The sequence below is a fragment of the Podarcis tiliguerta genome (genome assembly GCF_965153285.1).
Source record: "Podarcis tiliguerta genome assembly, chromosome: 1".
Classification (NCBI taxonomy): domain Eukaryota; kingdom Metazoa; phylum Chordata; class Lepidosauria; order Squamata; family Lacertidae; genus Podarcis; species Podarcis tiliguerta.
In genome coordinates this window covers 3,204,216-3,348,394 of record NC_139534.1, presented here as the reverse complement: position 1 = coordinate 3,348,394, position 144,179 = coordinate 3,204,216, and the positions used below count along the sequence as shown (strand labels likewise).

The following is a 144,179-nucleotide window of genomic DNA, read 5'->3' as shown; positions in this document are numbered from 1 at the left end:
TTTACAGCTTGTTGTGTGCTGAAAGAGAATTATGAAAATGATATATAGGTGGTACCTGACACCAAGTAAGCTAGCAAAGATGTACAAATCAGAACCAGGCAACTGCTGTTAATGTCAAGAAACAGAAGGTATGTTTTACCATATGCAGAGCTAGCAAGCCTAACCATCAGAATAAGAGATCAAGAAGACTGGAAAATGTTTGTAGAATACCGTATTTACTCAAATGTAATGCACACCTCTTTGGGCCAAATTACGTCGTGATAATTAGGGTGTGCATTAGATTGATGGCGCATTTACATTCAAGTAAATATGGTATGTGAAGAATCATTGTAAACAAATTAAAACATTAGCAGAATTAGAGTAAAATGAGCAGTATAAATTATGTTGAGATAAAATGAGAAAGAGAGGTTATGGAGTGATTAAATTATGCAGCAGAAATGGATAGAAAGTGCCATGGAAGTCGATGTTTTTGGTGAATGTGGAAAACTAACAATGAAAATCATCAATATGTGTTGTTGTTGTTTTTAAAAATACATTGGTTCCAATTTGGTTTGTTTTTTACGTTAAGAACTTCCAAGGCTCTTCTTACTCCGGGGGTTTCCCTGTCAGCCCATTCCTTTTCCCTTTAAAATTTGAGGAAAGTATTGAAAACAATATCAAATATTTTTGTACACTTGCAGGCTTCTTGAGGCAATGCTTGAGTTACAATGCTGAAAAATGAAATTGTCATACAGATTGTGGGATTATTTTTGAGGTCAGGTCCACTGCTTTGCTTCTTGCTTCTTTCTGTCCTTTGCGGAAAGACTAGTGAATAATGCATTGGGCTGTGCTATATATAATGGACTTATCTGTACAACATAATTAACTATTTACTACTGTTTAGCTTGTAACTCTTCACTAGGAAACAGAAGACGCTACAAGTCAGACCCTCTTTGGTTTTAAAGTTATTTTTATTGTCTAAGAAATAGCAAATTGATCATATTATGGTTTGGGGAAAATGTTTCTTTTGTATAAGATTTTTTATTACAATTTTATCATAATACAGTAAAATTACAACTACAAAAAAAGAAAACAGAAACAGAGAATTGAAAGAAAGGGACAATAGAAATAAAGGAAAAATAGGAAGAAAGAAAATTTGATTATTTAAAACCTTCAGTCCATGTGAACATCCATCTTCTTCACTTTCTGTAAAACAATATTTCGTGTAAGTCAAGGTGTCTCAGAATCATTCATTTTTTTCCTACAAAAAGTTCAAGATAGGTTATTATTATTAATTAATTGTTATTATTATTAATAAATGTTAACCATACTCTTTCTTTTAATTTTACCTCTATTATTGTTGTTGTTATTGTTATTAGTTATTGAATTTATATACCGCCCTATACCTGGGGGTCTCAGTGCAGTTCACAGAATAAAATTGATTCCCACCACCATTACTCCATATTGAATAATAATAAATTCTTTCATCCATGTCTGTATTAAAGTCTGCACACACACACACATTGGGTCAATATTCCAGTTTTGTTTCTCATTATAGCTAGTTCATATCCAGTTCCGTATGTTTAGTTCCATTTCCTGTTGTGTTTACGATAGCATCCCAATCTCCTCCTTTAGCACATTCCATTTTCATACCATAACTTTAATAGCACGATTCCCTGAATTTGATCCAGGTTGGAGGCAGAGTACTCCCTCTCTGCTAGAACTATAGGAAAACCAGGGCTGAAGTCTCAAAGCTTTCCCCCCTCTCCACTCCATCAGTGCTATATCCAGATAATTCTCCAAATCAGCATTTTTTATTTTATCTTCTACTTTACCTCCAAATCCTTGTATGGAAGTCATTCCATTTCTACATGACCACCTGCGTCTTTCAATTTAATTATTTCTTGATCCAGTCCTGCCAGCTTTTCCTCAATTTCGTCTGAAGCCTCTGCATATACCCATTTCCATTTTCCATCTCATATTCCTCTGGCTCATTTTTCTTCATCCTTTGACTGATTTTCTTCTTCATCATCAGACTTCGATCAATCATTTTTAATTGTTCAGCCACCAACTGTTTAACAATACCACGGTCATTGATCAATCCGAAAGTACCTTTGTCATACTGGAGCCTTTTAATGTCCTAGATACTATTAGCCATTCAGTCCACCTTAATGTTTCCCCCTTAAATCAGTCTTGGACTTCTACAGCTGTGACTGCATTATCTCCAAGTAGATTCCATTCTGACAGCTAATTATAGTTACAGTCGTACCTTGGTTCTTGAGTGCTTTGGTACTTGTACTTTTTGGCTCCCAAACACCGGTTTTTGAATCTTCTTTGGAAGCTGAACGTCCAACGCGGCTGCAGGAGTTTCCTGCAGCCAATCGAAAACCTTGATTTTCAAACAGTTCCGGGAGTCAGACGGACTTCCGGAACGGATTAAGTTTGACAACCAAGGTACCATTGTACTTCACTTTCAATTTCCCCACTTCTTTAGTGGCAGGAAAGAAACAAACAATAATAATTAAGGATTTTTAATACGCTCCATGGGGAACTTTGCCCTCTGTTATCAGGAGTGGAAGGTGTTTCTTGGTGTCACAGTGCCAAGGTAGAGCAAATAACAGTAGTTCTGAAGTAAATTAGAGACTGTGTACACACTATCCCTGTAAAGCACATCCAAAGCACACACACCCCCTCAAAGAATTCAGTTTGTTAAAGGTTGCTAAGAATTGTAACTCTGTGTTGTGTAAAGCACAGTGTTCAGAATACTCTGAAGGAAAGAAGGTGCTTTAAAGATATGATGTGTGCATAGCCAGAGAAGTTGTAATGGTGATTTCAGAGAAACTTAGAGCAACTGTGAATAAATTTGGAGGCTTTGTGAGGAGATGAGGCCTTTGCTTCCTCAGTGATTAGAAAAAGTCAGTCTGTCTTTCTTATGGTCAAAGACATAGACCAGACAACAGAAATAGTAATAATAATATGTATAACTACATCAGCACCAAGGGGCAGAAGTAGTAGATAAAATCCCAGCTGATATCAAACTATTTGCTGCAAAACCACCAGTACATTTACTATACAGGCTAGACAAAGTCAAAGCTGACCCAGAAGCCCATGTTCAGGGGTAGCTGAAGAGGCCCATGAGGTAGATGAGCAGCAGATAGCTGAGAATGTAAGAAAAGCCCATCTTGGGTTACCATCTGATCAAGCATCCAATTTCCCATAGTTGCTAACCAGATGTCTTCAAAAAGCCCAAGGGCGGGGCTTGAAGGCAACTGTGTAGGGCTGGATATGGCTGGCACCAACCTCCACAAATAAAGATTGATGGATCCAATGCGTTGTTGCATGGCTGCTGGCCATCCAGTGCTGTCTCACCCTTCCTGCAGGTGGAGGCAGAGAAGCAGTAGATTTCTGTGCCCTTTGCATACTCATCATGAGCACGTTAGCAGGTGGGTTTCTCAGGACCCAACAACTGGCTTACCCTAGAGACAGGCCAAAAAATGGGAGAAATTCAAATGTCTGTGAGTGGGACCTACCTGCCATGTAGAAGAGCCTGGGATCATGGACAGAAAATGGACATTCAGGACACTGGCTTGAGCGAAGCTGATCTAGCTAAAGGCTAGCAAGCGGACCTTAGACCCGCAGCTTGGACTAAGGCATGAGTCAGTTGGCCAGGAAACCAGTTTAGGAAGAAACTAGCAAGACTTCACCATTTGTCACTGATAGACTTTCTTCCGACACTTTTCTTTCATCTCCATGGAAATGGGCCTTGAGATTCCTTGCCAAGAAACCGGAGTCCCTACAGACATGGAATTCTGCTCAGCCCCAGAACAAAGGAAAACCACAGCTCACCACCATGGGAAATCTGTGCACTGCAGGTGGAGGGAGTCTTGCTGCAATTGAATGTTTTGAATATTCTGCTGCAACAGGGTGTCTCTTCGGCAGAGGAAGCAAGTTGTTCAGCAAAGGGTTTAGCTGCTTAAGTTTTGTGTTTAAGTACAGAGGGTGCAGTAGGGGAAAATGCAGGCATGTTTTAGTTGCCTTCATGGAAACAAGCATGTACTTTGTGGGACCATGCCTTCAGGTGAAGAGCTAAACATTACCTGGTTGTGTTGTCTTTTTTGTTTTACAGGTTTTTTATTCCTGTATGCTGTCCTGTGAGCCACATAGGGACCCATGGTATTCACTTCTGATACCCACAGGCATACGCTATACCCTTCTGAATACTGTAATGTTTATGCAAGCCAGTTCAAAATGGAAAGGGTTAAAAAAGTATTTTCATAGTTCTTTAATATCATAAAGCCATGAGTGCAATCCATGCAAATCCATTGGAGCATATTGAATGCTACTTGAGATGGTGATGAACAGTTTGATCAAAATGTTTTACATTTTGGTAGGCAGAAAAGACCAAGGAGAAAAGCTAATCAGTGGGTCCCTGAGAAGCCTAATCATTGCCTGCCTCTCCACAGAAATGGACAGCAGCTGCAGCCCCAGCCACCTGCCCAGCTGTTAGCTTTGGGTTCACTCCCAACTGAGAGCTAGGAAGCGCTTGACATTGATAGATGATTGGTCAAACTCCATCAAGGCTTTGGAGAATCATTAATCACCTCTAGGACATGCAATAAAGTAGAAAAACTGGGGAGCAGCTCTCGGTTTTAGATTTCATCACAAGCATTTCATGCAATCCTATGATTGCTGAGGGAGAAGCCTCTGAGGGCTAATATGTCATCAGCCTGAAGCTGTGAATGCTTTTAATTCAGGGAATGCATTGCCTTTGTGCTGGGGGGAGGGGGGGTTGGCAACGCTGGGAAGTTATAAGGAGCTGAAGGGTATAAAGTGATATGTTATCCTGATTTGGTTTGGTACTGTGTTGGATCCATGTTTATACAGAGTGGCTGGGGAAATCCAGCCGGATGGGCGGGGAATAATAATAATAATAATAGCAATTACAGTTTCTAAAAACAAACATTTTTTGCTGAACATTTCCTTAGCCCCTTGCTTTGCTCATAGAGTTCCAGACACCTTGGAAGCAGGGCCAGACTCCAACATGGAGAAGAGGAGGTGAAGGGGTGATATGATAGCCATGTTCAAATATATAAAAGGATGTCACATAGAGGAGGGAGAAAGGTTGTTTTCTGCTGCTCCAGAGAAGCGGACACGGAGCAATGGATCCAAACTACAAGAAAGAAGATTCCACCTAAACATTAGGAAGAACTTCCTGACAGCAAGAGCTGTTCGACAGTGGAATTTGCTGCCAAGGAGTGTGGTGGAGTCTCCTTCTTTGGAGGTCTTTAAGCAGAGGCTTGACAACCATATGTCAGGAGTGCTCTGATGGTGTTTCCTGCTTGGCAGGGGGTTGGACTCGATGGCCCTTGTGGTCTCTTCCAACTCTATGATTCTATGATTCTATGGGGGTAGGATCCAAAAACATGGGTGTTGTTGTTGTTTTTAATCCTTACATGAGCTGAACATGTAATGAAATATTTTACTTAACCAAATATTTGGATTTTAACTCTTTTCTCCGAATGAAATGGACTTCACAGTCGCAGAATGGGAGTGCCCCACATTCTTCTTTCTCTGTGAACCCCTTCCCGCCCCCCACAAAAGGTCTGCCGTTGGTGGCTAGAAGACTCTTGGGAATGGCGTGGAACAGGGTGCCTGGAGCTGAGGGTGAGAGAGTGATTTGAGGGAAGTGATGCCTTCCTTATGTGAACAGAAGAGCAGCATCCGATCATTTCTTTCACCTGAGCTGCACTTGGGCTGTGCCCGCCACAAGGTTCATTGTCACAAGAATGACAATGGTGGCTCTCTGAGAATCTGGCTGTAGTACTGCAGTATTTAGTGGAGATGTCTACATTGCAGGAGGTTGGATTAGATGACTCTGTAGTTGTATGATTCTGATAGGTAAGGATGGATCTGTGATACATATGTGTCTACCCTTCCACCCACTGCTACTAATCAGGTTGAAGTCTTAGAAGATTAGCTGCTGGCTTCTTTTTTAGGACTGCCCAAAGAAGAACAAAGGGACGCAGGTGGCGCTGTGGGTTAAACCACAGAGCCTAGGGCTTGCCGATCAGAAGGTCCGCGGTTCGAATCCCCGCGACTGGGTGAGCTCCCGTTGCTCGGTCCCAGCTCCTGCCAACCTAGCAGTTCGAAAGCATGCATTTCCATGCGCTGCTCTGGTTCACGAGAAGCAGCTTAGACATACTGACCACATGACCCGGAAGCTGTACGCTGGCTCCCTTGGCCAATAAAGCTAGATGAGTGCCGCAACCCCAGAGTCGTTCGCAACTGGACCTAATGGTCAGGGGTACCTTTACCTTTTTAAAGAAGAACAGGATGCCACAGTGATTATTTTACTCATACGTTTGCTTTATTTTGACAATATTTTGTAAAAATATACATTAAATTGATGTTTCTGAGCACATTATTTCTCAAAATAGGAATGCATTTTGGTACATTTTTAATCAAAAACTGTAGCACATTATGTATGTATGTATGTATGTATTTATGAACATTTATAAGGCACATAATTTTTAAAACAAATGTAAAAGCCAGGATAAGTGGTGGATAGCTTCAATTTTATCTACACATTAGTCCAGTTAGTGTAGATCAGTTCAGCGTGTATCACAACTGGCAAAGATCAAATTTCTCATGTATCCCTACTAATAAGCTGCTTAAAATATTTCTTAATGAACTCAAGTATCAGACATGTAAATTACATTAAGCTTGATAGGGAAAATCTCTGAGCTATTGAAAAAATTAGTCTTATGGAGAGTGTAGCACTTCTTATTTTGATCCCTGGGGGAAAATATTAGCTGGGCCTGGCCTCAGCAGGATTTATCCATTCTAAAGGAAATCAGCCCTGAGTGCTCACTGGAAGGACAGATCCTGAAGCTGAGGCTCCAATACTTTGGCCACCTCATGAGAAGAGAAGACTCCCTGGAAAAGACCCTGATGTTGGGAAAGATGGAGGGCACAAGGAGAAGGGGACGACAGAGGACGAGATGGTTAGACAGTGTTCTCAAAGCTACCAGCATGAGTCTGACCAAACTGCGGGAGGCAGTGGAAGACAGGAGTGTCTGGGATGCTCTGGTCCAGGGGGTCACGAAGAGGAGGACACGACTAAACGACTAAACAACAACAAAGCATATTTAAATTCAAATTCAAACTGTTGGATGCCCCGAGTTCTGTTGCTTTACCTTAGTTATAATCAATACAGTAGTTTGGGAACTCTGACTGGATTTGGAAAGAAATACGTACTATTGCTGTAAATTTGCAGAACTTGATGGAGGAGTGGATTATACATGGGTTGCATTTGTAAAAGCTGTAAGTTAGTGTACCATCATACCATCATAGAGAGAGTGTTGGTCTATTTTGGTCAAAGGACTATCGTGTGTCTTCATGGACTTCACAGGCTCTTTTTATATCCAGGAGGGCCCTGGAGGAAGCGCAGGGCTGCCAACATTCTGGGCTGTTAATGCCTATCAAATAGCATTGCCTGTACATGCGGAACTTTGTCATGAATGTCAGGCTCAAATCCCCCAATGGAAATGATTGAGATAGCCAAGAACTATATTGAGTCTCTTTGCTTTTTGTGGACCAAATGAGATGTGATGTTATTCATGTCATAGCCTTTGCACAACTGATTATTTTTTTTAAGGCAAGCAGTGAACAATAGGAAAGGGCTGTCTTTAATGGCATCAATCATTATCCCGAGTCTAGTAAGGCAATTTCTGTTCCACACAGAAGTTTGATAGAGCCTTTCTAGCTCCCGTTTTATTCCTGTAATTGTTGGCAAAGTAGCCAAACAGAGGGGAAAACAATTCTAAATCTGAATTATACTGTCATGGAATATCTCTGGCTAGGCAAGCAGAGGTTTATCTTTTATTGACTTATTTATTGATTTATTATCTAATCAATAAAATAGTTTGTCAACTATTTACACCTGTTTTCTAGAATATATTTTTTTGGAAAAACATCGATGTTTCTATCCTGCATCTCCATGGTTTTAGGGTTTTGGCTGCTACAGTTCTTCTTCCCATGGAATTGGAGGGTGATTGTAAAATTATGGAAGCACAGTCCCATGATGGGGTCTTGACACTTCAGGTTGATCTCAGTAATGGCATTTCTTTATTTGTATTAATGTTTATATCCCATCTACAGATGGAAAAGCCTGAAAAAACCCGGAAAAATTGGGGGGAAACCCAGGTTTTTTCGGTTTTTTCTCCAAATGGGGAAAAATGGCTTTGGGGGGAAATGGGGGGGGGGACTAGTTTGTTTTTTCTCTGGGTTTTTTTCCAGGCCTTCCCGTCTCTAGTCTCATCAGAGACTTCTTCACATCTTCTCAAGATGTATGGGCGTTCCCAGAGACTGTTTGGGGGACAACTGATTTTCTATCAGGGAATTCTCACATTGTCATGGGAGGTGATCGAAATGCTTGGTCAGGACAAGCAAATTTGTAAATATGTAGGCATCTTTTCAACAGATATTTCCTAAGCAAAAAGTTTAATAAGAGTCAGCAGAATCTTACAGCACTAGCTTATAGGGGGTTTTTTCTTCCTAATTTTGAATGACAGGCCTTTGGATGAGCCAGCAGGCCACAGTACATACCTTTCATTGGGGGAGGGGGCAGTATAGTAGTTTTTTCTTAATTCCCCCTTCTTTACTTCCTGAGGTAAAAACCTCCTCAGCAGAGGATCAGCTGGAAGGTGGCCATTATCCCATCCAATTGCTTATTCAACTGACAGTCCAACTTATTAGATCTACCAAATTGGGATGCAGAGAAAGCAGTGCCCATTAGTGCTCCTTTCCTGCTAATGGTTGTTTATCCCAGGAGTAGGAGAGACACATGGAGATGTTTCTGAGGGAAGGAACTCTAGCCGCTCTCTTGCACTGGTAACTTTGAAATGTGTTAGAATGAATCAATCAACTCAGTCCTGGCCTTTACCTTTCTTCCCCCTTTTTGTCTCTCCCCCCCCCCCCTTTCCGCCTTTCCATTTCAGCCCATCACTTTATGGTGGTCAGGGCATGCCATGAAGTCACCTATGGGCAGTACATCCAGGAATTTTGTCTCAGCAAGTTTCAATCTGACATGGAAACTCTCAGGAAGACTCTGTGGTGTGACTGGGATTTGACTTTGGGGTGAGTTGAAATTGTTTTGTCCAGTGGGAAGAAAAGAGCTATGTAAACATCTAAGAAATGGCATGCTGGGATTCTGGAGTGTATCTCATAGCCTCCTGCATTGGTGTAAAGAACTGTTTTCTGCTCGCTAGACAAAAGGCTGTGCATCCCCCCTTGTTCCAACTGGCCATATGCAATCTTCATAGTTAACCAACTAGGCTACTTTCAAGGTAATGACAGATAATTTGAGCAACCTTATAGCAAATGATGATTTGGTACATCCCCTGCCCCTGTTTTTCTTCTCATTCTGCTTCATAATCTAGCACAGCGTCCATAATTTGACAGAGTAAAATACAGAGACTTATTTTTAGAACATATTATTACAATGATTTCATCTGATCTAGTGGATGCAAGCCAAAAAATTGAAAATCCTTACATGAGCTGAACGTGAAACAAAATGAAATATTTTACTTAAACAAATACAGTGGTGCCTCGCAAGACGAAAAGAATCCGTTCCGCGAGTCTCTTCGTCTTGCGGTTTTTTCGTCTTGCGAAGCAAGCCCATTAGCGGATTAGCGCTATTAGCAGTTTAAGGGCTATTAACGGCTATTAAAGGTTTAAGGGATTAGCGGATTAGCTGCTAAAAGGCTATTAGCAGCTTAGCGCTTTAGAAAAAGGGGTTGGGGAGCGAAAAAACCCCTCAAGAATCGCAAGACATTTTCGTCTTGCGAAGCAAGCCCATAGAGAAATTTGTCTTGCGAAGCACCTCTGAAAACGGAAAACCCTTTCGTCTTGCGGGTTTTCCGAGGCATTCGTCTTGTGGGGCACCACTGTATTTGGATTTTAACTCTTTAGCCAAAACCCTGAAAATTGAAAAAAGATAAAAATGGCAGCATGCGTTTGCAGAGAATAAAAGACCAAAACCAACTAAATGGGATGCAATACAAATCATTACATATCCTCCCAGTATAGTTATGTTGTAAGATTAGGAGTTTGAACAAGAGAGGGCTAATGAGGACAGGTTGACAGGAAGGGTTTCTTAGTCATCCACAGACCAGGTTTTTATGAAAACAACAGGTAAAACCAGAAACTGAGAGACATATTGGCAAAAGGACCCACCTAATACAGCCCTGGCTGGGAATGTTGCCACCAAGGTGCCAGCTCAAAACAATGGAGGGTTCTTCGCGTCAGTGACTGGCTAGAACAAGACAGAGAGACTCACCTGAGGCCTGAAAAATAACAGTAAAAAAAAGAAGCCTGAGAGATTGCAACCTAAAAGCCCCCACTTTGGAATTCCAGGTGGTGAGAACAAACACATAGGGCAATTTATTTCTTTATTTAGTTTGAGGAATTTATACCCTGCCTACTGGCTGAGGTTCTAAAGAGCCCTGAGGCTGACCAAATGGAGCAGCCAGAGGTTTGTCCCTCACAAGCCAAGAATTCATCACTGACATCCCCTGGCTCTGGTGATAGATGCAGGAAGCACTGCGAGGTGAGGAAGAGAAGGACTACTTAAAGGAGCCACTATGCTGCCTTTCCTTGAGATATCACCAAGCCCTGCCAGATCCTGAGAACAGCCTTTCCCCATTCATGGCGGCAACTGGCTCTGGCTTCAAGCCCCCACCAGCTTGGCAGTTGCCTAAAGCCAACAACAGGGGCGGCCCATCCTGTTTCACCACCGGAAAGGTGTGTGGCAGTGGCTTCTGGCAAGATCTCTCTCACAAGCTCTGCAAGGTCTTGCCAGAAGCCCCCTGCCCTGTGCCACCCCAGCAGCTGGGGAGGGGCTGGGGGATTCCCCTGTGCAAGGCGGCTGCTTCATTCTGCCTCGTGGGAGGGCTGGCTTGGCCACCAAAAAGATACAGGGTAAAGCTGTGTGCCAAACCACTCTGTGCATCACCCCAAAACAAGATACACACTACCTTTCACCTGCTTGCCCTGAAACAAATAATTTAGTTCATTTGCATCCTACTAAGTTCACCCAAATCAGTTCCTCTTCTGTTAATTTACACTCCCAGTTAATTTCCCAGCGAGAATCAATCCTTTTCTTTTAGTAACTCCAGTCATCAGTCTTTACACACCCAAATTAATTTAAACTAAACTAAACTAAACACTAAACTAGGTTCAAAAGTAATTCTGGTATCCAGGCAAGATTGCCCCCTGCACCTGTTACTAAAAAGGGGGATAAAACTCAGGAAAGACTGGCAGGCAGAGTATTTTATGTGAGGAGATGACTGCACAGAACCTGCTTCTTTGCAGTTACTGCTTCTCTGCTCTTTGCTTGAAATTAGCCTACCAATCTAGGCAACCAGCAAGTCCAAATCTTGAATGCACCGAGGAGCTCTAATTGTTTCATGTCGGACAAAAGCACCTGCTCTCTGATAATACACTTTATTTCTTCCTTTTAAGATTCCTTGCCGTTGCTCCTTTCAACAAACCTCTGCCATAGGGAATCCTAAATTAGTAGCAAAGATATAGAAACATGAAAAGAAAATGACAGTCAGAAAAGCCCTTGGGGGGTTTCAGAAGATTTTTCTTTTCTTTGCTGATTCTGACTTTGCTTTCCAAATAACCAGCAAAGACATCTTCACAGATTCCCCTCCGCTGCATCTCCACGAACTATACCTTCCAGTGTTTACCCTTTTCATTCACAAGGTCATGAAGAAAACAGCTGGTGACTCCTGACTTCCTCCTTTGCTTGCTCTTCCACTGTGTGCCTCCCAGTTTTGAAAAAGGAGAGACGCGAACAAGGAATACTAAAGCCAAGCCAAGCTCAGTGTTTTTCATCTCCTCAATCGCCCTCTTTCCACATGCCCTCCCTCCTTTCGGGGATGAGTGAGCCACACAAAATGACCTGGGCTTATTTCCTCAAATATGATTTACATGACAACAAACAAATGCACACGGAAAAAGAACCACCCTAAAGGCAAACAATCTATGGTCAGATGCCGCAGCAAATGACAGGCACTCGCCTCCATAGTCTCATCAACAGCTCCCTTATTCCTAGAGTGGCGATGGCGCTGTTACTACAAGAGAGCCAGCTGTCTCTCCTTGGCCCTTGGTTTCCCCCAAGTGACTAGGGGTGGCTGCTGCCTTCTTTTCCACTTGTTGTTATTTCCACCTGCATCTGGGTGTTTCTTTTCAGGGCAGGGCAGAATTTTTCCTATGGGACAATGTGATTGGTGTGTTTTTCTTTCTTCTCCTTCAGCTTATTGGTTGAGCTGTGCCAAGCTATGTTGTGCACAATGGGGGGGGGGGGAAGGCCCCCTAGGAAAATATGTTGTCTCAGCCATCAGGCACAGACCTGACTGTACGGCCAACACCCATGGCCTATCTCTCCCCCCGCCCGCCCCAGGCCTGCATTCTTGGCTGTGGTTTCAGCAGGAAGCTATGGGACACGCGCCAATCAGAAATGAAGCAGCATGTCCAACCCAAAACTGGTGCAGGAGGGGCAAGTAGGTTTGAAGGCAGAGTTGTATACAGTCTAACCACCTTGGTCCCATCATGAGCACAAATAATCCTGAATGCACATTAAAAAAAAAAAAGTTGTCTGGAAGAGCCCTTAGATTCCTTACAACAAAATATGCTGAGAGAGAGAGAGCGCACCCCATTTACACCAGGCAGAGGGAAATATTTAAAGCTGAGCTCTGCGTGCCACAGATTGTACTTTTTCATGAAGTGGGGCGTCCTCTTTAGTAATGATAAATCTTTTGGAGGTGTAGATTAATACATTCAACACCTGTTATTTCTGGCTCTTTTTAGACAATTATCAGTGTGCCTGGCAAACAGTCACTGTGCATATTAATATGGATATAATGAAAGACCCAACACCATGTGACTATTCTGCCAAGGAACAGTGAAATGACAGGTCTTCCTACGCCTGCTTTCAGGCAACCTACGCTGGCAGTCAGCTGCCTTCGCACCCGGTAATCAACATTCTTTTAGAACTTGGCATGACTTTCTGGGTACACGGCTGTTTGTTGCAGTAAATACACAATGTGTGAAAAGGAGCCAAATGGGAAGCGGACACTGTTGGCCAAGGCTGCCCACCCATGAAGCAGGGTGAAGCAGCTGCCTTGGGCAGTGAAAGGCCCAGAGACTGTGCCATGGGGGTGCCCCTCCCCTGCCACTGCCTCCACCACAAACAGAGAAGTGGCCCCGGCAGCAGTGGGATCTCACTGAAATCTCCTGAACGCTCATGGAGCGTGAGATATATCGTGAGATTTCAGAGACATCTTGCCATAAATCAGCACCACTGCCCGCACAGCTTCTCCACCAGCAGCGGCAGCAGCAGCCCAGAGGTGATGCGGGCAGAGGTGGGGGCAGCATGGTGGTGGGGGCAGAGCGGGAGGACAGGACTTTACCTTTCGCCTCAAGTGGCGTGATGGGAGGTGCCACCCCTGGTGTGGTGCCAGTGCCCTGAGTTCAGGATCTGTTTCAGCTATCCCAAGCAGCTCACTGGTAGGCGTCTGATTCAGTAGCTCATAAGTCCCTGATTCAGCCTCTGGCATCGCCATGGCGATAACCAGGAGAGCCTGATGGCATAAATGGAGTCAGCGTAAGGCAGCTTTCGATATTCACATATCCTGGTTGCCAGCACCGCGATGCCCCTTTGTGATAAGCAGCAGTAATTTACATTCACATGCCGTAAAAGTACAGAGCCGGCAGCGTGTTCTGCAGCTCTGTTTTCCCAGTGCCCTGCATGTCTCAGTTTAGTATACTTTATAATAATGAGACAATCCAACATGCAGTCAGATAGACTGTTTTATATGTGCATTGGGTCGAATTATTTAAAGTCTTTCTACAAATGCCAACTCAGAAGTGGGGCTTATTTTCACATTGGATTTCAGCCAATGACATGTTTCATCAGCCAGGCTTTTAATGCATGTTAATATTGTGGGATGGGGGACGCGGGTGGCGTTGTGGGTTAAAGCCTCAGCGCCTAGGGCTTACCGATCGAAAGGTCGGTGGTTCGAATCCCCGCGGCGGGGTGCGCTCCCGCTGTTCGGTCCCAGCGCCTGCCAACCTAGCAGTTTGAAAGCACTCCCGGGTGCAAGTAGATAAATAGGGACCGCTTACTAGCGGGAAGGTAAACGGCGTTTCCGTGTGCGGCTCTGGCTCGCCAGAGCAGCGATGTCACGCTGGCCACGTGACCCGGAAGTGTCTTCGGACATCACTGGCCCTCGGCCTCTTTGAGTGAGATGGGCGCACAACCCTAGAGTCTGTCAAGACTGGCCCGAACGGGCAGGGGGTAATATTGTGGGATATGGACTTTATTTAACTTGCTTTGACTGCTGCTTAATGATTTTTAGCTTTTATATTTTTAACGTTTTGCTGCTGTAAGCTGCCTTGTTGGCCCCCTTTTTAAAAAGATGTTGTAGAAATTATTTTGTAAATAAAGAACGGGATGATACTCTGCAGTTTTAGCTGTGAATTCCGTAGTGGCAGCTGGAAGCAAAGTGAGAAAATAGGTGCTTTGATAAATAGATGCAGTTGCAGGGCATGGGATAAGCATAGGAATGATCCAGGATGAAAAAGGGTCAGGATCTGAAAAAAAGTTTCAGGGTTTTAGCCTCTTTCTTAGAATCTCCGGAGGAAGGAGTAAATCTATGAACCCCCCACCCCCACATTTCAGGATAGCCCTTTTCCTCTTTTCTAGGACAAAAAGCTACTGTACCTCAGTAGCTTTTTCTGAGGAAAAAGCAGAACTGAGAGGTGGACACTTAAGTCAGGCATCAGAAATACATTTTGAAAACATGTGGGCAAAGTTCCGCCATGCCTTCAACTCCAATAGACGTGACCCTGGGCAAATCTAAAGGGAAATTGTGAATAATTTCATTGCAAGATTGTCCTCAGATGCGACATAGTCAGCCACCAGGCCCTTCTCTAGTTGGGCCTTCCTGATGCATCATCAAGGAAGAGGATGGCAGTTACAGGAACCTATGAAGAGATTGCGGCTTGAGCTCTGAAGAAAGTTTGCAAAAATCTGAACTAATTGTGAAATGCTTATGTTCTTCCACAGCATACATTGAATTACCTGGCAGGATCAGGGTGTTTTTAATGCTTACTGAAACACTGGCGGAGGAAGGTGGGGGTGGGGGGGTGCGGTGCGCACCGAGTGTCAGCTGTGAGGGCGGGTGACATCGCCGTGCCACACACACCCGCTCGCTGCGGGGGCAGCACCCCAGATACTCGCTGCGCGGGCGGCGGACCACTAGGGACGAGGCTGCCGCAGGCGGCTAGCAGCGCACCCCAACGCTTGTTGCACGGGCCACTAGCAGTGCCCCTCCCAATGCTCGCCGTGCGGGCTGCAGGTGGCTAGGGAAGCTCGCTGTGAGGGCAGTAAGTGATGCCCCCCTTACACTTGCTGCATGGGCGGTGGGTGGCTAAGGACGCTTGCCGTGCAGGCAGCTAGCCCCGCCTCCACACCGCTCCGGGTGCCGGGCCAGGTAGCTCCACCCCTGCTTCTGAACCCAGTTTCTGGATCTTTTAGTTAAGGCTCCCTTCTGAAGTTCAGGTCAGCAATTCATTGTCCATGCCATTTCAGTCACTAAGCTAGAATCTATTCAGGCCCCAGCAATGATTTATTTCTCATATACTCCTTGGCACCACAAAGGATCTCTTGTGGTCCAGGGAACCCACTTAAGGATTCTATACAGGCTCTTGGATACCCCATAAGGGAAAAGGAGCAGCCCATAATGGTTGTCTTCTTGCCCTGTCCAAAGTGTGCTCATCAGCCCTAGATCAGCATGGCTGGGGAACCTGGGGCCTCCAAATGTTTTTGGACTTGAATTCCCATCAGCCATGTGGCACTAGTCAAGGAATAGGATAGTGGTAGCCCAGCTACAGGTTTCCCATCCTTTGCCTACAGCTAAGACTTGCCTTAATCTAAAGTAATCGTTGTTGATTTTTGGTCTCTTGTGACAGATGCACTTCTGAGCTCTTTGGGTAACAACTGGTTTACTGCAGATCCAACAGGGAATATGCAAAAACTGTAGCACTTTCAAATTGCTACTCTGATCAGTAAATAGAGCACCAAGACAAAAGTTTATGCGATAGCATCCTTTGGCAGAGGGAAATATTTAGGCTGATATTTGTTGGGATTGTGCTAATTTTGGCAGATGACAGGCACCATTCAAACATTTTCAATGACAATTTTCCTTCTTTTTCCACTGTGACTAATCTTTTGTGGTTTGGTTCTCCATGAGAAGCTGAAATCTGCCTCACTCTCTTTAGATATGAAGCAGATGACAATTGAGCTATTTTTAATTGGATTCCAGATGACATGGAGTGGTGCATTGGCCAAAGTGGCCTGCGCTGGAATAGCCTTGGGGTGACAGCATCATGCTTCTCAACCCACATTACTCTAACATGGTGTGCAGCTGTTTCACTTGGGCAAGAGTATCCACTGTGTGCCTAGGAAGACGGTGCATAAGCACATATATTTTCATTATTGTAATTAAGCAGAGGCTCTTGTTGATGTTTGTTTCTTCTCAGTACTGATGGGCAGGAAAGCAAGTCGATCTTGCCTGGCACACGGTTCAAGCAACGAAGAACAACATATATTTCTGGTAGGAACATATGAAGTGGAGAACTCTCCCCTTGCAGCTGAAAATAACAACATCTGGTTAAAAAGAAAACAACTGCCTCACAGTATCAGATGGGATCACCAAATCCAGGAAAATCAAAAGTACTAGCAGAAGAGAAATGTTTCTGTTGCATTTCCCTCCTCACTACGTTTTTTTTTAAAGTTGCCCCTTAGAAGGTTTTTGTGTAGCCTGTTTTCTCATACGGATACAGTGGTACCTGGGTTTAAAAACAGCCCTGTTTACGAACTATTCGGTTTACGAACTCCGCAAAACCAGAAGTGGTGTCCTGGTTTGCAAACTTTACCTCGGTCTAAGAACGGAATCCGAACAGTGGAAGGGCACTGGTGGTGGGAGGCCTCATTAGGGAACGCGCGCCTCAGTTTAAGAACGGACTTCCAGAACGGATTAGTTCATAAACCGAGGTACCACTGTACAGCTGCAACAAGGAGGCTTCCAGAGAGATATGGCAACACAAAATGTCTATGGTGCTTAAGGTGGAAGTGCACATCCCTAAGGAGGTTCAAGGCCTTGGAGTACACTCTTGCTTCTCTCCCCACGCCCAGGATGCTTGAAACATTTCTTGGTCCCTTCAGTTCTTCTTCTCCTCCCCCAAACATCAGACACTCTCATCCCCAAGGGAAAGAAAGCCTCTAATCATTCATTCCACAGTAACAGACTGATTCCACCTATTTGAACCCAGCATGCTTTTTCTCTCATGGATTCAAGCAGATGCCATTTGTTTGTGGAACAGCAAGATCAGCAGTGACAAAGAAACAGCTGCAAAGTATTTGCAAATGGTAATCAGGATGCAACCAGAAAATAAACTGGATTTTTTTTTTATGTTGAAGAAAGATTTATATCATAAATATCCAATGTACTGATCAATAATCCCATATCCATTTTGTATCATGGCCTGCAAGAATTATCTTTCAGCCAAATAACCAATAAATATCTTGTCCTTTGCCTTGGGCAGAAAAAAGCCTTTGGGTCAGCCGCACGTGGGCACAATCTTCACAGCCACCCAGAGGAAAAGCAAAAAGCAGCAGGAGCATGTTGCTCCATCTCCTCATTCTTGCTGTGTGCCCAGAGTGAACAGGCAGCAACAGCTTAATGGAGCAGGACCAGTGGGCCGCAGGAGTCGGCCCTAGATCCCCCTTCAGGAGTGTGGGCCTCAGGCAGGTGCCCAGCAATGCCAGCCCTTGATTGCAGCTTCTGGAAGCTCCCGACCAAGAGCTCACAAACAGGCCGTGCAAATAGGGGCGTTTGCAAGGGCGTTTAGCGGGGGGGGGGGTTAAGGGGGAGGCCCAGAGTACTGTCTCATGGTATGCATAGGACCAAGAGACATGGAGAGCGAAGAAGCTACTGCAGTGACCTGTAACACCTGTGGTATATTTGTCTTCCTGCTGGGGGAAATGCAACACTACAGTTGTAGCAAGTGCCAGCTGGATGTCTTGCTGGAAGAGAAGGTACAGCAACTTGAGACCCGTCTAGTCACACTTTGAGCTACAGGACAACGTTCAGAGCTTCTTGACAGAGCTGAGTTGATTGTGACTGAACAGCAAGACGGATGGGGTGCCCATTGCAAGAGACTAACCTCTGGAGGAATGTGATGCACAGAAGTAGGACAGCCACAAGCCATGCAGTGTCCTTGGAGCTGCAAAATCACTTCCACTCTCTCACCTCGGACACTGATTCTGGGCCAGAGGAGCAGTTACAGACCTCAGAAAACACCAAGGGGGCAGTGAAAGGTACAACAGAGCACAGAATGATTCCTGCCACTCCTCAGAGACAGGAGGAGTTGGACTTGCAGGAGTCCTTTTCCATTATTGACCCAACCCCTTCAGATCTAAGGATGAGCATGTCGATAACCCACTTTCTACCTTCCAAGGAGATGATATTGTAGAAAGGGAATTGCAGTCTGGAGAAGGAAAGCTGAGAGGAAGGAGCAGGAAGTACTCAAACCAAAAGGTTCCTGTCTCTGTAACCTATAAGCTCCAATAGACAAGAGGGGAAGACTCAAGAAGAGCAGTTGCAGACCTTCGAACACTCCAAGCAGGCTTTGGAAGGCACAGTGTTTAGAGTGAGGAGGAAGAGATGAGGGGTGGTGATCGGTGACTCCCTGCTGAGGGGGACAGAGGCAGGAGGGTGGGGAGGAAACAGGGTGCCATGGGAGGTGTGCAAGAGATGGGCTGCAGCTTACAGTGGGTGGCAAGAATATGTTTGCCAAGAGTCTCGCAAACCTGATCAGAGGAGCTTTATTTTTTTAATAAATATTTTTATTAATTTCCAATTATTAAAATCCAATATAAACCACATTTTATCAATGTCAAATTAGAATTTAAATTCAAATATACAGTGGTACCTCAGTTTACGAACTTAATCCATTCCGGAAGTCCGTTCTTAAACCAAAGTGTTCTTAAACCAAGGTGTGCTTTCCCATAGAAAGTAATGGAAAATGGATTAATCCATTCCAGACTTTTAAAAACAACCCCTAAAACAGCAATTCAACATGAATTTTACTATCTAACGAGACCATTGATCCATAAAATCAAAGCAATAATAAATATACTGTACTATAAAATAAATAAAACAGTATTGTAAATGATAAAAATTAGAATTAAATTATTTTCTTACCTGCACTTATGATAGTCATTGTTTGGATGGGGGGCTTTTATCCTTTCCACAGTCACACAATCAATCAATCAGTAGCGGAACAGGGATCCACATAGACCCTTCTCCCGTGCTGCTGTGGGAAATGCTCCCTAGAGGGCGCGCCTTCCGCAGCAGCATTGGGGGGGGGGGGTTGCACACCTGCCAACCTGGGGCTACTCAAGGGTTTGCAGTACCAGCACCTTTCCCCCTCAAAGGTTAAAAGTGTGGCACTTGCTCTAACTTCATGGTGAGTACTATGAGGGGGGAAAGACTTTCTGTTGGTCATCAGGCATTGGCTTTTCCACCTTCCAGCCCTGGGAGCTTCCCAGACCAGGACTTTCAGAAAAGCAGAAGCAGTTCGGAAGAGAGGAGTTTAGGGATATTTAGAAAAAAATAATTTTATACTTTGTGTGTCCTTGTTTCTCAGTTTGATCCTTTTATATGGTTTTGTATGTTTTGTGGTATTTTATGCATTGTGATTTGCTTTTATTTTTATTGATTGTAGATTAGTAATTCTTTATTGTAATCAATACGTGTAAACTGTAAACTGTTTAATTATTATTTGATGTTTAATTTTACTGTTTACTATCAGATTATAATGAATTATTAAATATTGCTTTATTTGTTATAAGTTGTTTATTTTAAAGTTATTCTGACGTTTTATATAGCTTGTTGCTATTAATGTTTGATGTTTTATTATGTTTTTATATGTGTTGGAAGCAGTCCAGAGTGGCTGGGGCAACCCAGCCAGATGGACAGGGTATAAATTAAAAAATATTATTTTTATATTATACTACCAGCAACATTTTTCTTTTAAAAAAGCACTGGCACCATCCATGTTGAATTATTCACTGTCTTGAGTTTGCAAGCCAAGGGGGCTTTCGGTTATTCACGAGACAGCATTTGCAAATGTACTTCTTCATATGTACAGGTTCACTTGCAGCATAAGCCTTTTAAATGAGCTGATTCATTATGCTATTCGTTGTTGTGGTAGCCTGACTGCTGTTTCTAAAGGGAGCTTATCTGAGTAGTTATTATAGCACAGCTGTTTAGATGGCTTGGAATGGATCAATATGATTGATATGGAAGAGTAAGTGCGGTGGTTCTGGGGAGGCTGAGAAATCTGGCACTTAAATGGATGCAGTTAGTAGAAAGTGGCTGCGTCAATGGAGATGTGAGCCATTCTCTTCCATTACTGAAAGTCCCCCCCCCCCCCGCAGGCCTGGTTTGGTCACTGATGACAATTAGGCTGCCCTTTCTCCTGAAGCAAATCCTATTGAGTTCAATGAGACTTCCTTCCACATAAGCAAGTAGAGAATTGCTGCCCAAGGCAAGTTTTTGACTCAGAGGCAATGCTGTTAATGCATTTGTTGCTTGTATCACACTTGAATATTTAGTCAAACGGGATCTTCCAACGAAGGATCACTACAAGTTTCTGTGCAGCTGCTCAGTTTCTTGCAGTGGCCTTGACTTTAATCTATTGACTTAAATAGTAAAAGTCACTGTCCTAGTTCTGTACTGCGTCCTCTACTCACTTATTGCCCAACTCAGGAAAAGTCTGGCATGCTGGTTTCCCGTCAGGCCGGTGGGCATCTGCGGCCATGGTGAGCAATTTCTATTTGCGTTGTTATGTTGGGCACAAGGGCAAGTTTGGCCACGAGTTTCTCAAGTTCCGCCCTGATGGGAAACCGAGATATGCAAACAACAGCAATTATAAAAATGTCATGATCAGAAAAGAAGCCTACGTACACAAAAGTGTGACGGAAGAGCTAGAGGATAATCGAGGACAGTGAAATCACAAAGAAAATGATGCCTTATCAGCTCCTCCTGACAGAGTTGGTCGGCAGGAATTTGAAATTGTACCTGGTGATGAACATATCTCTTTTACCACATCAAAATTTGTTCTCTTATTGATTTAAATCAGTCCAAGGATCCAGAGGGTCTAAAAGTATTTTACTCAGTGCTTTTTTCTAAAAAAAATGTTTAAAGGTACTCTTATTTTCCTACTCATATTGAAATACTGCCCCTCAATGTCTCCAGAGACAAAGTATGAGTGTTCTCAAACCATGAACCTGGTGCTTAAGTTAAAACAATTCTTTAAAAATATAGTTAAAAAGACTCTTCTTAAAAACCTAAAAACTCCCTTAAAAAAACCGAGTCTTTTTAAAGAATTGTTTTAATTTATTTTGACTACGGCAGACTAACACGGCTGCCTACTAGAATCTGGTGCTTAGGTTTAGGGATATTGCAGCTCCATCTGGAGTCAACTTCACCTCCTTGGGCAGATGAACCACTCACAAATAGTACTTTCATCTTATCAGAATGGTCCCTCCTACAGGTTCTTATTGCTGCAGATTGTTATTCCCCACCCCCAGTATAGAAGCTAAGCACATTCTATGCCAATGCCATCATGCTAAATATGGAAAGCACAGTGCTGTTTCTAAAGCAAAGCCACATTTTGATTTGTTACTGCCAAACATTTGTTTTTCTGAGTTGGATATATAGGGAAAATAAGCAATATCACCGCTTAGCTATGTTTATAAATAGAAATTTATCTTAATAACATTTTACTTTTGGCACAGACCTTCCTGAAAGTCCAAAAGCTGCTTGCAAAGTATTTGTACAAATGCATTTTTTCCCTTTGGGACTTCAGTGTTACAATTTCCAGAGCAGCAGCAGCAGCAACAATTGATCTGTTAAAAACTGTTCGTTAAAAGGGTGCCCGTGGGGTGGGCCCTGCTGGCCATAGAGTCAGCAGCAGAAATTGAGAGCTCCCAGAGAAAATACTTTAAAAGATGGATTTCTCACTCTGAAGTACAAGTATTATGAAGCAAATAAACTTTTCAAGCAGGAAATGTGGAAAATAAAGATATGGAAAAAGTGCAAAGAGAATTGATATTCTTGAAAAGAGAATTTTTTGAGCAAATTGCTGGCCAAAGCTGTACAGTCAAAAAAGTAAAGATTAGACTAATAAAAGATAAAATGGGTAGTATTCACAACTTGATGAAAGATAAGGATTCAGCAACCATTTTCCCCAGACGTATGGCAGCCCTAAGGTAAAGGTAAAGGGACCCCTGACCATTAGGTCCAGTCGTGGCCAACTCTGGGGTTGCGGCACTCATCTCGCTTTATTGGCTGAGGGAGCCCGCATACAGCTTGCGGGTCATGTGGCCAGCTTGACTAAGCCACTTGTAGCGAACCAGAGCAGCACACGGAAACGCCATTTACCTTCCCGCTAGTAAGCGGTCCCTATTTATCTACTTCCACCCGGAAGTGCTTTCGAACTGCTAGGCTGGCAGGCGCTGGGACCGAACAACGGGAGCGCACCCCGCCACGGGGATTCGAACCGCCGACCTTTCGATCGGCAAGTCCTAGGCGCTGAGGCTTTAACCCACAGCGCCACCCGCGTCCCTTTACCCAAGAGTTAGCAGGTAACAATTCTTTGGGGAAGATGAAAGAATATATTGAGACACACTGGAAGATGAAGCTAGAAAGCAGGGAACAGAAATAGGATCACGGGAAATTTCTCTTTGGGGGAAAGTAACAGACCCTTTAAGCTCACACTGGAACGTGTGAAAGTCTGACTGAGGTCCCTGGAGTTGCCTCTCAGTCAGCTCTTTAGGCTGGCAGCGCAATCTTAACCGTGTGGAGGACTTCCTTCCTAATAAGTCTGTTTAGAATTAAAGCCTCACCCGCTGGTCTGAGAGCTGGCAAACAAAACGTGCTTTTCTTGGACATGCCGAATGTGATTCTTTTTGGTGCTGTTCTTTTGTAACTTCTGTCCAAAAGTAAATTGATCAGAATGCTTGGACTATTTCCCCCCGAATTGGCTTATCTTAAAAGAATGATAACAAACGAAAGAAAAAAGCCAGAACATTTTTGAGGAAAGAGTAGAATTTATACTGTGGGAAAAGTTTTTCATGTGCCCATCTAAGGTGTCTATAGATGGGAAACTTGGTAAAGCAAAGGGAGCTCCATGTTAGTATAAATCCCTCGGCTGTCATTGCACTCAGGGAATTTTTCTTGGGGCTGCTATTTAATAATCTAATGGGAACCGAAATCATCTGTCACTCCTTTAAGGGAAAGGGTTGTTTAAAAAAATTAAAAAACAAACAAACCCTAAAAGCCCAGTTCCATAGTGTGACCTTTAAAAACAGAACAACTTTAAAGCAGGAGTAGCATGCCAGGTGGGACGCGGGTGGCGCTGTGGGTTAAACCACAGAGCCTAGGACTTGCCGATCAGAAGGTCAGCAGTTCGAATCCCCGCGACGGGGTGAGCTCCCGTTGCTTCGTCTCTGCTCCTGCCAACCTAGCAGTTCGAAAGCACGTCAAAGTGCAAGTAGATAAATAGGTACTGCTCCGGCGGGAAGGTAAAAGGTGCTTCCGTGCGCTGCTCTGGTTCACCAGAAGCAGCTTAGTCATGCTGGCCATGTCTCAGGAACCCCCCCCCCCAAAAAAAAAATCATTCAGTTTGTACAAACTCGACACACACACACACACTCACACACGACATATGCTACGCTTCTGTTATAAATTCATAGAAAATCAACCATACATCGGATCTGCACCGTTCCACTTTTATTTTACTCCATGAAGGAAGGACTACAAAATGGGGAAGGTTTGATACAGACCAGCCATAATCCCTTGAGCATACCAGCACATACACAGGAGCCCTGCACAGTTGCTATGCCAACCCTGATGGTCCTAGACAGAAGACCATCAAGGTCACAAAGGACTTGCATATGGGAGTGGATTCAACACGGACTGGAACAAAGGACAATGATCAGATCTTCCCTCTGGGGGCAGGAAACTGCCAACTCCCTTTTGTCCTCTGGAAATGACTCATGGGGAGGGGGAGAGGAGGAACCAGCCAGGTGACAAGATACTCAGGTTACCTCCACAACTCCTCCCTCAACCTCTCCTTTTTGTGTTGCGTCAATGATGTAGTCATGATGTAGTTGTGATGTAGTTCTAAGGCTATAGTTTGGGGGATTAGAACTAATAAAAGTTGGGGTCTTCTTTTGTTCTGTGCTTCCATTTTGTTTCACCTGGTGGCAGGTGGGAGTCCTGTCGCGACAGTCTTCAATAAAGACCAAGCGTACTGGCTGCTGTTTTGCTCTGGTATTCCTGGCTGGTGTCCTTGTTTTTTTGTCCAAGGGAGCCCTCGGATTTCCACATGACAGCCACATGACCTGGAAGCTGTATGCCGGCTCCCTCGGCCAATAAAGCGAGATGAGCGCCGTAACCCCAGAGTCAGCCATGACTGGACCTAATGGTCAGGGGTCCCTTGGCCTTTACCTTTAGCATGCCAGGTGTTGTTGGACTCCAACTCTGATAACTCCCAGCCAGAATAGCCCAATGGTCAAAGATTATGGGAGTTGCAGTCCAAGGACATCTGGAGAGCTGCCCATTAGCCACCCAATTTTTTTTATTTTAAACCAAGCCAGATTTCCAAATGTAGCCGCGATGATGACATTCTAATCTCCTGAAGGAGGAAGGTGGTGTGTTTGAGTAAGACTCAGTTCAAATGTCATGGAGCTGAACATTGTGGGTTTGTAAACTCTGCCCCCTTCCTGCCTTGTGCACCCTTTTCCTTCTTTGGGTGTGAGATAACCCTAGTATTCTCTTAATTGAATCAGATAAATTGGTTACAGTTGAACTGCTTCCAAATTAGGAATTGAAACCCACTTAAAATTGTGATTTCAGTTCCAGGTTTAGGGGCAGACTATGGCTAGTGCAAACTACAGTTTCTCTGATTCAGATGTCTTGGTAAACTATGGTTATTTCCAACATGGAAAGGGGAGGGGAAGGGGCACATGGCGGGAGGTAGAGGAGGAGGAGTGTGTGAGCCAACATACTCAGGATTTATATTCCTGTGCCACGTTTCCATATTAACTTTGATATTAAAAGACCTGTGATGCCTCAGTCAGTCTGATATAAAGCCCGAAATTAGCAGTCTTGCTTGATTATATCTTTAGATGCTAGGCCATTCCTCTTCTCCCAGGCCTTTTAAATTGTGTGTGTGTCAGTTTTTGTTTTTGTTTGTTACTACGGTGTGTATTTTTGTATGTTTATATTGTAAACCAACTGATCTTTGAATGAAGGGTAGTAGAGAAATTTAATTAATTAATTAAGGCTTGCAAACTATTTTTTTCTGCCAAGAATCCAGTGCCTGCTGTCTTCGAGTGCCTGTAACTCAACAGGGAGGGGCCTGTCTCTTTCCCTTAAACAGAAAAAATGCTTGTGCATGTGATTTCTGAAGGTATTTGGGGTGAAAGCAGGTGTGTTTGCGCGTGCAGAAAATGACATTCAATCTGAAACGTGCCTGCTCATAAATCATCTTTTCAACAAAGTGTCATGTCTCAGAGCAAATGTGAAGAGCTCTTTGCTATCATGAGTGAGACAAACAGAAAAAGGTCAACTCTGGGTAAAAAGAGCATTTTGGAAATCATTGTTTATACTTTGGCACCACATAATCCTGCCAGAACCCACATGGCTTCTGAGAAGCAACTTTTTGAAATATGTGTGCAGCAGAAGATAAAAGCTCCACAAATGGATCTGCCTGGAGAATCTAGCGCTCAGGTGGTGAAGCAGCTACCCTCAAAACACCTTCCTTCCCCAGGGACCATGTCTTCTCTCTCTCTCTCTGTCCTTGCATTAAGTGGCGAGGAAAATAAAAACAGCCTTGTAGTTTGGGTTTTAGCTTAGTATCTTATTTTCGTTGCGTAGGCAATTGATATGTAATTCCTTTGCAGAGCCAAACTCTTAGGAAGTGATTCTGAGCATAAGCAGCTCTGGCTCAAATGAAGGCCAAATGTCTGCAGTGCTTACTTGGTGCAGACCCAAGTTCTTCATCCTTCTTTTATAGGAAGTACTCTGAAGATAATGCTATTTTGAGCACCTAGTGATTATAAAAGACTTTACTAGATAAGGAAAAAAAGAAACAGTGATAAACAAATGCAAAGAGAATGGATTCATGGCGCCTCCAAAGAGATAAAGCTGTCTAGATGGCAGTGCTAACTGGGCCAACTGTTACAGGAGACACACACAGCAAGGTCTATTTAATTGCTCCTCACCCAAACTAATTTGTTAGTAGAACTCATACACAGATGTTCCACACCCATTAAAGTTTAGACTGGAATGTTTTGTCACTTTGGTTTTTAGCAGCAGCAGTTGACACTTGTTTCCATTATAAGATCCAGCACCAAATTTTTTGTCTGCAAGAAGTGAATGCTTCTGGAGTGATACCTCAGGGAGTGATTTCAAGATTATTATTTCTAGAAGTAAGTCAAAAGTGCAGTAAAGTACAGTTCCGAATACTGTAACAAATTAGTAAAGCAACATAAATATGAATTCTTCATTTAGTATTTATCTTCAGAACATGCCTTTTCACAGTCCATTTGTTATAACTCCACTTTGTCAACCTTGTCAATACCTTTCTCTGGAAACATAAGAGCCAAAGGATAACACAAAGTTATCCCAAATTGCTGCAGCGACTCTGCGTTATTCAATAAACTGGAAGAACAATAAACTGGAAGAACAAAGGCATTGTATTGTTATACTTGTTTAGTCAAAAGCCACACTAAAAGTGTTGACTAAAGAGCGATCATTTTAAATTACAAATATTATTTGTGAGGAGCCACCCCAACTGAGTAAGCAAGCCCTAAAGGCACTCTGTACAAGAAGGGTAGGCACAAAACCCCCAAACACTTCTCTTTTCATTTTCTAATTTTCATTTTCTAGGCAAACCAGTGGTCTTGGTTTTCCTCATTACCGCATCTAGGTCTTCAGAGTCCATCAGGAACTCTGTGACTTCACTTGTGTGAAATGCTGAAGGCAGGAAGCCAAAGGTTGTCGTCCTTGAAGGCCACTCATAACAGTTGGGCAGGTGCTTCTTAGCCTACGGAAGTTGGATCAAATACTCTTGGTTATTTGTAGCGTTTGTTAGAAGGGGCACATTAAAAAGATCTGAGTATAATATAACAGCTTTTATGGATCCTCTAATGTGAAACATCTTTAGGATTCCTTCAGACAGATTCTGAAGCAATTTCCTTGTGTCATAATAAGCTCCCTCCATGGAGTATTTTATTTGCGGCTTGCATTGAATATTTCATTTTCTGAGACTGTGGGGAAGGCTGCAGTTGCCTCTGTCTCCTCTTTAATATCTCTGTGGCACAATGCAGTTATCTGCATGAAAATCTTGTTCTGAACGAAATATTATTCTCTGCCAAGTGTTATTCTGAAGTGATTTCCCCAAGGAGAAACACTCAGCCACCTTCCTCACTTCCTACTTTTAAGAGTGTCAGAAAGCTTCTGTCTGCCATTTGGTTTCTTTCTAACTTGTGTTCATAGAAATAGCAAAGTTGTTGGGAAATGTACGGTATCTTTTAGGGCAAATCATGTAACAGAATGAAAATATAAAAATGCATTGCTTGACATGTAAAGAACACTTGTCATAACAAAATAGAACGTTATGAACTCCAGAACAATAGTGAGTGGGAATGACTGAAGTGTCACGTTTGTTTTTCTGCAATTCTACATAATATGATCTATGTTTAGGTCGACCACTTACGGCGTAGAGCTTTCTCTGGGGGCGTATCTCTTTTTTCTGGGGTTGGTTTTTTTTTGGGGGGGGGGCATTGTGTCTTGTGCTGAACAGGAGGTAGACGATAAAGGTGGGAGTCTCTAGGGGTGGAAGGATCTGTCAGTTTTGGCCGTCTTGGTTTTGCACTTTTCCAAAGTTAAATTCAGTTCTCAACATTTTGCAGCAATTTACTATTGGTTAAAATTCATCATTTTCATGCATATTTCTCCTAATAAACACATTTTTATATGCAGTTCCCCTTAATATTTCTCTGTTATTGTGATTGATTGGTAAACTGCACAGCAGAATTTGGATAAGTGCAAATTTGAAGGATAGCTGTGTTTCATTTGCATGTTGTTTCAGAAAGTGCAGATTTGATAGATTTGCTCTGAATGAGACCTGAATTTCTCTCTGTTCCTGGGGCTGCTTGACTTACCAGGGTACATTTTGTGAAAGTGTAATGGCTCCCTCCTCTCCCCTAGATTGTACATGAGCTGTGATAGATGCTTCCCACTGTGCGATATTTCACTGAGTGCTCCCATTGCCAGTGCTTCTTGCTCATGATTATTTTGGATTTGATTTAATTGCTATGTAAATTGAGTCCCTGGACTTTTTTCAGCTCCATCCCACTGCGCTCCCTGCTGGCACATTCACTTTTTCACTTGCTTCTTTTGATACTGTGAGCTTGTTTTTTAATGATGAAGAACATCGTGGTTCATGGGAGGACTCAAATGCTCTTGTTTATTTATGCAAGAATACTAGGATGTGCTAACTAGGGTTGCCAGATCTTGAAGACTTGCTGGCCGTGGCCACAGCACGCAGAGCAGCTCTCCACCGCAGCTACAGCCAGCCTGAGCCAGGGAAAGAGGCATGCAGGCTGGCAGCGGCACTGATGATGGCGGGCTGGGGGCAGAGGCAGGACCCAGCTCCCCCCTCATCTTCCAATGGCTCTTCTCTGCACACTCTCCTCTGGCCATAGTGATCGCTACACACAGCGCTTCCGGGGCACAGCAGCTCAACGTCATCACCCTCCCAAGCATGCATGTGCCAAAAAGAAAGAATGAAACTGGACATTTCCTGTAAAATGTGAAAATCCACCCCAAAAATGTTGGTCCCAAAATGTTAGCCCCCAAAGAGGAAATGATTGAGAAAACACAGATATATTAGCCACACCCTCTTGCTTTTGGATCACTCTGAAGTCATGGGGCATTGTAAATTAACAGCCACTTCTGGGTATAAAAATATTAGTTGTGCCACTGGCATTCATTTTCAGATAAAATGACCTACTTGTTCCATACACGTCTCAGCCAAATCAATGCACACAGCAGGTAGTTGATTATTGTCAAAAGCAATCACTTACAGTAGCTTCTCTGCAGGACTCTATGAGTACACTTGCATTCAGGTTCTAGCATTGAGGCAACTGTTCCCAGTCTGCTTTTCAGCAACAGGGCACCACACATGGCAGCAGCTGCTGCTGCTGCTCTTCCCTCTTCAGTCTTCTCCTGGTTCCAGGAGACAGTGGGGCAGATGGTGGGGGTCCACTCATCCCTCCACTTACGTGATCAGCCTCTCCATTTCACTCCCCCAAGCCCGTTGTTCTGCCCTCCATCCCTGAGAGCTCTGACTATTCTTCTGACCCTGGTTCCTGCCTCCTGGGGGGTCACTGCACCCCTAAATTGATGGGTCCCTCTTCCCAAGTCAGTTTCCAGCCCCCCAACATCCAACACACATGCGTCCAAGTTCTGCCAGTCCCCAACAATGCTTGACCTTTGAACCATCCGTTTTTGTCTTGCTGTGCTTTAGAAATGTATGGAGAGTGAATATGTAATTTGGTATGTGCTTTGGAATCTACAGGTGGGTCATAATATCTGCATAGGAAGCTATGTGCATACAGACCATGCGGTAGGAATTTATGCACACATTAATTTCTTTCTTTTTTTTTTTTTTTCAAGTCTTTAATACTTTATTTTTCATTGCAAAATCATGACAAAAATTACGAACTTTGAATCCAAAAAAATACTATACAAACAAACAAAACGGAACATACAAAAAAAAACCAGAAAAAAGGGGAACAAAACAGAACCAAACAAAAACGAAAAAGCACACATTTACAAGAAAGAAAAAAAAAACACATATCATTACATACATTTACACATATTGACTTCCTTTCTTTGTTCTAAAACCTCAGTAAATTTACTCTTACTGTATTGTTGTGTCTGGTTAAATTACTGTCATCTTTATACTATATATATATATATATATATATATATATGTATGTATATATATACACCATTTCCCCCCCCCTTTAACCCTGTAAAGCATCATTCATTACATACCAATACACTTACTCCAGAACAATGTTTTTTCATATACTCTTTTGCACAACCCCATTCTTTTAATAATTTCTGGTCCGATTGTCCCCTTATAAATGCTGTGAGTCTTGCCAGATTTATGTATTCACAAAATTTAATTTGCCAATCTTTCACTGATGGAATTTTCCTCCCTTTCCAGTTTTTTGCTATAAGCATCCTGGCAGCTGTTGTTGCATAAAGGAATACTTTCCTTTGATTTTCGGGAATATCGTTTGTAATTAATCCTAAAAGGAATGCCTCTGGTTTTTTACTGAAAGATATTTTAAACATCTTTTTGAGTTCTTCGTAAATTTCGTTCCAGAATTGTTTAATAGGTCGGCATTCCCACCACATGTGAAACATTGTTCCTGTTTCTTTTTTACATCTCCAACAGGTATTCGAATTTAATTTATAAATTTTAGCCAGTTTTACCGGAGTTAAGTACCATTGGTACACCATTTTCATAAAGTTTTCTCTTATTGTGTAACATGCTGTGAACTTAATATCATATTTCCATAATTTCTCCCATTGTTCTAGCCGAATCGCATATCCTATATCACATGCCCATTTGATCATAACTTCTTTTACTTCTTCATCCTTTAATTCCCATTCTAATAAAAAATTATACATTTTGGATATATTTTTTTTGGAGTTTTGTAATAATACTTTTTGTAAATTTGATTCATCTTTCTCAAATCCTATTATTTTATCCTGATTGAATATTTGTGCAATTTGGTGATATTGAAACCATGTAGTACAGTATTGGGTCACCTCTTCATATGGTCTTAATTTTATTTGACCCTGTTCTTCCTTTAGGAGTTGCTGGTATGTCGCCATTTTCCCTATAGTATTTTTCTTTTTGACAGATGTTACTTCTAATGGTGAGACCCACCATGGGGTTTTCGGTTCTAACAACCTTTTATATCTCACCCAGACCTTGTACAATGCATTTCTAATTACGTGGTTTAGGAAATCTTTATGTACTGCCACTTTGTTATAAATTAGATATGCATGCCAACCATATCTATTGTTCCATCCCTCCAAATCCAAAATGTCACTGTTATCCAATTTGATCCAATCCTTGATCCAAGTAAAGCATGCCGCATCGTGATATAGTCTCAGGTCTGGGAGTCCAAAACCTCCCCTATCTTTTATGTCGGTTAGTAATTTGTATTTGATCCGTGGCTTTTTGCCTTGCCATATAAACTTTGTTAGGTCCGTTTTCCATTTTTTGAAACAATCATCTTTACCTATTATGGGAATCATTTGAAAAAGGAACAAGAACTTTGGTAAAATATTCATTTTAATAGCCGAAATTCTACCCCAGAGTGTTAAATTCAATCTTGTCCAAGTTTCCATTTCTCTTTTTGTTTCTTCCCAGTTTTTTTTATAATTATCTTCAAACAAATTTATATTTTTCATTGTTATTTGTATCCCTAGATATTTCACTTTTTTTACAATTTGTAATCCAAATTTTTCTACCAGTTCCTTTTTCTCTTGATCTCCCATGTTTTTTACCATTAGTTTCGTTTTTTCTTTATTCAAAGCAAAACCTGAGACCCTTCCAAAGTTTCCCATTTTTTCTAGAGCCTTTGCTATGCTTTCCTTTGGGTTTTCCACCATTAAGACTAAATCATCTGCAAATGCCCTTATTTTGTATATTTTCTCTCCTAGGGATATTCCATTTATTTCTTGATCCAGTCTGATTTCTTGATTTAATATTTCCAAAACCAAAATGAATAATAACGGTGAGAGTGGGCACCCTTGTCTGGTGCCCTTCTGTATTTTAAAATAATCAGTTGTGTCATTATTTATTATTATATTTGCTTCTTGTTGTTCATTAATTGCTTTTAGCCCTCTTGTAATTTGGTCCCCCATGTCCATCTGGTCTAATAATATTTTTAGAAATTTCCATGATACTTTATCAAACGCCTTTTCCGCGTCCACAAAGACAAAGGCTACCTTCTTACTCGGTTTCATGTCTAAATACTCGATCATATCAATCACTGTTCTTATATTATCACTCATTTTCCTGCCTGGCAAGAACCCTGCCTGCTCTTTATTTATGCAATCCTGCAAAACTGTCTTTAATCTTGTTGCCAATATTTGTGCATAGATCTTATAATCATTATTTAGTAATGATATTGGTCTATAATTGGTTATAAACTCTTTATTTCGTCCTTGTTTTGGGATTACTACTATGTGAGCCTGTTTCCAGGTGTTGGGAATCTTCCCGTCTTCTAGTATTCTATTTAAGAGTGTCTTCATAGGTGATAATAATGGTTCCTCTAGTTTTTTGTAATGTATTGCGGTAAGACCATCTGGACCTGGGGATTTTCCCAGTTTCATCTTAATTATCGCTTGATGAAGCTCTGTCGTGGTTATTGGGGAGTTTAGATCTTGAATCTTTTCTTTCTTAATTTTATAGAATCATAGAATCATAGAATCATAGAGTTGGAAGAGACCACAAGGGTCATCGAGTCCAACCCCCTGCCAAGCAGGAAACACCATCAGAGCACTCCTGACATATGGTTGTCAAGCCTCTGCTTAAAGACCTCCAAAGAAGGAGACTCCACCACACTCCTTGGCAGCAAATTCCACTGTCGAACAGCTCTTACTGTCAGGAAGTTCTTCCTAATGTTTAGGTGGAATCTTCTTTCTTGTAGTTTGGATCCATTGCTCCGTGTCCGCTTCTCTGGAGCAGCAGAAAACAACCTTTCTCCCTCCTCTATGTGACATCCTTTTATATATTTGAACATGGCTATCATATCACCCCTTAACCTCCTCTTCTCCAGGCTAAACATGCCCAGCTCCCTTAGCCGATCCTCATAAGGCATTGTTTCCAGGCCTTTGACCATTTTGGTTGCCCTCCTCTGTACACGTTCTAGTTTGTCAGTGTCCTTCTTGAACTGTGGTGCCCAGAACTGGACACAGTACTCCAGGTGAGGTCTGACCAGAGCAGAATACAGTGGCACTATAACTTCCCTTGATCTAGATGCTATACTCCTATTGATGCAGCCCAGAATTGCATTGGCTTTTTTAGCTGCCGCGTCACACTGTTGGCTCATGTTAAGTTTGTGGTCAACTAAGACTCCTAGATCCTTTTCACATGTACTGCTCTCAAGCCAGGTGTCACCCATCTTGTATTTGTGCCTCTCATTTTCTTTGCCCAAGTGCAATACTTTACATTTCTCCCTGTTAAAATTCATCTTGTTTGTTTTGGCCCAGTTCTCTAATCTGTCAAGGTCGTTTTGAAGTGTGATCCTGTCTTCTGGGGTGTTAGCCACCCCTCCCAGTTTGGTGTCATCTGCAAATTTGATCAGGATGCCCTTGAGTCCATCATCCAAGTCGTTGATAAAGATGTTGAATAAGACCGGGCCCAAAACAGAACCCTGTGGCACCCCACTAGTCACTCTTCTCCAGGATGAAGAGGAACCATTGATGAGCACCCTTTGGGTCCGGTCAGTCAGCCAGTTACAAATCCACTGAGTGGTAGCATAGTCAAGACCGCATTTTACCAGCTTCTTTACAAGAATATCATGGGGCACCTTGTCAAATGCCTTGCTGAAATCAAGGTAGACTACATCCACTGCGTTCCCTTCATCTACCAGGCTTGTAATTCTGTCAAAAAATGAGATCAGGTTAGTCTGACATGACTTATTTTTCAGAAATCCATGCTGACTATTGGTGATCACAGCATTCCATAAAATTCCACAGCATTTTAGGTATATCCTTTCCATATAAATACTCTTTTATTTCATCCTCTGTCTCATTTCCTGCTTTATATAGCTTGTTATAATATTTTATAAAGCACTTTTTGATTTCTTCAGGATTATCTAAAGTTCTCCCTTCTTCCACTATTTTATCAATCAGTTTTTCCTTTTGTCTTTTTTTCAATTGCCAGGCTAGCATCTTTCCGGGTTTATTTGCAAATTCGAACGACCTTTGTTTCATCCATTTAATATTATCCTCAATTTCACTATTTAATATTGCTGAAGCCTGGGTTTGTAATATTTTTAGTTTTTGGTTTATTAGTTCATTTTTTGGTTGTTTTGTTAATAATTTTTCATTTATTCCTATTTCTTTCCTTATTTGTTCTAGTTTTTGCTCTCTGATTCTTTTCCTTATTGCACTTTGTTGTATGTAAAAGCCTCTTATGAAAGCTTTGCTTGCATCCCATATTGTCCTGATGTCTGTATCCTGTTCTTTATTTAATTCAAAAAATTCTTTCATTAGTTCTTGCGCTTTTTTCACAATCTTTTCATCATTTAATATTCTTTCATTAAGTCTCCATCTTTTATTAGTTTTCTTGTATTCCTTTAATTCTAATGTGACTGGGTTGTGATCTGTAATAATTTTGGTCTGTATTTCTGCTTTTTTAATTTTAGTTGTTAAATTATTTGATACCCATATGCTGTCAATTCTGCCGGCTGATTTTTTAACTTCCGAGAAATGTGTATACTGTCTTTCTCCTGGGTTTTTATATCTCCATGTGTCAATCAAATTTAAGTTTTCTACCATCTGAAAGAAGGTATCTGGGAGTCTGCCTTTTTTTGATTTTCTTTCCCTCTCTGTCCTATCTAATTCTATTGATGTGACACCATTTAGGTCTCCCATCAGAATAATTTCCTCTTCTATAAATTCCAGTAAATTAGCTTCTACTTTCCTGAAGAATTCTGTTTTGTTACCATTCGGTGCATAAACTCCTACTATAATTAAATGTTCTTTACCTTTTGTTATTTTTACCCCTAATAATCTACCTTCATCATCCTTAAAGATTTTTTTTGCGTCTAGTTTAGGGTTCACATAGATCACAATTCCCCTTTTCTTTTTCACATCTGAGGATATAAATTCTTGACCCAATCTCTTGTTTTCTAAAACCCTTCTGTGATTTCTAGTCACATGGGTCTCCTGCAAGCATATGATATCCCATTGTTCTTTCCTCAATACATGTCCTATTTTATTTCTCTTCCTCTTATCATTTAAACCGTTAACATTCCAAGATATAATTTTTAGGTTCATTAATCTTTATTATCTACAAAGGTTTCATTGAGTAAATAAAAGAAAAGAAAAGAAAAAGAAAAAGACTCACAAATTTTTAGAATTTTGATATTATGTTTCTTCCAATCTCTCTCCCCCCCCGCCCGATATCCGCTTGACTCTCTATGCTTCTTATGGTGTCTGCGTTGCCTCCTCTCGGTCCAATGTCGGATCTCCAGTTAGTTCTTTTTTATACTTCCTCCAGAATTTTCCCAGCTCGTCTACTGATCTAAAAGTTTTTCTTCTGTCCTTGTATGTGAAGGTGATGCCCTCAGGGAATTCCCACCGGAATCTAATCGAATTCTTCTTGAGTGCTTCTGTTACTGTCTTATAATTCTGCCTTTTCTTCAAAATTCTTTTTGGAATTTCTTTGAATATTTTGATAGGCCTATCTTCTATTATTAACTTTGCTTGTCCTTTTTGATGTAATCTTTTGTCCTTTAAAAGTCTTGAGTTGAAAAAGATTAAGCAATCTCCTGGCCCTTTATAAGTGTCCGATCTTTCTGATTTGATCCTGAAAATTTTATCAATATCCAATAGCATCTCTTCTACTTCTACTCCCAACCAGTTTGCAATCTCCTGTGATAGTTTCTCTTGAATTTGTTCATCGTAAGTTTGTGGTACGCCTCGGAAGCGGAGGACCATCTCCTTCTGACGCATCTCCATCAATGATAAATCATCTAACAGCTCTTCATGAGCTCTCTTTAAGTCGTTAATTTCTTCCTTCGTTGATTCTTGTGACTTTTTAATGTCCTTATTTTCAATTTGCAATTTCTTCGTCATTTCCTCTTGTTTGGTGGATTTACTCTTAAGTTCTTGTACAGATTTATCCAGTTCTTTATTTTTAAGTGAGAGGTCACTTATTTGTGTTGTTAAGTCTATTATTAGCTTTGAGTTTTGTTGGATGTTACCAGCTAATATGTCCAGCTTATCATTCAGGCTTTTTTCCATCCCCATTATAAGATCTTTTATGTCAGCATTGGGGTCTGTTTCAGCTGTTGATTGTCTTCTCACTTGTAGACCCGACCCAGATGTCAGTATAGTTTGGTATTTTTTAGAAGCCATAATTGTCTTCTTCCTTTTGGCTCTGGTCTAGATGTCTTTATTTCAGTCAAGAATATATATATTCCTAAAACTTTGAAAATGCTCTGTTTATAGTCTATGATTTGGTCCTTTTATTCCATCTGTTGGGATTGAAAGTCAGTTAAGATTCCAGTGGTTTCCACTATATCATTACCAGTTCATCTCAAATATTTAAAAAAAAATAAAAAAAAAATATCAAAGTTTTAATATAAATTTAGTTAAATATTTTGTTTTATTTTAATTATTTTGGCAGTTGTCAGAGAAAAATTCCTTCACAGTACTTAACATCCGTCTTAAGCACTTATTTTCTAGAAGCTGAACTTGGTATTTCAGGTATCCTTTCATGTATAGCTAATTTTCTTTATGGTTATGCTTCAAGCCTGTGTCTTAGCAGCGTTTTTTTAAATTGTGGGAGTAATTTTATTTTCCGCCACTAGGTGGCGCGATTTTCCAATTTACTTGTGAGGTGGTCCTTCTTGTTTTGTTTCTCTGTCCTCTCTTTGTTGCAGTGACTGTTTCCGCCACTATTCTTCTTCCGGCTTTTTCCCTTCTGAGGGCAATGACTCACTCTTCCCCCCCCAGCGCCATTTTCGCCAACTGCTTTCTTCCTTATTACCGTCTTTCCCCTTCTTTTTCCTCCTTCTTTCTCTCCCTTCCTATATCTCTTCTTCTTCCCTTTCACTTCCTTATCTTAATCCTTATCTTCCCACCTCTGCCTGGTCTTCAAATCTTTTCCATTCCTTCTCTTTTCCACTGTCTCCTCCACGTTCCTCCCCCTCCTTTTTCTTTTCCACTCACCCTTTGTTTAACGCTGATCACCTCTTAATGGCCACTGCTTTGTTGTCACTGCTGCTGCTGCTTGTTATTTCAGCTCCTTGTACCTTTCAACAGAACGTCCCCCTGCAGAAGCAGGTACTCAGTATGTCTCAGTTTATATTTTCTGCCTCTTTGCAGGGCTTATTTTCCACAACTTGGTAAGTCTCAGAACGCTGAAGCTCCTCTCTCCATTAGCTTTGCTGTCCTTTATAGTATAAAGTTAGTCTGTGCTCCTTTTATTCTATTTTAAGCCAGCGTTTTTGCCTTCCTGCTTCAGGAGTACTCTTAATTTTACAGTTTTTAGTTTGGAGCAGCCTGGTGCCTTCTCAATCGGGTCTAAAGGGCGTTTCACGGTCGGGCGTGCGATCTTTGTGCGCTGAGTTCTTCCACCTTCCTCCACTTTTTGTGCCGGAACGGCAGAAAACCCCTTTATGCGCTGCTTGGATCTGTTTTCTTCAGTCTGGAACCTCCTCTCAGACCTCTTCAGGGTTTGCGTCGCCCTCGCTTCCCCGTCTTTTTAGCCCCGTAACCGTGATTGGGAGCGCTCTTACTTCAGCAAAGCGCTTTCCCTGACCCGACGCTGAGTGCACCACACCAGGAAGTCGCACACATTAATTTCATATGCCTATGAACGTGTGAAGAAATGGGCATGTGAAGAAATGGAGCTCCTGCTCCTAAGCATTCATTGAAAACCTGAACAGGGCTTTTGTCTTTCCGATCAAAAATTAAAAATAAAAATGCTCAGTTATATGTAGTCATTACAATTAGAAATACTAAAGACAAACTGCTCTGGTTGTCATTTAGCTTGGAGCTCTGAATGTTGACACCTGAAAGAATACTGAATTCTGCAGGTTTTGTTGCTGATTTACCCTGGTTGATTTTCTAACTTGTCATAATTTTAGGAGCATACCCAAGGCATTTTAAATGTAGTGTGGCACAGAGCAATTATGCATCATGCAGGTAGACTAATAAAGAAGCTGTAGCTGCAACTTTGGGCAGACAAACACCATACATTGAAAGCACATGCCTTTACCAAAGAATCCTGGGAACTGTAGTTTTTTAAGGGTGCTCAAAATTGTAGTTCTTTGAGGGTGAAACAGTTCTCGGGATTCCTGGGTGGGGGGAGCCACATGCTTTAACTGTGTGTTGAATGTGCCTTATATATACTGTGTGGCTCTGCCCACAGCTGAGTGTACACTTTGGTGGCAATTCCTGCTTTGCCGCTCTGTAATGTGCGAAATGGGCCCTAATTGTGGCTGCCTACTAACAAGTGTCCTTTTCTCTTTTTCAGCTGGTATGGGGAGCTGACCAATTGTACCTACCAGATTGCTGGGAGAATGCATTGCTTCTGGCCAAACCAGCTGGTGGATGAATTCTTCATAGCGATTCACAAGCACTACTTCAAAAACTGCCCTGTCTCGGGAAGGGCTTTGAGAGACCCCCCTAACACCATATTGTGCCCCTTCATATTGGTACCCATTTTTGTCACGCTGCTCATGACAGCACTGGTTGTGTGGCGGAGCAAGCGCAGTGAAGGCATTGTCTGAAGTTCTTCACAACCCCAAAGTCTCCGACCCTGATAGGCGACTGAAGCAGAACCCCAGGCAAGCTGTGTGGAGGAACAGCTTTGTTACTCCTCTTGTGAACACCCAAAAAAGAGTATTTCTAGGCAATGCTACCCAGAGAAAAATGTTGTAACTCCAAATTCTCTAGCTAACAAGAATTTTGCTGAAGCCAAGAAAAAGCATCAAGGACTGAACCAGTTTTTCAATAGCCAAATTCTTTTCCTGTATTCATGATTTGATCATGCTAAGGGCATGCCTGCACCAATGTCTCCTTCAGATTCCCTTTGCCTTTGGGTTATTTCTGGTTTTCTCTTGATGCCCTTCAGCTGCACATACTTACAGCGGGCCCTCAGGTTACGTTACCTTTGGGTAACGTAACTTTCAGGTTGCAAATGCAGCAAACCCAGAAGTGTATAGTTGCGGGTTTCGCGATGAGTGCATGTGCAGAAGCGCTATCGTGCCGTGTGCAGCAGTGGTGCCTCATGTTGCAGACTTTTTGGGGTTCGTAAGGACCCCCTGAACGAATTGAGTTCGTATCCGGAGGGTCCACTGTATTTAGGACTATGGGCTGTTCTTTGGGTTAGGTAACTTGCAGCTGGGACCCATCTTGGATAGGCACCCTCCATCTTTATGGAACTGAGAAGTGAGCGGGGCTGTGCAATATGGGAATAGAACAAAAGAAAGCAAAGTTCCAGCTCTAGGAGAACAGCAGAGCAGTGGCCAGAATGAGAGCAGGATATTTGTACAAACAAGTATAAGGTGTATAATATGAAGAGCAAGACCAAATTAAAGCAGCCTAAACTTTCAAATTTTGTGGTGTGCACCAATTAGGACACTGCCAGGATGCCTTGTAAAGCGCAGAAGTTAATTGTAGTGCATTCAGGAGTAAATGACACACAAAACCAGCTGGTGCAGGCATGCCCTAAATTCATTTTGACTGCTGACAGTGGAGGAGATGAAGCTCTAGCAAATTATTATTTATATGTTTTGCCAATAATCAGCCACATAATGTATTCTGTGAGGAGCCATCATTCTGTAGCAATTAAAATGTATCCTAGGTCTTTGAAAAGTTGGATTTGAATTTTTATGAACTTCTGTCATTAATTAGTAAATAAATTATTGCTAATATTGTTTGCAAACAGTAGCCGCAAAACCCTAACAGTTTATTAACATTGGAGGAATTCCCTACCAAGTAATTACCATTTGCAGGGCTTTCATGTCATTGATGTGACATGAATGTGCGAGAGAGAGAATGGAATCCGATGTCAAGTATCCATTGTAATTTTAAATAACAGGATTCTGTTTCGGTATCTGAGGAAGACTTGCTGCTGTAGCAACACAGATCACTTATTCTTTTAAAGTAAGTGAATAAAATGCAACCAAAATGTAGACGTTTGCTGAAAAAAGCCAAGTTGCTTCAATTACTGCTTTTACTTTACATTTCATATAATAGCACACCCCACGCACCCCTTCACTCAAAGAAGTCTCAAGCTTTCCAGACGGTGGACTCTCCTGGGGAAATGTAATATGTGAACCAGATTAACAGATACTGTCAACAGAAATCCATGTGCTCTCAGCAAACCAGAGGGATTTGTGACTTAAGGGCTGACTGGAGCAGTGCTGAACTCCCACTCAAAAGCTCTGCCCAACCCCCGTCCATCCCTGAAGAGTCTATGGTGCCCTGGTGGCTAGCCGGAACAGAGGGTAGGTGGGAGTTCAATGACATCTAGAGGGCCACAGGTTTCCCATTCCTGCTGAGGACATAAGGTGGGAACAGAGCCTGGGAACTAAGAAGGACACGGGCGGGGGTGTGGGGTGTGGTTCCAACATGGGAACAGGCGTTTGTGGTGGTGATTGTGTTGGCAGTTGAAGTAGAAGCATCAAGGGAGGTGCCCGTACTATGTCTCCATGTTGTGATTTGGCATTAAAAGAAATTTGATTAATGTGGGAACTTCCACTAGTACTTCCAAAGGGTGGGAGGGGTGGGAAGTGGGGAAAGATCCTGTGCCTTTAACAGCAGGATTGGATATGATCTATGCTATTAAAAGCCCAAAAGCAAGCCAGGAGGCTCGCCACGGCCCCACCGCCATTGCCTGCAATTGGCAGCCCTTCAAAACAATTACTTAGTCCCATTGACAGTGTTTTTCTTAAAGCAATATGATTGCTATGGATTCTGACCAATAAAACTTGCTAATGAGAAGCAAGCTGAATCTCTACACAACACTGACTATAGATGTACTCAACAAACATAGGTCAACTTTATTCTCAAAGCAATTAAGAATCTGTGCAATTCAGACACTAAATACCTACCTATGAAAATTCATTTGCTTCCAGGGTAGACTGGAATGAACCTATCTATGCCTTCATACTTACTGATTTGTTAATCAGTGACAAATGAATCCAACTGCAACATTGTTTGCCACCATTATGAAAGCAAAGCTGATGCACTAGAATGACCATGAGAACCATTATAGCCCATTAACTTACTTTTTCTACGTTTCAGACTATTTCTTCCAGAAAGATACCTGAATTTCCCTTTCCCTGTCCTTTTCTCTAGGGAATTTCTCCAACATGCTTTTGAATTTTCAATAGTGCAGGACAACAACAAAAGTCATTCTTTTTAGCATTGGGGCAATGCAGAAAGTATTGGTGCTATGCAGGGCTTTTTCCCTGTCCAAACTTGCCAGAACGGAGTCCTCTCAGGTGGGCACCATTGCCAATGTAAGAGAACAAGGGAGGAGGCATTCATGGTTTGCTTCAGCACCTCTTTTTCTAGAAAAATAGCACTGTGCTATGTGATTCTGAGTAGTTGAAACAGTAAACACTTGCACTAGTGGCAACATCCAAACTGTCTTCAAGTGTGGCCCCATGCAGAGCACATTACAGTAATCTAACCAGGAGGAAAAATGGAAAAGGAATAAACTACACCAGGTCTGGTTTGGAGATCTCCCTGGTTTGGAGAAATGTCAGGGAATAGGGAAGGAATTGTTTGGCCCCGTGGACGTTGCAGCTCTGACTAAAGGGCAATGGTCATAGACATATCCATGGCAGCAGGAAGGGGAAGTCAGATTTCCCTCTCCAGTTTCAGCACTCCATATAAAACTGTAGAGAGTGAGGCTGGATATTGCTTATTATCCCGGGTTGCCCTCAGGACCCCAAAAAATGAGCCCCTGCAAAAATTGCAAGTGATATATTGTGTTATAGAGAAACCACAGAAACACAACACTGAAACTGGGCGTCTCTTATTAATTTTATGTGACCCCAACTGCTATGGTATCAAAGATGTAGAGCCTGCTTTCAATTAGCCTGATTTATGCTATCATCATCTGTAGAAGAAATAAAGTAACATAGCAAAAAACAAAACAGGATAAGACCAAAACAGTATCTGCCTCTTCTAAACGACACTGGCTTTCTTGCCTCCAAAGAATGACATGGGACAGAGCAACTGCCTTGCCTTCATCTTTCACTCCACTGGGCTGTGTGTCAAGGAGCACCTTCTTGGGAATCACAGTTCGCTCCCCTCCAGAGGACAGGTGTGGTTGGCTTCCTGGACTGGTGGCTCCCTGCACCACTGCTGCCATCACTGCAGGGAGGACGGGAGTCTCAGCTCTCGCCCTCGGGGGGTTGGTATTCTGCATGCTGCTAGCAGTGGGAGGGGATGATGTGCTGGACAGAGGCTCCTGGGGATGTAGAAGAGCAAACTCTGGACCTGAAAAGATGAAAAGCGCTCATAAGAACATAAGAGCCCAATCTGGTCCAGCAGCATGTTTCGCACAACAGTGGACAACCAGATGTCCCCAGGACACAAGCTCTCTCCCTGGGATCATTCACATTCAAAGGCATACTACTTCTGAACCAGGAGGGAGATCAGAGCCATCATGAGTAGTGGCCGTTGGCTAGCCTGACCCATTGTTTAATCCCTTTAAAGACGAGTGAAGCCGTCCCCACATCTTGGAGCAGCCAATTCATAGCTTAACTAGGCACCATCTAGGCTCTCCCACCAATCAGCTTCATGACGGCCTCCATATGATCAGCATCAGACTGGCTCATCCTGTCACTTGCACCGCACAGTCATCTGGGGCAGGATCTCAGAGCTGCTTCTGCACTGGTCAGCTCAACACGCAGAAGCCCTCTTCACCTTGAGTGGCTGGATTTAAGAGAATCCACAGACCCCAAAGCAGGAGGAAGCAAAATATCTGGTTACTCACAGCTCCATGTCTCCAGGCTCTCCTGCTCTTGTGTCCTGGAGGAAAGTGCCTGACACACAAAATTAAAAAGAGGAAGGCATTGAGGGGCAGGGGGAGATACAGAATCTCTTTCTAGTGACCAGATGTCAGGGCCCCCTGGGCTCTTGTGTGGGTAGGAGATAAACTGATATACCAGCTAAGTGAAGGCAGATTACCTTCCTTGTTAAGGGTGTCTCAGAGCTCTAATCAGAATTTTGGAATATATGCCATCAAAATTCACAGAAGGGAACTGTCATAACAGGAACTTTTTGTGGAAGTAAAATAATTTGGTAAAGACCAAATGACTTCCCTGACTTCTGCATCTCTTGATATGAAGAAAACTCAGTTTTCTAATGTCCACAGATACCTTCCCCAAAATGTATTTCCATACAAAGATGCTAAAAGTAATAATTCTCCCTGGTTTCCTACCTGGTAAATGGCTTTGGCAGTGTATTGAACTAGCAGAGTTGAATGTAGCATACCCTACCTAAATGACTAGTATTAACTGTTAACAACCACTGATCTCCATAAGCTACTAGTTTTTCTGACCTCACCAAATGGGCAAATCCAATCAGTAGCAAAGAGGTGTGTGTAAGGCTGTATCTCATAGACAGCACTGTTAAGTGTGCATCATTCTGACCTCATTGGCTTTCTCCTTAATGAAGTCAGAAGGATGCATGCTTAACAATGCTGTCTATGAGATAAAGACCACATCTACAACATGCATTTAAAGCACATCTAACACACATCTAAAGCACATGGCTTCCTCTGAGGAATCCTGGGAACAGTATTTTACCCCTAACAGAGCTAGCATTCCCAGCATCCTAATCAAACTACAGTACCCAGAGTTCTTATGAGGAAGCCACAGTCTTCTAATGTGATCGTACCCTGGAGGTCGAACAGCTTAGTTCCCGAACGTTTTGGCTCCCGAACGTCGCAAACCTGGAAGTGACTGTTCCAGTTTTTGAACTATTTTTGGAAGCCAAATGTCCTACGGGGCTTCCGCGGCTTCCGATTGGCTGCAGGAGCTTCCTGCAGCCAATCAGAAGCTGCGCTTTGGTTTTTGAACATTTTGGAAGTCAAACGGACTTCCGGAACGGATTCCGTTTGGCTTCCAAGGTACGAATGTACTTCTGTATGTGCCCAAAGCCATCCTTACTGCTGAGCCTTTGGAGAGGCTAGGGAGATTGGTGGCTTCAGAGTTCTGCACAGGCATTGCTTGAGCTGATGCTATTGTCAAGAAGCGGCTCAAAGGTAGTCTTATATGACCACATCTAAACACCTGCCTCCCAGGAACAGAGGGACCAGCAGATAGATGATTTTTATGTGCTTGAAGATGTTTCCACCGTCCAGCCCCACCAAAACTGAAATCAGTTATTTCAATACACAGGGACAAAAAACAAATACACATAGAGAACACAACTGAAAGGGACACACAACAGAAACTGAGTAATAAAATAAACCATATCCTGATGATTAACAGCTGAAAAGTGTCATCAATGGTCATTTTCTGTCTTCCAAATAATTATTTTATTCAAAATAATTGTGAAGCACATATTATGAAACACATATTGCACCAAAGTCAATTTACTTAATGTTGCTTTATACCCCATACTTTAATATTCTGTGATAATTAAATGTGGCTGCTCAGTTGCTTAGAGCATGGTGCTTATAACTCCAAGGACGCAGGTTCGATCCCCCTGAGGGATGGCTGCATATTCCTGCATTGCAGTGGTTGGATGATCCTCAGGTCCCCTTCCAACTCCATGATTCTACGTCCAGCTGGTCCGCACTCTTCTCCCCAAGCCTGATACTCAGGAAGTTTGACATAATAAGGCTTGGGCGTTCTTGTTCTTCTTCCAGTGTCAAGGAGGGAAATTAACTACAGCCATAGTTTATGCCAAATGATTTCAAGCATATTAGGTTAATGTTATTATTATATACTTATCGTTACAAGCTTTATAAAAGGTTTTACAAAAAAGATTTGTAATTTTAAATAATACCACAAAGCCCAGTGCCTGCCCCGCTCTCTGCCAAGCAGCGGCCAGAGCGCATGGGTCACAGGCACGCATCCAGGGTCTGTGTCCCTTTGGAGAACAGAAGACACATGGAGACCCTCATGCTTGAAGAAATAGGGTTTATTTGCCTATGTGCACCCTCGGTCTGCATGGAGGGGGTCTGCATCTCACAGCATGGCCCGAAACATTGCAGGCAGGCCTTCCTTCTCCCTCACCAAGATGGAGGCAAACGTTGGTCCTCACCATGATAAGCTCCTTCTCTGTAGGGAGAACTAGGATCCATGATGTTGGTTTGTCTTCGCCCAAGAAGAGGAGTCTCCCGAGGGGGAAGGAGAGGGGCAGCTCTTCCCCTCCTCCCTGCCATCCTGCTGGTCCCCAGCCCTGCCTGAACCAGGGGGGCTTTCCTGAAGGCCCCCCCTCGCTGCTGCCCTTGGCTGAAGGGGCCCTGGTGGGTCTGGGGAGCCCCAAAGCCTGACCTAGCCAGGCATTTCCATCCAGGGGTCACGGCGGGCATCCCAGGGGGAGGCGAGGCAGGGGCCACCCCCTTTCCCGGCTTCCCAGCACTTCCTGAAGGGCTGGAGCTGCAGGATCAGGCCCCTCTGCAGGTTGCCCCAAACCTCCTCAGCCTGGACTGCTGCTAAAATCAGGGGGATTCCAGGCCCCCCAGGAGTCAGGAGAAAGCTCCATCTCCCAGAAAGGGGAACCCCTTTCCTAGGCTTCCCTCTCAAGTCCAGAGGCGCCCAAAGGGCTGCAGGCCAGAAAAGAGGCGGGGGGGGGGGGGGAATCAGAGCCGAGAGGAGAGAGAGAGAGAGAGAGAGAGAGAGAGAGAGAGAGAGAGAGAGCAAAAGCCTGTTATGGAAACTGAAGGGAGCTGAAAAGGGGGATCCAAGAAACGAAGACAAAGGAAGAACAAAGGAAAGAAAACTCCCTTCCAAGATGGTGCCCCTGCCTTTTCCTTTTGCTCTGCTCAGAGCAGGCAAGTGGCAGGAACTGGAAGAGGAGCAAAGGGCTCCTGCCAGGGGTGAGATGGGCAGAGGGCAAACCCATAGCATGGACCCCCATTTTCCCCTCCAGGAGAACTGCCCTCCTCCCTCCTTCCCAGAAGCCCCTTGCCCCCCCCCCCCAGCTACCCTGGCAACATTCCCAGTGTCTGGTCACACCTGGGGGGGGGGTCTTGTTGAGAACCCTCCATGGCTTTCTATGGTAATACTGTACTAACAGGCCTGCCTTTCCCTCAGCCAGCCAGACTGGTTTGCATAAGGCAGCACAGGAATCCCATCTGGAACAGCCCCAAAGTTTATGCTTTTTAATCCATATGCAAATCAAAATCCTAAGTCTTTATTTGTTCCTAGTGTTTAGGGGTACCCCCCCCCCATTTCTATAACACCTACAAAACAGGTTTGTGGAGGGTTTGCTCACAAAGGAAAGTATAAATCCCTCAATTCTTGTGCTCAATTCATTCCTACCTGACCATTCAAACACACTTTGTAGCAAAGTAGCTACACATAATCCAGTTGATTAACTCATCATCCAAACACCACACTATTTTATCATCTGAAAGACAATGTCATTTTTAGATTCAATATTATCCTTCCTCTTTTTAAAAACAACAGGGAACCTACTTCAGCCACCTCCAAAGAGGAGAGCGACAAACCTAAGTGAAGTCACTGGAGAACAAAATGAAGACATTCCCAGGTTGAGCTCAGTTGCAGAAGGCTCAAGAGTTTTCACTGAAGGCAACCAATGAATGTCCCATCCGCTCTTGTGGAGCAGATAACACCCTTAAATATGGCCACACCACTAGTGCCACGTCTATTTTCCATTTCCTTACTGCTGAAATGATAAAGTTCATTCATGGTCACCAAGTTATTTTCTAAATGGTTTCCATACATGTGGGAAAGTCAACATTAGTCACCAATTAAATTTTTATTCTGGTTTTTATTGCCAGCTGGGTGAACACTTGGAAATTGCAGCAACTTGTTCATTGCCTGGATACCCTGTTAAGATGTGAAGTTTTAATTATTCCTGATCAAGGTGATTGCTTTGCTAACTTATTGCCCTGAAGTAGCTCAATAAAGCCAATACACAGACAAAATATTTGCCAAAGTCAACACTGTTTGGCAGTGCTGCAGCAAGAGCACATTAGCAGATTGAAATTGTTGATAAGAGACGGGTGTTAGCAACTGTGTGCTTGCCTAAAGTACAAGACAGAGGTCAAAAGCCCCTAATTCCCATGGATAATTGCTCACACAAGCAATCTGCATGACCATGGCCCTTTAAAGGGATAGAATGGCATAAGGGGATCTCTGGGGGTACTTGGCATGGTGAGAGAATCTATTATTTTGCCTCTCTTCTAAATTGCATACTTGTAATTTCCTGAAGATTTCATAGCCTGTGCTCTGGTAGTACAAATGGGTGCAAGGAAACAAGCTGCCCTCTTCCTGATGCAGACTGCCCTGGGAATGAGGCTTCCAGGAAAACAGCTGAAGCAGCCAAGCCACCACTCCAAGCAGTCAGATGCCATCAAGCAAGCAAGATAAAGGCGGGGTGGGGAACCTCAGGCTCGGGGGCTTTTGCCACCTGGGGCAGTCACTGAGTTTGCTGCCCCTCTCACTGTTCCTCATCCGGAGCCCCCACTTCCCAAGGGGTGGGAAGGAACTCAGTTCCTGTCACCTCAGATTCCACCTCTTCTTTGCTCTATCTAATGCCTCATCATGCAGTTTGTTCCCCTTGCTTCAACCACAGACAGAGCTCAAGCCATAATGCTGCTCAAGTATGGTGGATTTGGGTCAGGCAGAGGCAAACTCCGGCCCTCCAGATGTTTGGGACTACAATTCCCATCATCCCTGACCACTGGTTCTGTTAGCTAGGGACGATGGGAATTGTAGTCCCAAACATCTGGAGGGCCGGAGTTTGCCTCTGCCTGATTTAGGTAGAGTCATAGGCGCTGGGGCCCACCCCCCAGGAGTGGAGGAAGGGGGGTGCGGTGGGGATGGGTCGCTCCAGGTGTCCTTGCTGAGGGGGGTGACATTTGGTGCGTCGCCCGCCTGCAACTCCCAAGTCCACCCCGAGCCATCGGGGGAAAGGGGGAGCTGCATTGCTTTGCCGGCAGCATTCCCCCCTCCCCCCTTTGTCATCAGCGGCTTGCTCCGCCCCCGTGGGCAGCTCACTCCTCCCCCGGCTACACCCAAGCAGCTATCCCGCACCTGGGAGGGCACCCTTTGTGCCCCTCCCCCCCTAGGGAGCGCGCCCGGCCTGGGCAGCGTGGGCATATGCTCTGCCACTGCCATCCCCACCTGCAACAAGCCCCATTGGGTCTTTTTGTGGCCCACTGCAGGTGCAGAAATGCCCAAGCACATGGCAAAGCCCATAGCAGTGAGGCCTGGCCCCTCAAGGTTGGGGGGGGGGGCTCAGCCTCATCCCATTTGGAGGGATGAGGTTCCCTCATCAGCAGTTGGCGCCAATGGGTGGTGTGGTCAGATGAGGGCTGCCATTTTAAACTTCCCCAAGTTTAAGTGCTTCACAAAATTCCCTGTTTTTAAAAAATTCCTGAATTGTAGCAAGTGATGCATGAGCCCATCAGAAGGGATTTGTCTTTCTGTTCTTCTAAGTCCCACTAGTCCCTTTTCAGCCTTGAAACAGCCAGCTGCACCAATATAAAATGGGGGGCACTTGGCTTACCAGCAGGACATGTTAAAAGGATCTAGAAGTCTTTGTAGACCACAATATGAGTCACCAATGTGATGCTGCAGGAAAAAGAGAGAGAAAAAAAGGGGGGAGCTAATGCTATTCTTGGCTGCATCGACAGAAGTTTAGTCTCCAGATCCAGTACTGCTCTATTTTGCCTTGGTCAGGCCACACCTGGAATACTGGGTCCAATTCTGGGCACCACAATTTAAGAAGGATGTTGACAAGCTGGAACGTGTGCATAAAAACTCTCCTGGCAAAAGCTTAATCACTGGACAGAATTTGCATGAAATTATTTATGATGGCAGCACTCAGGACTCAGATTTGATCTGGATTGATTGATAGTTCATGGATAGTTCACAGCTACATAGGACTGGGAAGGATGTAAAGGCCACATAATTTTGCAAACTGGGTGAACCAAATGCCCTGCACTTGACATTTCTGTTTAGGTCTGGCACCTCTTGAGAGCTGTCTCTCAGGTTCCGGCTGTTTGCTCATGACCATAAAACATTCATGTTAAACATTTGGGACAAAGCTTATGGGGGTGGGTGTCAAAAAGAATTACCAGAGAAGGTGGTAGTGGCACCAGTTCAGAGAAAAGGGCTCTGAATTCCCAGTGGTATTTCTTAAAGTTAGCCAGATCTAAAGAAATCTAAAGCAGAGATTTCATTACTTTCCTTTCTCAAAATAAAACTTGAGGACCCTCCCCCCTCTTTGTAACTCAAAGACATTCCCTTCCCATGCAATGTGCTACGGGTTCCCAACTCTCTCTGGACAATGGGGCGGTCACAGTTCACTCATTTCATGTCAGCTCTTGATTAGTAACATTTGGCTGCCAAATTGTGGGTTATAAATTAGATCCTGATGCTTTCTCAAAATAACATTTTTTTCCAGCTAAAACATTTTTAAATTCCTGATGAATAAACTACATAAAGATTAATTAAGGAGTTTTGCTGTGAGGTTATTTTTACAAGCGTCACTGAGGACACCTTTTAAGATTTTCTATTTTTAGAAGTGTAATCATTTGCAGTTGTTATTCATTGCTTCCAAGGTTCCGGGCAGCTTCCTGTGTGAATAATATGAATCTGCCAGAAGGACAGCACATTTTCACATAACTCAAATTGCAGTACTTTAAGCCTAGGAAAATGAAATGTTATCCCCTCACTTAGACTGTCATTTGCAGCAGTCCTTTGCAAGTGACTAGCATGATATGATTAGTCAAAAACCTATTCGGCGCCTATTTGTTAGTTCCCGGGATGCCATTAGTGACACAATTGACCCCCAACATTTTGTGACTTGTCCTCCTTCTTCTTCTTCACAGTTCTTAGGCAATGAGCCTAATATGGGAACAGTAATCTTGCCATATTTTAACACCTTCACTCAGGAATATCGGGTTTACAATTTTGCTGCTTTCACCTTCTTCTCCCACATTATTTCAATTTATTTCTCTTTTAGAAATAGGTTATAAGTTTGTGGGTGCCACTAAATTTCTGGGTGCCAGATACTCCCCGAAAATTTATGGTGAACCACTGGTTTGACTCAGTATATTAAATATATTAGTAATGCCTGTGCGGAGTAAGTAAAACCCTATTAACAGCCTCTGACTTTTGTATCCTTTTTTAAGTAACCATTTCATTTTACGAAAGCCCAGATGCAGGGGCGTAGAAAGGGGGTGCGGGGTGTGTGGGCTGCCCCGGGTGTCATCCTTGAGGGGGGTGACAAAAGGGCACACCATGAGGGGCAGCACTTACCACAGGGCCTAGTCTGCAGCACGCCCCAGCCACACATCTCTCCTGGGAGTGACGCAGTGGCTCAGGGCGCTGTGCTGCTAAAAACGGCAGCGTGGGGCTTGCGTCCACCAGGCGGATTCCATGGGCGGCTCGCTTCCCCACCCCTGCTGCTCTGGGTGTCAGAGCAGCTAGCTACACCCCTGCCTAGGTGACAATTTTCAGTTGGAGGCAGAGGAGTTAACTCCAGTTGCCTCAAATCTCGAGGGCCACCTGATGAGCTGCCTCCAAGGGTTCTACAGGAGCTTGAGGATGTAATTTCAGAGCCTTTGTCTATAATCTTTGAGAATTCTCAGAAACAGGTGAGGTCCCTAGATACTGGAGGCAGGCAAATGTTGTCCCCATCTTCAAAAATGGGAAAAATGAAGACCCAGTTAACTACCAGCCAGTGAGCTTGACATCGCTACCAGGGAAGGTCCTAGAACAGATAATTCAACAGTCGGTTTGTGAGCATTTAGAAAAGGATGCTGTGATTACTAAGACCCAGCATGGGTTTCTCAGAAATATGTCATGCCAGACCAATCTGATTTCTTTTTTTGATGGAATTTTTGGTGGATCAGGGAAATGCTGTGGACATAGTGCATCTTTATGTCAGTAAGGCATCTGACAAAGTCCTCCATGATAATCTCGAGAGGAAGCTGGTAAAATGTGGGTTGAATGAGGTAACTGCTAGGTGTATTTGTAGCTGGTTGGAGGACCGAACCCAAAGAGTACTCATTACCAGTTCCTCATCATCCTGGAAAAAAGGTGACAAGTGGGGTGGCACAGGGTTCTGTCCTGGGCCCGTTTTTGTTCAATGACTTTTTAAATTACTTGGATGAAGGAATTGAGGGGATGCTCATCAAATCTGCGGATGACACCAAACTGGGAGGGAGAGCTAATGCCACAGAAGACAGAATCGGGATTCAAGGTGACCTTAACAGATTGGAGAATGGGGCCCAAGTTAACAAAATGAATTTCAATAGGGACAAATGTAAGGTTCTGCACTTAGGCAGGAAGAACCGGATGCACAAATATAGGATGGGGGACACCTGGCTTACTAGCAGTACATGTGAAAAGGATCTAGGGATCTTGGTGGACCACAAGCTTAACGTGAGTCAACAGTGTGATGCAGCAGCAAAAAAAGCTAACGCTATTCTAGGTTGCATCAACAAAAGTAGTGTCCAGATCAAGGGAAGAAATAGTCCCCACCTGGAATACTGTGTCCAATTCTGGGCACCACAATCTAAGAAGGATATTGACAAGCTGGAATGTGTGCAGAGGAGGGCAACCAAGATGTTAAAGGGTCAAAAAACCAAGCCTTATGAGGTGTGGCTGAAGGAGCTGGGTATGTTTATCCTGGAAAAGAAAACCAAAGCATTCCAAAACCAAGGCGCGCTTTCCCATAGAAAGTAATGCAAAATGGATTAATCTGCTCCAGACTTTTAAAAACAACCCCTAAAACAGCAATTTAACATGCATTTTACTATCCAACGAGACCATTGATCCATAAAATGAAAGCAATAATCAATGTAATAAATAAAACAGTATTGTAAATGCTAAAAGTTTAAATTTTCTTACCTGCACTGATGATAGTCATTGTTTGGATGGGGGGGGGGGGGCTTTTATCCATTTCTGCAGTTACACAATCAATCAATCAATCAATCTGTAGCTGAACTGGGATCCACACAGTCACAAAAACAAATTAACTGAAAAAGCCTCAAAACAAAAACCGCAAAATAAATAGCAAAAACAAAAGCACCAAATATAAGCTCCAAATACCATCTCAGAACACTGCAATCGGAAACGGAAGGTTTGAATTACAACGGGGAGAAGTAAATGAGCAGTGCAACAGGAATCACAGGAGGACCCAAAATGGAGCATGTTCCAAATAAAAGTTCAAAAACCAGAATGCCTACTTCCGGTTTTGCAGCGTTTGTGTTCCAAGCTGTTTGTGAACTAAGCTGTTTGAAAACCAAGGTACCACTGTGCTGTATATAGAGAAATGTTGCTATCCTGTCTTTTTTAGCAGAGCAGGGTATAAGTTCAGTTGACTGATAGCACACAGATGTATGTACTGTATATATGCACAAACAAATGCAGTACTGCCACCTTAATGTATCAAAGGAATAGCTTTGTTTTTATGGAAAGACCAGTGCACTGCAGATTTTATGTGCTGAGTCGATTCCTCTGCACAGTTCATGTACTAGCTAAGCAGAGCCACCATTTTCTCAATGGAATGGGGGGGGGGGATGGATAACTAAGCATCAACTTCTTCCTAGGAATGTTTGTTATAAAGCACTGAGAACACACAAAAATCTGGGGAAAGGACAGAGAGCTAAAACCTTCATAATTTAATTCTAAAATTTGATGCAAGGTGGAGGATGCTTGAGATTGACTGATAACCTTGATACACAAGGAGGTGGCTGGTTTAAAAGACTCTCTGAACCACATAACTTCTTCCCTGGAACCAGAGGAGCCAGCCTTGGAAACTTACTTCCATTGTCACCTGAAGTTGGGTTCCGAGGTCTCTCCAGGCCTTGAAGATGCTGTAGTCTTGTGAAACCTTGAAGGTTGTGTTGTGAGCCCTGCAGTGTGGATGCTGAGCACCCACAACCATTTTTTATGGGTGCTCAGGCACCCAGAGCCCCCTATAGTTGGCGCCCCTGCCTGGAACTAGCATAGGTTTCCACTTAATGCTGGCAGTAAATGATGAGCCCATTTCTAATGGCTAGAAATCCATGCTTTTAAAAGCCTGGCTGGAGGAAAAATGAACGTGCTTTACTGCCTGCTGCTGCTGCTGCTGCTTCCTAGGATGCCCGTCCAACACCACGCTGCTGCTCTACTTAACTGCAGCTATTTTTTCCTAGACTTAACTGCTTGCATCTGTCAATCGGTGCTCATCTTCTGTTCTTAGAATACTTCAGCCCTTGGCTGGACATCCATCGGTACACAAATAGACTTGGCTCCTGCTTTTCAGAGCTATAAAGGAGGTTATGATTTCAGCACTCACACCAGTGGAAGACATCTGTTCTTAGCTTCAGCAAAGCGCAACAATTTTTTGGGGTGGTTTTATTCCAGGTCGTATTTAGGATCATCATCCTTCCCTTCCCTGATGACTGGCAATGGCAATTTCCAGACAGATGTCAGGTTCAAAACCTGCAAGAATAAATATGTTGTAGTTCTAGCCATTCCTAGGCAGGACCAGCCTGACCACTGTAGTCCATGCGCTGGTAACCTTGAGGCTGAATTGCTCAATGCGCTCTGTCTGGTGTTTGGACTGGTTCGGAAACTCCACCTGGTACAGAATACTGCAGCCTTATTGCTGATGGGAGATTATGGTTGGGAACATGTGATACCACTGTTGAAACAGCTGCACTAGCTGCCCATCTCCTACTGAGCCAGGTTCAAGGGTCTTTGATTGATTTACAAAGCTCTGAACAACTTGGTTTCCTGGATATCTCAGGGATCTCCTGAACCCGTCTACCCCAGCTCTGTCACAGACAGTTTTTGCCATCCACTCCTTTTTTTACCCTGCATCTACATGATAACAGCACCATGTTGCTTTTGTCCTGTGTCCCCTTGTGGTTCTGCTATTGCTTCTGAGGCACAACCTCCACAGAAATAAAGGCATGGCGATAGGTTCACACACCTAAAATGTCATTCACTGTGCATCTCATTTTGAAGAAGCATAGAGTGCTTCTTCAAGCATACAGTGACATCTTAGGTCAGGCACAGGCAAACTCGGCCCTCCAGATGTTTTGGGACTACAACTCCCATCATCCCTAGCTAACAGGAACAGTGGTCAGAGTTGATGGGAACTGTAGTCTCAAAACATCTGGAGGGCTGCGTTTGCCTATGCCTGTCTTAGGTAGTTGAACGTATCATCATGCTTCTGTAGCAGGGTGTGGTACCCTCCAAATATTGCTAGCCTAGAGCTTTCTCATCCCTGACCGTGGGAATTGGAGTTCTGCAACTTATAAAATGTGTCATGTTGACTATACTCAGGTGCCCCTACTTTGTTTAGCAGTGTTTGTGTGTGAACACACACGTGAGCATGCACACAAACATGTGTTCAAATCAGTCTTTTTATTTAAGCTAAATGCTGTATTGCCTGCATTTCTTTTTTAAAAAACAATATAACCACAGTGCTTAAATAAAAGAAGTGTCTGAGTGCAATCATTAGAATGGCGCATAAGGTTAAACTGAGGCAAGATGGAAGTTCTGTGAGATCACTTGCTTCAGAAGCGGGTTTGTGGGGATCTATGATGGTACCTCCCACTCTCCCACCCCAAAGTTCACCGTGTGGGGCAGGTCTAGGCTCTGCACTAACTTGGGAGGTCTTGGCAGGGGCAGGCAGAAACATGTTTCACCAGCTTTGGCAGGCATATCAGCTGTAACCCTATTCACAGATCATTTGAGCACTAGACAGAGATTGCTTGATCACTTATCTGTAGCTTTCGATTTTTCCTATGGGAGCTGCTCCTGCATCTCTTGCCGACATGTGCTGGTTATGTAATCCGTTGCAGCGCCTTTGGAGCAGTGGCTTGCATCAGGGCCGGCCACAAGGCTGTGTCTTGTCAAGTTCATTTTCAGCCTCCATCTGTTTAAAGAATGTTCATCCACATGGAATATCCTGCGCACCCAGGAATGCTGTCTCATTACAAACTAATTGAGGTCAGGTCTCTGGGTCCATTAAGCACTGATGGCTTTCAAACTGCACAGATGATTAATTCTTGCCTGCAAGGGACACAGTCTCAGACTGAGTCATGCTTGCAGGTCACTTGAGGGAAGGACGCACAGTGAGGTGCAGCTTGTAGTCAGAGAAGTTTAAGGGATTCTGCTCCTTTGCCAACTTTCCAATCCTTTTCTTTTTTCCAGATAGGCTCTTTATATACTGGAAGGAACTCAGCTGCCAAGAAGGATCAATGGTGGAAGCATAAACTGCCTGTGTGGCAGAGACTCAAGCACCATCAGTGGCCCCTGATGGCCTTGCTGTAGCCTCTAGATACGTGACTTAGGCCTGATCTACTCCTGTCAGGTGGTAGAATGAACGGCATCACCTCAGACTGCAGGTAGAAAATAGTATTCTTTTTTGTTGTTGTCGTTTAGTCGTGTCTGACTCTTCGTGACCCCCTGGACCAGAGCACGCCAGGCACTCCTGTCTTCCACTGCCTCCCGCAGTTTGGTCAAACTCATGCTGGTAGCTTTGAGAACACTGTCCCACCATCTCCTCCTCCGTCGTCCCCTTCTCCTTGTGCCCTCCATCTTTCCCAACATCAGGGTCTTTTCTAGGGAGTCTTCTCATGAGGTGGCCAAAGTATTGGAGCCTCAGCTTCAGGATCTGTCTTTCCAGTGAGCACTCAGGGCTGATTTCCTTAAGAATGGATAGGTTTCATCTTCTTGCAGTCCATGGGACTCTCAAGAGTCTCCTCCAGCACCATAATTCAAAAACATCAATTCTTTGGTGATCAGCCTTCTTTATGGTCCAGCTCTCACTTCCATACATCACTACTGGGAAAACCATGGCTTTAACTATACAGGCCTTTGTTGGCAAGGTGATGTCTCTGCTTTCGAAAATGCTGCCTAGGTTTGTCATTGCTTTTCTCACAAGAAGCAGGCGTCATTTAATTTAGTGACTGCTGTCACCATCTGCAGTGATCATGGAGCCCAAGAAGGTAAAATCTCTCACTGCCTCCATTTCTTCCCCTTCTATTTGCCAGGAGGTGATGGGCCCAGTGGCCATGATCTTCGTTTTTTTGATGTTGAGCTTCAGACCATATTTTGCATTCTCCTCTTTCACCCTCATTAAAATGTCCTTTAATTCCTCCTCATTTTCTGCCATCAAGGTTGTGTCATCTGCATATCTGAGGTTGTTGATATTTCTTCCGGCAATCTTTATTCCGGCTTGGGATTCATCCAGCCCAGCCTTTCACATGATGAATTCTGCATATAAGTTAAATAAGCAGGGAGACAAAATACAGCCTTGTCGTACTCCTTTCCCAATTTTGAACCAATCAGTTGTTCCATATCCAGTTCTAACTGTAGCTTCTTGTCCCACATAGAGATTTCTCAGGAGACAGATGAGGTGATCAGGCACTCCCATTTCTTTAAGAACTTGCCATAGTTTGCTGTGATCGACACAGTCAAAGGCTTTTGCATAGTCAATGAAGCAGAAGTAGATGTCTTTCTGGAACTCTCTAGCTTTCTCCATAATCCAGTGCATGTTTGCAATTTGGTCTCTGGTTCCCCTGCCTCTTCTAAATCCAGCTTGCACTTCTGGGAGTTCTCGGTCCACATACTGCTTGAGCCTTCCTTGAAGAATTTTAAGCATAACCTTGCTAGCGTGTGAAATGAGTGCAATTGTGCGGTAGTTGGAGCATTCTTTAGCACTGCCCTTCTTTGGGATTGGGATGTAGACTGATCTTCTCCAATCCTCTGGCCACTGCTGAGTTTTCCAAACTTGCTGGCATATTGAGTGTAGCACCTTAACAGCATCATCTTTTAAAATTTTAAATAGTTCAGCTGGAATACCATCACTTCCACCGGCCTTGTTATTAGCAGTGCTTTCTAAGTCCCATTTGACTTCACTCTCCAGGATGTCTGGCTCAAGGTCAGCAACCACACTACCTGGGGTGTATGAGCAATCTATATCTTTCTGGTATAATTCCTCTGTGTATTCTTGCCACCTCTTCTTGATGTCTTCTGCTTCTATTAAGTCCTTACCACTTTTGTCCTTTATTATGGTAATCTTTGTACGAAATGTTCCTTTCATATCTCCAATTTTCTTGAACAGATCTCTGGTTTTTCCCATTCTATTGTTTTCCTCTATTTCTTTGCATTGCTCATTTTAGAAGGCCTTCTTGTCTCTCCTTGCTATTTTTTGGAAATCTGCATTCAATTTCCTGTAGCTTGCCTTCTCTCCCCCGCTATTTGTAAGGCTCGTTGGACAGCCACTTTGCTTTCTTGCATTTCCTTTTCATTGGGATGGTTTTCGTTGCTGCCTGCTGTATAATGTTGCAAGCCTCCATCCATAGTTCTTCAGGCACTCTGTCCAGCAAACCTAAATCCTTAAACCTGTTCCTCACTTCCACTGTGTATTCATAAGGGGTTTGATTTAGACTCCCCAATTCTCCCTGCAGGTAGAAGGATAGCACATCAGGGGGAAATATTCTAGCCAATCCCACTCCCTGCACTGCTAATATTCCTTCTGCAACTTCAGTATTCTGTCACCACATCCTCATATCATTGTGTTGCATGTATAGAATTGTTTGAATGTTTGTGCAGAGATTTTTAAATATTTTTTTAATATAAAGAAAAGCTATAGAAGCTGTAGAAGTCATAGCTCAGTTGGCAGAGCATAAGATGCTTCATCTCAGGGTCATGGGTTTGAGCCACACATTGTGCACCAGATTCCTGTATTGCAGGGGGTTGGACTAAACGCTCCTTGTGGGCCTTCCAACTCTACAGTTCTATGTCAGCCCCAACCTGCAGCCTGAAGTAGTTCCCTCCAAACACGTTTACCTCCTCAGTGAGCACTTGAGACCTGCACCATCAGATTAAAAGACTAGATCATGATCAGCTTCCTGTAGTGCAAAACACATTTGGTATTGTGTATTGTGTGGTGGTTGCCAAACATGCCCTGATGTCTTGGCCTGCATTCCCTGCTCCCATTAGCAATGTGGGGCAGGGAGTTAAGGAAGACCATTACACCAGGCCCCATGTCAGTTGTCCTATAAAAGGGAGAACTGTAGTTCAGGCCATTGTCATCCTTGTGAAGCAATGGCTGGGTATGTTATTTACAACGAAGTCTGCAGTTAGCTATCTTATGAAGCTCATACAGTGCTGGGATAGCGCAGAGCAATATTATATTCCTAATTTGATATGAAGGCAAGCAATGCAGGTATTTAAAGCCCCTGAAGGATTTCTTTGTGTAAGTCAACACCATAAAGAGCAGGATGCCCGCAAATACTGTAATAAAGCTCCTACCTGAGCTAGTAAGATTTTGCAACACATAGTGTTTTGCTGGTGATGGCTTGCTGCTGAGTGATGCAGCTTGATTTTAGAAGTCCTACTTACTACAGGGGCTGTAGGCCATAGCAAGGTCCCTGTTTGGCCAGCTGCTGAACACCAGAAGCCCACAAGGGCTCCTTTATCAAGTTCATGAGCTCTCTCAGTCCAGACTCCAAAGCCATCTTGGGAACAGCGTTTTATAGATAATATATTATTATTTCAGGAAGTTTTAAATGTTCGACATTTTACAATGTTTCTATATGTGCTGAAAGGCGCCCAGAGTGGCTGGGGAAACCCAGCCAGATGGGTGGAGTATTAATAATAAAATGATAATTATTATTCTTGAGAGCAGAGCTTGTTCAGAAACCAGATAGAGGGTAACTGTTTCTTAACATTTAAAAGTCAAAATGGGCCAAACTAGAAATGGTGAGGGCAGCCATGTTTGTTGCTTATGGGTCTGCCCCATTCACACATTATGTGTGAGTTCAAAAGTCTACTATTTACCACAAAAAGTGCAGGCTGGTAAGGGGAGCTGAACTCTTCCCACTGCCCTCCTATAATTTTCCGTGTTCCATTAGGACAGGCACTGTGCCAATCAGTGCCATCCCAGTGCCAATCAGAGGCTAGGCTGCTTGTTCCACATAGTCATTGGCTGAGCTGCTGTTACAAATACATCAGTTGCTCTCAGCAAAAAAATCATGAAAATTAAAGAAGTCTGGCAGGCTGTGAAACGGACATGCAAATAGAATTTGTCAGCAGTGCTCCATCCTGACTGTTTACATCAAATGGCGGACTTAGGTGTTTTCTTACAGTTATATCGATGCCTGAGTAACCACTACATTTCAAACAGCTTGAAGAGGGCATAGCAAAGAGGCATCCCTAAGCAAAAAGTCTGCTATCCTAACCCACTTACTTGGGAGTAAGTGCCATTGACCTCTGTAGGACTTACTTCTGAGTGGACATGGTGAGGATTGTGCTGTTCATAATTCAGAGACACTGAATCCTCCTGAGCAAAAGTTATTTGCACACAATGAAGAGTGACGTGTTTCTGACATTTACTGCAAACTTTCCTCTTGCTCCGGCATTTCCTGATCATTAATGCTGAATTCTAAAGTCCTCAATTTCTTGATCATCTGATATTTTCACTTTTTAAAATCAATTTAATTTTTCATCATTATGAACTGCTTCAAGACTATCTAAATGGCAAGTGGCATACAAATAATTTTAAACAATCATAAAAGATGGAAACACCCCCTTCCCCTCCTCTTCTTCCTAATTGTTTAAACCAATTCATAAGCCAATAATTTTTACATTGACCACTCATAATGAAACATATGTTGTAGATATGTTTCAACATTTATTATGCTATTTTGTGATTTACAAGTGACATTAAAAACTTGGTATACTTATTTGTATAACATTATTCTTGTTTATAAAACCCAATAAAATAAAATAAAATAAAAATAAATAAAAAATGGAAACAAAACTTTAACCATGAAAACATCCAGGCCAAATGTGGACTGAATTTCTATTTTGGGCATGTCCTCCTAAGACACACCCCAAGACACAAGAGCAGCTGCTCATGTATGCCAAAAGACTGAGTGACCAATGGAACAGCTGCCTTGACTCCAAATATGCAGGCAGTTGAAGCTTCACCTCCAGATGCTGTAAACAAGTGTGGGAAGAGGATGCTCAGCTTGTTTACCTTTTGTTTAGAATGTTTAAATCTATTCTTGCGCAGGAGGCTGGAAAGTAGGAAGAAAAGCAGGCACACAAAGTTCACAAAATGAGGAACCAAAGAGACAATGGGGATGGACTAAATCTCATGTAAGATCTACTAACAGAAGGATTTTGAGATACATAGCAAAAAGTTCTAGGACTTCTGGGGAGGCATCATGGCCAGTTAGTCATCTCGGTTGACGGAAATAATTGAGTGGTGATTAACGATAGATACCGTCTATCATATTATCTCTGAGGAACAGAGATAACGGGGAATAACTTCCAAATGCTCTGGAAGGATTGCTCCCTGCTGTGGGAGAGAGCCTCTGCCAGTCAGTGTTGATGATAGATGGTTAGATTAGGGGTCAGCAAGGCTTAACGGGCATGGGCCGGAACACTCCCGCAGAGATCCTCTGTGGGCCGGACCGATGCAGCGTGACGCCAAAAATTGCATCTGCACATGTTCGCGGCGCTGGAAATCGCTTCTGCGCATGCCGATACCGAAAATCGTGCCTGCGCAGAAGCGATTTCTGGCATCTGGGCATGTGCAGAAGCGATTTCCGGTGCCGCAAACATGCGTAGAAGTGATTTCCGGAGCCACGGAAGAGAGTCCCCGTGCTGCACTGCACTGGTTTAGCGCAGTGCGTGGGGACTCACCGAGTGGGCAGCTTGGTTCGGGGGTGGCTCATGGGCTGGTTAAGCTTCCGGCCCATGGGTCTTAGGCTGCCTACCTCTGGGACAGATTAACAGAAAGACTGTCTTAGTAGAAGGCAGCTTCCTGAGTTTCCTAATTAGGAAGGATCACTCCACCTCCCTTTGTTTATTTGGAGCATGTTTTCCAGGTGCAGTTCTATGTATATTTATTTACTCAGGTGAAAGTCCCACTCCCCTCAGTGGGGCTTACCTTCAGGTAAGAGTGTACAGGATTGCAGTCTTCAAACAATCAGGAGAGGGAAGTAATAAAGAAACAGGACCAGTTTGGGTACAGGCAAACTGTGAAGCTAAATGCATGCTTCAGATATATTATTGCAGTAAAAGAGCTGCCAAAGGCAGACCACATGCTGAAGGCAGCCTAGTTAGCTGAAGAGCTGGCAAGAGCGATTAAATTCTGATTTTTAATAAGTGCAGGCAACAGAAAATTTACTGCAGAACCTTCTATTTATGGAACCTTTCAAATTCTAGCAACAAAGGATGGAACAGTTGTGAATTCAGGGAAGCTGGAATGTTAATGAGAAATTAGCATAACAGAGGACGGATACAGGTCAGAAAGCTCCGGAAAGGAACTGCTTGTCCTTTTTAATTATCCTATTTACAATTTGTTTAACTGATTTAAGAAAGACTTGCATGGAAACATAGCCTAAGATACGGTAGGTTTTATTTCCTGCCTCTGGTACACAGAGGCATAATATTAAGGCTACAATCTTATATGTGCTTACCTGGGAATAAGCGCTTGTATACCCCTCACCTCACAACAACTTACCAACAATAGCTGGGTGTATGTTTGATAATTAATGGCATCAGATCAGGCATGGGAAATGAATTTAACCCCTTCCTCTCCTGCTACAGTCCTTGAATGAAATCTCTGTGCTCAAGTGCTCTCAATGACCTTGACATCTCTCACACCTAGGGATGTGGTGGAGCAGGGACAACGTTCTGACACTTATTTCTCAGCAGGGTCAGTGTTGCTCTTCGCCAATCCTATATGCCATTGCTATATGCAATGCCAAATAAATAAGCTTTTCTAGTAGAGAGAATAATAAGCTAAGCAGAGGAATTAAGCATGGCTAAGCACCAGAGTGACTCTTAACTTGAAAAATTCAAACCAACCAAAACCAATCAAGATGTCACAAAACAGTCAGCAAGGGTTTGGGTCTACTTGACCTCCCCAGCAAAGTGTGATGTGGGAGTGAGAAAAAGGCTGCAAAACTTAGTGCACTTATTAGGAAGTAAATCTGATTGGGTGGGCCTGTAATAAAATATGCACAAATTTAGTTTGCTTAAATGGAGTTATTTTGGATATGATTGCCAATGTGTCTTTAACAGCTGTGTGGTAAGAGCTTCAGTTGATGATGCTCATCCTGCTACTTTATAGAATCATAGAATTCTAGAGTTGGAAGGGACCCCAAGGGTCATCTAGTCCAACTTCTGCAATGCAGATGGCCACCCAGCCTCTGCTAAAAGAATCTCCCAGAAAAGAGAGCCCATCACCTCCTGAGAGTGTCTGATCCACTGTCAAACAGCTCTCACTGTCAGAATGTTTTTTCTTGATGCTTAATTAGAATCTCCTCTCTCGGAACTTGACGCCATTGGTTTGGGTCCTGGCCTCCAGGGCAGGAAAAACAAGATTGCTCCATTTTCCATGTTACAGCCCTTGAGATATTGGAAGACGGCTATCATATTGCTCATCAGTCCCCTTTTATCCTGGCTAGACATACCCAACTCCCTCATAGGGCTTGGTTTCCAAACCCTTGATCATCTTGCACACGTTTCAGCTTGTCAACCAACTTCTTCAATTGTGGTGCCCAGAACTGTACTCGGGACTCTAGGTGTGGTCTCTGACCAAGGCAGAATAGAGTGGGACTATTACTTCCCTTGATCAGGATGCTAGCCTTGATGCAGCCTAGAATAGCATTAGCTTTTTTTGCTGCTGCATCACATTGTTGACTCCTGTTCAGCTTGTGGTCTTGAGTTCAGGGATATTTTTTCAAAACAGTTTTATAAGTTGTGTGTCTTTGTTTCTCAATTTGATCTTTTTACATTGTTTTGTATGTTTTGTGGTATGTTTTGTGCATTGTGGATTGCTGTTATTTTTATTGATTATAAATTGGTAATTATTGTGGCTGATAAGTGTGAACTGTTTAATTATTATTTGCTGATATTTAATTTTACTGTTTACTATTAGGCTGGATCTAGACACAACAAAGAAGCATTTCAGTTAAACGCGTTGTAAACTCATACAACGAAATCCAGTTGTGTCAGGGGCTGGTCTGAATCAGAAGATGGGGGAATGCAATCACAGGAAGATCAGCTTCTAACAGAAGAGCAGGGGGAATATTCAACACCCCCACCCCACCCCATTTTCAGAGTCTCATGAAGCAGAGAGACAGGCAGATGCCGAGAATGCACAGCTGAGACAGGAACTGCCCAGCTTTGGGATAGTAGCTAAGCAACAGGAAGGAGGGAGGCAGCTGGGCAATACATCGATGGGGGGGGGGGAGCTAGGTGGCATGAGTGTGTCAGAAAACAAAAGAGATGCAGGGCGGGGGGGGGGGGCATCCTGTTGGAAGACTAAGAAAGATTCCAGCATAGTATCCCCCCCCCCCCAATTTTCTGGAAACAAAAAAGCTTCAGGTGAAAATGTTGCCTCCCTGCAAGGAGTTCCCTGCCAGAGGCTATCTTCAGGTTCTGCCTATGAACCCCACAGGGTGGGGGCAAAATCCCTGCATCAGTCCCCTTCTCCTATGGGTAGGCATAGCAGTCCTGGGCACAGGAGACAGGCACCCCAGAGGGGAAGCCCACTGAAAGATCTTACATATAGGTGAAAACAACCTGGGGCATGGGTGGAAGCACACCTGTAAAGCAACAGATGTGAAATAAAACTGTCCCTCCAGCATGCCAGATGTGAATCTCTGCCTTCTTGGACTGTGCTGTCAGATGTGGGCCCATGGAAGACAGAGAATCTTTGAGGTTCCCTTCCCCTGACATAAAGCACAGGGATATGTTAAAAGATCAAGACTGGAACCGTGATTGTGTGGAGTTGGCAAGGAACTCTTGGCATTCTAATAACTCTTAAGACATGGTAAAGGTTGAAAGGATAAAGCTCAGCAATGCACAGACTACATTGCAAGGTAACTGAAATAAACTCAGAGTCTCAAAGTGATTTCATGCTCTTTATTCAGCTCATAGTGGTGAGGAGGAATGAATGAAAGTCCCCTCAAAGTATCTGCTTATATACATTATTTACACAATGGGCTGCACATGATTGGCTAATTCTGGAATTCTACTGTAAGCCAATCAGGTTGTGGATTCACTTCTATCTGGAGCCTGATTGGGTGGTTCCTGCCAACCAATCATACTGCTGCATTGTTCTAGGACCAATCAGACTGCCGCATTCTGAATCCTATTGTTCTAGGACCAATCAGACTGCTGCATTTTGGATCCTATTCAACTCAGTACATAACACCAACCCTTCCCTAAACTTCATTTCAGTATGGAGGTTTCCTTCCCCTACTCCTTGTACTATTGATAGATGGCCTGGGTGTGTCGCCAATGGCCACCCTGTTGAGTGCTATCCAGGGTTGCCATATGTCCAGTTTCCCCCAGACATGTATGAGATTCAAAGGGTGAAATCACCATCTGGGGGAATTTTTTAAAAATCAGCAAAATGCCTGAGGTTTTGCAACAGAACCAGGAAGTGTGTGTGTGTGTATCACTCTTTCCTTTTCCCCATATCTATGGACGCACCTGCTCTGTGCAGAGACTTGCTTTGCAAGCAGAGCCAGGAAGTGTGCATGCAAGGATCCCTCTTCACCCTTTCCTGTCTCTATGGTGCCTGCTGGGATGGGGCAAATCAGCTGATGAATGGCTCTCCTGCAAGGTCGGGGAAAGCCCCCCCCCCCCGGTTTCATTTCACTCCTTTTGGCCATTGCATGATTTTAAGGTAGAGGAAAGGCAGGAGGTCTGCCTGGTGAGTTGCATCTGGGGCAGGAAAAGATTCTGCAGCTGTTTTGGAGGCGGAGCCTCAGGATGAGTGGTGGGAAATCCTTCCCCGCCTGTTTAGAACAAGTCTCTCTCTCCCCCCCTTAATGAACCCCCCCTACAGTGAAGTTTTGCAGAGTCTGCCTGCTCTTCACCTTTCACTCCTCTTCCCAAGGTGCGAAGGGCCAGCGTGGCTTCTACACCCTGTTGCTTCTGCGGGGAGAGCTCATGCCTCCCTCAGCGGCTGGATTTGACAGGTCCTACAGTTTGCAAGCGAGGATCAGGCTGCTAGTACATTTAGCAGTCTGGCCGAGAGAGGACCTCTGAGCATGTACAGACGTTCTACCACCCCAAAAGAGCTACAGTGCCCATAAACATGTGCAGAGAGAGTTTAAGAACACAGGTAATGTATGTGGGCCTTTAAACAATTGTAAACGCTTACGCGGGTGGCGTTGGGGTCTAAACCACAGAGCCTAGGACTTGCCGATCAGAAGGTCAGCGGTTCGAATCCCCGCAATGACGGGGTGAGCTCCCGTTTCTCTGTCCCAGCTCCTGCCAACCTAGCAGTTTGGAAGCGCGTCAGAGTGCAAGTAGATAAATAGGTACCACTCTGGCGGGAAGGTAAAAGGCGTTTCCGTGCGCTGCTCTGGTTCGCCAGAAGCGGCTTAGTCATGCTGGCCACATGACCTGGAAGCTGTACGCCAGCTCCCTCAGCCTATAGAGCGAGATGAGTGCTGCAACCCCAGAGTTGTCCGCGACTGGACCTAATGGTCAGGGGTCCCTTTACCTTTACTTTACAGTTTGCAAAAAGAAGAAAAGTGGCTTTACTTTGTGTTTTTTTTTTGGAAAAAGGGCAACCCTGGGCAGAAGGGTGTTGTTCTTTTTCAAAGTTTTTTTAAAAAGCATTTTATCCCCCCTCCTTTCTCTCCTTCATCATCTCCCTTTCAATTATTGTGCTGCTGTTATTGGTACCTGCATGATGCTGATCTTTCGGGTTTTGGCGGATCAGGGCTTGATACCCCAACTGGCAGGAAGAAGCGTTTTTAAGGGGGAGACATCAAGGAGTGCAAGTAGGATAGTGATGAAATTTTGGCTACATATAAAGACCTCCAGCCACGCGGCTAAGGTTTATGTACCGTGAAATAACAGGCCGTGCTCTTTCACGGGTGGGTGACTGTGCATGAGCTTTCCTGTTTTGCTCTTCAAAATATGGCTGCTATCCTCATGCGCCCCCAAAGAGCAACTCGCCTTCGCTTCAGGTGGAGGCCCAGCACTGTTGCAGAGCAAGTGTGGGATGGGTAAAAGAGAGGAGAAAATGGAGTGGGGGCTCAGACTCAGATAACAGAAGAGGAGGGAAAAGAGCCCGTGTGAGCAGAGAAACAGCCTGCTCTTATTATTTTACTGTGGTGCCTGTGCTGCACGGGGTTGGACTTGATGGCCCTTGGAGATAACTTCCAAATCTTCAATTCTCTGTTTCTATGAAGTGCATAAAAAAAGGGGTGTTAACACGGAGCTATTTGAATTCCAATACTACTCTCTAGGCACAAGATAATGCTTACTGAACTTAACGTGACGTTTTTGGTTAACCTTTTCTCGTTAAATTGATTTCTAGCTGTTAATAGTTTGCACCTAGTGCAACTTCACCTGGCTCCGCTGCTGCCAATTCCACCCTGCTCTTGTATTCTGCCTTCTGCTATCCTGTATTTGCTGCCAATTTCATGCTGCCGCGGACCTGGCGCTGTTGCTCCTGTTGCTCTATGATGGTGGTCTTGACAGGATGCTATCCTCCAGACTGTCATTTTGTGTGTGGGAGGGATTCACAGACATACTGGGAGTGTGCCATTTAAGTGGATGAAAGCACTCTGTCGCCCTAGTGCAACAAATCTAATTTTAAAAAATCCCAAGATTTTTTTGCAGTTCAGAAAGTGATGGTAAATGCTCTGAAAAGTGCAGGATGGCTAATGGGAACATGAATAAGCCCTGCCCAAGCAAATCAAGATGAATGCTCATTGTTCTTGGAACAGAAGAAATGCAGAAGAAATGCTCCGTAAAGACTGGGCATAGCCTAGCCCAGTTGTTCTCAAAGGGTTTGGCAGGAGAGGATGGCAAGTGTGGTGGGGAGATTCAAGGGCAATCAATATATTTTGGGAATGATCCATGTTTTTCTGTCACTGCCTTGTTTTATACTTTCTGGATGTCCAGTGATCACAGTGATCACATTACAAAGTAGTTGTGTTCTTCTATATATCAAGCACTGCTAGTTGTCACTTTTTGTTTTCCAATGTATTTCTTACCAGTAAAAATATTGATGTGGCACAAGGAAATTTTTATTCTGAAAATGTGGCTCAGAGAAAAAGGTTTGAGAACCACCTCATGAGCTTTTGTGTGAGTAAATCAGGATGAATGAGTAACAGATTGTCAGGAGCTTTCATGTCACTTTGATCCCACTGAACTGAGCTTGTGAAGTATGTTGCAGTTGAGCTTGAATGAAATATTTTACTCCTCAAATGTCTTTTCTGTCTTTCAACTGATCTTGCTCTGTCAACTGGATCTTTTAAAAAACAAACAAACAATTAAGAGTCTTACTCTTTTGTTTTCTTTTCCTAATGGGTACTGTTAGCCATACCCATAGGCTTAAGTCCACTGATTACAATTCTAATTATAACATAGTAAATATTACCCATTGATTCTGAGAGTATGGATTCAAGCCCATTGACCAGCAAAATTATTTTGATATGTTTTTATTTTGATACATGTCAAAAAGGGAGAAAAATATATGGAAGAACTGGAAGAATGGGTAAGAGCTATATTTTCAAATGTGAAAACTATGAAAACTATGAAAAATATATTAAAAAGCTAAAACCAAGTGAGGAAATATTGGAGAAAAATAAGAAGTTTAAAAATTCAGTTCATTAATGGAACTGTGAATTTTGTTAATAATATTTTATTAACATGGTTGTTTTACTGATGATTTGTTAATTGTTATTCTGAGGTTGGACTAGATGACTCTTGGGGTCCCTTCCAACTCTACAAATCTATATTCTAATTCTTTTAAGTGATTTATGTTTTAATTGCAATGTTCTAGTTATGTATTGTTCATAAGCAGCTTTATGACTGAATGAAAAGCATTGAAATATAATGATTATTTCAAACTTCTTGCTCCCTATATTTTGCAATCCCCCCCCCCCCCAAAAAAAATTCTCACCAGTTCAGAATTCCCCTCAAGTCTATAGAAGAAAATTTCCATTGCGTTGCACAACTGGTGACTAAGAAGTGTGGTGGTTTTGTACACAACTGTCAGTTTTCATTTTTTAAAGTTCCAATCGTAACCATAATCACAAGAAATTAATTTTATTGGTTTCAAATTATACAGACTGACATGAATATAATCACTGATATTTTATGCTACCTGCCCATTGCACCTTACAAGGATTCACAAGCACTGCAATAGTTTTTTAAAACAAAGTAAGGCTTTAATTTTGTGCCCATGTGCTTGACAGAAAGTCCACTGAATGCAGTGGATATTTATTTCTGAGCAAATATGCATAGAATCAGGCTGCACATTCGACTTACTAGTCAAATAAATCAAAGTGATAAAAAACTTTTTAAAAAATGTACTTGATTGTGTATCTACTCTACAGGATATGAAATTCTGTTCTGGAACACTACTGTTGTTTTTCTGTGTTGGTTGATTGAATCTCCCTTTGGCTCAGGCTTTTAAGTGCATCTTACCTTTTATAAAGCACTTCAGGACCATCTTCCTTGTAATTTCCTCTTCTTTGAAATCAGATCCCACTCATCTTCATTCCTTAATAACTACTAAGGTGATGTCATCTGTTTACACAGTTATTTCCCTTGCACTTACGTTTTCAGTCTTTGTAGTACACAACTATGTCATTTCATTTACATACATGAATGCTATGTTCTTCTCTGCTCAGGGCAAAACAAAATGTTACAGAGAGCATATCTAGAAAGCCATTCCAAATTTTGTAAAGATAGAAATACTGGTTAGTAGGGGGGTGCACTGGCCACAACAGTAGGCTTTTATCTGTACCTTTAGAAAGCAGCGGAATTTCTTAAGAGCTGTTCTGTGTCTTTCCAGTTTGGCTTGTTATCTGGGACCAGATTAGATCAATTAAAAACAAAGCTTATTCCCATTTTCTATACAGTCATACCTTGGATCTCAAATGCCTTGGCTCTCAAACGATCAAAACATGGAAGTGAGTGTTCTGTTTTTGAACGATTTTCAGAAGCCAAAAGTCAAGCACTTCCTGCAGCCAATCAGAAGCTTTGGAGGTCGAATGGACCTCTGGAACAGATTCCGTTTGACTTCCGAGGTATGACAGTAATGGGGAATCTAAAAATGGCTGTAGCTCCATCCACATTTTTACAAAATTGAATGAAATTGGCAGGCATGCAGTCGCCTCTTCTAAGGGACTAAAACATGACAAATTTTGGTATGAGAACTAGTGTGAATCTGCCACAAGGGCCAGCATTACCATTCAACAAGTTTTCGAGGATAAAAGCCTCTTTTCTCATTGACTTGAATAGGGAAAGGGGTGGAGGAGAAATAGAATAGCCCCCCCTTACTTGTTTGTTTGTTTGTTTGTTTGAGCCTGCCCTTTTCCTGACCGGGATTCCGGGCAGCTTACAGAAAAACTAAGAACAGTTAAAAACATGGGAAAATAATAATTAAAAAACAATCACACACACACACTCACTCCATATGTATGTATGTATGTATAAATCTACTTAAAACATACAGATAATTACAATAGAAACAGCATGGGACCAGCCCTTTCATTAAAAGCAGTTGGTTCCCAGAAGCCTGTTGGAACAAGAAAGTCTTCACTTGCCGACTGAAAGGCAACAAACAAGGAGGGAGCCAGTCTAACTTCTCTAGAAAAGGTGTTTCAAAGTTAGGAGCAGTCTTGTTATCCCAATGGTCATTTTGTCAGTGTGGGGTTGGCCTTTGTCCCCCCCCCCATGGATTTTTGGAGATACAATGGAGATCTCTCAATTTCTTGCATTCAGGAGGGCATAGATCCGCATGGGAAAGTTGTTAATTTTTCTTGCAAATTGCTGTGAGAAAACAATTGACTATGATAAAAAAACTAGACCTGTCTGCCATAATAAAAGATCCCCATCTCTCCCCTCTTGAATTCTGGGCTTCACAAACAACCAGCTTTTTTCTCAGAAAACATAATAATTGTGCGGAGTTTCCGAACCATCTTCAAAGGCAGCCCCACGTTTAACATGTTGCAGCAATCTAACCTAGAGGCTACCAGAGCACAGACTACAGAAGCCAGGCTCTCCTGTTCAGATTGTGGCACAGACAGGCCACCTCCTGAAGCTGCAGGCCACTGAGGTCACCTGAGCCTCAGGCAACAGCAGGGGATCCAGACATGCCCCCAAGCGACATACCTGATCTCATCCAGTCCACTACCAAGGCAAGGCAACGGTCCAGCACTTCCACTGCCACATCTGTTGATGTAAAGGACTAGAGCTGTTCTATCAGCATATTGCTGACTAAGGCTGGGCGATGTCTGGTTTTCCACATCACGATATATCACCAGCTAAGTATCGCAATACCTCAATATATCACGACCTATCTGCGGTGGAGGGCCTTTACTAGTAAAGTTGCATCTGCTTCCCCACTCAGAGGTCTAAGTGGAATCTGTGCATGCTTAAGCCCCACTGAGTTCAACTAAGCTTACTTCTACTTTCCTGGGAGTAAGCCTCATTGAATTCAGCAGGGCTTGCTTGTGAGTAGACACGCAAAAAGCCCTCATCACACCAATCCCTTGATATGGAGGAAAGCTAGGGGGAACCAACCATGTAAACACCACCAGAAAATAAAAACAAAAACTCTTCCCCATCTTTTTTCCACTGGTGGGGGTGAGTGTGAGAGAAGAAGGAAGTGCTTTCCAGTTCTTTGTCTAGTTATTTATTTGCTTTGCCTTGTTTACTTTGCTGCTGGATCTTTTCTTATTGGTTAGGAGGGAGAGAGCAAACATAGCAGGAGACAGGGTGCCTGCAAATTATGTGCAAAGTAGCTGTAAAGAATCAGTTCAGCTGAGCTACCCCCTGGGAAGTTGTCAAGTTTCCACCTTTTGTTCAATGGTATATTGCCTTGTTGAAACACTTATCACAATGTTATTTCAATACCCTACATAGGGGAAAGCCCTATTGCTGACAACATATTCCAAGACCCCACTCAGAGGTTTCATGTATATGTTAAGCAGCACGAGGGATAAAACTGAACCCTGAGGAATCACAGACTGAAGGCTCCACGGAGCCGAAGAGTACTCCCCAAGTAACACCCTCTGGTCTGGAGACAACCATCCAAGTATGACTGGAAGCACCACAGAACAGTGCCACCCACCCAGAACTTGGATAACAACTCCAGAAGAATACCATGGTTGATGGCAGAGGTCATTTTACAGGGCAACCAAAGCAGTTTCTGTGCCAAAACTGAGCACAAAACTCAATTAAAATGGATCTAGAAAATCAGTTTCCTCCAAGAGCACCTGAATCTGGTCCACAACCACCCACTCAAGAACCTTGCCCAAGGGGAGATTAGCAACTGGCTGGTAATGACTTAGATTTTCCGAAAAGGCAGGGACCATCCCCTCTGCTAGGGAGACAATAACCACCTTCCTGGCCCAGCAGCTGCCCCCAGCCAAGAGGGGCAAGGGTCCAGAGCATGTGGTCACGCAGGCTTACCCAAGGACCCTGTTCACATCCTCAATCCTTACTAACATAAACTCATCTAACATAACACAACTAGACAGTGTGCTGAACGCCTCTCAAGATTCAGCTGCTGTAACACTGGAGTCAAGGTCCTGGCAGATGCAAGTGATTTTATCCTCAAAATGCTTTGCAAAGAAGTCACAGCGAACTACTGTCACTTCTGTCACTTCCTTTATGCCAGAATTCAATAGGCCCCACACTACCCAGAATAGCTCTGCTGGATGGCACAATGAGGATGCAATGGAGGCAGCAAAGTAAGCCTTCTTTGCTGCCACTAGGTAGGCTTGATGAGGAGCCCTCACCAGTTTTCAATTGCATGGGGGTTTTCTTAGACTTGCGTTCCAGCCGTCTCCCATCTTGTCTCCTTGGCGTAAGCTCAGGGATATACCAGGGAGCCCAAAGAACTCCATGAAGTGGAAGAGGGCGCTCCAGAGTGATCGTGTCAACAGCCCACATCATTTGGATATTCCAGAGGTCAGCTAGGGCTTCGACAGGAGTGCATCATATCAGATGGAAAACACTCCAGAGCCACCTAGAAACCCATTGGATTCACCAGCCTCTTAGGGTGGCCCATCCTCCTAGATTCCCCACCTCTGTGGTGGGGGAAAGGTGCTGAAAACCTGAATCTCAACAGGAAGTGATCTGACCATGACAAGGGACTGATGTCAATATCCCCCTACTTTCAGGTCACCCTCTTGCTGCCCAGTTGAGAAAACAAGGTCCAGAGTGTGGCCAGGATTTTTTGTTTTGCAAAACTAGCATCTGACACTTATACAATATCAAAGAGCATGAATTACTGAGCACCCATTTTAGGATATTTTCTTAAGGTGCAAAGTTCCTCCCAGATACATGATTGGATGGTCACTTATTGGACAAATCAGCAGATGGTAAAACTGTGGATACCTTTAATCATACCTAAAGAAATGTATTTCCACATTATACATGTTTAACAGGGGAAACAGACCTTCAGGCTATATTCATGTTACTGATTACAAAGATGAATGTGCAGTGGCTCTTATCTTTCCTGCTGTTTCAGTATTTTCTTTTTAAGAAAGGGGGAAATGCTTCTCATGAAAACTGCCCTGATTAGGAATAATCTCTTTCATACTTTTCAATAAAATTACACATTGCTTTATAGATTCAGAGTAATATTTTTGAATAATTTCTCAGAGGCCCAACTCTGCACACCAACACCAGTGACTAGAAAAGGTCATTTACCCAAGTTCTGAGTAGCAGCATTGCAAGTTTAAGGAGCTATATGTTTTGCAACAGATCTTTAAGACACACTAGGTACAATCCCGCCAAAGGTTAAGTACTTTTAAAGTATCATTGATGGCAAAAGGAAAGTTAAACTTATGTTTAAATATTTCCCATTCAAATCGATGGGACCTAAAAAGCATATAACTTTGGCTAGATCGTAACAATTGCACAGCCAAATGCCTTACACACTGATAAAATCTATGAAAATCATGGTGCAATTTCAGGGCTTTCATTATCAAAGTTTACAGTTTTTACAACAATGGCAAATCACAAGCACCTGATGAATTTAAATGGATTCTTTCATATGGCACAGGTAACTGTTGAGGCAGGAAATGTTTTGCACAACATATGCATGAAACTACACAAACATTTATTCATTTCTGGCTTTAGCGGTAATTTATCACAGTAACCCAAAATACATTTCACTTTTATGTATGAAACCTAAATAAAATTTGATGACTATGGCTCTCTCAATTGATTCCCAGGCCAGTTACAGTATCAGCTGTGATCAACGTGTCAGGAAGAAGTAGGCTAAAATAATAAACACACATTGTGTGTGGCATTTGCTTTGAACTAGTTCCTGAGGTACATGCACCCTCCCACCCAACAGGCATGCTGCAATCGGATATATACATTCTTTGATATAGAGCTAGCTAGCTAAGTAGGCTTTAGAAGCACTCTTCATAAACTATGCCTTTATCCCAGAAGAGTTGGTTTGCAAGAGTGTGATAATGAAATTGCAGCATGAAGTAAGTTGCTCTCGTGGATTAGGTGCTAGAGCTTTGGGTAGTTCTCCCAAGTTATTACTTGAAACTTCATGTCACTTTATTATATAATAGTCTGAAATATCAACTTTCCACAGCAAAATCTAAAATTTAAAAAGATAGTTTAAAAAAACACTTCCCTTTCATTGCACCTCCATGTAAAATATTGGGTTTTAAAAATAATACACTGCATTTATATGTAGGCCATAGAATCAGCCTTGGGTTCAGTAAGTGCTTTGCACAATAAATGCAAACTAAAAACACTGTAGGCAAAAAAAGGAAGAGAAAGCAGCAATTTTAAAAAGTTAAATTAAATATAAGAACTTCAACAGTAGGTATAAACTGGCTTTATGCAATTACCTTTGCTCAAGTGCAGGACTTTTTTTTCAGTTCCAGCAAAGGCAAATATTTATGCGTCTTAAAAGTTCTATAAAGACCAATTTTATTGCCAATTTTTAAGTGTTCCAGTAAACATACCATTAATTTTTACTAGACATGAATAATTTTTTGAGTGAAAATAATCTTAATAGTGATTTCTTCTAAGTTTCAAGCATATCTCAATTCCAGATATACAGTACAATTTCAGAAAAGAAAACATTGTCAAGAGTTAAGAAAACAACCTTTTCTCCAACCAACGTACACAATTTTCTTCTTGTATTGACGGTGAACTCACCATTTGACATGAACTATTTTGAAGCTTGTTATCTTCTTCAGAACAACATGGATACAGAACAAGCACATTCCAGGTTTTTTGATGTTTTATCAAGTTACCAATCAGCATTGCATACACAATCCATGGTCCTGCTTTCTCCCTTCATCATCTTGCATAGCGCTTAATGTAATCTTCCACTTTAGATCGGAAATCCTCCTACACCAGTGGGGGGGGGGGGAGGAATAGAGAAAGATTTGTCTGCAGAAATATTGGTAACATTTTTGCTGAAAGAAAGCATCTGCACTTGGAAATATACGCATTTCAGCCTGCCAATACATGTAAAGAAATAGAATGGTACGACTCACTACAATAGATTGTGCAGAGAGATATGAAACTTTAAACATCTGAAGCTTGTGTTTCCATATTTCATGGAAAGTAGATTTAGGAGGGTTGGGGGGGGGGCGAAGACTGAATGCCCAGGCCCCCTTCTAATTCTTTTAATTGCCAGGTGAGCTTCCTGGTGAGGTGTTGGCCTGGGTGATGGGCCATTAAGGAACGGGACAAAGGAAGGTGGTCTGTGCGGGATGGCAAATGGGTAGTTAGGACAAAAGGCCAGAGTTGAGAGTCGAGTGATGAGAGCTAGAAGCTAGCAGAAAAGCCAGAGAGTGTGATGTTTGATTTTTGTTTGAATCAAAGGTTGCGGCTATGGGGGAAGAAAGGTCACCTTGGGATGTTGATGCTGTAGGCTCAGGTTGTATATATGTGTAAGTAAACCATATATAATGAAGACACCGCAGGCTCCACTGTGTCTCATTCTGAATGAAACATGAACCCTGGATGTCACAGACTGGCTTGAGGCATACAAATGGTAGGAAGAGCCAGCTGGGGAACCCCAAAGGGAAGAAGGCTCAGAGCCCAGGTATTGGTGGTGGGAGAAGACGACGACTGGGAAGAGCTGGAAGCTGAAGAGTTAATAGGGTTTAGTGAGCAGGGAGAGTTTGTGGCAGAGAGAAGTCCAGAATCGGAACCAGAAGCTGAAGCAGGAGAGGAAGGAGGCCAAGAGGCAGAGAGGAGTCCAGCTGGTGAAGAGGTGTGGTTGCCTGCCCCTCCTGCTACAACAAGTTCCCCTCTCCCTGGTCTCCCAGAAGCAGAAGGAGCAAAAATTGCAGGCACAGTCAGAGATTGCTTGGGGAAAGCCCTGGAGAGGAGGGGACTCAAATCGCTGTGGGAAGGTGGGGACCTTCAGTTTCTGCTACTGAAGATGAGTTGCTCTGCTCATTAGGCCTGGCACTCCTGTGCAGATCCTGTTTTCTCCTAATCAAGAGTTAATTCCACTTGCTCCGTGTAACTAACAGCTGGCTTGCCTCTGTTGGTAAGTGCATGGAACCCCGGGAATCTCATACCACTCAGAATGAGGTGGCATGCAAATAGTATGTTCCAGTGGTCTTCAACGGGTCCAGACCCAAGATCTACCTGACTCCCAACTTGTATTATGGGACCCAGCTTCACATATTCATTTTTGATTTATAACTTAATAGCACTAATAAGACACTTCACTTCTATTGAAATGGTAATTCACAAAGCAACATACATAGTGCTACTTTGGCATTAGTGTGAAATGGAAACCAGTGATTTTTACACTTTTTCTTAGCCAAAAGGCTGCGAAGTTATTGAAAATCAGTGATTGACTGATTGATTTAAAGACTCACCATTTCAATGAGACATCTGAGCAAATGTCATTTCAGATTTAATTCCAGTGGGGGGTGATACGTGGAAACCTAACCCACAGCTCACCTTGTACAACCAAATTGGGGTTTTGTTTTTCTTTTGAGGATCACCATTGTTGAGAAGCCTGCTCACAAAGACAGGTGCTACCAAATGGCAACGGGTGAATGATTGCTTCACTTGCCAATTCTAAGTGCACTTCACTAACTGGTATCCAAAACTTTGGTAATATTAGTTGCTGAAATTGCACTTTTAAGGTTGTGCCACCACAGAGATCAAGGATTCCTTTCTGCAACTCCTTGTCTCAATTCCTGGCGGCTCTGTGTCCACAGTGGATGCTTGTCTTCACTAGATAGCCTCCCACAAATTTGTTTTTTAGCTTGTGTTCTGGTGAGCTACAAGGGAAGAATGTTGTGCTGAGTTCTAAGTGGTGGGGTAGATTTTAGTGTGTGGAGGAGGGAATTATTGCTGCTTTTCCTCCGAAGAACAGAAGACCGTTCCTCCTTCTACCCACTACAAAGAATACATCTGCATTATAGTCCCAGCATACTTCCAGTTGCAGAAGAAGTCTAGAAAGCCAGAGAAACAGACTAGAAAGTGAACAGAGCGTCCTTACTCCATAGAGAGCTATAGGAAGGTGGGGCATAGGTAAAGGTAAAGGTACCCCTGCCCGTACGGGCCAGTCTTGACAGACTCTAGGGTTGTGCGCCCATCTCACTTAAGAGGCCGGGGGCCAGCGCTGTCCGGAGACACTTCCGGGTAACGTGGCCAGCGTGACATCGCTGCTCTGGCGAGCCAGAGGCGCACACGGAACGCCGTTTACCTTCCCGCTAGTCCCTATTTATCTACTTGCACCCGGGAGTGCTTTCGAACTGCTAGGTTGGCAGGCGCTGGGACCGAGCGACGGGAGCGCACCCCGCCGCGGGGATTTGAACTGCCGACCTTTCAATCAGCAAGCCCTAGGTGCTGAGGCTTTTACCCACAGCACCACCCACGTCCCTAGGTGGGACATACAGTTGGCCAGAAAAGTCTTTCTTGTAAAAGAAAGTTCCATTCCTTTTTTTTCTTCTGCCTGCATCTCTCTCTGTTTGCCTCTCTCCTCCCTTCCGCAGGAAATGAAGGCTGCGTTTCTTCTTCCTCTGCCTGGCTCTGTTGCTTCCCCACTTGTTTTGTAGCTGATGGAACTAGGGTTTCTTCTTCTCCAGCTGTCTCTGCTTCCCTGCTTGTCTTGCAGCTGAGAGAGACGGGCGTCTTCAAACTCTCCTGCCTTAATATTTCCCCCTCCTGTGCTGCAACTGTGCCAGGAAAGCCGTTGCCACCGGTGGAGTCGAGAAAGTGTAATTGAATTCACTCAAGTAAAATGTGTGTGTGATGTGATTACACTGTACTGTGAAGTTACTGAAAAGCCTTAGGGATGTGGAAAGTGAATTACAGAAAAGTCTTTTTTGCTTTTCATCAACAACTGGCAATTCTTAAGTTCTGCATCTGAATTTCTAGTAGAAAAACAGTGATTTAAATACAGCAGAAACCCTCATGAAGATGCAGCTGCTGCTGCTGCTTGTGCATAACTTCCTGAAAAGGTGACAAGTTCTAAGTGAGTGAATAAAAAACAGGGACGGATTCATACAGCTACTGGACAGATGGTCCCTTTGTGCTTGACCGTCAGGTGTGCAATGCAACCTAATTTGTTCATTAGCACTAACTGTGATTTGTAATGAACTGAACCTTCTGCCTTCTCCCCCACCCCAAAAATATTAATTGCCAAGCAGTAGTACACTTTGCATCACACACAAAATACTGAAGCTGAAATCCAACAAGATATACCCTGGGTGTTCCTAGAGACATAGGCACAAGCTGTGTTTTTCAGGTTGTCCTGAAAATAGGAGACCCCACATTCCCTTTAGTGCCAAAAGCAACATGCCGTACAGCGTGGCAAACAGGTCCTAGTAGACATTAACCCTTTTTTTGGTATCTCAGTCCGATTCAAGGTATTCAGGTTACTGTTCAGGTTTGCATGGTGGTGGCTAGACAGCAAACCTTTATAGTAGCAGAACTGAATTTGTGGGCCCTCCTTCCTGAACAGTTGAGAAAAGGGGTTTGTTTGTTGTTTTGGAAAAGATGTAAGACATGTCTTGATTGCACCTTTGTTCTCAATATTGTTTTCCATTATGCTGGTTATATTGTTGGTATGGAATAATTCTTTCTGCTAACGGAAATGGCTTTGATTGTCCCAGGAAAGTAATATAGAGTGGTACCTTGGTTCTCGAACGGCTTAGTTGTCGAACAAATTGGCTCCTGAACGCTGCAAACCTGGAAGTAAGTTTCCGGTTTGCGAACATTTTTTGGAAGTCAAACGTCCAATGCGGCTTCCGCTTGAGTGCAGGAAACTCCTGCAGCCAATTGGAAGCTACACCTTGATTTTCAAACAGTTTCGGGAGTCAAACGGACTCCCAGAATGGATTAAGTTTGAGAACCAAGGTACCACTGCAATAAAAACAATTCATAAAATAAAAAGCAACTCAGTTATAAAGGACACACTAGAAACTCAACAGATTTTACTAAATTGCCTGATTGTCACCTATTTCTAAGTCCCTGCAAGAGCAGAGATCTCTAAATAGTTTCAAAACATTCATTCTCCGTTATTTCCACCCATGACTTCCGTTGGCTATTTTAGAAAGGTGGGTGGGGTGCAAGACGGCATGAAGGGCTCTACACTGCAACCTTTTGTTGTATCCACCCCCACCCCCGTACCCCTTACTTTCAAAACGTATTTATGTCCCATCTTTCCTCCAAGCTGTAGGAGATTCTCTCCCTCCCCATTTCATCTTCAGAATAATCTTTTGGGGTAGGTTAGGCTGAGAAACACAGAATAGTCCAAGGTAACTGGGTGAGGGATTTCAACTTTGGTCTCCTAGGTCCTGGTCCTAATGATAAAACTTGACATTCCAATAAATTAGTCTTAAGGCAAAAGTGCATGCCAGCTACTGAATCACTATTACCACTGCAAAATATCTCAGCAGCGTGGTAAGAAGATACCCAAACTCCTGAACACCTGTGCACAAGTTGAATATACTTCTGCTTGTAGGGTGTTCCCTCCCCTCCCTGTGGAGGGTCACCGAACACTCTGGCACTAGTGGGGGGTGGGTGGGCACAGGGGCTTGCAGGTAGAAAGAGATCTAGCATCCTGCACAAACGTTAATGCCATATCATTGTGCAGTGGAGAAGGTAGATCCAAGATCCATTAATACTTTTTTTTAAGGATGCTTGTTAAATATTGATGCACAGAAATCATTCCCTGTCAAAGACTACACAAGAGATTAAAAAATTGAGCCGTATTCTCATAAGATAATATATTTAGTACATTGCTACTCACCTTGTCACGTAAATGATGCTCTGCAGCTTCAATATTCAAAGGATCATCAAAATTCAAGAGATCCTGAAGAGAAAAAACCAGACATTTAAGAAAATGGTTGGCTATAACTACCACACATATGAACTTTGAAACTAACCCTTTCTACCACACGGCAAACTGTTTATGATGTGGTATAATGGTCTGATGTCATAAAAAAGAGTCAGATGTCTCATATAGAATGTACAAGCTCTTGGACTGACTCAATGAGATCTCTGGAACCCCATCCATTGAATTTAACTAAAATTCTTATATATACGGAAATTCATAATACAAATTGAAAATCTAAGCATTCAGAGGCTATATACCAATGTTTTACTATTAAGGTGTTTGCAAAGACCTGGTTCAGATGTCACAACCAAGTTAACAGGCTGTGATTTGGGTTCTTTCCATTCCATTTACACTCTCAATTCTTTCCCTCACTTGTTTATTTTAAATACTTTCACTTTCATATCACTTTCTCTAGTGGTTTAAAGTAGCTGGTCACAACAGCAGAAATATATATTTAAAACCCCACAAAGCTGTACTGGTAGCCTCAGAGAAAAATGAAGAGGCAGATCTCTTACCCTCTGAAAGCTCAGTAAATAAGTTTTAAATCTCTTTCAATATTCTATAATACAGTGGTGCCCCGCAAGATGAATGCCTCGCAAGACGGAAAACCCGCAAGACGAAAGGGTTTTCCGTTTGCAGAGGCGCTTCGCAAGACGAATTTCCCTATGGGCTTGCTTCACAAGACGAAAATTGACGAAAATTTTCGGGGGGGGGGGGTTCGCTCCAAAACCCCTTTTTCTGAAGTGCTAAGCTGCTAAAACCATTTTAGCAGCAAAACCGCTAATCCCTTAAGCCTTAAAAAGCCGTTTTTAGCCCTTAAACTGTCAATAGCGCTAATAGCGCTAATCCGCTAATGGGCTTGCTTCGCAAGACGAAAAAACCACAAGACGAAAAGACTCGCGGAACGGATTCTTTTCGTCTTGCGAGGCACCACTGTATTGGGATCATAACTGAGAAAGCTTGGGCGACTGCTGTTGCTGTTCTAATGTTACAAGGTTGGAATGGACAACAGAATTTATTGATCAGATTTTCAACAATTGTAAAAACAATGGACTAACCACACTAACATTGCCTCCAAAATAGCACTGGAAACCCGCTTCAAACAAGTTTTGAACTCTGCTTTGGAGCTGAATTATGGTTTGCAACAACCATTGTTTGCCCAATTCATATACTCTGGCAAACTATGGTTAACATAAACCAGGAAGTGAGGAAAAGAATTGAAGTGTAGAAGGGGAGGAAGGAGTGCACTAAGTCCAAAGCCCGTTCATGATGACCAAACAAAGGTGATCTGTGACACTTAACTGAGCCAAAGAGATTGAATTTAGCGCAGAACAGCAGCTGGATAAGAATTAGATAAATAAATCTGGAACATAAAGGCAAACCAAAACCCTTAGGGAAGCCTACTGCATTTTTTTTACTTTAAGAATCAGGTTGCTATGCCTTATGACAAACAGCTTATGAACACCCACTCCTCCATTTCAACAAAGGTTCGCCATTCGGCAGGTTGCGTGTGCATGTGCAAACATGCTGTTTTCCAAGAACTGGGTGAGCAATACTTCAGTTCCAAGCAAGTAACCATGTCAACATTACATCTCCACAAAATAAATATGTCCATAATTCCATTAACTTTTCACTCAATAAAAACAATGATCAACTTACCCTATAGGAGAAAGCAACACTCCCAATCTAGCTAAAATTAGTTAAAATAAGGCTGCAGTTCTATAAATTTTTACCTGAATGAATTCCTTCAAAACAGATATGTATACAAGTGAACTATAAATCCTATGAAAGCAATGGGACTTAAGTGGTTTCAATGGGATTTCCACTATTTCCATGAGGCTTAATTCCAAGTGTGTGTAGGATTGCAGTCTCAGATATGACTAATTTTAGCTAGTTTTACTAGACAATAAGGTCCAAAGTTCCAAAATGCTCTCTGCAACAAAGACTACAACTCTTTTGCATGAAGGCTAAAATTTAACCTTGTTCAAAACAAAGCAGCCTGAGAGTTGACAATCTCATGAAGTAATTAAGTCACTGTGAGGAGGAGGGGAAAGAAATGATCACTATGGAAACAGAAGATTGTCTGGCAATTATTTTTGCAGTGGTTGATGCTGAAAGTGGTATAATATTGCACCTCCCATATTCTGCTTTTCTTGCTATCACAGTCATTTATTATGGGTATTTTTTTAAAAAATCCCCTAAACAAAAATCCCCAAAATGTGGTGTCTTTTAAACAAAAATAAAATATTATACAAGCTTTAAAAACATAGCTCAGGCCTAAACTGCACATGCTATGGTCATCTGATATTTTTATTTTTACATAAAAGCTGCCCGAGGCATCCCAAGTTAATTGGACCAGCAGCCCTGAGGGAAGAGGTCATTAGCCTATTCAATCTGAGCAGTATTCAGAACCTGTGATCTGAAACAATCTGTTGTTTACACCTTTTTTTGGGGGGGGGAGATGTGAATACTTCTTGAAATATAAATCCTAGTAAAGCACATATACAGCCAATTGCCAAGAGTTCAGAGTATGCAGATTCTACAGCTTGTCAGGCATTACATTTTCCAATGTCTCATGGTTCTTCTGAGTTTATACTGTAGAATGTGCTTAAATTGGGGCAGGACACACACAATTCAGTTAATTCACAAAGTCTGCCTTTGAAGTAGAAAGAAAACTTTGATGTAGAAAATATGGTCCTGGGTGCATAATTATTTACAAGAGAGGTTTAAAAATGATGCTGTTTCAGACTTCTGGTGGAGCACAGGAAGCTGAAGGGAATCCACTGCTAGCTTGTCTGCCATCAGGGATAATTATTTGTTAATAAGAGGTTAATAAGAAGCCAGACTCAGTTCTGAAGAGACACTCGCCCATTGTTATGGGGAGGAAGGTGAAACTTCCGGGGAAGGGGCACTTAGAACAAGGAGTTACAGCGAATAATCGCCCTGAAACGAGGGCGTCGGGTTTGCATCTCCATTGCATTAATTATTTTTAATGGAATGGAAAGAAAAGTAAACTGGACTCTCTATTTGTCAATAGCACCCAGTGATAAAGGTTGCTAAGGACTAAAAAATAATATACAATATCATAACAGGCTGGAAATGTCTTCAAGATGCTCTAAATATCTGATAACTTTGAAAAATGTAGATCAGACTGTGACTTTTCAACTGTCTACAACCTATAATTTATGTACTTGATAACTCGCCGTTTCTTTGTGTTGAGTCGATGAGAGACGGTGGCTGAATTTACAGCTGCATCACAGCTCTGGAAGAGAAATCCAGTGATCACGAAGGCTGATTTTGGGCCTCTTGTAACAAATGCTTAAAGAGCAGTTAATGCAGTTGAAATTGGAATTTCGGAGTATGGTTAGAGACGTTGGAATAAGGTTACCAGACGTCCCCGTTTCCTGGGAACAGTCCCTGGATTTACAAATCAGTCCCCATACAAAATCCACTGAAGTTGACAGGTGTCCCTTGATTCATTGAAAAAAATATGGTAAGCTTACATTGGAATGCAGATGAGACAAATGGGAGGTGATGTGAGTCTGGATGAAAAACAAGAGGACCCATTTTTAATGAATTATGAAGACTCAGAAAGAGAGGATAAATTCAACCCAGCAGATGGTGGTGCGGAGACAGAGATACAAAAATATTACTGGGGAAAGTGCCTGTCGTAAGCTCATGAGCCGAAAATTATTCAAAAATAAAAAATGCTCACATTGAAACGTCCTTAAAGAGAAGTCAGATGAAAATGTTGCCTATCTCCTGAAGGAAGATTGATTAAAAAACTGGAAAAGCAGGAGAGAAAAGCACGAGGTTATGATTTATTGATTAAGCACCTGGCAAATAAATGTGAACTCTCATTTTATTGAGATATGCTGGAATCCACAAAAAGAAGTATCCCATAAGAAACTGGAGAAATATTAGTTTGGGACATTCTAAAATGAAACGTCATATTGAACTGATTGGGTATCAGAACTGGCGATGATGGAGGCCTGCGGAGGAAATTTGAAGAAATACCATTAGCAGATGGCAGAAAGCTGCATACCACCTACAGCTAGGAGTTACGATGGAGTGTATCTGCCAAATGTTGGAAACAACTGCATTATACATAATTGGCAGATAGAAGGTGGAAGTACCTCTCCCCCCTTATTATTTAAGTTTTTTATAGTTTGTTTTGATTGATATTAAATAATATTACTTATAAGTATGAGATGAGATGACAATATGATATGAAGATACATACAGAGAAAAAAATGATAGAAGAGCTCTGTGTGAGAGACAGAATCAAGTGGTTTTTCTCAGGGTGTGAGGCTGATAAAGATGGGAACTGTCCCAGGGGGGAGCTGGGAAGATGTGGATTTATGTTTGTGAACTGAAAATTAAGACAGAAGGTTGAAAGAATATAAAATTTTGTTTCTGTGTGAGTGTGTGTGTCCGCCTTCACCCCCCTTTATATTTATTTTGCTCTTTTTGAATATTAGCTTTGTTTGGTTTTTATTATATGTTGAAAACCTTTAATAAAATTGAATAAAAATGATACTGTTTCTTCCTCTGAGTAGATTGTCAATACCTTATAATCATTAGATTTCCCAGCGTCAAAGACATAAATATAAAGCATATATCTCTACTTCAGATTGCAAGTTGGACAGCAGAGCAGAGCAGATATTCCATCTGATGCTGTAACTACATAACTTTAAAGCATAGCTGTCAACGTTTCCCTTTTTAAAAGGGAAATTCCCTTATTCCAAATAGGATTTCCCTTAAAAAAAGGAAAAGTTGACAGCTATGTTTTAAAGGAAAAAAGCAATTAAGACCTTATTTATCCTTCCTTTTACTTTCCAGAAGAATAGCATGAACGTTTGATTACAGAAATGTTAATTTAAAGAAGCAACAGTACATAGATTGAGATTTGTTTATATCTTATCATCCCAGAAGTTTACATAAGGTAACATCCATAGAAGTTAACTGAGAGCCCAATAAAACCACAACATAAACTTAAAACGCCAAATTTACAGAAGAGTCGGGGTAGACCCGGGATCCACCGGGACAGCAGATCCCAATGGGGATCATTATTCCTCTTTTTCTTTAACAGGGAGGAAGGCACCATTTTGTAGTTCACCTTAGGTGCCAAAATACCTGAGAAGAGTACATACTTTCTTGTCAATATGATTTGCTAGGGGAAGTAGGCTCTTGATGTTTATAAGGACTACAAAGAGTCTTGTAACACTCTGAAGAGAAGTAATTTCATTAGGGCATAAGCTTTAGTACAGTCTACCTAATCAAGTGCATGCAAGGAGACTCTAGTTCACTGAACCTTATGCAATCATAAATAAGATGATGATATTTCAAGCCCTACAACACCTTTGATGCAACAAATTCACATGGTAACTCTTCTAGAAGCTGTAAGCACTGTTTTCTTTTGCAAAGGGCAAATGTGATGAGGCCAACTGAAAAAGATCTCAGCCAGTGAGTGCACTTGTTACTTACAGTAAATAATGAATTTAATCCCCAAACAACATCCTGAAAAGAAAAAGAAGTGGATTCAGTCAAAGAAGTTGAACAACGCATTCTTACTTATTTGTTACCAAAGGCAAAATGCAAAAATATTGAATTCTAGCACAAAATGTTCAGTAAATGTTGAGCTTTCCATAAAGAATGTAAAAAACAACAACACCCGACCCTTATGTAAAGCATATGATTTCAAGGTATCTATGAGGCAAAGCCTATGGTGGGGAAAGCGAACCATTTCCAGCATGAACATACAGTGGAATAGGCTTTATCCCACTGCTCCCAATACTCCCTTCTGCCTTAACAAGACAACCTCTCACATCCACTTCATAGGTGAATAGGGGCATATGCCTCAGAGAAATCAAAACTTTCATAGAACACAAAAGATACAGCTTGGGTTAAAAAACAACAACAATGAAACCACATTTAGGTCCCATTTATTTATTGGAAGAGGCAAGAAACTAATCTTATTAGAGAGCATTCAAATCAAGGTAACAAAAATTTGTTAAAATTTGCCCTGAAGATTTACACAAATGTTTCTGATTTATGAAAGTTTTCACCTGATAAAGATGATCACATTTGTATGTTTAAGATAATACTACCTTTAATGTTCTAGTTGGAGCCCAGCCAGTGCCATCAATTGAATGTTCTCTCAATAAACTGAAATAAAGATGCAAATACATATTATACACTGAATTCATATGTGCTTTGCTTACTCTAGGATTTAAGGGACAAATTAAATGCACAGACAACTGCCTGCTAAGGAATGGCAGAAATTTTGATATTAATAGCTGAAAAGTCATTTGTGTGTATGTGTACCCCTACAGATAGGCAACTGCACACAAACTTGGCAAATACTGTAAGCAGCTGGTCTTGTCCCACCTCATATCATTTGGTGATATATTCTGACTACTCTGTCTTTCATCAAGGTTCTTAATTCAATCAGTCCATTTTGCTCCCACAATTTTGTATCAACTGGTTGTGATTGCAATTTGTTTTAATATGTTTTTATTGTTGCATTTTACATTGCAGTAACCAGCCCTGGGCCTTTGTGGTAAAGGGTGGGTAATGAATCTAACTAATATAAAATTGTAAGATGTTGTCACACTGCAGTTCACTTGGCCACAGGCAGGTGACGCTGCAAACCACAGTGTGGCAAAGAGGTGGTGGATGGGCAGCCCAAGCGAAGTCAGCCACCCTGCTCTGCTGTCAGCCCTCCTTTCAGCCCTGGGACCTCTGCCTCCAGGATCCACATCGCCCAACTGGTTGGCTCTGGTCACTTTGGAGAAGAGAAGGAAATATTATCCCCACCCACCGATTCATTGCGGGGGGGGGGGGCCTTGCAATCCCCCAAAGGGCTTTTGTCATAACTTAGTGTGTGGTAGTTGGAGAAAGTGATGGGGATGAGTTCCTTGGTCATTTGTGGCTGTTGTGGGATTGCAAAACCCCAAAAAGTTTTTTGTCTTAGTGTTGGAGAAGCAATTGGGATGGTTTTCCTGATTGCTTCTCTGCCTATCTGGTAGCCTGGATATGCATTTTTAAGGGAGAGAAAGGTGACCAAGAAATGCATTTGGGTAGATCGAGAGAGGAAGGGAGGTTTGTGTCTGCCTGTATGTGGTGAGTGCATGTGTGACCAACAGAAGGTGAGTTCTGGGTGCAAGTCATTTGAATCCCCTCTCTGATTCTTCTTCATTGTTTGTTTAGTCTGGCTTGCACGTTTTCTTTTCTTTTCTTCCTCAGTGAGATTCCCTGCCCACTTGGTAGCAGCAAATGCAATGCAACTGCAATGAGCCTAAGCCCAGTCCCACTTATTCCTCTGCTGGGCCTTTTCAGTTGATTGAGACCCACCAAGCTTTGCTGGCCTCAATATGGTGTGTATCAGTGTCTCACATGTGCATAGGTCAGGGGAGGAAAGTGAAATGGCACCTTTCCTGTGGGAAATGCCTGTGTACATTCAGCTTGGTAAGATGTTGTAGCCTCTCTTCTTTTATTGCAGCAGGTTGAACTTGCTCTTTCATAGTTAGCAAGATCCAAATAGCACAGCATTTAAAGCAAACAAAGCTCTTGGCAGAGAGGTGGCTGCGTTAGCCAGGTTGGTTCCGCTACAGACCATCATAAAACAGGCTTCTGTATGGGGGGTTTGTTTGTTTGTTTGTTGTTTGTTTGTTGTGGCGTTTGAGCAAACCAAGAGAAACTTTTCATGCATACTTATGCTATAGTAATTCCCATTTGGGGAGGAGCCATTTGGCAGTGATCTATGCTCTTTCTCTTCCTCCTACATACTCACAAGAAATAGCCATTTCATCTACTGGCATTTAACTCTGACAATAAAATAAGAGAAGTGAACTATAAAAATTATTTATTACCTTAAACAGATTTCCCCTGTCTCCGTGATGTTGGGATGCCAGATTCTAGTCAAACATTTCACTTTGGGAGGCTGCCAGAAAATAAAACATAAGATTACAAAGCTGCCCAAGCTGAAGGACAAATCAGGAGATCACATTGTATTGGACACCCGCTCTCCAGAAATCTGCACTGTGTGCCCACCCCAGCCCGCACCCCCCCCCCGCAGTTACTTATACAGAGAACAGACAGCACCCATCCTCAGTTTTGCGCAGGAATAAGTTCAAAATGAGACAACATAATTAATTGCACCAGGTGTGCTTGAGCTGGATCATATGAAATACCTGACCTGGCTAGGAATTTGCTGACCGTCTAATTTGGCTGCATGTTAGCAATCTGGCTAAGTCAAGAGAATGGTCCAAGAAGCTAAGAGGAAAGATCCCCCTTTACAAACAAGGAGCAGGGTACAAAAAGATAGTGAGGGCACTGAATGTTCCTAGAGACACCACTGGAAGCATAGTTCACAAGTTCAAAGTTAAAGGAACAGTGGCCATCACAGTCACCTGACTTGAACCCCATAGAAAATCTCTGGTGGGATTTGCAGCACGCAAACCCCATAATATTACTGAACTACAGGCCATTGCTCATGAGGAATGGGCTCAGACTCCTCAGGAATGTTGCCGGAAGCTGCTGTATGGCTACGCATCTCACTTGCAGCAGGTTATAGCAGCGAAAGGTTGCTCTACTAAATACTAAAGATGCTTGCCATGAAGGGGTTGAATAATAGTGAGACTGGAGAAGCCAGTAAAAGTTGCAATTTCAGCTGAATTTGGGGAACCCACTTGAAGCAACCACTGTGTTGAGCTATTTCAATTGCTTTTGTCTGATCTGTTCATTGCAAACAGCTGAAAGTCTGTAATTTTTTATAATAAACCAAATTGGCAATGGGGGTTAAAAAATATCAATTGCAACTGTAAATCCCCATTGCATAGAGAATATTTACTGCCGTTGGGCTTTATTTGCTGGTTAGGGTTCAAGGAGGCAATTTGCAAGTAGCAGAGGCAAAAGTTTAAGTTGCTCTATTGCCAGAGGAAAAGTCAGTACAGTGGTACCTCGGAAGTCAAACGGAATCCGTTCCAGAAGTCCATTCAACTTCCAAAATGTTCGGAAACCAAGGCATGGCTTCCAATTGGAAGCCGTGTCGGACTTTCGGGTTCCAAAGAACGTTCACAAACTGGAACACTCACTTCCGGGTTTGGGATGTTCAGGAGCCAAAATGTTCAACTTGCAAGGCGTTCAGGATCCAAGGTACGACTGTATAGCTAAACAATTTAGCCATAGGCTCTAGCTCTAGAAAGATGCAATGCTTTCAATTTTGAGAATGAGGTGGAGAAGATGGTATGGTTGTGTAATGCACACAAAAGGACAAATGTATCTTGCCAAACTTCACAATGTAATTATAAACAGGAAGTTTATGTGGATCGTTTATTTACTAAACAAGATAAAAAAATGGGGGGGGCAAGAGGGGTGCTTGATTAGTAGCAGCATCTTACATTCTACAAAGTCTCAAAAAATGCAGGGTTGTTGTGTGGTTTTTTTTAATGATCTCCTTATGTTATTATAAAGTGACTCAACACAAACTGTTTTCCCACCTTTTGTGAAATTATGCTTTTTATTTGCACATCTATTTTCCTAGGCAACTTCTCATTAGGCATGCATGTACATAGAAAAGAACCTACAAATCATAATACCACATCCTACAGATTGTATTTTGTTTACAGTCGTAAATTGAATCTCGAACGCCTTGGCTCCCGAACAAATTGCATCCTGAAAGATCGAAACCCAGAAGTGAGTGTTCTGGTTTTCAAATGATTTTCGGAAGCTGGACATCCAACTGGGCTTCTGATTGGCTGCAGGCGCTTCCTGCAGCCAATCGGAAGCTGCAGTTTGGTTTCCGAACGTTTTGAAAGTCAAACGGACTTCTGGAACGGATTCTGGTTTACATTTGTGGGGGGGAATCTGTTTTATCATCATCATCAACATCATCAAAACGTGACGCATATTTAAATTTGCCCTCACTCCATGTTCCTTCTAATCCTTGCCACATCAACATTAGCAAACACTAAGTAACATTTATGGCAGATTATGAAGCAGCAACATGCTGAATCTGTTCAGAGAAGATCTACAACTACAATCCTTAAGTACATTTAATTCAGCTCTCTAGAATCTCGTTAAAAATAAATGCTCTTCAGTTCATATGATTTTTTTCCGTTGTGTGCATGAAGGTCTGAGTAGGTGCAAGGGTGTGGTTGTAAATGTACGAAATTATTATCATCATTAATTTATTGATCACCTTTTATACAATTATCTCAGGGTAATATACAATAAAAACAACAATTTAAAAACATGAACAAGGAACAATATGGGAGGAAGAGACACTTAAAATAGCGAAATTCACTCCCCGCTTTATTCTGTGGCCAGGCTCAGTCCCAGCTAACCTGCAACCAGAAGCCGCAATACGGATGGATGGAGGAGAGCTTTTTCTTTTGCTGCTTTTTTACTGAAGTGTGTAGCTGTTATAGTAACATTCTGTATTATTATTTTTTAGAAATCAGCTCTCCAAAACTCAGACAAATGTGACTACCAAACATATTTTAAAATAAGATGTTCAATTCAAGTAATTTATTATAACTAATAACCATCTCACTTAATTAGTCTGGTTGGATTCTAAAGTCAATCCAATACTTCTATTTTCTCTCTCTTTCATCCCCACAAATCTTTGTATCACATACTTGAACTGATTTAAACAAACGGATTCTTTATAAACAATGGAAAATACAATTATAATATGCAGCTCCAAAATAATCCTTACTGGTATAAACAACAGCTAACTCTTTCAGAAATTAATTTCATAGCTCTGCCAATCATATTCACACACTCAAACTTCAGCTGCTGTTGTGTATTTGACTGCAATTACCAGGCTTATTTTTTCATCCAGAAAAGGTGTGAAAAACATTAACAAGAATACTTATTTTTCTACAAAAGTTGATTATGTGAGGCAAATAACACAACAAGAGCCTGATGAGAATGTTGTAGCAGCTGCTATTTATATAATCCTACTCTAAGAAACCTTAAACCACAAACACATATGTGTACCTTTCGCATGAGAACAAACCCAAGGGAGGCTAATTTTTTTATTTCAGATTTTATCTACAATTTTATTTCTGCTTTCAAAATAATAATTAAAACAAAAACTGTCTAATGATTCACAATGGGCAGAGCAGGAAGCAGCTGAAGACACTATCTAGTACAGGCACCCCCAAACTCGGCCCTCCAAATGTTTTGGGACTACAATTCCCATCATCCCTGACCACTGGTCCTGTTAGCTAGGGATGATGGGAGTTGTAGTCCCAAAAAACATCAATTCAGAATGGTATCTTGCGTGCTCTTCAGAAATAGAAACAGAGTATATAAATACACTCTATGCAAAATACTGGTAGTTTTATTTTGATAACTGCAGAATTATATCTATATCTGATGAGATTTAATTCAAGAGAATTGCTCTTCAGTGTTGAAAATTTCCCAAGTATCATACAAAACTCATTCACATTTTTACAAATTCCTAATGGAGAAAGAATATGAATAACCTGGGAGTTCTGGGTCTGCTGCAGGCTATGGTGGATGCCGGGGATCGCTCGTCCTGAGCAACCTAATTGCTGCGAAGAGGCAGAAAGGGAGCGCGGGCAAAGAACCTTCTCTAAAAAGCCCGGAAGGAACATTTGGGTTCTGAAGGGTCCAGCGGTGTTGGAGAAGGCTCTCTAAGAGCCCCCAAAGCTCTGGAAGGAGCAGCGAGAGCACCAAAATTGAACACAGACCTCACAGCAAAATGCCTCAAGTGCCCCCATTAAAGCAGCGACTTCTTTAAAAAGTAAAAGGAAGTCGGGCCAATTTGCCCAAGATAATTTTTTTAAAAATATATATTTAAGAAGAATTTATCAATTGGATCCACACCAGGGAGGTAAAGAGGAAGTCCCTCCTGGGAAGCAGGTATCAGTCGGCATGGAATAAAATCTGCAGGGGCTAAGAAAAAATAAATAAATTACCCGCTAATGATTTTTCTTTTTAAGCATTCCATTGCATGAATTGAATTAACACTGTGATTTGAGCGAATATTGGATGCATAGGTTTAAGACTTTATAGTGCTTTTCCAACAAGCTTGCCAAACTGGAAATGAATTTTAGACATTGGGGTGATAAGAGAAGAAAGCAGGACGTGAACTTTGTGAATTACTCATCTTAATACTTTAAGAAACATATCTATTTCCTTTGCTACTTTTTATGAACTAAAAGAGACAGAAACTGTATGCATTTAAAATTTTAAATCAGGACTGGTTTGGAAATATTTTTAGAGCACATCATAATCGGACAGTTAAATATTTTTATTTTTATTATTAGGGTCCAATAGAGATCAGAAACAATTTGGAGATGGGGCAATTTTTTTTTTAAATGAACCTTGTCTGTGTAATTGGTGGGCTTTTTGAAGAAGCTGAAGAAAAGGGAAAAGGAGAAGACTTGGTATGAAAAGATCTTAAACTTCCCCGCTCTTTCACATAGACACACACACACACACACATACACACACACATGGATATTATGAGGGCTTTTTGAAGATGCTGAAGAAAGATACACTGTGGAACGATACCGTTTTAGTGAATGGAAAAGGAGATTTTTAAAACTTTCACATGAGCTAAAAAAAATTGGATTAAAGGTTATTCTATTTTTTATTTTCGTGGATCCTGTGAAATCTTGTGAATATGCTGTGGTAAAGGAGGGAAAACAGGAAATAAGAAACCAAAACAATAGATAAGAGGGAAAGCAGAGTGAGAGAAATAGGACAAGAAACACAAGCGACACAGTGTGGCTGGAAAAGTTATTACAGGGGTTCTTTATTTGGCTTTTCCTTTTTTTTAAAGTACTTTCTCATAAGAAAGGAGAGCTCGCCACCTATTGGTATTTTGATATAAGCGGGTGGCGCTGTGGGTTAAAGCCTCAGCGCCTAGAGCTTGCCGATCAAGAGGTCGGCGGTTCGAATCCCTGCGGCGGGGTGCGCTCCCGTCGCTCGGTCCCAGCGCCTGCCAACCTAGCAGTTCGAAAGCACGTCAAAGTGCAAGTAGATAAATAGGTACCGCTTACTAGCAGGAAGGTAAACGGCGTTTCCGTGTGCGGCTCTGGCTCGCCAGAGCAGCGATGTCACGCTGGCCACGTGACCCGGAAGTGTCTCCGGACAGCGCTGGCCCCCGGCCTCCTTGAGTGAGATGGGCGCACAACCCTAGAGTCTGTCAAGACTGGCCCGTACGGGCAGGGGTACCTTTACCTTTTTATTGATTTTATATAGAAATTGAGAACTGAAGTTTAAAATATTCTTTAAACTTATTTAAAACTATTTAGTTATTATTTAAAATAACAAAAATTATTTTGCATTTTTAACCTTTTTTTAAAAAAGGAAAAAAACTTTTTTGATAAAATCATGGCTAATACAGCAAAAAAAAAAAAAAAAAAAAAAAAAAAAAAACCACCATGAGGCCCAACTACAAAACCAGGTCAAAGAAAAGGTTCAATTACAGAAGGGGACACAAAGTCTGATTTAATGATAATTTTATTAGAAATGAGGAAGGAATACAGAGACTGGAACAGAAAACAGAGGTCGCAAATTTGACAACAGAAATTAAAGAACTGTCACATAAAACATTAGAATTGGGGGAAAAAAACTGTGCAAGAATTAAAGCTTAAAACATCCAATTTGGATGAATCTTCCAAGAAAGTACAAGTGGTGGCAAGAGACAAAAAGGGAGCAAGAGAAGTTGAAGAAAAAGGTGTTTAAAATAGCATTTGAAAAAAAGAAGAAGCTTTTCTTCTGGGAATTATAGGGGTAGTCCTACCTAAACAGTACAGAAATTTATTCATGTATGAAACTACAGTGGCAAGAATGTTATTTGCCCCAAAATGGAAAGAAGTACTGATGAAAGAAGAATGGATATAAAAACTTATGGACTACTCAGAAATGGCAAAAATTACCGGAAAAATAAGAAATCAAGGTAACAAACTTTTTACAAAAGAATGGAAATGGTTTATTGAAAATGTACAAATAAACTGTGAATAGGTAAGAACATTGGCAGGATTTTTGCAATAACTTGCAGTTTCATAGGAATACACGAATAAAAGAAAAAGTTAAGTTAATTTAGAATATGCAGGAAATGATAAAAATAAATTTAAGGAACTGCAGAAAGAGGAGGAAGGAAGTCTAGCTTTGAAATGTTAAAATGACTGTAAAACTATTGAAATGTATTGAAAATCATATATATTTTTAAAAAAGAATATGAATAACCTGGACAATATGGCCATAATCAAGTACAGAGCCATACAGTTAAAAACCAACTGCTTTTCGAAGCCTATTGTAAAAGGAAACTCAGTAAGTATTAAACTGTTCTAATTACTTACCACCATATTATAGGCATCAGGAACTTCAATTTCAAACTGAAATGTTCCATTTTGATAATAACCTTCATCTGTTAAAGGAAAAACAGAAGCTTAAAGGAAATATGCAACAGCACAGAAAAGAAAGTGATCTGGGGAAGTCACAGGTGAAATCCAATGGTGTCCATCTGCCAGTGGAAGGAACAGTGGGCTGGGGGACACTCTGGAGCAGATGTGGGGGGTCGGGGTTGAGGGAGGAAGGGAAAGCCCTGTTGGATGTCACCCTCTGCTCATGATTTTTTTCTAACCAAAGGTGGTGAAAGTTTGAGACAACTGGCTTCTGCACCCTATGTTCTTAAGCATATTTCAGCTAGATGAGGCTTATGGGTCAAAGGAGATGTGATGGCAGCAGAACATAAGCAAAGTCCTGCTAGATCAGGCTCAGTACAACATCCTGATCTCATTGAAGCCAACCAGATGGCTATGGGAAGCCCAAAAGGCAGGGCTGGGGAGGGAGGGAAGGAGTTCAAAGAAGGACGAAGGCAGACTAGAGTCAACTGGGATCATGGAACCTTGGAAGAATTAGAATGGACAGCTTGGGAAACAGGGTGGTTCTGGGCAAGTGACCTGGGAAGTAAATGAATATGCATCTAGAATCACCACCCATATTTGTTTGTTCTGCCATATTGTGTGTTCTGACTCTAAACTTTCTTGACTTGAGAGGGGAAAAAACTAAAGAATTGAGAGTTCTACTGCCAACAACCACACATCACCAGTACAACAGAGTTACCGTATTTTTCGCCCTATAAGACGCACATTTCCCCCTCCAAAAATGAAGGGGAAATGTATGTGCGTCTTATGGGGCGAATGCAGGCTCCTTGGCTTCAGCGATAGCAACGCGAAGCCAGGAGAGTCTGCTCTTTGAGGCTGGCCGTGGGGGAAAGCAGCGCTTCCCCCCTCGCCAGCCCCAGAGGATGGGGGGCAGCAGGAAGGCGCGCAACGCCTTCCTGCTACTCTCCATCCCGGCATTGAGGCTGGCGGGGGGAAAGCAGCGCTTCCCCCCTCGCCAGCCCCAGAGGATGGGGGGCAGCAGGAAGGCGCACAACGCCTTCCTGCTACTCTCCATCCCGGCATTGAGGCTGGCGGGGGGGAAAGCAGCGCTTCCCCCCTCGCCAGCCCCAGAGGATGGGGGGCAGCAGGAAGGCGCGCAACGCCTTCCTGCTACTCTCCAACCCGGCATTGAGGCTGGCGGGGGGGAAAGCAGAACTTCCCCCCTCGCCAGCCCCAGAGGATGGGGGGCAGCAGGAAGGCGCGCGACGCCATCCCGCTACTCTCCAACCATCCTGTGGGCTTTTTGCGGGAGATGGGGGAATTCCCCCACCTCCCACAAAAGCAGGCAAAAGCCGTGCGCCGCTCTTGGGGGCTTTTCCCTGAGGAGGGAGAAGGGACTGACTGGCCGAGTCCGTCCCTTCTCCCTCCTGTGGGCTTTTGCAGGAGATGGGGGAATTCCCCCACCTCCCGCAAAAGCAGGCAAAAGCCGCGCGCTCTTTAAAGGGGCTCCGCGGCTTCTGCGGGCTTTTCTAGGAGCCCGCAGGAGCCGCACACCCTTTGAAGAGCGCCCCTCTTGGGGGCTTTTCCCCGAGGAGGGAGAAGGGACTGCCTGGCCGAGTCCGTCCCTTTTCCCTCCTGGTCGAAAAGCCCGTAGGAGTCGCGCACGGCTCCTGTGAGCTTTTGCGGGAGGTGGGGGAATTCCGCCACCTCCCGCAAAAGCAGGGAGTAGGTCTTGGAGTAGCGCACAGGCTGCGTGCAGCCTGTACGCTGCTCCCAGAGCTGCGGGGGGGGGGGGAAATCATATTTTTTTCCTTGATTTCCCCCCCTGAAAACTAGGTGCGTCCTATGGGCCGGTGCGTCCAATAGGGCGAAAAATACGGTATTCTATCAGTGCCATCTAGTGCCCATATCTATAAAGTTCAATAATTCCCAACTTGTCAAAACTAGTGAAATATATTTTGGTCTATTATTCACTACCCACTATAGTAGTGTAGTGTAGATGGCTTTCTAGCCATCTAAAAAGGAACCGAAAATTATACGGATAAAGCAACTACATTGACATGGTACCAAACCACATAATTATTTTTCATGCAAGCTGAACACTTACTACTTATCCTGCGAAAGACTCAAGAAATACGATCTCCAACCAGCATGATCAATGTGACAGTACTAGTTAAATTTCAAACTACACATTCTCTACATACTATAGAATATAGTATATGTAGAATACGTATATTTGATATGTAGAATATAGTATAGAATATAGTATATGCAACAGAAATACACAAGAACCCCCAAAATAGTTATCTGGAAGAGTCAACTAAATTATTAGCAATTTATCTTTTGTTAAGCTTTACAGCTAAAGGTTTTATTTACACTGTGTAGCAAATGAAGTAGTCTGGGGCTGATTTCCCTGCTATTTAGATGGTCTTGAATAGATCTGTAACTCATTTAAAGACGCCTTAAGACGTTTTATGAAAACTTTGTGAAGACACTAATTGCATAATAGTACACAGAATGAGGTGCTGATTTTGAGCAATCACCGGATAAGATTTCTGAGTCAAATGTGTAACGTGGGACATTTGGATATGGAGGACTACATCTACTCAAACTTGTTCAAACTCATCCAAAAAGGTTTTATATAATTTTGTGCAGATGCTAGTAGACCAAGTTAAATTTACACCAGAATCAGCAAAAGGTGCTGCAGATGTACTTGTCCATGTTCTGATACACACCATGTATTGTATATTGTCCATGACCAAAGATACCAGATTTTTGGAAAACAGCTTGCCGTAAGATCAAGAACATTAACTTTTCTTGTGATGTCATAGAGCCAGTAATGGTTAGAGTGTTGGACTATGACCTGGGAGACCAGGGTTTGAATCCCACCCAGCCATGAAGCTCACTGGGTCACCATCACTTAGCCTAACCTACAGCTCACAGGGTGGTCGGAAGGATGAACTGGGGAGGAGAACCATGTTCTTCACCACCTTGAGCTCCTTGGAAGAAAAGGTGGCGTATAAACCACAGAATCATAGAATTGTAGAGTTTGATAGAATTAAAAAAAGAACATTTGCTCTAATTTATTAATTTGTTGTTTAACCTATTATATACCTAGTCTATTACATTTGATTTTAAAACGTAAGTATCTTTTTAAAAAAATGATACCTTTTTGTTTTGCCACTTGCTTTTACTGTATTCTTGATTTAGTGTAGTTCTTTTTTCTTTTTGGCATTGCATAGCTTTGATGCATCAAGTATGGCTGTCAGTTAACCATCAAAATATAAATATATCTATCCTCTTACTCTACATTTCTTTTCAAATAACAAATGTTCACCTTCAGTTTCCCCAAATAATTTCAAAAGAGAAGGCTGAAAATTGTGTGTGCGCATTCACAAAGGGATTTGAGTGCTTATAGAACACTCTGCACTTAACATTAACAGTTTCAAAATACATTCTTAAAAGATTACCTGGGTTTACAGTTAGGAGAAAATAATGGAGTTTATTTGGGTCAGGAAAGTTTACTTCACATGTACCTGAAAAACAAAATTTAAAAATCTGAAAATAACCACCAATTGTGACATTTCTGACAAGCTGTGGAGGGGAAGGCAACAAACATAGGAACGAAAGAGAAAAAGGCCTCACAAGGGAATTTATTGCGCAGTTAATATTTACAAAAGATAACTACAATCTGAGCGGAGTTCATGCATAAATCTATTAATTTATTAAATAAATGTATATCCCACCCTTCCTCCCAAAGGAGTCCCAGGTTGCAATATCTGCAGCTATCTGAAAATGATATACATTGGAAAAGAAGAGTTTGTACACTCCTCAGAAAACCTTCTGAACACTATACTTACAAGGTAAATTTACTTCAAGTTCTGCAACTTCTGTTAAAAATGAAATAAAAATGTGAGTCAATGCCAACTTTATTTATATAGCATCTTTCTATATATAATACTCAAGATAATTTTGGCTTACATCTAAACTGACAAAGCAATAATAAAAAGTCACAGCAAAAACAGTATCTTAATATAGAGGATATTACAATATTCATGTTAAAATATAAGGTACAATAAACAATACTAAGGCTATAATTAAACAACTGAATTATAATTATACAAAATGATTCAATGAAGTCAGTCACATAACTGCTGAAGGATAATATTGAAATAACACTACCCTAAGCTTATTGACAATGCAATCCTACATATGCATACTCAGAAGTAAGCCCCAGAGTTCCGTGGGGCTCACTCTCAGGGAAGTAAGTGTAGGACTGGAGTCTAAAGCACTTAAATCACCCTAACACAAAAATACCAAGTTAATCACAACAAATTTTTAAAAAGCAAGGTATTACCTGTATTCACCTTTATATGTTTCAAGAGTCAGTACAGAGCAATGACTTCCCGAAGGAAACCGTCTAAACAATAGTTTGTATAAAGGCCAATTACCCAACAGAGCCAAAGGCCAGCAGCAACTTAAACGGCATGACACCCTCCGCAATTCAGTCATTATTACCTAGGTCCCATAAAAATTAATGAAACAATATGGTGACAATCCCACTGTTTTCCGAGGGGTTTAATGGTGACGATTTTTTCCTGGATTGGACCCTAGGTATAATTTTGCCCATTTTAATAAGGCATTTAGCACATTCAAAGTACAGTGGTACCTCTGGATCCGAATGGGATCCGTTCCGGAGCCCTGAAGCAAACACAACCTGCGTCTGCGGGTTGCAATTCGTCGCTTTTGTGCATAACGTCATTTTGAGCGTCTGCGCATGTGGCGAAACCCGGAAGTAACGCGTTCCATTACTTCCAGGTCACCACGGAGCGTAACCTGAAAACGCTCGACCTGAAGCATATTTAACCCGAGGTATGACTGTACTTCTCAGTTGGGGTTGTGAACTTTGTTAGGGCTGCAGGCCAATGTCAGGTGCGTAAGTGGGTAGAGTACCCCTTTCCTCCCTCTCTGCCACCCCCTTTCCTTCCTCATCAGCATGAAATTAAGCCCAGGGTGACATGCTACAGGTTCTTCCCACCCCTGCTCTAAACGTGTCCCTACAATTCTGCTCCTTAAATCATGTCAAGTGAGCCACAGACTTTTTACCTTACCATTTTATATTGCTTTCAGTTTCAATTTCCTAAAAGTAGTACAGTGGTACCTTGGTTTACGAACTTAATCTGTTCCACAAGTCTGTTCTTAGACCAAAGCGTTCTTAAACCAAGGTATGCTTTCCCATAGCAGTGGGGGACTCAGTTTACAAATGGAACACACTCAACAGGAAGCGGAACATGTTCTGCTTCCAAGGCAAAGTTCACAAACCAAAACACCTACTTCTGGGTTTGCAGCGTTCATAATCCAAGTTGTTCATAAACTAAACTGTTCTTAAACCAATGTACCACTGTATAAGAGAAGGTCCCAGATCTCTGTTTTTAATTTTTTTATGTCATCCTCTTTTTGAGTTAGGAGGATTTGCAGTTTCAAAAAATTGACAATTTTGGCCTTGCTCACTCCAGAATTGAATATTTCAAAACTAAAAATACCAATCTCTTCAGAACTTCATGGGCTTTGATGTGATATGGCACAGATGGACTAAATTTTAAAGTTAAGTTACATTATATAAACATTAAAAATATATTTTTTAACTTAATAGGATTTTAAATGTCAAAAAAGTATCCACCCCAAAAAGCGCTTTTAGGGTTTTTGTGTAGTCCAGCAAAGCCAAAATTGTCAATATTCTGAAATTTCAAACTCAAAAACAGGATGAGATAAAATAAATTTTAGATTTAAACTTAGTTCTGCTCATTAAACAAGTGTACAAAATATTAAGAAAATTGGACATGAGGTAAAAAAAGTCATCAAAAATTGGACCACTTGATCTGGAATGACCCTCCAGATGTATGTTGTAAAACATATTTTCAAGCCTCAAATAAAGGTTAGCGGTCTGCTTAAAAAAAAACCTAGTCAAGTCAATGCAAAACTGACAGCACACTTTAAAGCAAGCACCCCCAACCTTCGGCCCTCCAGATGTTTTGGACTACAATTCCCATCATCCCTGACCACTGGTCCTGTTAGCTAGGGATCATGGGAGTTGTAGGCCAAAACATCTGGAGGGCTGCAGGTTGGGGATGCCTGCTTTAAAGCTTAAGAGACAAAAGAACACCAAGGCAACCTGATGATCCTCTTTCCACTAATATACAACCTACTTTTTCCTTCCAGTAGCTTATATTTTCCCCAACCAAGGTAAAGCCAACTATTCTCTGTATCTTTTCCATCATTTGTATTCTCTTCAGCTTATCATTATTCTTGCTGCAGAGCTGATTGTGCTTAAATGAATGAATCTTAAATTTTACATTCCCACATTTTTATTTCATTTTATTAAAGAAGCCCGGTCTCTCTTGCTCCTGAGCAATACTAGCAGCAACCCCCCGCCCATTATCGATGCAGAAAATGGATTTAGAATTCCTAGTATTTGGCATAGGAACTGTATTCTTATTCAGCCTAGTGGAATGGGCCAACTCACCACTTTCCCCGTCCAAGAACACACAATTATTTGTAAATGCTCACAAATTCACAAAGCACTCTTTCAAAGTTAACCTATAGGATTCAGATAAGCATTTTAGGTACAGCACTGACAAAAATGCAGTGAGGCAGACGTGCAAACAGCAGCATGCTCTACAGCCACATGCACACTCTCTCTTGTGCTATGATATACTATGATGTGGGTCAAACAGTAGCCATGGAGAAAAAAATTAGACTTATTACAGCAGTCATAGCCTGGTGTAATTCTTCAGAAAAGCCCATTTTCTTTTCAATGCCCTAGAATACCTGGCAGCTGGTTTCAAGCTTCCTCTATGCTTAAAAATATAGATTGGCTGGTTTGACCTGGATGCAATTTCTCATGAGACTCATTCAGTTCATATCTGAGGATAAATTCCATTTCCTTGGAACTTTTACTGTTAAATATCTGTTCAGCACAGATTTGATATGCACACGGTACAGTCCTTTCCAGAGATATGAAGACTTATCAAAGTTCAGAAATAAAGTATTTTTCCCTTGAAGATTTTTTGTTCTTCCTCTGCAGACTGGGGGAACAGTATTTCATATATAAGGGACACATTTTAAATTCTAATATTATAATAAAATGTCTATTTTGAACCACAGAGGGCAATTTTGTGCATGTTCAATAAAAAATAAAACAAACCAAGTAACTATTCAAGTTTTATTAGAACATCAGTTAATTTAATTCACTCAATTTAAATAGTGCCAGTCAGTTCCAAAGCCCAATCCCATGCATGTTTAGTCATAAAAACAGGACTTACCTTCTCTGTTCTTTCATCAACATGTTTTGTCACATAGTAATACAGGAATGTACCACAGTCTCTCTCTCAATTCTTCTACATTTTGTAGTCTTTCATTCATCATCTGCCCACCCCAATATGCAACCTATCCTTAGTAATATATGTCATTCTTTCTTAACCAATGCAAAGCATACAGAGAAAACAAGAATGTCAGTGTTCACCTAGCCAACCAATACCAAGAGGACTGGGGCCAAAAGACTGAAGGTGCATGGAGGCTAAATTGTATGTGAGCAGAATGATGTAAGATTGTGCAATCCTATGCAGTTATCTGGAAGTAAACTCTATGGAATACAGTTGGACTTACTCCTAGGGAAACATGTACATGATTGCTTTGCACTAATTGTTTATATGATATGGAAATTAATGTGGATCCTTAACTTACAGTTTCCATGCTTTTTGGCGTGTTCATGAATTTGTAAGCATCTTAACTTTTCTCTTTAAAAGGGTTTTTATACTCTGCTAACCTCTGCACATTTAGTTCAATTATCAGACAGTGCATTAAATTTTAGGAGAACAGTGATATTTCATATAGAAAGCAGCATTACCTTTAACAAGTAACTTATCTCTAACAGACACTCTTCGAGTTGAATCAGAACCTGGGTTGGATGAACGGGGCCCCTTGACACCATCATCCCGTTTTAGCTTGCTTGCCAGTGTTAGCATTACTGCTATCTTCCGTCTAAAGCATATATGAAATAAAAGTAAATTAGTCTTTTTTAAAAACCTTGTTTGTATTTTCTTCCAAATGTTAATGTTCAGTTACATGAAAGCATAGTTATCCTTGTATAACCTCTGCACAGCAATAGGCTCAATACCTGTGAAATACATAATTCCTTACATAAAATTATCTGTTTTCATTAAGTCAGTCTTATAAACATAGAAATGTGCATTCTGGTAAGTGAGGCTATTGCTCCATCAGCCCAGTACTATCTACTTTAGCTGGGACCAGGTGTCCAGGGTGTCAGGCAGGAGGCTTTTCCAATCCGTACACCCAAGACTCTAGCGGAGATTAAACCCGGGGCCTTCTGCAGGCAAAAGCATGTGCTCAACCACTGAACTATGGTCCCTTACCATAATCATTATGGACACTGCTGTCAAAGCAGCCTTCCTATTGGCTCATAAGAAGTACAAAGGTGTAGCATCTCAAAAAAGAAGAGTTAGAACATTCAACCAACTACCTAATAAGATTACAGAAGAATAAAAGTCAGGATATCTCAGTTCAGGCAGAATGCTGAGTTGACCCATGGTTAAGCATGAACGCACAGGTATGCACAATAAAAATAGTGTTTGCTTTGACAGTCCCTGACCACCCTGCTGCCATGATACCAAAAGGTAAGCCAAGATTTGTCTGAGCTCATGGTTGGTTTCGCTCCAGACAAACCACTGGCTGTAGCCAAGGCTTGCTCTTGGCTTACCAGTTGCCTGGCGGGAGACAACCCCTGAGTCCAGGAAAGCCGTTTCAAGACAGAACATTGCTGCCCCAATAACTACACAATGCACTTACAGAATTCACTGGGATGGGATGTGGTGGCAACTTAAATGGCTTTTTAAAAAACAAAATAAGAAGGTTTGGCAAATCTAAAGCTAGACCTTAGACTCTCCACCGCAGTGCCCATTGCTTTCATGCTCTGCTCCTGGAGCTTCTTTGGGGTGGGCAGGCACAGAAGAGAGGCCCCAGAGGATCAGACCAGCTAAGCCAGCAGAAACCTCCCCGTGGTGGCCAGCCAGCTGTCCCTCACAATGCCACCAGCCAGGGCAGGAGGGGAGCCATCCCACCAGCACCATCGTTTTCACCCCAACACCTAGTCTGCGGAGATGCCTCCATGGAGCTGCCCTGCGCAGAGATCAAATCGCTGGGAGTGGGAAGGGGGAGGCACCCCACCAATCCCCGCGACCCGTTCCCTGAGGCGTCCAAATCCAGCGGCCGCCCTCAGATCCTGCGGCAGTGAATCCCGCAGGTTAACGGCGCGCGCCTGCGCTCCGTTTGCACTGCCTCCCTCGGCCCTGTGTGTGGCGGGTGAGGGGAAGCTTCGCGTCTCCGGCGTGAGGGAGCCAAGGGCGGCCGGGGCCGGGCCGGGCGCTGAAGGGGGCTCTCCGGAGGGAAGGCGGGAGGCCGGCGCGTCGGCGCTGAGGAGACGTCGGGTGGCGGGCGGCGCTGCTCACCTGGAAACGCCGTCGAGCCGCCCGGAGAAGCCAGCGCCGCCAGAAGCACCATCCCCGGCGAGGCTCCCGCTCCTCCGGCAGCTGCAGCGGCGGCGGCGGCGGCGGCAACACCGCCCCCTTCAGCCCTCCCCCCTCGCTGAACCGGAAGTGGAAGGAACGGGGGCGGAGCGTCCGGGGTGAACGCTTGACAGCTGCGCAACAAGAACTTTATTGAGCCGCAGGGAGCGGGGCGAAGGACACGCACAAGACCTGCGGGGACGAAAACCCGAGTTTGCGCGTGCGCACTGCAAAGGAGCGAGCGGGCTCCTTTAACCCTTGGCTGCCTCCTCTGGCTCTCAGGCGGCGGGAGGGGGGCGACGGGGGGGGGGGCGCTGAGAGGTGGCCGCAGACCCGCCAACATTTCTCCCGCGGAAATAGGGACGTGCCCTTCCGCAATGGGAGTCTTGCTATTTACACCCCACACATCTGACTGGGTTGCCCCGAACAGTCCGGGGCAACATAGATAAAAACAGAATAAAACATTAAACATTTTTTTAAAAACTTCCCTATATTGTACAGGATTGTCTTTAGATGGCTTTGGGGTCAGAAATCTCCATACTATCCACCATTTCTCCAGTGAAAATAGGGACATCGTGAAGGAAAGTGGGACCTGGGGGATCAAATCAGGGATGTCCCTGGAAAACAGGGGCACTTCGGAGAGACTCTTGCAGTGTTTTTCCAAGTTCGGTCCCCTGCTGCTGAACTACAACTTCCACCATCCCTTGGTAGCAGGGATGATGGGAGTTGCAGTCCAACAACAGCTGGGAAACAGTGGAGGGAACCACCTCTCCCTCCTCCGTGGCAGTGAGCACTGCATTTTACAGACCCCAATACCCCAAAATATTGTATGATATTGAGGCAGTGGCTACTTTATCTTTGCTTGTAGCTTGCCTTCATGGCTGGCCCACCCATGAGGTAATGTGAGGCGACTGCCTCAGGTGGCAGGATCTGCCGGGCAGCAGATCCTGATGTAGCTCTTTATTCCCCCATAGCCTTGTTCCTGGTGCAGATCTCCACTCACCCCTTATTCCCTGCTGAGGAGGGAGTGCCATTTTGTGGTTCGCCTCAGACGCCAACTCCCAGCCCTGCTAGACGGTCTAGGTCCAGGGGTCAGCAAACTTTTTCAGCAGGGAGGGGGCCGGTCCACTGTCCCTCAGATCTTGTGGGGGGCCAGACTGTATTGGGGGGGGGCGCAAATGAACGAATTCCTGTGCCCCACAAATAACCCAGAGATGCATTTTAAATAAAAGCACACATTCTACTCATGCAAAAAGACGCTGATTCCTGGACCATCCGCGGGCTGGACTGAGAATGCAATTGGGCCGGATCCAGCCGCCGGGCCTTAGTTTGCCTACACATGGGTTAAACGGAACCAGGCAGAGGGTCTTTTCAGTAGTTGCACGCTTCCTGTGGAATGCCTTCCCAACATATGTCAAACAGATAAACAGCTATGTGATTTTTAAAAGACAGCTGAAGGCAGCCCTGTTCAGGGAAGCTTTTAGAGGTTTGTGCTGTATTGTGTTTTTACTATTTTTTGTTGGTAGCTGCAGAGTAGCTGGGGCAACCCAATCAGATAGGTGGCCTATAAATAACTAAAATTATTATTAGTATTATTATTACTATTTTTATTATTATCCCCCCCACCCCCACCATTTGTACTCTTCCACCCAGTTACTTTCTTTGTTCTCTTAATAGCCTATTGTTGTTGTTTAGTTGTTTAGTCGTGTCCAACTCTTCGTGACTCTCCTTCATGGATCAGTGCCTTGCCGTGGTGAAGGGGCTTGAATAACTCTGAGAAGCAATGAGCTATGCCGAGCAGGGCACCCAAGATGGACAGGTCATAGTGGAGAGTTTTGACCAAACGTGATCCACCTGGAGCAGGAACCGGCAAGCCACTCCAGTATCCCTGCCAAGAAAACTCCATGGACAAAAACAACAGGCATATAAAACTCCATGGGCAAAATACCCCATTACCTAAACTACTACCCCACCAGGAAGCTAGCCTAACTATTCCAAGAATTAGAAGGGGCCCCAGGCATTAGCAGGGTCAGGGCATACAGACTACCCGTCCCCCACAAAATCCTCATAATAATATGATTACATTTATCTTCATGGTGCAAGAGTTGCACATGCTAATTTATTCTGTTATCAGTGGCTGTTTCTGGAATGACCCCCCCCAACCTGATGCCATCCAGATGTTTATTTCATGCTTCCTTTGAAGCACTTCCAAGTGATTTCACAATGAATAAAAACTATATTAAACAAGTTTAAATAGAAAAACAATTTGTTGAATCACAACTGCTATCATTCCTCTCACTGATTGTCATTCTGTCAGTGAAAGCCTGTGTGGTGTAGTGATTATAGAGTACTGAACCTGGGAGACCAGGGTTCAAATCTCCACTCAGCCATAAAGCTCATTGGATGACCTTGGACCAATCACTGCCTCCTAGTCTAACCTACCTTGTAGGGTTGTTGTGGGGACTATATGAGTAGGAAGGTGGGAAACCATGTGTGCCATCTTGAGCTCCTTGGAGAAAGAGACGGGATTTAAATGCAATAAATAAATAAATTCTGATCAAATATATTTATAATGTAAATGACACCCTATTATGTGCAGGCTGCATCTTTCCTACCATGTTTCAGTTGCTATATTTTTGTATACTTTTTTTTTTACGATAACAATGAATGAAAATGGGATTTTTTAAAAGTAAAAACATTGTGGCAGGACTAGTAAGCTACTCTGAGCCCGTGGGGTGGATGGGAGTGTTTCTTTTAAAAAAAATCTGTGTGTCTGCATCTGTCAAGGATGAATAACACCTCATACTTCTGACAAAATAGGATGTAACCAATGAAAGGTTATGTAAAAATCTAATAAGAGCCCTTCTGGGTAAGAGCAAAAGACCATTTAATAAGGCATTCTGGTTCAGATTGTGGTCAGCTGTTAGCTGTTTTTTGTGAAGCTGGCCAGGGCCTCCGAGTAACAGGCCTTCAGAAGTATATTTCCTCTGAACAAGGAGGTTCCATTCCATGGTTAATAAGCATTGCTAAATTTCTCCTGTTAGTCCTGAGAAGCCACTAAAGTTAGCAAACGTCAGACAGCAGCCATTATGGCAGAAATGGAAAGGTCCGATTCTGTGCCAGCTGTGCATTGCTGTTGCGTTCACCATCACCCCGGTCGCCAAGCCGTGTGAGATGCCGGGGGTCCAGGCGCTGACTCTGGGCTCGTGTTTCCTTCCAGTTCGATCTTGCGCGGTGCAAATTAAAGCCCGGATCGTGAGCAGCGCCCGAGAGAGATGTGCGTGAGCAGGGAGACGGTGGCATTCGTCCGCCTCTCCGCTTTCCCCCGGGAGGTGGCAGCCGCGAGAGCGCGCGCGGCCGCGGCCAGCAGGAGCCGGGCGGCGAAGGGGATTTCGGCGAGCATGAGGCGGGCAGTGCTGCGCGCTGGGGCGCGGAGGAGCTGAGCGAGGCTCTTGCGGGCGCCGGGGGGGTGTCTCCGCCGCGCTTCCATGGGGCTGAGCGACTGGCTGGAGGCTTGGTGCTGCTGCTGCGGCTGCCTTCGAGGACGATGCCCGGGCGACGCGGCGCTGCCAGAGAAGGAGCCCCTGGTCAGGTAAGGGGGCAGAGAGAGGAGGAGGAGGAGGAAGGGGGCAACGGGTTGCGCCGCCGCCGAGCCGCCATCCTCCAAGCATTTGCTTCAGGCCAGCCCGAGGCTGCCGGGGGCGCATTGGCCGAGTGGCCGCTGCCTGTCCGGCGACGAGGCTCTTGGCTTCCCTGCGGGACGCGCGCCTCCGGGTCTCCTGAATCGCTGCGCCGCGGAGGTGGCTCCACCTGGTCAGCATCCTCTCTCAGGTACCGCCGAGAAGCCTGCAAACGCGGCTGGAAGGTAGCCGTCCTCCCGGAATGTGGCGCGGGGGGTAAACTGCCTCGGAACCTGGAGGTGCCGTGGAGTTGCCATGTATGTTTCCAGATGGAGGTCTATTATGGAGTCGTTTTTCGTGCGTACAAGTTTTTGTACCATCCACATGACGTTTTCAAAACGCCAGCCTCTACTTTTTTACTTCCGGATTTCCTTTTAGTGTGCCAAATCCATTAAGTAAAAAACTGGTGTGCATTTTAGTGCATTTTTAAAGTGCACACTTTGGCTTCTGTCATCACATGGCTACTTTGGTTTGCTCCTCATCCGAGCATACCTCTGTCATTTTGTTTCCAGCTCCCCAAGCAATATTAGCACCGATTGGCACATGCTGAAGTCATGTTCAAATTTCAACAACCAGAAGAATTCAATAACATTTGAATTGTTGAGCTGGATGGGCATTGCTTGCTTGAGTCTTCTGTTTGCATCTTTGCCATCTTCCTGGGGTGTTCTGCTAACTGCTTATGATGCACATGGGCGTAGCCAGGATTTTTGTTGGGGGGCAAGCCTTTTGTTGGGGGGGGGGCAGAACCTCAGTTAGCTAAGTATTTTTATTAATTGGTGGAGCAGCTGCCCCCCCCCTTGGCTACACCCATGATGCATGTTGATGATCTGTTGGGTGTCTGCTGGAGAGACTATCCTTTCTTGTAATGCCTATTCAGCTAGCCTTAGAAACACCTTTGCACGAGAAGTGAAGTTGAAATGATTTTTAAAATGATGCATGAAAGTGGAATTAAGGGCTGGAAAATGGAGCTCCCTTTGGAATCTGCCCTAGTTTGCTCTGGTTTGTGGAATGACTGGCACACTACTGCCACCAAGCCACTATGCTCCTGGGCCTAGTTTCACTGAGGTGGTAAACCTGTGTTTGGGCGATAGGGGATACACAGGGGTAAATGCTTCCAAACAATAATAATATTGGCTAGTTTGGAGTGGGATGAGGGCTAGCATGTTTTTATACAGTGAGCCAAACTGTATTTTGTTCTTGCTATTCCATTTATCAGATTAGTTGTGAGTACATGGTGCAATTTGCCTGGCTAACTTGGCTGGACGCTACAGATAACTTGATCCCCACAGCCATTACAAACAGCTGTGATGAGCAACCTGTTTGTAGCTATCCTCAATGGATGGAGGTTATTGGTACACACTCTGGGGTTTTAATTTGCGTGTGGGTAACTGTGTATGGAATAGTTCAGCAGCCAAGCTCCAGTAAATAAGAATTTTGTACTTTTATGACCAAAGTACTGATTTTGGTATACACAAAAGGCACCCTATGAAGCTCAAATTAAGATAGGGAGGCCTTTCTAATCTAAAATTCAAATTAGTGGCCATTTTTTCTAACTCTGCCCTCAACTGCTGTGCTAGAAGTAGGTTTCCAGATTTGGGATATACTGGTAGCTTCCTCACTTGGGCTGAATTCCTAAATGATTTGACCAGGAATTTAGGGTCTTGATTCATTGGGCTTCAGACATACACAGGAGTACACAGTGTTGGTGCTGAGGACTCAGAAACTCTATGTGTGATTACTACAGAACATAACTTGAGGCACTGCTTGTGTGAACAAAGCTGATGTCAAGAAAGCATACCACAATGAAAAATGATTAAAACTAGAATCATCTTGTGCATATCTGTTCAGGGTGTGGTTATCCCCCCCCCCAAGAAAGCTTAGAACGGCAGTGTACAACCTTTCTAACCCTAGATAATGTTTATTGTGCTATTAGCCTGATTCTTGATTTTATTTAGACTTCCAAGTAAGTAAGGCTAGAATTGTAGATTTTGTGGGAATTATTTGTAGCAAACATTTTTTAATAGTGAGGTTCTTGTCTCCTCCGGTTCGTAACTGGAATCTTGTATTTTGTTTTATGTTTTAACTTGATTGCTTTTGCTTTGTTTTTGAAGTGTGCACATTTCTGTCTTGTGGCCTATGGGTGAAGGGTACACTATAAATACTTTCAATAAAATGACAATTGCTCAGTATAAAACAGTGTTGAGACCTAAAGTAGTAATTGCCCGTGGCTCCATTAGGGCAACATGTCAAACCACGAACAGTGCTGACTCTATTTCAGAACCCAAGGCAGGACTTGAGCAAACACAGTAACTTTAGAGCATTTGATCTGCTTTCTCTTTCTATCAGAACTCAAAACTTTCTAGGCCCCACTCCCTTGTTAATGGCCTGGCAGAGATAGTGTGACGGTCACAGCTTGTGGACAGGGCATCAAACCGTAGTTAAGGTTCCTTAATTGTGGCATGCATGACATGTTATCTGAATAGAGTGTATGAGATGTTTGTTGCTAGGATTGTCATTCATAGTAATTTTAATCCAAGTTTGGTATGGTATTTATAATACAGTACTTTTCCCCCACAAGTGCAACTCAAGAGTGCATAGGCTTTCCAAACATTCTCCCCCCCCGTCCACTAACGAGACACAGCTTTGTTACTTCCAGCAAAGTAACTACATCATGTGTTTCCCAACCTGGGACTTGTAGCAGCTTGTGAGCAGGAGTGCTTGAAACTAGCTAGGCATGTTTTGTGACTGGCACAGGTCCAATTGCGACCATGTGGAGATTTCTGGGTGCTAGCTTGGCGACTGATGTCTCTGGCTGGCCTCTCCAGCTTTCTTAAGCCGGTAAGCAGAAGAGCTTATATACTACATTTATACCCCACCTTTTTGTTCAGGGAGTACATGGTTCACCCCCTTCCATAGTTAATCCCTACAACAACCCGGCAAGGTAGGCTAAGAGGCTGTGACTGGCCCAAGGTCATTCAGTGAGATTCCTGACTGAGTGGAGATTTGAACCCTGATCTCCCAGGGCCTAGTCTGACACTCTAACCACTACGCCACACTGGCGCCCTAGAGTTCACTTAGAGAAGGATCTGAACTGTTTTCCTTGAAACTTGAATTTATTTTATTCTGGATTATTTTATTTGATGTTTTAAGGTGTTGTAAAGTGAAAGTAATAATAATAAAATCTCATGTAAAAAAAGGCAGCTAGATATTCTGTTGTGCCCATAACCGGGGTTTAAGGTGCCGTTTGGCAATTATCGCTGGACTGAACAATGTATGTGCCACAATTCTTCTCTAACCAAGGAAGTTTACTGCCAAGAGGCAGAACTTGACTACCACTCTCCTGCTTGCTGTGCAGGACGAAACATGAGCTTATGCTGGGCATGCTGCTATTTGTGCCCCCCATAGACAGCAGCTCTGTCTTTTCACAGTATGGGGTTGTAAATGAAGGCCCTTTGTGAGGCTCAAAGGATATTTGTGCTTTAGGCCAACGATATTCCTGGTTGGTTTGCCAGGGTGGGTGGGTATGTTGCTGCTTTTTTCAGGCAGGAGTTATTTTAATAGTGTTTTTGGAAGAAGGCGCTGACAAAATGGAAAGTAACTTGACACTGTGTTGTGGGTTATTTTTTTTCATATTATGAAATTGTGCGGCTTTCACAAGTATGAGTAATACATCTTTCTACGATCTCATGCCCCACACCCAAGGGCTATTTGTTCATTCATGTACAGTGGTACCACAGGTTAAGTACTTAATTCGTTCTGGAGGTCCGTTCTTAACCTGAAGCACCACTTTAGCTAATGGGGCCTCCTGCTGCTGCCGTGCCACTGGAGCCCGATTTCTGTTCTCATCCTGAAGCAAAGTGCTTAACCTGATGTACTATTTCTGGGTTAGCAGAGTCTGTAACCTGAAGCGTATGTAACCCAAGGTACTACTGTAATTCTGTCACTGATTTCTAATGTTCATAGCTTGCCACTTCTTAAACAATAGGCCTCAAATGCCAACTCATTTAGATAAATCCTTCATAGTTTGTGGATTAAACACATATGATTAATGGTGTCCTTTTAGTAAGTGAGCATATGTATGTGCAGTGCAAGCAGTGGCCATTTTGTCTGTGTGTGTGGGGGGGGGGGGTTTTCCATTCCTGGCCCCTATGCACATTGGCGGAGTTCGTATAAGCGCCAACTCCCCGTTCGGAGTCCTAAAGGACTTGCCGATCGCAGGTCAATTGGACACACCTAAAATGGTCACTGCTTGTTTTGAAGTGTTGCCATATGTGTACAGCACAGTAACATTTATAGTCCACTCTCTTTTTGTTTGCATAAGATTGACCAGCCATCATTGACATATATGTAGCAGGCAGCAAACTGTTGGCTACCAGCCGAGTAAGAAAAACCATACAAACTATCTGTGATGCCTGTTAGATATGCGCAGTTATTACACCTGGGGTTTTTATTTTTAAAAATATTTTTTATTAATTTTCAATTAATAACATTCCAATTGGTAGCAAATCAAATCAAATCTTGCAACATCATAATACAAACAATAAAGCCAATTATACATTCCGAATTAAAAATTTGCAGAGGGCTTCCCATGTTCTGGCTGTCCAGAGAAAGTTCTTTCACTTGTTCCTGCTCTCTTACACCTGGGATTTATTCTCCCCCCCCCCCTACAGAAGTACTTCATGTGCAGGGAATTTGTTTGAAAATGATCATAAGATTTAATGGTCTTGCAATTCCTCTGTTCATCTTGTTTTGCATTGTAACTGATGCCTTGCAGAAGAACCTAAAGGATTTACCTGCCTGCAATGCCCTGTGCTGCTGATGCTCATGGTTTGACACAACACCTGTTTTGAGTGTGATGTGTTGTGAGTACAGTGGTACCTCAGGTTAAGTACTTAAGCGTATGTAACCCGAGGTACCACTGTATAGCTCTGAGCTCCTCCCTTCTCCAGCCCATTAGCACTGTGGCAGACAAAAGAAGACGCAGTATTCATACAGGAACATCTGCTCTATAAATTTTAGAGTATGCTGTGCAAAATCTCTTAATTTGCACATGTTGCAGTTTGTTTTAGGGAAGTCTTCGTAGTTGATCTAGTAGATTTGTAATAGAATATCTTTCCTTAGTAGGGCTTTAAAAGTACCAGTGTGAGCTAACTAATAATGACTCCACAAAGGAAATTATGTAGGGGAATTGTAATTTACTACTATAACTAGTGGGGTTTGCAAACTGGGCACACATTACTGAATGTTGATACAAAACAGTCTCCAAGCAAGCACATTTGTTTGCAGGGTCATCACACAAACATTTTAAAATGGTACTTGAAGATAATGTTTATAGGGTAAGTAAATGGAATAAAGTGGTGATGGTAACGTCTTTCCCACCTCTTCCTAAGAGTTAGGCTGCAGCATTTAATTGATATGAACTTTTAATATTACTACTCATAACAATAATATTCTTTCCTATGTAAGTGTATAGTAGTACCTGCTGCAATAGAAATCTGATTATTATTTTTTGGTCAAGCCTTTGCTTTATTCATATGAACCGTTATGCAGATTCGGTTAAATCCTAGAAATCTGTTCTAAAGCTCATGATTAATTAAACTAGGATTTCCTTGATCACGTAACTGTCCTATTTAGAACCTGTGTGGGGCAAAATATTTCTGCACCTTATTCATCCTTGTGCTTTACTAGTGGGTAGACAGGCTTCTTTCATTCCCACTTTAGGCCTCTTAAGTGAGTCCTGGTGAAATGGGATTAGTATAATTGGCTTTTTAAAGAAATGTGAGCTAGAGAAAACGTTCCTGCCTAATTGAAGTGGCCCATTAAAGAATAACTGTTTCATGGCCTTTATCCAGCTATATTCTGGTGTTTTTGGTGGTGAATTTGTTGTGGCAGTGCACCTAAATCAATTGTTTAGCATTTAATTGAGGTTCTGTAAGTGGTATGTACTAATCCAAACCCAGTATTTCTAAAGGCATGTCAATACCTTACTCTGAAAATACAGTTCTCTGTTATTTTATATTCTCCAAGTGGATACTAATGGAAATTACTCACGCTTCTAATTGCAGAATTTATTTTAAAAAGCAACAGAGTGAAACATAAATTCACAACAGCTGTCAGTGAAAGGTTAGCTGTTCAGGGTGTGCCAAATGATTTTCATTTTCTACTATTCTCTGTAAGAGGCATAGGCAACCTTGGCCCGCTAGATGTTTTGGGAATACAACTCCCATGATCCCTAGCTAACAGGACCAGTGGTCAGGGATGATGGGAATTGTAGTCCGAAAACATCTGGAGGGCTGAGGTTGCCTATGCCTGCTCTATAAGCAAGTCCATATTTTGTAGGGAGTCCTAAATGGACTGGCAGAGCAAAGCAACTCATCAGAGAAGAAGTGTTGTCTAAAGGCAAAAACTTTTCATTTTCTTTTTGTAAACATAACTTACTACAACATTATGAAACTCTGATACCTATTCTTTTGATGAAGCATACCTAAAGCATACAGGGAGAAAATGTGTAGCAGTCAGTGTCCGATTTGGTCCTGTAAAACCCCAGGTTACATTAACACAGTCATCAGCTGTGAGTGAGAGAGACACTTGGGGCCAAACTAGAAAACTAGAAGGTCATTGAACAGGGTCTCCCTCTTTATAAATGTCTTTAAAAGGAACATTTTAAAGACATTTAAAGAATTGGGAGTCAGGAGTTGGATTGGAACCATGGTCCAGGGGCGGATTTATCATGTTTTTATCATGCTTTTAATATTCTGTTGGGAGCCGCCCAATAATTTATTATTATTATTATTATTATTATTATTATTATTAAACTCTTCTCCTCCCACCCTTGTCCTGATTAAAATGGCTGAAGTTACTGTTTGCCCTGTAGGGGAAAACGTATTGGCACTTTAAAGTTTTTCCCCTGGATGGTGAATGGTGATACGGAAAATCCTGGATGTGGACTTCTAGCTCGTTGGGGCGCGCAAACTATTAGCCTACCAATCATGACCAAAACAGACCATAATCCCCAGTTTGGATGTGACAGTAAGCCAGAGATCTGCAGTTTGTTCTTCCTGCTTGTTGATCTCCTTCAGAGATCAGTTTGTTCTCCCCCAGAGGAGAGGAGCAAAGCAGAAGCAGATTCCATCATGAAGTGTCAATCAGGCCATTCTCTATGTCTCGCCTTTCCGTTCCCCTTGCCTGTGTTTCTAACTGCTAACTCCCCCCCTCCCCCAATCTCACCCCATGTATATTCCTACTTGCCAGCTTCAATGCATGTGATGAAGCTTCTGCCATGAAAATATTGTATTTATGGTGCCACAAGAGTGTTAAATTTATTTTCTGCAGCTACCCTTCTATATTTATTTAAGAAAATGAAATACTGCTATGAAACAGTGGGTCTCAAAATGTTGAACCCAATCCTTCCCTCTTTGATTTATGCTCCTTTCCAGTCTCCTCAGCCACCACTTGCAGCCATTCTTCCCATGTGAATGCACCAAACCAGGCAGAGGCAAACTCGGCCCTCCAGATGTTTTGGGACTACAACTCCCATCATCCCTGACCACTGGCCCTGTTAGCTAGGGATGATGAGAGTTGTAGTCCCAAAACATCTGGAGGGCCGAGTTTGCCTATGCCTGCACCAAACCATTACAGGGGTGCATATGAGCAGTGCCTCTGCATTGTGTGTGTGTGTGTGTGTGTGTGTGTGTGTAGTTGGTTTGGGACGCTCCTCAAGATGCCAAGAAGAAGAGTAAAACAAGGCATCCTCCTGAAACCAGCCAGCTCAAGGGGGCTTGAAAACATTACACAGCCAGAAATACACAAAACCAAATGTAAAGGTTGCAAGTTTGCAGCAAAATCCCTTTGGATGGAGAGAGTAAGTGTGTGTTTTGCATAAGATACGAAAGTCAGTTTTAAAGATCTGACATTCACTCAGACTTAGCACTTTCTCTTTCCTCATTTTATAAGCTGCTTTAGTTTGCTAGTCTTAATTAGTCCTGGGCGATATATCAATATATTGCCCAGGGCCGGTTGTGAGGTATGACTGTGGAATGACTGCGGTGGCAGCTTCACTCAGTGGTATATCAGTATATCGCGGGTGAAACTGCCGCCACTCCTGAGTCCCTCTGCTACCAGCGTACTGAGGAAAAAACAAGCTGCAGCCGGCGCTGGAGGCAGAGGGACTCAGGAGTGGCGGCAGTTTCACCCGCGATACCATACCACTCTGCCATCATACTGGCCCTGAGGGAGACACAAGGTGCATCGACAAGGCGCGGTACGACTTGTTCCTCTCTCTGCTTCTTTAAACTGCTTGGCTGGCCTCAGTCAAGCAGTTTTACAGGGCTGGAGGCAGGTGGAGCTCCATTAAAAGGCTCCCACCCTCCAGCCGAGGGAGCCCCAAACTTCTCCAGCTTGCATGCAAGCAGAAGGACTGAAGCTGCTCAGCTGGGGAGCAGGAGGCTTCACATGCCCCAGCTGAAGAAGTCTAACAGAGCCACCACCTTGTGCAAGCCAGAGACAGGGCGGGGGCTCCTTTAGACTTCTCAATGGAGGGGTGTGGGCAAGTTAGATGTCCTCATTCTATTTTCTGGCCTGCCAAGGTGATGGTGACTGAGGCAGGCCTGTGTGTGCTTGCCTTGTCCTCCACCGCCTTGGCTCAAAGTCAGACGGGCTACCTCCTTCTCCCTGGAAAAAGAGGTAGCCTGCCCGTTGGCTACTGTCGCGAGGGTGCCTTTGCTTGGGGGGCTGGGCTACATCCCCCTGTCCCTCCAGTTCATACGCAAGATGGAGGGACGTGGGGCTTGCTCAGCTGGGGGCGGGGAGAGCCTTCTTGCACCCCAGCTGAGAAGCGCACTGAAGCCCCACATTCCTCTGGCTCATGTGGCTTGTTCAGGGGGCAGGAGCCCCCCAGCAGAGCAGTGCAAGTTCCCTCCAGGCCAAGCACTGGGCACAAGCTGTGTCGTCCCCACGAAAGCACCTCGGCTCCCTCGAGAGCAGTGGCAGTTTCACCCTGGCGCCTCACGTGGCTGGGGGTGATGCATCGCGGTATATCACCAGCCCCTACTGTTATGTACTCATGTTCTCACCCTGGGCCAGCAGGGGGTTACTGTAGATAGTTTTCACTCAGGTCCACGTCAGTTATTTTATTTATTTTTATTTTTGTAAGCTGTTCAGTCTGTCCAGCTTACAATAAAAAGCTGCTCTGGAGAAATCACTGTGTCGTCTGATATGTTTGCCCACAACTTAACACTGGCGATGAAGGTGGGATCGATGGACATCAGAGTACAGCCAGATGCAGCCACCCACTGAGCAGAGCTGAATCACTGAGCGAAATCACTGAACAGAAGCAATTCAGAGCTGACTGTTCTGGCTAGAGCACGGTGTTCCATCCATCGCCCTTCACGCCGGCATCGGAATCATGGCTTCACTTGTGCCTCTACCGCCGTTTGCGCCAGCCTCTGAATCATGGGACTCCTACCTTGCTCGGTTCGACTGCTACCTCCAAGCCAACGAGCTGACGCAAGTATCACAGGAGCGTAAGCGGGGCCTATTCCTCAGCCTCTGTGAACCTGAGGTGTTTGAGATGGCCCGAGCATTGGTTGCGCCTGAAGCAGTCCAGGCAAGCGGAGAGAATGGTGCGCTCGGCAAAAGAGGCACTGGCGCGCCTGGACCAGGGAGACTGGCACGAGCGGGTCGCCGAATACTTGTTCGTGCAACACATCACCCCTCATGCGGCCACAGGGCGGAGTCCTGCTGAACTGCTTATGGGCCGCCGCCTCAGGTCCCTGCTCGACCGGCTGCACCCGGACTTTGCCGTGGCTGAACCCCCAGGCTGTGCCAACGCGCCACGGTCATTTGTTCCAGGAAACCAAGTCTTTGCCCGGAACTATGTGGGGGACATTCCTTGGGTGCCAGCCACAGTAGTGGGAGTCACTGGACCTCGCTCGTACCAGGTGGCACTCGAAGCTTGTGGCGCCGGCACATAGACCAGCTTAGGCGCAGGGTTGGGGACTTGGACACTACCGTGGTGCCCCCAACTGCGCTCATGGCTCCAGAAGAGACACTTACAGATGGCGAGGCTCCACCTACACCTCCCTCGCAAACTGCCAGCGTGGAGCCGAACCAAGCCGCTTCAGAGGGTCTGCCAGACTTACCACAGACTCAGACCACTCCACTTGCGGAGGCTCCACCCACAGCAGCGGATCCAGGGGATTTGGGTTCAACGCCACCTAGGGTCGCACCACAGCCTCAGCAAGAATGGGGTGGCCCCCCGGACTTGGCTACCAGTCCCCAGCGGTCTGGCAGAGTTTCCAAGCGCCCAACTTATTTAAAGGACTATGTTGTTGGACATGTATCACTGTTGGTCTAAGTATGGGAAATGTAACCGATATGCTTTTGTGCCTAATTGAACCATTACGTGTAGTGCTGTTTATAAGGAAACCATTAAGATTGTAACTAACGCCTTATCTCGGTGGGGAGGGGTGTTATGTACTGATGTTCTCACCCTGGGCCAGCAGGGGGATACTGTAGATAGTTTTCACTCAGGTCCACGTCAGTTATTTTAGGCGGGAAACCCTGGGTTGTTGTTGCTACAATGTTGACAGCCGGCTGCCTTTATAGGCGGGCTGAGCTGTTTGCTGCTCAGTTCTGTCCCAGCTTACAAATAAAGAGCTGCTTTGGAGAAATCGCTGCGTTGTCTGCTATGTTCACCCACAACCTAACACCCACAATGTTTGGCTGGTGATAGATTGTGATGTTGAAAACCTGAGATCACCCTATTCTTAATTTTGTACGCTTTGGCTTTGAGGACTGTGTTTCTTCTGTTTGGTATAGCAGTTTGCACACGGTTAGTGCAAACAAGCAAGCAAGCAAGCAAAAAATTGGTGAGTGAACGCTTTTCTTTTCAGTATTGAAGAAGAAGTTGCTCTAGTGCATTTTCTCTTTGCCTTGGCTCTCCTTGGTTTTCACAAAGTGAGCTCCTGATTTGGACTGGGTTGCAGTGCCAGGGGAGAAAGTTCAACAGCCTCTCCACCCTGCTCAAGTACTGCTTTCCTGGCATCAGTTGGTGCACTTAGCCTTTCTGCAACCTGCTTTAGGCAATCTGAAAAGAAGCCAGAGCGCTGGATTTAAAGAACCTTGTGGGAGATGTGATCACAGCTGTCCTGTTGTCTCATTTAGTTTGGCCTTCACTGAGGGAAGAAATCTGTTTCTGGGCTGAACCACTTCACGTGGGAAATGGTTGGGGGAGAGGTGGTTTGGTCTCGCCTTTGCTTTACTACTTGCGGAGAATCACTCTTAACCCTAATCGCACCTCCTTTCCCCTGGGCTGCTCTTAACTAAAAATCAAAGTGTTGGCAGAGAAGAGTTAGAATTAAGTTTTCTTGGCTTTGTGAGCTTCCCAGAGATCTCCTGTCATCGAGTGGCCATATAAAGGGAGAATAAAATAAAAGATAAATCTTGGATCTGCTGTGTAATGTGTGGTTTCTAACATAGGATGGGCTCTGCTTAATCATAACCTCTAAGCAGCATACATAGAAATATTGATAAAGCCAAACATTAAAGACAAGTTAATCTAAAAATGCATTAAAATATAAGTTAAATCAGTTGTTTAAAATATACATAAAATAATAAAACCACATACTAAAATTGCATGCCGCCTTGTAAGCTAGAAGTGATATAAAATATAAGTGATGCTGGCAATTCATATGATTTACATCATTATTTCATAGCTGCATTCCTAACAGAGCTTCCATTTCTTTCTTTCTTGTATTTCAGTAATAACAATCCTTATGCTTCATTTGGAACAACTCAGGCATGGGATGAAGAGAAAAACTTGTGGAGTGCCCCTCATGACATCTCCCACACAGAAGCAGATGATGACCGGATATTGTACAACTTAATTGTGGTTAGAGACAAGTTGGACAAAGATTCTGAGGTAAGTCCTGTATGCAGACACTGAATAAATGCTGAAGGTATGCTGAGAATGAATGATTATGGTTATGATTTTAAAAAACAAAAAACATGCCCTTATTCTTAACCTGATGGTTGCTGTTAGTTTATTAATTTGATCCAGAAATCTTGAACATAGTTTCGCAGCCTCATGGGTGGCTGGTAACGGGAGCAGGCCAGGGAGCCGCATGCCGGGGATCATCCTGGGAGGAAGTGCACACTGCAGAGCCTTTTCCCTTCCAGCGGAGGGGTGCCGCCAGCAGCCAGTGACGGGTACATCAAGCAGCGGTGGTGATGATCTCAGGGAGTGGGCTTGGGTTACCCAATTCAGCTCTTGCCTTGTTATCATTAGACTTAAATTTAAACAATAACTTTAAATGCAGAGACTTAGTATTTTTTCTATTATCAGCAGCCCAATTAACAATAGTCGGATACTGGAAACAACCTATAGAAATTCCTATTGCAATCTGGGTAAATAATATTTGGAATGTGGCTCTATCAATACGCCTTACTCGCCACAGAGGGGTAATTAAAGGCACTTCAAGAATAGACACTTTTGGCGAGACTTGGCTTCCATTCCTTTCGTTTATAAATGAGACAAAAGATACTTTTATTCCACCCACAATACAAGAATCTCTGTGGAGAGGATGCTTGAATTGATAATGCATAAATATATTGCTTGCGTACTGTGTGCTACATAGGAAACTTAATAAGAATGTACCACTGGACACGTTACTGTAGTTATATGTTGTTCTTGTATTTACATGAAAACCAATAAAAAATATTTGGACCAAAAAAAGTGGCCTTTGTTTTGATTCCTGCCAAACAACACTAAAATCAAGGGTGGGATTCAAGAGGGTGACCAAGATGTTCAAGGGTGTGGAAACCAAGCCTTATGAGGAACAGTTGAAGAAGCTGGGTGTGTTTAGTCTGGAAAAGAGGAAAGAGCCTTGAGAGGAAATATGATAGCCATCTTCAGATATCTCAAGAGCTGTCACATGGAAAATGGAGAAAGCTTGCTTTCTCCTGCTCCACAGGGTAGGACCTGAACCAATGGCATCTAGTTACAAGAAGGAGAGTCTGACTAAACATCAAGAAGAGATGTTCGACAGTGAAACAGACTCCCCAGCGAGGTCCTGGACATTCCTTCCTTAGAGGTTTTTAAACAGAGGGTGGATTTTTAGAGCTAGTTTAGATTCCTGCATTGCAGGGGGTTAGGCTAGATGACCATCAGGGTCCCTTACGACTCTGATTCCACAATAACTAGTAAGTCCCATCACTGAAATGGTGCAAGAGCTTGTGCAATGGGTCTTCCCTTATCCCCCCCCCCCCCATATGCCCCCAAAATTGGCTTGGAAAAGAGGTTGAGGAGAACCCTTGTAGCAGCGTGCAGGGAGAAGGAGATGGGGATTGCTTGCCCCAGTAGAATGGTTGCCTTGATGTGGTGTTCAATGCATCCTTTAGAGCACACATGAATGACCCGGGCTGATGTTAAGTGGGGCCAAAATGGATCAGGCATCTTAGTTTACAACTTGACAGGAAAGTTGTAAACTGTGTTCCAGAAAAATGACTTCTGATTCTGTTAGCTTGTTGTAAGCTGCTTTATCTTACAAGAGGCTTGTAACTTACTGTATTAATATTTTAAAATACAACAGTGTTTGAGTGTATTATTGTCTTGATTGAAGTCCCCATCCATGCCCAAGAGAAGAGTGACAGAAAACATGGATCAAATATCGAGTCTCCTAAGCTATTCAGAAGAAATGTATTGACGGGAGTGTTGGAAAATGTTGATTTGCATGTACAAGCATGTCATACTGCTAGACACTGGCAAGATCTCCAGATAAAAAAGAGGTGCCAGAACTCACCATGAACGCCTCCCTTGTTCTCTTATAATGGCAATGGCACCTGCCTGAGAGGTTCTGGAACTGAGTTCTGGTGAGTCCCGAATGAAAAAAGCCCTGCATATGCCAAACACACTTCTGCTTTTCTTGACTCATTCCCCCAGGGAAAACCCACACTTTACCACTGAATCGGAGCAAACATCAGTTGGGTTTTCCATGGACTGATGTTTGCTCAGATTTAGCAGTAAAGAGCGAGTTTTCCTGGGGAAAGCAGCAGGGAAAACAGCTCAGACCCCTGCTTTCTAGGCATGGGACCAGCAGAAGTGTGAATGAGCCTTAAAGGCAGTGCTGTTGAGCTTGCTCAGATAAAAGAATGAAAGCAAGGAACTGAATCAGCAAAGATGTTTACAAAGGATTTCCTGGAATAGAAGTCACGAAACCTCCTTTCCTGTTTCCAGAAATGGCTCCATAATCCCCTCTGTCATTATAGTGTCAACATGGTCAAATAAATCCCTCTTTACGTAGAAGAAATAAGACTAAGATACTTCCAGATTAGTGAGTGATCTTGAAAAGTAAAAGTCCAGTAAAGTAAGTGTGTGTGTGTGTCGCTTGAAGAAGCTCAGAGGAGGTTGAAGGAGTAGACTAGGAGAGCAGCAAGCTCTTATATGCAATGACTTTCATCTTGAGTAAAGAGCAAAATCACTTTTCCCACTTCTTTAAATAGGACTTGGTCCTCTGTGACAAGCAGTGGTTTTAGATGGGAACTATAACGGCATGTGACTGGACATAATCCTCTTAGTGTTGTTACATTCCAGCTCTCCACATGGGTTTAGTATAAGCTGGTAGCCTTTCAGATTCAGAGGATAGGTTTGAGATGTTAGCAAGTGATGGTGTCAGTTTTCCTGGTGAAGGGTAATGCTTGACTGTTAATCCTGCAGCTCAGTGGATCCTGGACCTTCCATTCATGTGGGACTGAGGCTTAGAATTGCAGTGATATAAATGTTTATTTCCTGCAAGTATACCCTAATAATAGAGTAACTGAAAATGTGTGTGGTGGGTATTATTCAAGTCTATCTTTCTCACATATAATCTACCATATTATTCTGTGTATAAGACTAGGTTTTCCCCCTAAAAAATAATGTCAAAAATTAGGGGGCGTCTTATACACGGGGCCATCTCCCCCCATTTTCTTAAATCTGAGTCCCCAAAAACAGGTGGCGTCTTATACATGGGGGCATCTTATAGATGGAAAAATACAGCAGTTCTCTGTGTAGGAAACTTTATGTACCTTTATGAGAACTAAGCCCTGAGTTAACTACTTTGGGGGTTCCTTTTGTCTATATGTGAATGAAAGGGGTTCAGCAGCTAGAATAAGCAGCCACAAAGTTTTGGGAACCTTGCCTTATATACAAAAGTGCTTCCATTTCATAGTGTGTGGATTTTTCTCTCTCTAGAGCAGGGGTAGTCAACCTTTTTATACCTACCGCCCACTAAGGCATCTTTCTTGAGGGTAGTTTCCTTACCGCCCCCCAGTGCTCGATGGAAGGAGGATTCAGCTTTTACCGTAGAACCCCCTACCACCCACCTAGAATCCTGAAACGCCCACCAGTGGGTGGGAGGGACCAGGTTGACAACCCCTGGGCTAAAGAATAGAAGACAGAAGTGTGTGCAAAATTGTAGACATACTGACCGAAGGTAACCTTCAATATACTTTCATATTCCAAGCCACAAGACTGAAAAAGTGAAAGAAAAATCTGTCCCCATGTTGCTTTCACTTCTAGGTTTGCATCTCAGTTTGATTCCTGTAATGACTTGGGGAAAGCACCACTGTGCTGCTATGTAATTGATTTCCACTAAAACAAAAACCTGTTCCTCATTTAACATTTATTCTTTTCATAACAAAATGAATGCATATAATTTTCTTTTTCTGATTTCTGACTGTTGGAATCTTGCAATGAACAGCTGCAACTTGATTTAAGTACATTTAATAAACATTTTGAAAATCCAGTTTCACAGCAGTTTTCAGTGTGCAAAGTACTTTATTTCTTGTTGATCCCCACAACAATCCCCACAAACGAAAAAACCTGTTGGATCTCTCAGTTGTTTAGAACGTGGTCCTGATAACACCAAAATATCGGATTCGATCCCCATATTCCTGCATTGCAGCGGGTTGGACTAGATGATTCTCAGGGTCCCTTTCAATCCTGTGATTTATGGTTTTGAACTTCAGTGGTTAATACACTGTATGTCTGTGACTCAGATAATTATATTTGTTGAACTTCACAAGGCCAGTGAAGTGAGAGGCAGCCAAAAGCAGGATTGCAGGCAGAAATTTCAACAATATTAATTTTAAAATGCTCTCAATAAAACATATATTGCACATATCTAAGTAAGAAGGTGGGTTAATACATTTTTCAAAATGCCTCCGGACTGCTTTCTTTTATTCTACAACATCACAGCCTTTCCCTTTCCCTATTGAGAAGATGGAAGTGCATCTGTCAACTGCTTTCAGGGAGATAATGACGTTGGAAAATAAAGTAACCCAAGGACTTGTTAGAGAACTCTGAAAGGCTTTGACACTTGGGTAAATCAGCCACATCTTAAGCGAACATGAACTTTTTCTTTGAGCCACAGCACAGTACACCAACACAAGGGAAAGAGAACCTAGACCCCAATTATTTAGCCTACGTTCTTTGAAAGAAATCCAAATTTGGTGTCCCAATTATTGAAGGAACTGTATTCAGTGCTGGTGGTGACCTTGCGAGAAGAATGCTACAAAAACTAAGCTTCACTGCACAGTGAAGCTGCTCTGCTGGACTGTCACATCCCGCAGTACAAAAGAATCCAACCTCTTAGTGAGAGAGGAACAGAACATTTGGAGAACAATTATGTACGGTCTGTTGGCATGATGTGTATTTAAGCCTTTGGTTTTGTGTTTAATTTGGCTTCCGTTTTACATGTAGTACTCTCCTTTATGCGTGCATTTGAAATCTTAAGCTCACGGAACAAAAGTTCTAGGAATTTTGCAGGATAGATATTGGGGATGACTGAGAACTTGGTGTTGTCCATTTCTCCTGGGCAGAAAGGTGGAGACACAGGGCCATCCCACCCATCAGGTGGGGTGAAGCAGCTGCCTCAGGAGGCAGAAACGCAAGAGGCAGTGCCCCCGCAGGCATCCTGCCCCAGTGCCACCACCGAAGCAAACTAGGTGAGGGGGGCTTTGGCAGCCGTGTAGAGTTCTGCCACCCAGAAATGCGGCGGGCGGTGATTTGAGGTTTGCAAAGCTAATCTGTTAAGCTCTTGGATTTCGTAATGCTTTTGCCATGATACCTGTAGCCTTAAAGTCAAGAAATGACTGCATAGGTTGCGATAGGATTAAGGCAGTTGATAACATACATACATACATATTTTTCTCACACTCATTTGAGAGCTTTCTGTGTTGTATATTGATGCTCAACTGAGCCTGTTGTAAAGCAGGGCGGGGGGGACTGCCTGGCCAGCAGGCCAAATCCCCGAGTCCACTCTCCTCCATAGGCCAGCCTGGACAGGGGGGCTGGTGTCATGTGATGGACACTGGTGAAAGTTCAGTAAAGGCTGTGGAGTCCAGCCCTTTATCTTATTCTGCTTCCAGACGGCTCCACAACTGCAGTGCAGAGTCATATTTCAGTTTTCTTAAAGTTGTATATTTTCCCCAGTGCTACTCCCTGTTGAGCTGTATTATTATATCCAAAATAGTGTCATTCAGCTAAGATTACAGACTGAAGAAGGGAATTCAAATGCACCCAATTGGTATATGAACAAGAAAGTCATTCAGTTTTTGTTTTATTTCTTACAGTGTTCTTACAATATTTCTTTTTATGTTGTGAACCACCCTGTGATCTTTGAAGGGCAGTTGTTGTTGTCGTTTAGTCGTGTCCTCCTCTTCGTGACCCCCTGGACCAGAGCACGACAGGCCCTCCTGTCTTCCACTGCCTTTTGCAGTTTGGTCCAACTCATGCTGGTAGCTTCGAGAACACTGTCCAACCATCTCGTCCTCTGTTGTCCCCTTCTCCTTGTGCCCTCCATCTTTCCCAACATCAGGGTCTTTTCCAGGGAGTCTTCTCTTCTCATGAGGTGGCCAAAGTATTGGAGCCTCAGCTTCAGGATCTGTCCTTCCAGTGAGCCCTCAGGGCTGATTTCCTTCAGAATGGAGAGGTTGGATCTTCTTGCAGTCCACGGGACTCTCAAGAGTCTCCTCCAGCACCAGAATTCAAAAGCATCAATTATTTGGCGATCAGCCTTCTTTATGGTCCAGCTCTCACTTCCATACATCACTACTGGGAAAACCATAGCTTTTACTATACGGACCTTTGTTGGCAAGGTGATGCCTGTTGTCTTTGTCCATGGAGTTTTCTTGGCAGGGATACTGGAGTGGCTTGCCGGTTCCTCCTCCAGGTGGATAATGTTTGGTCAAAACTCTCCACTATGACCTGTTCATCTTGGGTGGCCCTGCATGGCATAGCTCATAGCTTCTCTGAGTTATTCAAGCCCCTTCGCCACGGCAAGGCAGTGATCCATGAAGGGGTTGAAGGGCAGTATAGAAATTTGTTGCCAATTTGGTTTTCCTAATAACTGCTACTTGTGAAATTGTGAGGGGAGTGCTCCTACGGCTATGGTTTTCAGAGGCCTTACTTTATTTTATATACCATCCTATACCTTGGAGGCCTCAGGGTGGTTTACAAGATAAAATTACAATAGAAAAACACAAAAGGCATAATCAAAATATAAACAGAATAAAAATATAAACAAAATATAATCAGGAACAGCCTCCCCCGCAACACATATAGTTAAAAACAATTTAAAAACACAATTAAAAAGCAGTTTAAAAGAATGTGAACAGCACTCTTTGCTGGGTAGCATCAGTCCTTGTGAAGCCTGCCTGGCCCCGTCCTGGGCATGGCGGAGAGGCCGGAGCAGGACCCTCAGACTCTCGGCAGGACTCCCTTCCTTGCAGGGCAAGGAAGTCTGTAGTCTGTCAGGCCCTAGGACTTAAAATATTCTTATCTCTCTTCTGGACCCAGTAGTCAGGGAAATTAGGTTCCTTTTATTCCTAGTGACATTTTTGTCCCCAACAAAGACAATTTGGGACTGTAAGACACTGTCCAAGACTTTTTGTCTTTCAGTCTGCCTGCCTCACCACATCAGCATTAAACAGCGGAGACTTATTAGAAGTCTTACTTCTTGCTTCTGTCCTCTTGACATTTTGTTAATGCTGCCGTGCTTTGTCAGTATCCCAAAAAAGGTTTTGAACAACATTTTAGAAACTTGTCCTTCCATAAGAATGGTTTGCAAAAGTATGAGCATGCTGAAATTTGTTATCTAATATGGGCCAGTATTTTTGCTTCCAGTGGAGACCCCACTTAGTAGTTTCTTTTGTGATTTTTTGGTGCCCTCTAGTGGAGAAATTACACAGATCAATGCTGTTTGAAGTTAAAAGGAGTAATTGCACAAGTGCCTGAGAAGGAAACTACTTCTATGTGGGACTGCTGTTTGCCAACACAAAGTTCTTGTTTCTGTGCCAGGCAACAGTACCTTTCTATGTTCTGTCGCCATCTTCTTTCCTCAAATGATTTAGCTCCAATTACAGCTTCTATGTTTCAGTTTCCTTTAGGGTTGCCATATGTCTGGGAATTCCCGGACGTGTCCTCTTTTGTGGGTCCTACATGCCTGTTGGGGGGGGGGATTTTACATTTGAAAGCAATTGTCCTGGATTTGGGGTTTTTTTTTTATGTGGGTGGGTGGCTCTGGTTGGTTCAGGCTCTGGCTCTGGCACAGGCAACTTGGGCTTGGACTCTGGCTTGGGCTCGGCAGTGGGGCTATTGGGTCAACTGTCCTAAAAAAGCTTGCCGCTTCCACTTCCTGGGTATAATAATTCATGCAGCTTTCAATAAATTTGTGAGCAAGTCCTTCATAGCCTGCGAACCTTCCACCCCATCGTAAATTGATAATAATGCTACTTCTGGATCTTCAGTCAGCTTTAACCCAGTGATTTCTGTTACTTCCTTAAACACCCTTTGCCACCCAAATTGTAAATATTCACACCCCCACCACATGTGAACATACAGTAATTCCCTGTTTCCTGGCATCAGACCATCTCCAAATTAATTTATAATAATTTTCTTTTATCGACTGGAGCTAATGGTCCGGGGTCCCTTTACCTTTTTATTCTTATAGACATTTTCAACGTACGTTTCTCCCATATTTTCCCCCCAGCTTTGACTATCTATTTGCCCTGATGTCTCCTTTTCCCACACCTCTTTTAATTGATCTTCTTGATCCTCCATTTCTAGCAATATTTTATAAATTTCACTGGTTTCCCCTTTTATAACTGTATTTTCTTTTTTAATCTCCCCTTTTAATAATATTTTTTTTTACAAATTTTGTATATTCTTTGTAGTTCTTGTTTTCCCTTAACCACTTCTTTGCCCATTGTTCCAGTTGTATACTGTTATACCATGTTATTTTACTTCCTATTAGAGCATCTCTTATTTGTTCTTTGCTTCTCATTTTCTCTACCCAATCATTTATTTTAAGTATTTTCTTCTCTTTCGCTTCTTTCTCAATTTCCTTTTTAAAATTTATTGGGAAGTCTTCTATCATCACCACCAGGGTTAGTGGGGAATTTGCTGGTATCAATTTTCCTTTATATTTCGCCCATATCTCAATAATATTTTTTAATAAGGGATTTTCAATATTCTGCCACTATTTTCTATTTGGTTTGATAAAAATATATATTCACTAACTTCTCTTTCATTTCCTGTGTACCACTCTCTAACCATTCTAACTCTCCCTTTGTTCTGTTATCCCATGTATGACATATCTTAACTGATTTGCTATATAATATAACTTTATGTTAGGGAGCCCCAGTCCACCTAATACTAATACTAATACTAATACTAATTCCCCACATCACTGCTTGTATCCTATATTATTGCTTGAGTACTTTGGCTCTTCTTATTGATCTCCCATACATCTAATAATTCTTTCCCTATCTTATTTACTGTTATTGAAGATCCTCCTGTCTAACTCCATCTTCTGGATTCCTTGTAATCTTTCTTTATTTTTAATACCATATTAACCAATGTGTGGTTGGTTACCTTTATTATTTCAATTTCCGTATTCGTTATTTTAGAACACTCAGATTTTTGAAACAAAGATATAATTGATCCTTGAGTAGGTCTTATGCACTGGCGAGAAGAACGAAAATTTATTCTCTCCTCCCCTCATCACTCTCCAAACATCTTTCATATCTTTCCTTTTCATAATTTTAGCTAATCCTGTAATCCTGGAGTAGGATTTGACTTATCCAGTCATTTATCTAATACCATATTGAAATCTCCTGCCATAACCATATAACCCTTTTGAATACCCTCCATTTCCTTAAACACTTCATCAAAAGATTCCACCTGATTTTCATTGGGAGCATAAATATTAATTATAGTATATTCTTCCCCCGCCATTGTTCCCTGAATTATAATGTATCTTTCCTCAGGATCTTTCTTCATCTTTAATATACTAAACCCGCATCTCTTTGAAATTATAGTTGCTATCCCTCTTGATTTTGAAGTACCATATGCTTTTTCATAATTATTTATACCTCTCAGTCTGAGTTCATTAACCGCCTCTTTCATCTGATGCCTTTCCTGTAAAAATATTATAACTTCTTTATCTTTATTCAGTAATGTTTTTATCCTCCTTTTCATAATTGACCCCAGCCCTCTAATGTTTAAGGTTGAAATCCTTATTTCATTATCAATGAGTTAAATGTACTTCTTAATTTCTGGTCTCGTGTCTTATGATACTTATATAACCCATTACCCATCCCATTCAATCCCCTCCCCCATCCCTCCCACCCCTCCCATACCCATACATTCCATTTTGTCTTCCGCCCTATTTTCCTGAGTTATTTCACCTCTCCCATTGTCCTAATTGTTGAGGGGGGGCAGGGGGGGCTCCTCTGATCACGGAGCCACAGCAGAACTTCTTCTCCCATTATGTTTGTTATGTCTTCACTCTGATATAATTTCGTTCAGCCTTTACTTTCAGTCCTCAATAGTCATTTCGTGTCTCCTGCCACCCCCAGTTCCAGGAAAACAGGATGCGGGATTAAATGGACCACTGGCCTTATGTTTCTGTGTACAGGATGTTTCTGAAAAGGGCCCCTTATAGACAGCCAAACCGGCAGTATTAGTATGGTGCTCACAAGGATGTTCAACCAAACCGGCAGTATTAGTAAGGTGCTCACAAGGATGTTCACTGTCTTCTTAATATTACAGGAGATGTTTTCACAACAACATTTCTGAAGTAGGAGGGGAAACAGGAGTTTGTTCTAATGTTCTAATGAACACTTGCAGCCAACAAACACGGCTGTGCTGCCATTTCAAAGGGAGAGGGTCATCTGTGAAGGCATTTATGTTTTGAAAGTGCTTAGACTTGGATTGACTTTAGACACCAGTAACCCACTCAACAAGGGATGCAGGTGGCGCTATGGGTTAAACCACAGAGCCTAGGACTTGCCGATCAGAAGGTTGGCGGTTTGAATCCCCGTGACGGGGTGAGCTCCCTTTGCTCGGTCCCTGCTCCTGCCAACCTAGCAGTTCGAAAGCACGTCCAAGTGCAAGTAGATAAATAGGGACCGCTCCGGTGGGAAGGTAAACGGCGTTTCCATGCGCTGCTCTGGTTCGCCAGAAGCGGCTTAGTCCTGCTGGCCACTTGACCTGGAAGCTGTACGCCGACTCCCTCAGCCAGTAAAGCGAGATGAGCGCTGCAACCCCAGAGTTGGTCACGACGGGACCTAATGGTGAGGGGTCCCTTTACCTTTACCTTTAACCCACTCAACTAACACGGGAACGGCTCATGTATGCCATTAATAGCCAAACGCTGGTGGCACCACTGACCCCATGTGTGGGTCTCACCCATCAGTTCAATTGTTATGCAAACAATTGGTTCCCCAACAGATCAATTGACTACAGAACTGTGGGATTTGTATGGAAGTTCACAAGTCCCTTGACTATCAGATTGCTTGTTCATTGACTAAATGTGACTTGCAAATCATCATGTATGTGTTTTTAAGAGCTCCTGCAAATTGGGAATGAGACTGAGGAAGGATGCTTTAAGACAGGGGTAGACAACACAGTGCCCACCAGATATTTTGTACCACAGCTCCTGTCATCTCTGACCATGCTAGCTAGGTCTGATGGGAGTTGTAATCCAAAACCTCTGGAGGACATCATGTTGACTACCTCTGCCTTCTGAATCCCAAGAGCAGGACCGAGTTTCTTCTGTTCCTCTTCATCTTACATGCTCCACCCCACTTCAGTGTGATTTTGATTTGCTTTTCTTGCTCATCCTTCCACTTTTACAGCAACACTTTCTGCAGCAAAACAGGCAGCACTTCAGTGAGATAAATAGGGCAAGGAGTACAACAGCCAGGAGGAAGGCAATGACGTCAATAGAGTGATACTGGATCCAGTTGAGGTCATGTGCTGCGGGCCTCAAGTGGGGAGCCCCCTTGTGCTTCATCACAAACTCCACCCAATGCACCGCAAGGTCAAGAGGTTCAATGGGCCTGTCCAGGTGGAGAGCTGAGAGACGCTGGATGTTCTCTTTATACCTAAAAGAAAAGAACCTCTTTAGGAAATAAATATTACAGGGAAATAAAACACACAGCATATAGGAGCAGATTTCCAAAGCATTTGAAATCCAAGTGGGGTTGATACTGTTCTGAGAGACTGGGGACATGGGATGCAAACCCCTCCCCCGTTCCTGTGGGTGCAGGTGCAGATACTTCGGGATACTCTGTATACAGCTTATACAGGGTGACTGAGGCCAGAGTTCCAATGCTTTTAGTAGCTGAACCCTACTTTTTCTCTGGTGGATCTTTCACATAGCTGATCTGTCTCCTACGTGACAGCTGCTGCTAATCACAGGTCCTTGGAGATAAAAATGGAGAATGATGCAGTTCCCTTGATCTAGATGCTATACTCCTATTGATGCAGCTCAGAATTGCATTGGCTTTTTTAGCTGCCGCGTCACACTGTTGGCTCATGTCAAGTTTGTGGACTCCTAGATCCTTTTCACATGTACTGCTCTCAAGCCAGGTGTCACCCATCTTGTATTTGTGCCTCTCATTTTTTTTGCCCAAGTGCAATACATTACATTTCTCCCTGTTAAAATTCATCTTGTTTGTTTTTGCCCAGTTCTCTAATCTGTCAAGGTCGTTTTGAAGTGTGATCCTGTCCTCTGGGGTGTTAGCCACCCCTCCCAGTTTGGTGTCATCTGCAAATTTGATCAGGATGCCCTTGAGTCCATCATCCAAGTCGTTGATAAAGATGTTGAATAAGACCGGGCCCAAGACAGAACCCTGTGGCACCCCACTAGTCACTCTTCTCCAGGATGAAGAGGAACCATTGATGAGCACCCTTTGGGTCCGGTCAGTCAGCCAGTTACAAATCCACTTAGTGGTAGCATAGTCAAGACTGCATTTTACCAGCTTCTTTACAAGAATATGACGGGGCACCTTGTCAAATGCCTTGCTGAAATCAAGGTAGGTTACATCCACTGCGTTCCCTTCATCTACCAGGCTTGTAATTCTGTCAAAAAACGAGATCAGGTTAGTCTGACATGACTTATTTTTCAGAAATCCATGCTGACTATTGGTGATCACAGCATTCCTTTCTAGGTGCTCACAGACTGTTTGCTTAATGATCTGCTCCAGAATCTTCTCTGGTATTGATGTCAGACTGACTGGGCGGTAATTATTTGGGTCCTCTCTTTCCCCCTTTTTGAAAATAGGGACAACATTTGCCCTCCTCCAGTCTGCCGGGACTTCGCCTGTTCTCCAGGAATTCTCAAAGATGACTGCCAGTGGTTCTGAGATCACATCTGCCAGTTCTTTTAATACTCTTGGATGCAGTTCATCTGGCCCTGGAGACTTGAATACATCTAAACTAGCCAAGTATTCTTGTACTATCTCCTTAGTTATTCTGGGCTGTGTTTCCTCTGCTGAATCATTTGCTCCAAATTCTTCAGGTCGGGCATTGTTTTCTTTATCGGAGAAGACTGAGGCAAAGAAGGCATTGAGGAGTTCAGCCCTTTCTGTGTCCCCTGTTTGCATTTCACCATCTTCTCCTCTGAGTGACCCCACTGTTTCTTTGTTCTTCCTTTTGCTACGAACATACCCATAAAAGCCTTTTTTGTTGCTTTTAACCTCTCTAGCAAGCCTGAGTTCATTCTGTGCTTTAGCTTTTCTGACTTTGTGTCTACACGTGCTGGCTATTTGTTTGAATTCCTCTTTGGTGGTTTCCCCCCTTTTCCATTCTTTGTACACATCCTTTTTTAATCTTAACTCAGTTAAAAGTTCTTTAGATAGCCACCCTGGCTTCTTTAGGCACCTTCCATGTTTCCGTCTCATTAGTATTGCCTGAAGTTGTGCTTTTACTATCTCCCTCTTAACAAACTCCCAGCCATCATGAACTCCCTTTCCTTTTAGTATTACTGTCCATGGGATCTCACCCAGCACTTCCCTAAGTTTTATGAAGTTGGCTTTCTTAAAGTCAAGAAATTGAGTCCTAGTATGCTTGGCTGCTCCTTTCCGCTGTATAGTAAACTTCAGAAGAGCATGATCACTCGTGCCTAATGATCCTTCCACTTCTACCCCACTAACCAGGTCATCAACATTGGTTAGGACCAGATCTAAAATGGCTATATCCAAATATATCATTTCGTTGTTTATGTTCTATCTGTCTTATAGTAGTTTCTATGTTAGTTATTTCCAAAGTGTGTCTCTACTTGAGACTGTAATATGAAGCTTTGTTTCTGTATCAATATGATATACTGTATGTATCTTCCTGATCTTACACAGTGACAAGGGCTGTGGGTGGCGCTGTGGTCTAAACCACTGAGCCTCTTGAGCTTGCCGATCAGAAGGTCGGCGGTTCGAATCCTTGCGATGGGGTGAGCTCCCATTGATCTGTCCCAGCTTCTGCCAACATAGCAGGTCGGAAGCACACCAGTGCAAGTAGATAAATAGGTACCACTGTGGTGAGAAGGTAAATGGTGTTTCTGTGTGTTCTGGTTTCCGTCATGGTGTCCCGTTGCACCAGAAGTGGTTTAGTCCTGCTGGCCACATGATCCGGAAAAGCTGTCTGTGGACAAACACTGGTTCCCTTGGCCTGAAAGCGAGATGAGCGCCGCAACCCCATAGTTGCCTTTGACTGGACTTAACCATCTGGGGTCCTTTACCTTTTTACACGGTGACAGTACAGGCTCCTAAACAGCACCACAGCACCACCTACAGGGTCTACAAAGACAACACTCCAATTCACAAGTTTACTGCTTTGAATGAATAGATCATTCATAAACTGATAGAGGACACTCATAAAACATTCAAGCTCCTTACTTACATATGTCAAACACATTGTCGCAAGCAGAGAAAAATGCCCAATTTCCCGGTAACCATTATTCCGCAAATCAATAGTTGGAACATGTCCAGACAAATAAAGGGCTTCTCCACATGCCCGTTTACTGTGCATTTGCTCTTAGTTATGTGAGCAAGGTTTTTCAACGTGTACACATCATCCTTAACAAAATGGCAGCCCCAAATTCCTACACATTTAATCCAGATTTTCCCAATCCATGGATAATCCACTGAAGAAAAATGGCCCAGTACAAAAATGTAGTCACTGCTGACAGGGAAGCTTCTTTGGTGGAATCTGCACACATATAAAAACCATTCTGAAAATGCTTTTTGAAAAGTGTTTTTAAAAATACGCTGAATTTTCCATAAGGCTCACTATTGCCATCTAGTGTGACATTGTATATTACACTTAAAACACACTTAAACATTTTATTTGCAGCTGTATAGCTGAGTCTTTGCTGCACTTTATTTTTTGGGGAAGGTAGTTTGTCATGTACCCCTCTGGGTAGGAGGGGCTTTTATTTTCATACCCCTTACCTGTATATGCTGCTCAGCTGAATACAAACTAGCCATTTCATTTCCAGTGACCAAAATGCTGCTGCACACTGAAGGCACAACAAAAACACATCTGAAGGCTATAACTACTGTAACAACATTCAACAACAACAACAAGAGCACGGAGGTCTTGTGCAGGCCTGCCCTGACACAGGAAGCCAGTGTTAGTTCTGTTTAAAAATATACACCATGTCTCTGCAAAAAGAAAAGAAAAACACCCCACAAGCCTCTATTTTGCCCATCAGCAATTGGCTTGAGTTGGTATTTATCTGCCCCCCCCCCCCAGTTTAGTCATCTGTCCCCACCCCCCTTTGCAGCCACCACAAATCAAGAGCTCTGTGACTTTGCTGCTGCCACTCTCTGTTCCACCTCCATTCCGCTGAGCAGCAGCACTGCCACTGCTGTGAGGGCACTCCCCCCCCCACAAAACAACACAACACACACTGCAAAATAAAAAAATTCCTTCCAGTAGCACCTTAGAGACCAACTAAGTTTGTTATTCACATTCTGAACCAGGTAACTACAATATCACTAATTTCAAAAGTTATAGCAACCAGTTAGTAGACATGTTTGTTGAAAAAAGTTGGATTTTCAGATTGTCAATTTGATGTAATTGCTTAAGCTGGTCTTCTCTGTGATTCTTCTTTGATATAAGGTCGATAGTGCAAGTTTGTGAATAGCTATGTGAGAAGGAAGCAATCCTCTCCATCAAAATTATCCACGTATAAGCAATTGTCCTGAAGCAAAATATTTGGTTGATGAGCTCAAACTCCCTGACCCCACCCCACCCCAACCAGTGAGCATAATTAGAGTGCAGTATGGAAAAAACCTGGCTTTGGGACATGTAGTGCTCCTGAATAAAATTGTGTTTAAAAGGCAAATGTACCTATGAATGAGAAGACCCCAGGAGATCAGAGAGAGCTGAATTAAGGCATTCAGGAGTAAAGTTGGCTGATCTTCTTCCTTTGCAGGAATGGCAAAAGCTGAACTATGACATCTATACCCTACGGCAAATGCGAAGGGAAGTGAGAAACAGGTGGAAATGCATTTTGGAAGATTTGGGTAAGCTCAGGCTATTTTCTTACAGTTAACATACAAACAGTATGTATATGTGAGGGAGGGAAATCTAATAAACACGCAAAAAGAAAAAGATATATGCACTCAATTTTGTGTGATAGTGAGATATTAAAAACAAAAACAAACCCCCATTACTTAATACTGTGCCCCATTTCATTTTACCACCGGGCTTCCCATGTGTCTGCAAGATGAAGGCTACCTTTTGATCCTTTGCAAAGATATTTGCAGTAACCTGCATGTGCTAACATGGGACTTAAAATCCTGTCCTAGGTTTTCTGAAGGAAGCAGATAGCCTGTTATCAGTGACCAAACGAAGCATTGTCAGTGACTCTCAGAACATGAGCAAAGCCCGGGAGATCCTCTTGAGGCTGTCGGAGGAGACAGCTATTTTCCCAACAAGCTGGGAGCTTTCAGAGAGATACCTCTTTGTGGTGGTAAGTCTTGACTTCTCTCTCTCCTGTGATTACTTTTTCATACGCTTTCATGGAACTGCTCAGTGTGATTTGGAAAGTATATTGGATTATGACCTAGTAGTGCCTGTCTAGCTGCACACAGCCCTGTTCAGGATTGGACTAGGAATGACCTATTCAGCACAAGATTCTACATCACTGCAAGCTTGCATTAATATAGAAACATAGCAACTTTTGTGCCAAGAGCCACAGATGGCATATTGACAGTTGTCTCTGGCACTGAATCAAGAGTTAGTTTCATCTGGTTGCTTTATAGACAGTTCCTTCCAAAGAAATCTGCCCTAGAGTGTGAGCCGAGAAGACAGATGCTAGTACCCCAGACATACAGATAGACTGTTTTACATCTGGCTCACGAAGCTGCCTTTTCAGGACACTTGGGGCTTAAGCATGCATTGGGAAAGGTTGCTAGAGAATTTTACTGGCCTGATGTGTTTCAAGATGTTACATATCATGTCTTGTGATGAATACCAATGAGTGGGACATGACGGAGATCATAAGTGTTTCCCGTTACAGCCCAGTGAGATTATTGGGGAACCCTTCACTAAAAATGGAATAGAAATTATTGGCCCCATGCCACAAGCCACAACATTGGCAAGAAGTATAACTTAACTGTTATTGATTATTGTACTTGTTTTTGTGAAACGATTCCATTATCAGAAATTAGTGCCCCTTTTGTGGCAAGAGCTTTATTAAGTGCTTTTTCTCGCTGGGGCTTACCACAAACTGTCGCCAGTGACTTAGGTGGAGCTTTCATGTCCCGGTTAATGCAGCATATTTTTGAAATTACTAAAATTGAACATAGGACAAGCCCGGCTTAGTGTCATTGGATCAATGGCTTATTTGAAAGGCTGAATAAATCTGTAGGGTGCATGTTGCTGAAATAGCTCATGGGAAAGAATGGGACCAACACCTTATGCTTTTGATGTGCATGTATCCTGATTCAGTCCTCCTCAAACTAGTATATGGGAAGTCTCTGCGCAACCCATTAAGCTTGTTAAAACAACAATGGGAGGGAGTGTTGTAAACAAGCCCTTTGTCTGTTTAAGATTATATGCAGAAGCTATGAACAACCTTGAGTGATGTTTGGAAAACTTCCCAAGAGAGTCTTAAAGTTCCCCAGCAGGGGCAAAAACGTCACTATGATAGAAATTCTACCTGGAGATAAAGGGTTGAGTTTGCATGGAGTTCAGCCGCTTTTTCTCTCCTGCAGGATCGTCTCATTGCCCTTGATGCTGCTGATGAATTCTTTCGAATTGCCAGTGCAACCTATCCAAAGAGTGAAAGATGTACAGTGAAAGAGGAAGTCAATCTGATTGCGGTCCAGTTCAGTTCTTCTCTGTCATAACACTGATCAGCTTTGGATGGACTTTTGGTTTTGAAGGGATTGGCCAGAGTAATGTGACTTCTTCCTTCAGGAAACTAGTATATCTCAGAAGTGCAGGATAAATCTAGAATGATGTACCTGTTGTATAGCGTGATGCAATAGAGACTCACCTTGACTCAGGAGAAAGTCTGTGACTGGAGTCTGCTATCAGCTTTGGTGCTAGATTAGATACCGGCGGTAGTCTTACAGCTGCAGTGAATATTAAAAGTGCAGTGACAGAAACCTCCTGTACTGCTTCCGATGTAATGTTTTTCTCTTTGACAGCTTGGTACAATTGGTACAGTTATTTCCCATAACTGACTATTTTCCTGTGTTCCTGTGTAAGTGGGATTTTAACAGGGTGGAAAGTTAACTCCTTTTAAAACTGCCATTTCATCAAGTTCCTTCTCTCTTGAGAATACACCATGTATCGTGCCAGGAAAACTCCTCATATCCATCTATGCAACTAGAGATTCTCTGTCTGGTAGATGTGGGTGACGTATTCATCAACAATGGCAGAATGTTGTGAGAACCATCAAAAACCATACTGCAAATTACTTCCTAGCAGCAAAAGAGTCTTAATTAGCATTTTTAGAAGTGAAGAAATCAAATCCTGCTATTCTGAGCTGGTTTTGCCTCAAGATTCAAAAATCTACAATGGCAGTTACTGAGCTTTCCTCATCATAGCACGAATCCATTGTTCCACTGTGAAAGATTATTGTGTAAGCATCTTTTTAAAGAGGTTGTATTGAAAACATCTGCAAGCCTTCCTTTTGTCCTAGATCCTTATGCAGTAGCTATTGATTCCAGTTGCCTCCAGCTGGTATTTTTATCACACACTGAACTTGGACATTACGGTGTCCTGCGGTTTTGCTCGAAACGGAACGTTTAGTAATTGAGGGGCCCTTTTCTTTTTGCACTTGCATCTAGTTTTCACCAACCTGTTGGAACAAATGTGTTTATTGAAATCTATATTGTGTTACAAAAGCTAATGATACAAAATGTTTTAATATAGCCCAAATAGTATCTTGCTGTTTTAGTCTGGTAATGAGCAATGGTTTTAAACTACGGATGTGGTGATGGTTCATTGTCACTACTACTTTTTTAAAGCAAAAAGCTGGTGCTCTCACCAGATGGTATTTTGTTTTTGTGGTTGCAACATACCTAACAAAATGGCAAGAGGTATTTTAAGTGTTTGTACCAGTGATGTTAAAACAGTTATATAAAATGTGTGCTTTGTCACTTCCTAGGGAGGAAAACTGTATTGATTCTATACTTTCATACCTTAATTTAATAAATAAAAAGTCCCTATGTGATTCTTCCCTATTTTGAAGTATGTTTTGTCTTTGTAAAGCAGATTAATGAATGCTAGACATATTGAGGTTCCAACCATTTTTCTAAGGCAATTTAGAAATTGTAGAATACAAAAAAACTATCTGGTCCTTGCAGATTACTTTGTGAAATTTACAATGTAGTTCTATGCATACTTACTTGAGAACAAAGTCCCATTGTGATCTATTGGTTACTCTCTAGAAAGTATGTTTGGGACTGCAGCCTAAGCATCATGCAGAAGTAGAGCTGCACTGCATGTTGTTCAGTTTCAGTATTTGGGTGAGAAATTACACACTTTCTCTCCCCCCCCCCCCACTATTCATGGCTCCCTTGCCTCAAAATATTTTGTTGGGAGTTGCTACCTGATAGGATGATACCAAGGATGCTGCCCAGGTAATCCTGATTCATTGTGGAGTGCCATTTAATTTCTGTTCCTGTACTATATTTAAGGATATTTTGTAAGCCACTGAGATCCTCTTGGGTCTATATAGCAGGATATACATATTCTACCTAATACAAAAAGTCTTGTGGCCTGTCTCAGTAACATTTTTATTACAGCAAGTGTTCTAATATCAAACATGTGTCCAACAGGTTACCACAGAGGTGGTGAGCTTGTTTCTCTCCAAATGTCGCTGGACTCCAGCTCCCATCATCCCTGGCTATCAGCCGGCCGACTGAAGTGGTTGAACTCCAACTCACAACGGCATCTGGGAGAAGCACAAATTCCCCATCCCTAGGTTGCAGTGATTAGGGCTGGAACCAAAGGTTTCCCTTTGCTGACCGAAGGAACTTATTCTGCCAGGAAGACTTACTCTGTCCACAGAAGGGGACCTTTTGAATCTGAATGCAAGTCTTCCCATGAGTAGCTGTTGTGCATCTAATATCAACATTTATGCTCCAGTTGCCATCTCATTCTTTTCTGAATCATTTCTAACAATAGCACTGGTAGGTTCTGGGCTGTGGGATCTGATAATGGCAGTTAGCAGATTGAGGTTGAATCCTGACAAGACAGAAGTACTGTTTTGGGTGACAGGGGGCAGGCAGGTGTGGGGGAATCCCTGGTCCTGGACGGAGTAACTGTGCCCCTGAAGTCTTGGGTAGGGTTGCCATACATCAGGAATTTCCTGGACATATCCAGAATACTGCAGTCAGAAGCAGTGTCTGGGCAGAAATGGGCAAATCCAGACGTATGACAACCCATCTTGGCAGCATTGGTTTTGTCGATTTTCCTTTTAAAAAAGCTCAACAACTTTGGGCAAAACTAAAAACTCAACAACTTTTGTGGCAACCCTAGCCTTGGGGTCATTTTGGACTCACAGTTGTCCATGGAGGTGAAGGTTAATTCTACTAGCTCCACCTGTTATGCCGGCTGAGACCCTTCCTGCCCGCAGACCGTCTCGCCAGAGTGGTCCATGCTCTGGTTATCTCCTGCTTGGACTACTGCAATGTGCTGTACGTAGGGTGTGATCACTTTGGTGTGATGGTTGCAGATTCAATCCCTGGCCTTTCCAGTTACAGCTGGGAGGGTCCTGGTCTGAAATCCTGCACAGCTGCTGCCAGTCCGTGTAAACAATACTGAGATAGATGGACCAATGGCATGTCTCAGCATCAGGCAGCCTCCTGTGTTCTCCACTCAAATGTACTCTCCCAGGCTGCCGCGGCTCCACTATTGGAAACAGTGCTTAGGAAATCAGAAAAAGTTATTTGCCACTATAGCCAGAGAATTGGGGCAAAATTTAGGGGTAGCAGATTTTGGACAGATTTATTCAAAATATGCCCGTCTTGAGGCTCAACCTTGCTGTTTCCTTAGATTATTGTTGTAGCAACAGCAGGCAAATAGCATCAAGAAGGAGCTGGGCGTTTGCATTGGGAACGGTTCAAGATGATGCCACCATATTGTAGTCTAGTAAGCTTCTTGGATGCCCATTATCCCCCACTGCCAAGAGGAGATGGCTAGTCAAGGAGGGCAGGGCCTAGTCAGGGCCACTGATTGGTAGTCCTGTTCCTGCTGTAGTTCTCTGGCGTTGTCAACAAGGTTCTCCTCGGCATCTTTTCCCCTCTGAATTCCACAGGGTGGCAACATAGACTTTAGAATGCCAGAAGGTGGAGGTTGCTGTTAGCTGTGAGTTCTTTCACCTCCATTCCCTCACCTTTGCCGTGTGTTCTTTAAACCTGCTCTCTGTTTTCAGGAAGTATGTAGCAGAGAGAGAAAGAGACACTTTACATTTGAAGGTGCTGGTAACTGAATTCCCACCTTAATTCTCAACTAGGATTTTTTTTATATATAAGGCAAACGCCACAATTCTATGATTCTATGGAATGTGAGGTTAGGGAGAGAATTGGTGGGGAAGTAATAGGTCTTTACTCAGTCAAATAAATAGTCCCTGCAAATGTGTTCTCCCTCCCTGCTGCTAGTTTTGAAATATCTTGCCCCCATATGAACCTGCCTGGAGCCTAAGATCATCACCCTTGAGAGTGGCAACAAGACTTCACACTCTGTTGTGTGGTGAGCCAACCTTGTCATCTGTTTGATGGCAGACAAAGGCATTTTTTGTTTCCTCAGCATTTGGGGATAGCGCCCATGATATTGTATTGTTTAGCCTGTTTTAAATAGGTTCAAACGGTTTTATTATTGCAATTTTTACTTGGTTGTAAGTCACTTGTGGCTCAGACTTATCCCCTGACACTTGTCAAAGGAGCAACCTCTCCCTGGCGATTCCTTCTCATGTTTGCCTTCTGCAAATACAGCTGGGCGATATATTGATAGAGTTTGGTGCCCCCCCCCCCACCCCAAACCTGGCAAGCAGAGACCCAGATCTGCTTTCTTTTCTTTTCTTTTTTGCTGACAAGAGAATTATGCTTTTAGCTCATTGTGATGCTGTGACAAAAAGTTTTGTCTGCCCATGCCATATTTACACAGCCACATTATGTTTGTATAAGAAGCATCTCGCAGCACAGCATTTAAAGGAAAAGAGATACACGGGTTGATTTAGTGAATCTCATCCTAGGGCCATCTTGTGGCTGATTATAGCAGGTAAAGGTAAAGAATTGCAGGTAAAGCAGATTGCAGGTAAAGCAATCAAAACAGGATTTCTGCTGTAGACCGCCTCCTTCTGTGATATATGTATGATGTTTTGGGGGGTGGTCTTGGACTACAGGGTGGGCAATTTCAGAAATCTATATAAGGGCTTGCACACCATTGTTCTGGGTTCCTCCTCCCGCCTGCGTGTGGTGAGTGAGGATCCTGTTGCAGCAGTTTAATAAAGATCAGGCTTACTAGCTGTTTTGCTTCTCAGTTTTCTCTGGTTGGCCTCTGTTATTTTCTCCTACTGATAGAGTAGTTTATATGGGCCCTTGGAAAACCCATATGGGAAAAGGAGCAGTTTTTTCTTATAACACCTGCATACTATAGGTTAGACTGACAAGGGCACTCATCTACGCAGACTACATTCTTTCACAATTCTTTAGGTCCTGTTACGTGTGGGACACGGGTGGCACTGTGGGTAAAACCTCAGCGCCTAGGACTTGCCGATCGCATGGTCGGCGGTTCGAATCCCCGTGGCGGGGTGCGCTCCCGTCGTTCGGTCCCAGCGCCTGCCAACCTAGCAGTTCGAAAGCACCTCCGGATGCAAGTAGATAAATAGGGACCGCTTACCAGCGGGAAGGTAAACGGCGTTCCGTGTGCTGCGCTGGCTCGCCAGATGCAGCTTGTCATGCTGGCCACGTGACCCGGAAGTGTCTGCGGACAGTGCTGGCTCCCGGCCTATAGAGTGAGATGAGCGCACAACCCTAGAGTCTGGCAAGACTGGCCCGTACGGGCAGGGGTACCTTTACCTTTACCTTACGTGTGTTGTTAGACGCCCTGAGCCCGGCTTCGGCTGGGGAGGGCGGGATGTAAATAAAATTTATTATTATTATTATTATTACTTAGCCAATTCTCCACCTCCCATAGAATGTGAGTTTCAAACTTTTAAGGGCTACTTTTCACACTATATTGATATAGTTTTTTTGGGGGGGGGGAAGGGAGCCTCAAACCCTAGAAATTAATAAATCCCAAGATTTTGATTGGGGTATGGATTAAAGTTCTTGAAGCTACCAACATGAGTTTGACCAAACTGCAGGAGGCAGCGGAAGACAGGAGTGCCTGGCGTGCTCTGGTCCAGGGGGTCACGAAGAGTCGGACACAACTAAATGACTAAACAACAACTAGTGGATTAAAGTACAAGCTGTAGAGCTATGCCAGACAGGGAATTCCTGGGCTGACTTATGCAAACCAGCCTGGCTGGCTTAGTGAAGAGCAAACCTGTTACCATGACAAAGGGTCTTGATGGGCCATGGGGAGAGGAATCATTTAGCCTGGGGAGTGAGATGTTACTAAGGTGATGGGATGTGAGTTTGAGGGGACAGGAAAGGGGAGTTTTGGGGCAAGCATTGCTGGGAAGGAGAAACAGAAGGAAGTGCTGAGATCCATCTTGGGTAGGCTGGCTGCAAGCAGCTTGTTTTGTTGCCTCTTGAAATAACCATGCAGTGAGATCTAGACTCCCTCCATTCAGACTGAGGGTGTAAATAAGTGAATAAACTATATTTCTTAAAGCCACGACAGTCTCCGCCACGTCTTCAGTTCTCCAAAGGAGCACAGATCTTGTATCTATGAAGCCTGGGACCCCATGGGCTCTTGCCACCACTTGGCAGAGATTTGGGCAGGCACCTGACTTTTGTAACAATCTTAATAAGACCTCAGATGATTCTCCTCATTCTTAGCTGAATACATTTGTTTTATTTCCAAACCACTTTTCTACAAGCATGATGGATAGAAGTGATGCTGCTGGATACAAATGTTCGCAATACATATAGCTGGCTCAGTGCAACTAGATTTCCAAACACTGCAGTCCATGCATTTAGACAAGATAAGGACCTAGGAGACCCCAGTTGAAATCCCCATTCAGCCAGGGAGGTCACTGGATGACCTTGGGCCAATCTTTATTTCTCAGCCTAGCCTACCTCATAAGGTTCTTGAGATGATAAAAATGAGAGAGGATAATGTAAAATTTAAATATGTTATAGTTTTGATATTAATTTCTATAAACTGCAAAATAAACATGTTATAGAAATGTAAGCACAACACAAAGCTTATATTTATTACATTTTGAAATGTTTCCAAAATTAAAACGTAAATGTAAAATGTTATGAATAGTTTACTCTCAAGTAGCATTCATTCCTTAAATTATATAGCATAGTACTACTGACCATATTTCAAAATTTCCACATTTAAGGAGAAATGTGAATTCTCACTGATAGCTCAAGTAACTGAAATGTAAATGGTTGCTTACCCTTTCAGAGTGGGTGATGGTTACGACCCAGCCTGGCTTCTGGGGACGGGGAGTGAGCGATGCCTCCCTTCTTTGCAGCTGACCATTGGCTTTGGCCCTGGCCAGCTGTGGGTAACATTGGGATGGCTCGCCAAAACCACAGCTTACGTAAATAGACCAGTCGTGCTCTTCAAGGTGGGCAGAGCTTTGACAGTGGAGCAGAGGGAGCAAGGCTTCACTCTGGTTTGCTGTGGCAGTTTAAAAGTTTGGCCACACTCTGACCAAGTGGCACAGTTGGTGGCAGATCAACCTGCCGACCCACTAGGTACCATGGGCTGTGGGTATTGCATTGTTAAGATGTGGGTATAATTGGTTGCCATATTCAGGGCTCACTGGGAAGAAATTTGCCTGCAAATTGGGCCTGTCGGTGGGCGGGGTTTGCCTGCCTCATAGCAGTTCTCACAAATTTGGGTGGAATTGAGTTGAGTCCTGTACATCAACATTTGGTACAACCTACCCAGGGGGTCCGTGGCACCATTCAAAAACTACCATAGAGATTTCAACTCGCAACTTGAAGTGGCCCTTAACCCAGGCATGACCCTGAAAATCACCAGTCAGCAGGCAAGAAAATTAATGAGGGTGAACACAAAGGCTTAAGCTTAAGACTAGTTACATCTGCAATCAGTGGATT

General features: G+C 43.0%; 3 protein-coding genes and 1 long non-coding RNA gene across 6 annotated transcripts in view; 2 read left to right on the top strand and 2 right to left on the bottom strand.

Annotated features, from left to right (window-relative positions):
• The window catches only part of RAMP1 (receptor activity modifying protein 1), a 43,762-nt gene extending 3,920 nt beyond the window's left edge, over positions 1-39,842 (top strand). Inside the window, exons 2-3 of the mRNA XM_083403192.1 lie at positions 8,979-9,117; positions 38,500-39,842. Of these exons, the coding sequence (XP_083259318.1) occupies positions 8,979-9,117; positions 38,500-38,755 (395 nt within the window). The 3' untranslated portion in view covers positions 38,756-39,842. The remainder of the gene's footprint in view (positions 1-8,978; positions 9,118-38,499) is intronic.
• Positions 39,843-42,005: 2,163 nt separating this feature from the next.
• On the bottom strand, positions 42,006-43,610 carry LOC310659560. Its single transcript, XR_014502813.1, has 3 exons — positions 43,429-43,610; positions 42,982-43,030; positions 42,006-42,482 (listed from the first exon to the last, which is right to left on the bottom strand). It is a non-coding gene; the product is annotated as an uncharacterized lncRNA (long non-coding RNA).
• Positions 43,611-72,536: 28,926 nt separating this feature from the next.
• On the bottom strand, positions 72,537-103,571 carry UBE2F (ubiquitin conjugating enzyme E2 F (putative)). Of its 3 annotated transcripts, none has more exons than XR_014502799.1 (10): positions 103,414-103,571; positions 101,796-101,929; positions 97,750-97,779; positions 97,360-97,425; positions 93,863-93,930; positions 87,389-87,459; positions 85,625-85,682; positions 80,446-85,034; positions 79,428-80,073; positions 72,537-74,545 (listed from the first exon to the last, which is right to left on the bottom strand). XR_014502799.1 is itself a non-coding variant. In XM_083403132.1 (10 exons), the coding sequence occupies exons 2-10, from the start codon at positions 101,911-101,913 to the stop codon at positions 74,495-74,497; spliced, it is 558 nt and encodes a 185-aa protein (XP_083259258.1). In that variant the 5' UTR covers positions 101,914-101,929; positions 103,414-103,571; the 3' UTR covers positions 72,537-74,494. The 3 variants fall into 3 exon arrangements, 2 of the variants coding, with proteins under 2 accessions (XP_083259258.1, XP_083259259.1); XM_083403132.1 differs by having other exon boundaries at positions 79,428-79,490; positions 85,002-85,034; XM_083403133.1 differs by lacking the exon at positions 97,750-97,779 and having other exon boundaries at positions 79,428-79,490; positions 85,002-85,034.
• Positions 103,572-106,808: 3,237 nt separating this feature from the next.
• MREG (melanoregulin) lies at positions 106,809-141,474 on the top strand. Its single transcript, XM_083402979.1, has 5 exons — positions 106,809-107,062; positions 118,911-119,070; positions 134,909-134,999; positions 135,285-135,448; positions 136,695-141,474. Exons 1-5 carry the CDS (start codon positions 106,959-106,961, stop codon positions 136,827-136,829), a joined length of 654 nt encoding a protein of 217 aa, XP_083259105.1. The 5' UTR covers positions 106,809-106,958; the 3' UTR covers positions 136,830-141,474.
• The last annotated feature ends 2,705 nt before the right edge of the window (positions 141,475-144,179 follow it).

Excerpts from the sequence above, each read along its gene's own strand:
- MREG (XM_083402979.1), top strand. The coding sequence starts at position 106,959 with ATGGGGCTGAGCGACTGGCTGGAGGCTTGGTGCTGCTGCTGCGGCTGC. Across the intron at positions 119,071-134,908 it reads AGTTGGACAAAGATTCTGAG|GAATGGCAAAAGCTGAACTA; the intron begins GTAAGTCCTGTA and ends CTTCCTTTGCAG. Across the intron at positions 135,000-135,284 it reads ATGCATTTTGGAAGATTTGG|GTTTTCTGAAGGAAGCAGAT; the intron begins GTAAGCTCAGGC and ends ATCCTGTCCTAG.
- UBE2F (XM_083403132.1), bottom strand. The coding sequence starts at position 101,913 with ATGCTAACACTGGCAAGCAAGCTAAAACGGGATGATGGTGTCAAGGGG. Across the intron at positions 97,426-97,749 it reads ACTTGAAGTAAATTTACCTT|GTACATGTGAAGTAAACTTT; the intron begins GTAAGTATAGTG and ends TTTGTTTTTCAG. Across the intron at positions 79,491-85,001 it reads GATTAAATTCATTATTTACT|GATCTCTTGAATTTTGATGA; the intron begins GTAAGTAACAAG and ends TTTTCTCTTCAG.